The sequence below is a fragment of the Anas acuta genome, chromosome 3 (genome assembly GCF_963932015.1).
Source record: "Anas acuta chromosome 3, bAnaAcu1.1, whole genome shotgun sequence".
NCBI lineage: Eukaryota > Metazoa > Chordata > Aves > Anseriformes > Anatidae > Anas > Anas acuta.
In genome coordinates, this window is record NC_088981.1 from 111,996,794 (window position 1) to 112,109,725 (window position 112,932).

The window sequence follows — 112,932 nt, forward strand, 5'->3', positions numbered from 1 at the left end:
TACTTTGAATAAGCAGAGTACAACCAGAACAGAACAATTCTGGATGCATCATCCAGAGTGCCTAGTAGATCCATGGGAATTCTGGTGATAAATAAGATAACCTTTGTTAGGTCAGAGGTTGGACTCGATGATCTTGATGTCTCTTCCAACCTAGACAATTCTGTGATTCTGTGATAAATATAAGCTGTAGCAGTCCTGACATGAAAGAAGAGACCTTTTCCTTTCACTAGTAGGTAAAACTGAATTCTGAATGAACTTGAGTGAACTGGCAGTTCCCCAAACCCATTAAAATGAAATGTTGCTGGCTTCTGTGCCAGAAAACTCTGGAGTCCACTGCCTCTCAGGGACGCAAGGTTCAGCTTTGTTCACCAACTCACCCTGGGAGCAATGCATGGTGCAACCGGGAAGAAGTGCATAGCCCAAAGGAGCAGGCAGTGGGCCACCCTCACATCCATCGCCGCGCATTTACTGCCTTTCTCCTGAAAGAAAAACATGTTGAAGATGACATCATCTGTTTTCTCTTCTTGAACATTGTCCAGTTGCTAGTAAGTGAGCAGCTATACCCATTCCAAACACTGTCCTCACTGGGCATGCAAAGTGATTTTCAGACATTTATCAACTTTTTACTGAAAATGATTTGTGCACTTTTAAATAAAACAAACAACCTGCTCAATATTAGAAGTCACTGCATTAATAATTTACTGTAAACTGCAAGGTGAAGAGCTTAAAGCATTTCAGTCTGTGGGTGCCTTATGAAGCGATTTCACACAACCTCATCTCCACAAGGTTTAACTTTTGCTACTCTCCTCAGGCAGTCCCTGATGAGAATTGCCATGTGAGATGGACAACTTGGGCCCTCAGGGCTCTGATACCCAATTATAAGAGTTGAGAGCAGATGCTGCCTTCAGCAGGCACTACTTTTGATTCAGCACATGGCAAACTGTCCATAGCTGGCACCCAGCCTTTATCATCAACATCATAGGACGCTGAAATATATATTGAACAGTTTTAAAGTTAGGTTTAACGCTAGCAACCATTAGCCCTTCTAAGGACCAAAACTCATAAAGATAAGTGAACCACAAGACTCAGATCAACACTGCTGAGGAACAGGAGATGATCAGGAAGCACCTAAAGATATTAGGTAAAGGATTGTACCAACTTCTTTTCCAATTTCTGCAGTCATTAAATGATATTCATTGTATGCTCTTAGCCTGAATTCCATTTCACATTTGGGAATCCTTGACCTCGTCATGTTCCATTATTAATTCATATCCACTTTGTATTTATCCACTGATGTAACTCTACCTAGGGCTGTTACCTCTAGGTGAGGTAACAGCCTGGGACAGCTCCAGGTATCTGAGGCTCATCGAGATAATGAGCCATGTTACTGGTGAAACACAGATCTCGTTCAGTCACATTGCTTGACTCATCATGGAAACTACCCAGCCTCAGCACTGCAAGAACATGCCACGGTTACTACTACACAGCAATAGAAACTTAAAGCAAGTAATACAGCAAGAAGTCAGTCGCTTTGGGGAAAAAATATGGATACACTTATAGAAGCTCACATTAAAGTATATAGAGTATATAGACTTGCAGGTATCTCCTGCCCAGCTCAGGAGATGGTCACCAGATGTTGCACCTCCTCCTCCAACTAATTTCATTTGGTCATAGCACCCCAGGAGGGCAAAGGTCCCAGCAGAAGGAAAAGCAAAGGTCCCAGAAGAAGGAAAAGAGGAGCAAGGAATGAATGGCTGGACAATGGTTAAAGGAGAGGGGAAAAAAAAAAAAAAAAAAAAAAAAAACTTTTAAAATATTAAAAAAAAAAAAAAAAGTAAATTGATTTAAAAGTAAAAGGCAGTCTGACCTTGCACAAGCACAGCTACAAAAGCACCCTGCTCAAGAAGCAACAACAGTGGGAACTACACCCTCAAACTGGTGGATCCAAGGTTTCTGGCCAAAGGGTTTTCCATCACCTTAGATTACAGCTTTCCCCTCTCTGCTACCCCAGAAGCAGAACTAGAAAGAGATACCCATTCCTTTATAGGAATAGGTATCCAGCACAGAAATTCTAAGCACATATTGTGCAAAAAGAAAGTTTACGTTGGGCTTTTCTGTTCAGCTACACAATTTTATTCCCCCAAACTTTCACTGCAAACTTGTGCTACATATATGTAGTATCTGAAGAAGAAAAAAATCCTTAGTTATGGAACTGAATTATTTATTTAGGGCTTGAATGCCTACATGTTTAGCTTAAAATCCAAGCAGTTCACAAACAACCATGTGATCACTCATACAGCTAACTGCTACACAGTAAGATAAAAAGGCTACAGCAAGAGTCCTCAACATGATCATTTCAGGAAAAAAATTAAGGCCCTTATTTATACAAAGGCTTAATTGATTAGTATTAATTACTTTTTTAAAGGGTTACAGAAAAGGTGAATATAAGTAAAGCAAGTTGCACAAGGAGAGGGATCTTTACAATAACTTCCTAAGAAAATCTGAATTTTTCTGAGAACTGACAACATCATGACTAGAGACAAATTACAAAACTCCAAGCAAAAAGCAGAGGTTAATTAAGATGTCTAATTACTTCCACAGACATAAAGAGCAAGTATAAAACTGAGCAAACAAGCACAAAGTAAAAATAGCTTAAAGCAGTTAGATTTAGTTTAGTCATCTGATTTTACAGATGACTTCAGTTCCCTCACTGATAATTTTCAAACAGTCCTGGCAAAAATGTTTCGTGATGGTACTCACTGTTTTCGGAAGTCTGGGTTAAACTGTAAGCAAAATTATCAGAGCCAAAGATCCTCCAGATATGACGGGTTAGCATCCAACCACTCATCTGCTGCCATCTTGCCCCAGTCTCGCTATTATGGTCTTACCCAGCCTTGCTTCTGTGCTCTGATTCATTCAGTTTTCCCATGAGGAAATAACCTTTGGCATAAGCCTGCCTTTTTTTCTTGTCTGACTGGATCAACAGCGAGGAACCTGCAGATGATGATAAAGGCATTGCACTGAAAAATGCCAAAACAAGTTGCAAACACGCCCACAAAACTGCTGGATTGCCACCTTGGTCGGGAATCCTCACGAGTGAGTCATGCCCGTGTGGTTTGCACCTTCCACCCTCGTGGAGGAGGCACCGTCTGCTCTGCTGTATTTAACAGGTCTTCAGATCTTCAGTCTTCAAAGACAAAAAGAATTTACAATCAAAACTTAGTCAAGTTAACGCATCATGCTTCATAAATCAAAAATGACACTACTGATAATACCCTCTGCAGCTAAAAAGCTCTGTGACCAAGTGATATTTTCCTTATGGACTGCACAAAAAAGGGGCTACAGTTGCCTGCTGAAGCTTGTGCCGTGTTCAATGTCAGTTTTTTTAACGTTGGCTCACCATCATTCCTGCTTTTCTGAGGATTGCAGGAGCCAGTAACATACAGCATGCAGTTTCTCATAACAGAAGACCAATTCCCACTGCTCTATCCACAAGACTGTTTCAGATGAACTTTGATCAAAGAAAAAGTTCTACAATCCTGTAATATGTTTGTTTTGAATTTGTAGGGTTTCCAAGTCATTTTGTTTGCAACCACAACTTAAGCCAATCATCAGCCACAAGACAGATCTCATTTTAGCCCAGAGGTACGCATGATTTACCGTGCTGTTTTGATACAGACAGCATCGCATCTCACATCGGTATCAAGCGGGAATTAAGCCAAGCACAATTAAACAGCCAACATCACCGACCTGGGGAGGTTAAATGATTTGCATTCAATACAGTACCAGGTAGAGACGAATTAAAAGTGGCTCCTTAGCTCACGTGAATAAAGGGGTGAATACCAGATCATGCCAAAGTATGGACAGAAATTTTAAAAGACCATTTTTATTAGTACATGGAGTTGTTGTTCTACGCACACAGAGAACATTTGCTGTGATGACAAATGAATACCCCCCCCTCCATTCTCAACCGCCCCCCTAACCTAAACAACTGTCAGCCTTCGTATCCTTCAGAGGACATTTCAGCACAGACACACACACACTTCTCCCAGAAACAAAGAGGTGTAGATCTGTGCTCCTTGGGGCTTAGAAAGACACTCAGATCATGACTTCCCATAACCAGGATAACTGCTCCAGACGTTGAATGAGCAGCATCAGTCTCGTGCTTCACAAGTTGGTTGAGGCTGTTTGGATTTTCAAGATGGGAGGTATGTCCCTGGGCATCCCAAAGGGAGTGGTTTGTCTTTTCGGCTCTTGCAAAATCCAATTTCCCAAGATGAGCAGCTGTTTTGACACTGCTCTGAGAAAGCAATCAGGAACATCTTAAAGAATTTCAGTAACAGACAAGGCAGCTACAAAAACCTGTTTTCATCATTTCCGTCTGAAAAAGCTGAGAGAGATGAAGAGATGTGTAAGTTTTATTTTTCCAAAACTGTACTTTGTATGCAGACAAAGGCTTTCTGGAGAATATGAAAATTGAATAAAATATTGCATTTTTAAAATGCTCTTCTGTTGTTCTGTTCTTCATTTACCTTTTTCCTTCATCCATACCCTTTTTAAATGTTGTAATCTCAGTCTTCAGTTCTTCACTATGTATTTAAGAGTAATTCAAGCACACATATTACTGGGTGGCATCAGGATCTTTAAAATAAACTTAAGATACACAGAAAGGTCAATTTGGACCAACAAAAAAAAAAAATGAAAAAAGAAAGGAACAAGAGTTACTAAAAAAGTTGAGGCTTCCAGTCACAATTAAAAAAACAAAACAAAACAACAAAAAAAAACACCAGCAGTAAGATTTTCAGCTGTTGGGATAACTACCCTGTAAGTCAGGAACCAGAGTATCCTACTGAGTAAATTCAAATATCAAAGATGAAAGTCTCCAGTGGTGAGCTATATGAATAATACATTTGTTTTTCACCCAATCTCCTCCTGCAAAGTGTTTTTTTTGTTTGTTTGTTTTTGTTTGTGTTTTTTTTTTTTATGTCATATACAACATTTCTGAACATAACCCAGAAGACATTTCAACAGTTTTAAATTATTTTATTTACTGAGTTTGGATAGCATGCGTCATTTTACAGCACCAGTAAACAAGTCAGAGAAGCATACTGCTTTTAGGAACTTGTACTATGGAATGTTTTCAAAACCATTACTCTCTTCTCATCCACTCTAGTATGTAACACTAGCTGAAGACAAGACAGACATTTATTAGGGCAACTTCTTTATGGCTAAAAACACTCATAGCAGCGACTTTTAAAATAGGGTTTTATTAAATCAAGTCATTGCACTTGGGTCATTTATTGCTATAGCGAACAAAGGCCATTAAATAATTAACACCTTTCATTTGTGGTTTTAACTGATTGTCTTGTTCTGTTTGTCTGCTACAAGCTTATATGCAGACTATTTCTGTAGAGCAATCCATTACAAGGTTTGTTTCATGCTCTAATCATGATGAAGAGCTTGTATAATAAAATTTGCTATTCCATTAGGCTCAACTCTTGCTCTTCATCATCTGACTTAGAGGTATGAATTCTAAGTACGAGCTTAGTGTCTGACAAGAAGCACTACTGCACATTACTCCTCAATATAAAGATCTGGCTCAAGTCTTCATTTGTGATGCATCTAGGCAATTAAAAGTTAAAAGCATTAATATCAAATCAGCTTATTAGCGATATGACTAGAAAATATTACCTAATACCTGCATAGTATATTAATCAAATTTTACAGAAAATTTGATCAGCAACCAAGAAACAGAATCCAATTGAATTTTTGATGTTTGTTTTTTTATGATGCATCAACTGTTGAGAAAGCATATTCTCAAGAATATATCTCACTTCCGTATCTCTTGCTCAAGTGACATAGTAAATAATTACTGTATTTATGGCTATTCCCATGAATAGAAACTTAACTATTTCTCTTATTGGTTAAGTTGTCTACTAATATGGTATGTTTTTGTCATTTAAATTTCAGTAGACCAAAAGGAGATAAGATTGTTACTAACAGAAGTAACACATTTGATTGGCTTTTTAAAATTGTTTTTCATTTTTTATCAAGTGAATAGAGCAATACATATAATTGTCTCCCACAACTTTGAATATTATCTGTATATTATTCTGGTGCACAGTGTTGAGCTCAGGGGTTAAAGATAATGGCAGTCCACAAGATTTCAACCATTTTCTATTAAAAAAAAAAAAGTGAAAGATGCTGTCTTGGATGCCAGCACAGTGCTGTCAAAGCAATCGTTCCAATCACTCGTTAAATACAAAGATGTAATTAAATTTAGAAGTACACAATACACTGAGAAGGTTTATGGCATAAATATATAAATATTGAGACATTTTGAGAGTAGTAAAGTTCCAAAGTGATTTATTTTGAGCCATATTATAAACAAAAACTGACTACTGTAATAACAGATCAAAATGCATACTTAACCGCTAGAAAGACTGATGACTTCAGTTTAGATACACACAAGCACAGACATTGTGAGTTAAGGTTTACTTTTTCACATTGTGTGCTGTAGTATTTTAGGCACAACAGGTTCTGTTAAGACTGGATTCTAGCCTTGTTTCTGTATTTCTTGCATTTTGTAGTATTAAAAGTTACTTTTGTTGTAACTTTGTGATGCAGTCCTAAATCCCTTTTTAATCCAATAGTGCAAGTGACAAAATGTTCTGCTAAACTACTCTGATTAGGTCATCCGTTCTTACTACAATGCATAGGTGTGTCATCCGATTCATTGCATTAACAAATTCCTATCTCATTGCTCAACTTATAAACAGCATATTATTAATATTCTCACTGCAGGCAGGCACAACAGCATAACCCTGGGTAAGACTGCCAAAATTAAAAAATATACAAATATTCCCTTTTTGCATGTAGGGGAAAAATAGTGACTACAATTACGATACAGCTATTCCGTCCCTCCCAATAGATTATTTTACAGATTACTTGTAAAGATAGATCACCCTATTTATAGTATAGATCTCTTTAAAAATTAAGCTACAGGTATTCAATAAAAATCTATTAAGAATTCCCTCTCCTTTTTATACAGATTCAGTAGTATTTTCAAGCAAACCAAAAAATAAAGGTCTGCAATTCCAGCACAGTAAGAAATAAGGCCTCTTTTATATTGGCAAAAAAATTACACCATTATTCTCTTTTGTTTTCTTATCTCTGAATAAAAGACTATATTCCTCTTTACTATATTTTTCTTTAAGACTGTAGAACACCAGCATCCATTATTACAAAATAAGAGTCAGTTCTGCTTGTGTTCAGCTTGAATTCCTGGCAAGTTAAAGATAGCAAGTCCATGGGTGTCTCATGTAGACATCACTGATTTCTTCAATTTTTCTATTTCAGCCTGGAAAACAGATATTTTGAAAAGTCAGTAGAGTAGCAATAACCTAAAGTTTCCAGAGCTTTCACCAAAATAACAACCTTGAAATCTCAAATGTTTAAGCAAACAAAATGGAAGCATTTGACAGCTTAATATTTACAGCTGATTTTATATTATGTTGCTTAACAAACAAGAATTTATTGGATAATCTCACTCTGAATAGTCATTTAACAAAACTGAGTTGAGAAATTGTTTAACAAGTCTCTGCATAACAATGCATCATCTCAGACTGACTTCCTGAGGCAGCCTTCATGCAAAATATGATGACATGGTTAATCTTTATTTCTTCAAATGAATTTAGAAGATACTAGGAAGTTGGTACCTTTTCATTCCCAGCACATATTCCAGGCAACTTCATAGATTGCTTTAGAGATGCCTTAAAAAGAGAACTTGCCAGAAGTTCTTCTGAAGTTTTTAAAGCAGCTTTAAAGTCAGTAAAAAGTACTTTTTAACAAATATAATGCACTTTTGTATCCAACTGGAATATTTTTCTATAATGAGTTCAACTTATTAACCACTTAACAGCATTATACAATAATGCAGGCAGCCTTCATGAAGAAACTAAGGGGCTGGCATTCATCATGAAGGGGAATTTTTCAGATGCGCTCTATTCTTTTTGACTCTATTTAGACAAGTAATAGAGAATTAAAGAAAGATGACTTTCTTCCTATTTTTCTTTTGATTACAAAAACTAAATTTGTCCTTTAAAATCCACAAAAGCAAAATATTCATCATCTCTCTTGGAGTAAATCCAGTTGTGACATATTTCTGGTACAATACAGAATCTAACAACACTAGACTGACATCCCAACACACATATAACTAAAAATAATTATTTTGCATTGCAGGTAAGCAAAACTGAACTAAGATGAACTGTGAATGTTCTTAATACTTGCCTTATGAGGCATTCATTCAACTACACAATAGGAAAGCAGTACACAAAAGATTGAGCATGTCCATTAAGACTTTCCTTCAGCATCAAGTTCTTGAACACTCTATATGTGCTTCTAATTTTTTTCTCCTTTTAAGTTATTAATATTACCTCCAGAATACTTCGCTTCAGCTTTTCTTCTTCCAAATCCTTCCTTATTTTTTCCAGTTCTCTCCTGACAGTTTTTAAGATAGCAGAAATCCAAGTTAGAGAAGAAAATATTATTGAGAACAGTAAGCATAGGCCTTAAAATTTTACAAGAGGGACGAACGTAAATCTGATACTATATCTTATAAATAAAACATAAAATTACAGGCCCACTAGTGGACTGGACCAGAAGCTTCCAACAACTCTCAATGCCTCTTAGCAATCACCATGCAACTATCCCTAACTTTTAATCGCAATTTTTAGTAGTGTAGTTAAGAAATGTTTTTACAGTTATCCCCTACTTGGAGAGAGAAATTTAAAGTAACTTAAAGTAACCTTTCAACTTCTACATATTCTAAAAAATAGGAATATTCTAAAGAATAGGAATTTCCTGTTCTGTTTTACTTCATAACTGGAGTCAGATAAGAAAATATTAAGAATGATCATCACATCACTGAAAAAGTAATTCATTAATCTGCTGAACTCATAATTTACTAGTTTACTTCGGAAGCCAACTGATCCAGATGCTTTACAGCCTCTCAACTGGTTTAGTTAGTACTCATCATTCTGATAGGACAAGAATGAATGCCTGTGTTCTCCAACTAAAGAGAGAAAAATACAATTTCTGCAGATTTGTATTTGCCTAAACACAGTAAAGACCAATTTTCTTTTACATCATCTGCCAAACACAACCCTGCCCACGTGCACACATGATGGGGCCATCATGACTGAATTTAAAAGGCTCAGTAATCTTTTCCCTCCTACCAGTCACGTCAGTGCTGCAATTATTACACAATGCTAGCACATGTACGTACACTAAACACCACGAGAATTATCTAATTTTCCTTACAGTGATAGTACCAACTGCTTAAGAAATATTTTCAAAAAGCAGTTATGAATGAAGGAGCACAAGGTAGAATAGAAAGCGTTTACAAATTCCAAAAATACTCTGACATCAAATTGGTATATATTTAGGTCATTTAGTTGGATCAACTTCTGAAGGAATAAGTTCTGAACATTAGTATTAATACACTTTATCTTTGTCATTAAAGATGTTAGTGTATAACTATTTGCAGATTGAGAAGAAAAATATTTACCCATGTTCTTTTTTCAGTGTGTCTACTAAACTCATCAAATCATGAATCTGAGTCCTGAGCTCTTCCACAGGTGTTTGTATTTGTGTATTCTCTGTTTCTCCTTTAGGTTGGACTTCTCCCGGAAAAAAGTTGAGTATAGCAGAACTTGGTCTCTGAGATGAAGATGGAATTGGTGGACTCAACACAGATGGCTGAAAAAGTAAGTCAGTAGAAGGCTAAGAAGTACAATCTTTATGAACTAACCACTTACAGTATATAAGTTGTACTAGTATAGTATCTTCTTGTATATACTTTTTAGCTATTAACAATTAGCTGTACATATACAACTTTCCATTATTTTCTACCCTAAAGATTAAAAGGAATGCCCAGTTCAAATGGACTATCGTCGTATGTAATACACAGTTATTTTAAAAGCTGTTTATTTAGCATTGCACTGAACTTCCTGTAGCCATTAAACAAAACACACTGCAGTTCTCTACACTTAAAAAAAAAAAACCACAAAAACCATGTGGTCTTCTGATCTGCTCGTTTGCTTTACATGTCAGAAGATTAAAAATCAGACATGAAACTTATGTGAGAAACAATACCATAGTTTCATGCTACCTGATTATCAGAACTGAAAAACAAAACTTTATACTGAGGTATAAATTAACTTTATATTACAAATTCTAATATGAACTCTATACCAAATGACATGGCTCGCTCGCATTTAAATACAATCAGTTGTATTTAGATGGTTGCATCAATCTAAACTGGAAATACAAGCAAGATGAACAGAGAACTAGATGCCTGGTACCTAGCTCCTTGGTGACATACCTTTTTTGTTTCAACTGGCTTTGGTTTGGCACTTTCTTCTTCTTCCTTCTGCACCTTCAGTTTTTTTTCTGCACTGTCGATTTCACTTGACTGGTAAATAAACAATTCAAAAATACCAAAAACAAAAAAGGTTTTCAGAACAAGGAAGAAAAGAGTTATGTATTTCTAAAAACATGATAGATAAAAGCTTGAACTGCTAGACTACTATGGGTTTCTTTCCTTGCTACTCAGAACTTTCCTACCCTACAGTTTTAATTTATCTGAATTTAAATCAGATAGTAAGTTTAGACAGGATTTGCCATTATCTCTACCGTACTTAATAGAACAAATACTTGATGCTTTTGGGAGCCTTTAGGTACCTCCATAATACAAAGACAAGGCAGTTAACAGTCTATAGTAATTGACATGACCAAACTATAAAACACATGATTTATATATATATAATATATATATTTATATGTAAAATAAACAAGGATTCTACACTACCTCGTTCTGTCTCGTGCCTTGGCACATATGATCACTTTTCCAACATAATATTAAATTACAACTTTGTTGAAGTGAAAGACTACAAACCATTAGTATATCATTGGTGCTACTGAAAGATTAGGGGATTTATCACAGTAATACCCCACAGAACAGGAAGACTCCCTCAGGTGCAATACAGTTGCGTTGTTTTTCTTACATACACTTTCTTCTACTTGCAAACAGATATCCCTATAGACAATCTATACAAACAACCTCTGAGCATTTTGCATTTCACTCTCTGATAAATGGCTCATATGACTGCTTATGAGTGTAACTCTATTTCCTGGGAATTTAGTTCTTAGTTCACATCTGGAAAAAATGCACCGATATACTCACAGAAATACAACCACTGAAACGTGCAGGCAGCCTCCTACCAGGCATCTTGGGTCGACTTGCAGTAGGGTGAGATAGATTATCTGAGGTAGCTATTACGTCATCAAAGCTTAATAGATCTAGAGAAAGATGAAAACACAGACCACCATCAAGACTAGGAGTTTTACTATGCTCCTTTTTGTCTTTTTTTTTTTTTTTTTATAAAATGGAGAAAAAATAAAAGTAATAATTTTTGAGATTCTTATCATTTCAAAGATTTTTCAGCATATACGACAACAAGCCATGTAAAACTACATGACTTTGACCTGTCTGAGAAGTCACATGTTCCCCCTTGAAAAAAATAAGAGTTGATTCAACTACCACTTGAATTCAAGTTCTCAACAGAAGTAGTGTCAACATGGCAGCATAAAAGAGACCTAGTGTATTTGGAGAAAAAATGCAGCTTAAACTGTTTTCTGAGAGGACTTAAAACCAATTTTGAGTTGAAAATGTTTTGTTTTTTTTTTTTTAACTGCCCAACTCATGAAAAACATCAAAATCGGAGTTTACCATATTTATTTTCCTCTCAGTTGCTAAAGTGCGTCCAGAGGTTTATGTATGTTAACAAGACATTAACTGCAGATATTTTTGTACAGTGCAGTTTTTCGTATGCAATATTTTTTTGTCTGCAGAAAATACACGACTCCATCAAGTCTATAATAAAATATTTTAGAATTTAGAACCCTATTTGTATACTTTCTTAAGGCACACAGATCTCTTTGCTGATTATTCTCTTTACACTCTTAACTCTAGTCTAGGTTAACTCTCTTAGATGAAGTCTTGCTTTATTCCACAATCTATTTCCTCCTTATGACCCCTGATCAGAAGAAGTTCTTTACACCCTATGGGAAGATACAACCTTAAGAAAAATCTATTAATGTGTAGAGCAGAACATAAGTAATTCATCTAGTTAACAACTGGGTTTCTTACCACAAAAAAAATAAAACCAATACTTACCTACTAACAGCTATACAATAAAATTTATCTATTTTTATTATTAAAGCAGTGACATAAATTACAGATATTACATATGGTTTTACAACACAAAATCATTAACTTGTTCTTCAGACTAAATGTTTAACTAAAATGCCAGAAAGCATTACTATGGATACCAGAAGTAACATTCAAACTTGGGGGGGGGGGGAAGGGGGGTTAGTTGGTTTTGTTTGTTTGTTTTGCAACCTCTTAGTTTTACAGTGCATCATTTCAAGCAGAAACCGTAACACTTCTTCCCCTACTTTCTCACTCATTTTGACACTACAGCAAGAGGTCAGTACAGGAAAAAGCCATAGAAATACTCGGCCAGAGCTTTCATACCACTTCAAAGTTAACATGAATTAAAATCATCTGATTAATTCAAGTTTTATTCATTCATTGTCAAAGCTAATTTATACCTGTAGAAATAAATTCAGTAGAAGCTTTCTACTGAAAGTTTTAACTAGTTTCAATGTCTACTATTATACATTACTGTCTTTTAAGCCCTTAAAACATTCACATCTTTCAAACCTATCTGGACTTACATACTTCATTATCTGTTGCCGCCTTGAAATATAAGAATTTGCAACTTTATCAGTTACCAATCAGTTTTGCTGCTTTTCAATTTTATTAAAGAAAATGTAAAGGTGGTCTTTTGTAAATATGTAACTATATTTACAATTTAACAAAAAACAGGGAAGAACAAAGTAGGAAGAAACAGAAGAGTGATGAATGGCAAGGGGCTGACGGAAGAGAGGATGATGGAGAAATGACTATTAAGGTATTTATTTTACAGTCTTGGCCAATAAATCATTTAGCTTGTTAGAAATCATGCAGCAGTGATCTAGGAGTGTATATTAATGTTTTTTACTCAATCTTCAGTAAGCTCAAAGCACTAACCGAAGTCCTGATTCAGATTTTGATGTATGTAGGTTAGGTATTTAATATAAAGGTAACAAGAAGGCAGGAAAAATAGACACATTTCCTCCCCTCTTCCCCACCATCACAACAATTTTTGCATTTCTGTGATCCTCCTTCTGCAGGAATAACAAACAAATTTAAATAAGAATTGTAAATTGAATTACTATTACAATTGCAACGCTAGCCCTGTCTCCATGAGCAAAGTAAATATCAGTAACTGACACCTTAAGATAACATGTACCTCCAGAACTTCACAAACCTTGAGTATAGAGATATTCAAGGCTGTAGCAGTAAATAATTTAAATTATAGATAGTGGGATGACACAAAAGCCAAGGTTCTCACCAGTTTCTTACCAATAGAAACTAGTATACCTCACTCAACAGCTCAGCCCTAAAATATTACCAGTACGTTAGCTAAATAAGGGTTGGAAGCAGGTGTTTATTATTATTTTTTAAATCAACTTTCCTAAGTATCTTAGGAGGAATCTTGGCCCCACTGAAACCAATATGGATACTGATAAAACACACCTCATTTTCACAATTTACACCCGCTTCAGTGAACAAAGTGATGTATCAATTAACTTTCTTAAAGACTGTCTGCGATTAATCATAACAGGGAACCTCGTCATTGTGACAGAAGAGCAATACCATACATCTGGAGATAATTTGAGTCCACAAATTATTTTAAGGCTGAGCTAGAACACCTTTTTCATGAGCAAGATAAGCTAACCTGTAACAATTAATTAGGAAAGACTACTAGAAACATTTTTTCTGCAAGCTTAACCTGGATAAACGCATTATAGAATTGTTAGGTGCTTTAAGAGATACAGTTAGGTGAGAGGCTTTGTTAAAAATTGTCAATGTTTTAGTGTATTTGTATCAGTTTCTCTTAAAAAGCCTTCACAAAAAGGAGCAAAGCTGAAGGGGTTCATATACCTCATCTTGCTGGGATTTAAAAACCCATGGTAAAAGCAAAACATACCCAGTATTTCAGAAGACAATACCTCATGTTAATCTGCAGAGTGAAAAAGCTGGTAGACCTTTTTCCTATTACTCATCCTCCAGAGATTGAATCCCCAAAACTTATGGGAAAGATATAAGCTTTAGAATATTGACGTTTAAAGTCAAGCAATAATAAATTATTTGCTATAATTAAGCACTTATTTGCCCAATATGTAACTTTCATAAATGCTATTTTACAAGACTCATAATAATACATAGCCAACACTAGAGAATTCAGTGCCAAAAAAAATCACAATAACATAATTTGTGTGCACAGAAAGACAGACACATTCAACCTAAATCTAAGTGCTATAAATATTGAATACATCATACTATAAATACTATGCTTGGCTCATCAGTAGACTGATAGAAGTTAAACTGAGAAAAGGGTATTTTGTTTTTGTCTTTTTTGTTCCTTCCTCACCTGTACATACACTCCTCATTGTAAAATATATTTGAAGTAACTTCTTGTTTAACAGCTAAGGAAAACAAGCATTCAAATAAACGAAAAAGCATTTTAAATTGAAACCCAAATAACTGCAACTGAAAATTACGCTTATGAAGTTAAGAAGAGGCTAGGTGTATGGCATAAAACATTTGGATTGCCTTATAGATTGTTATCTTACCAAAATGGAGAAGGGTAGGGTAATTTCCTGACACGTAAGAAGGGAAACATGGCAAACAGGATAGGAAACAAAATCTGGAAAGAAAAGTCAAGGAGAGGAATGTCTAGAAAAAGATTCTGAACAAAAAAATTATTTTACAAAGCAGGAAAAAGAAACATTTGTAGAAGAAACAGAATTGCTTTAAATGTTCAGCATGCTAGTATTACAGCTTTAGGTCGTTTACAGAACTTTAATTCTAATAAAACAAAGAAACATTTATGCAATTTTTGAAATTAAGCTTCAAGAGAAGGAATTTAAACATGATCAAAGTTTGAGTATTTTAGAGTATTTGTCCTTCCCTATCTGATGGCTGGAACCTAGGTTATTTGTTGTCTTTTTATTGCCTTTTTTTCCACATTTTCCTCCCTCTCTTGAATATAAAGAATATCTACAGCTGCTCCTTAACCTAAATTTGAAGTGATGAACAAACTTAATTGTCAAAATAAACTGAAAAAGAAAAAAAAAAGCGCACTTAAAAAACTTGGTCTACTAAAAAATCATCCATTTCAGAAGAAAAAGAAAGTCTGTTGGTAACTTCTACACCTTCAACAATATCCAAAAGCGCCAGTGCCAGCCATATGTTTTCCCCCATATTTTAATGTCTGTTTAATCTTACACGAACCAGAAGTCTTAAATTTAATATCCCAAATACCTTCAGAGCTTTGTGTGCCATTAGCTGCTGCACTGAGCATTATGCCTTTAGCAGCAGAGTGGATGCAGAGACAAAGCATGAGGTTCCTCACGTTTTACTGATGGGAGCTTAGTTCCTTTTCACAAGAGCAATAAAACCTAAATCAACTTAAGCAGATCATTTTAAACAAGGGTGGTTTTACTTTTGAAACTTTCCTCAAATAGCAGCTCCTTGACTTTGTTGGTGCTGCCCAAACCTCCTGTGCTCGCTTTGCACCAACCAAGGAGTGGAACAGACCTCACCCATCTGCTTCTAGCAAACTGAACACATCTTCTAGGTCTTTCCTAGAACATACAAATTGCAGGGTATTATCACTACTTCAGATAAACTTCACCAGTACGAGCAGGCCCTGTTATTTGCTGCTCTGCAAGTAATCCCCTGCCAAAGTATCAGAGTGTACAGAGGGTGCCACAGGACTGGTGCTGCAAATTCTGCCCAGCATCTCTGGATTTTGGAAGTTTCTGTCCTCCATCCTTGTTAGATGTTGCAAAAGCTAGTCTGACAGTAAAGCCTTGAATATTCACTGTAATTTATCCCAGATCTAGAATTAACCCATTCTGGATTTACACTTCTCAGATTATTAGAAACACAGTGCTGATGACTGCAAATCACAGGCTATTTTCTGTCAGCCACTGGATGCTGTTTTTTTTCCCCGCCTTCTATCTAGGCATATAAATACTAAAATTTCTCTTTGAGCTTGTGAAATCTTATGTCAGCAAATAAGATCAAATAGTTTTGTGTTTTGTTTTGCCCCCATCCCTTTTTTTTTTAAATCTGTAAAAAAAATAAAAATGTTGCTCTTATATATATGAATATCTAGTACGATGTTTACTACATTGCCAAGCTGGTTATTAAAAGGTTTCAAGATAACTGCACCCAGGGAAAAAAGACATTCCATCTTTTTTCACAGAGCTTTCTCCTAGGGATAAATGGTACTATGCAACATGGTAATACAGCCAACATAATCCTAGGGCTAAACCTCTGAGCAACAGGGCAAAGTTTATGTTTTTAAGGCTAGGTGAGGCATCAATCTTTCATCTCAAAGCTTACTGTGGCCTGAAAGTGTTTCCCTCACTCAAACTCCATGTTTGAGTGACAGCGGCAGTAATTAAACTGCCAAGTAAAAACTTCTAAAACAAGCTATAGCACAACATTTATGTGTTTGACAAGTGAATAAACAAAGGCCCTTATAAATACTTCCGGGAACATTCAATGGTAATACTGAAGTCCAACTTTCTGTGGCTCAGGAAAATATAATTTTATTTTTAATTAATGAAATATGTTTTAATTAATGTATCATTAATTATTAATCATGTGGGCTCAAACCATAGCAATTGAAAGCATACTTGAATTAGCATTTCCTCACATAGGGCACTTCAGCTTGGAAGCATATTTTAAATGCCATGAGTCTTAATGAACAAGTCAGAAAAACTCTTTCCTATTCAAAAATTGCTTCATTTGTTTGATGAATGATTTATTTCATGGGTGAACTTAATTATCTTTTAGGTCAAGCTATTCTACATCCTGTATATCGTAGTTGTCCTTAGAAGATCAACTTACACTAAAATTTCAAATGTATTATTAATAATTTTTTTTTTTTTTGAGAATAAAGGTTGTGTTGAAATATGCAAGCCAAACACTGCAGGTACAATACAATAAAGCTTCTTCTGCAGTGCTTAATCACACAATAAAAACAATTCAGAGCATAAAAATAGTGTCCACAGCAGACACACTCTGCACAAGATGGACACAGATGAGAGAAATCAGTTGTACTGTCAGAAAAGGACAAAATACAACTATATTGCAATCAGGCTACATGAATTATTAATGTTGGTACTCTGTCTGCTATCAGTGTTTTAACTAGACAAATTCAGATTTAAAAAGATACCAGATTTGGTTCAAGGTGCATTACGCAAAGCCATAAATATGAAATTCAAACATAGAATATACTACTCTGGCCCAAATTTAAGGTATAGTAAAGGTGCAATCTATTGTAGCTATGAATTTAATTACAGAATGCTGAAGTTAATGGCATTACTGAAAATAGGCAAGTTAGCTAAAAATGCAAAAGTTATCTAAAATGCAAGAGCAGAAGAACAAACAGAACCAGTCAGTAAGGAAAACAATTTCATAAAAACGCAAGATAAAATTGATAGCAAAAAACATGCTTTCAAATTAGAAAAACAAGCTATTACCTATGTTCCTTCCTACAGCTGTTATTAACTGTGAGCTTAACCACCTCCAAATAGCCTACTGACACCTGCACACCCTTTGCTAACTCTCACCCTGAGCTATCTTACAACTAACCTTTAAAAAAAAAAAAGATTTTCTACTAACAGGCACAATTATACTCCATTGTATTTTGTGTAAATTGATGACCTTATTCTAACCCTGTAAGATACTGCAATCCAAACAGAAAGACCCAGAAAAAAACTGTTTGTTTTCTTACCTGATTCTCGAGAGCTCTTTACCACAAGCGAATCTACCTCTACTGATTTTGGTCTAAGTGGTAACTGTTCAGAGTCTAACTTTGGTTTTGCTACTGGCTCAATTTCAGATTTTGGTCGAAGAGAAACGACTTCTCCATTAGATCTGTAACAAGAAAAGTGCAAAAATACACCTAGTAATGAATAGTAACATTAAATAGTTTACCAAAAACCAAAACACACCAAGAATAAGAATTAAAAGGAAAAAGACACACCTCCCCAGAAACAGCTTTTACGGTTTTTTAAATCCTTGCTTAAAAGTTTTTCAGAGAGAAATTCTAGTATTATAGAAGTCAGCTCTTCTGTTGCAGCTTTTGTAGAGCTGTCAGACATGTACAATCCCCTTGGAAAAGCATCCAAAATTTTTAGTGCATTTACTACAGAGCTTATTTTGGCACTTAACCTAAAATATCTCACTTCACTGCAAGAGAAAACAAGATAGCTGAATAGCACCTTCCGTAATCTCTCCTGAAATATTTCAGAAGCAAATAGTCAAATTCCTTCAAATCATTTTTTTTTTTTCTGTAAAGAAAAAAAGCTATCAAGAACAAGTTATTTTTTTCTGGGTACAGAATAAAGTGTCTTTTACGTCTGGTATGCCTGGCTATGCTTCTACCATGCGTCCTTCATGCCTAGTCACATCATCCAAGGACCAAAAAAAATGAAGAGCTGACCTTTTCCTTTACAATTCGTGCCATCATTTATGTCACTGTAAAAAAAACGCAGTATGTAGACAGGCCAGTTGTCAGCTTCAATGTGTCCCTTTCATAAACTCATCGCCCATATTCTTTTTTCAAAATCCATTACAGCAGAAAAGCGCTAACAGCCTAATCTCCCTACAGCGTTGTTAAACTTCCAGACGTTTTAACCTATTTTAAACACCCTCTATATTTTTTAAGTTTGCAATTATTAAACGACCACAGTTTACTACAGCGTCTCTTTTAGCTGCACACATGTACCCCTTCATATCCTTAACTATGAGGGAGGGGGAACACTGTTTTGGTCAAAGATGGGAAGATCTCTACTTAGAAACATTCCAAAATGTCAAGTGATAAGACATGATTACAAACTGGAAACCTACACAGAATGAAAGCTGCAACAGTCTAACCCTTCAGTCAAGCACCCAAAGTTTCCAGGGCTGTGCAGGGTGTGACCAGAGACAGCTGCCTAGATTGTCCTCTGGCAGATGGCTGTTGGAGTCAACCCTCCAAAGTCTGCACCTTTCCTCACTGCCCTCACCTGTTTTCTCCCTTTAACTCCTTTTGGCTCACGATATACAAGATTCGCTGGAGGGAAAAGACAAAACTCAAAGAATGTTTGTTGCCACTCTGTATATTTGCAGGTATTTAGGGTGCAAGCTCTTTGAGGTAGCAGCTGTCTGCTCTTTTATTGGTAGAAGGCCAAGTTCATCATGATCTCACTCTCTCGTGGTTCTTTCAAGTCAGCTGAATATCCCAAAGGGACAGTTACTTGTCAACATGGATCTGCTGTTGTTGGTAAGAATCTGGCAAATTCTTGGATGGAGGCAGAAAGGAGGGAAACTGCAGGAGGGGTTGGGTACAAGGAGGGATTGTATTGATGCAAAGCTGGTAAAACACTAAAAAAATTTCACACTTGTGATAAAGAAATTTAGAGAAGTGAAACTAAGAGTGAGCAACTGCTTGCTATTCTGTTCCCTACTTGTCCAGTAAACTCAACTGAGAATACTCGAGACAGATCCAAGAACCACCTCCAGTCTCTACACTGTTTTCTTCCCCATGAAAGAGGACATGAGCCATGCTGAGTACCTTCAGCATGGATACGAACTATGCTCAACTCTTCCTCTTCTTCTAGTTTACTCTGAAACACTGGACTTTGACTCTACTCAAATCTTTTCCAACACAATGACATTTTTCTCAAGTACAACATCCAGAGATTCTTTTATACCATATTGCTACTTTAGCTTCTTTATTTTGGGGGCTGGTTTAAAGCAAAGCAGACTAGATTCATAAATTGATCTGCTTTATGGTTATCTTGTAATATTTTATCCAAGATGGATTCAGCTTCTTAAAGAATTAGGAAGTTTTAAGTTCATATTGATAACACTTGAAGAAAAGATAAACTGGTAGGTGCAGTGCAAACTTACCCTTATATCCTCTTTGCCTTCCAAACATACATCTTTTCTCACCTCAGTTGTGAAGGAAGGCAGAAAAACAAACCACACTAAATATATACAATATATTGTATATAACATTATATAAAGTTATACTGACTTGGATGCAGATGATGGCAAAGCAGGTTTTTCTGGACGTTTTGGGTGCTGAAACCCTGCTCTCAAAAGGCTGTTAGTCTTGCTTGGAGGAATGGGCTTCTTGGGTGGTACTTGAGGAGCTTGTGGCTTCAAAGGCTTCTGATCCAAAGCTCCTTTTTCATCTGACAAAGTAAGTCACCAGAACATTAAGAAACACATTGCCTAGGTTTCTTTCAATGCTGATCAATTAGAAAGTGACTGCTGTTAGAACTACTTTCTCTAAAGTTCAGATGAACAGTGAAAAATGGATATATTGACATTAAATAGTAGTCACTTATTTTTATATTTTCTCCCTCTTCCTCTTTGAGGATAGGGGGAGTGAGAGAGCAGTTGTGGTGGAGTTCAGCTGCCCACCTGAGTAAAAGAAATTCTAGATTGATATTATTGCACTGCAAAGAACACCTAACAAACAAGAATCTCTCTGTACTGCCACTACTTTGCCCTTACTGTGAATTAATCATATCTCCCCTTAAAAAGTCAGAGGGCTTTTGTTTTAAATACTGCTTGTATATGACTAACTCCCTTTGGAAAAGTTCTGCAATCCTTGTATGTCATATGCCCAACAGTAAAATGGAGAAATCCTGATTTTCTTTCCCAGGAACACTCTGAAAAATGGGTCATAGAGGTTTCAACAAAAAAGCATCATCCAAAACAGAATCATATTCTTGATTTGGGACCTTCGAACATTGAGATATGCAAACGAAACAAAACCAATGCTATGTAGCTGGCAGTCTCTCTTAGTACAGAGTTACTAGGCAGTCCTTTGCTGTCTCTCAGTACAGTGTTACAAAATTAATAAAGCTCTGAAGTAGCAGGACAGTACATAATTTTGCCGCTTGGTGGTGCTGACTCTCCTGTGTAAAACACCCTGTTCACGAGGCTCACTTCTGTCTACTGATCCTACTGATACTGATACAAGGCTTAAATTCCTAAATGCCCAGTGGCAGTATTACTGGAGATCAGTTCTTTACATTTTAGAGGAGAAAGAAATCAAGAATTATGCATTATTACTTGTACGAACATGCAAGTTCATAAGGGCAAAAAATGCTGCCATCAAATTATATTACTGAATTATCATCAGTCAGGTTTCACTTTAGTTGCTCCAACTCAAATCTGAATATAAAAACTGTCCACAGTTAAGTGGATGAAGGTAATACTCAAAGCCAAGATTCCTTATGAGCACAGAAATTAGCCAATTTTGCTGTAAAAATGGCATGCCACTTTTTCAGCTTTTATTATACAATGAAATAAGGGTTGACTAAAGATAAGCATTTAGTAATTGTAATAAAAATACCAGTCTTAGCCATTGATATTAGACAAAATTACTACATGATACCAACAAGCACCCTGCACTGAAAACACAAAAATAGTTATGGGAATATTGCTTTTACCTTTTGATTAGCCAATTTTTGATCGCAATTAAAGGCAAGATTAACATGCATAAAAAAATATATGGTTTGATAGGTTGAGATTAGAGCTGCTCGTTTATTGAATTAAAAAATAATTACATTAAAATTTCTTAATCAGTTTGATTGCTAGTATCAACATGGTTATTTTTCACCAGTAAAGCACTGTACTGATAGACGGACATTTTTTCTAGTAAAATGCTACTGCTATCTAAATACGTAACTGTTAAGGCCAGAGGAGACCACATATAATTAATTATTCAGCCTGACCTTCAACAGAATACAAGAGAACATTTTCCTGCATCGTTTCTTCTACCACAGAAAAGGACTGTTCTTTATCACACAAGTTTTCAGAAGCTTTCATGTTCCTAAGCATGATACCTATCACATAGAGCAGCTAAACTAAAACTTATTACCTTACTTTTAGGAATATATTCTGAAATCCACTATAAAGTAAACGGGTCTCACCTTTTTCTTCAGTCCTCAAAGGGAATTTCTTCTCTCCAGTTGGCAACTCAGGTTTAGGAGCTGCATGTAAAATACCAAAATACCAAATCATAGGTGTTTCTGAGAGCTTTAATTATCTTAGTCACTATCTAAAAATATGATACACACCAATTTGTGTTTGTATTTTTTTTTCCCTTTGCAAGGAGTGTAATGCCATTTATAAACATTCATTTGAGCCCAGCAAACTGTAGGCTCGTATTAAAATGTCTGAAGTAGCCTCCATCATAATTTGGGAAAATATATAGCAGCAGCAAAATACATAAGGCATAAAAAGGTAACCTCTAACTAAGGGCAGCTGCATTACTAGGAAATACAAAGCTACTTCTGAATTTATTTTTTTTTTTTGAAGACATGCACTGTTTCTGAAGCTCAGTACTTCTTCAGACACCTATCAGCAGGCATATTTTACGTACCTGGACCTTTAACTGGAGGAGGAGGTTTCTTTGGCTTCTGTAAAATAAGTACATAAACAAAACAGATTATCAAAACACAGAAACACATTTGCTTTCTGTTTTGCATACGGTAGTGTCCAGCTTATTTACAGCTCTTTTGAAAGCATTTCATAAATGGCAATCCCATACAGGAAGCAAAGACATAGAACTGGAAAAATTCATCTGGTATTTCCCAGCCAACCTGCTAAAAAAAATGTGAACAAAATGCACAGTTTCTTCAAATCTCAGATCAGCATTTCAGCAGCAAGAGTAAGCAGAAGAGGTACAAAAAAAAATTAGGAATTACTTCTTATCTAGTCCAAGGAATTGCTCCAGTCACACCCGTTTTAATTTCAGTTTCAGTAAGTAAATCCCAATCTTTGTTAGTACAACGGAAGTATCAAAAAGTAATCAGGTAAACTTTAAAATCAAAAAAGGTTACTTTCACTGAACAAGAGTTCTAAACTAAATATCATGAAAACTATTTAATTATGCAACAAGCACTTCATTTATATGAAAAACATTTGTCTGAGCTTCTTCGTCTTATACTGGAGAAAGATGCGTGAACTACTCCAGCCATTAAAAACTTGCAAAATATTAAGGTGTCACAGTTTGTATGTTGACAATAACCCTACTGTACTAGGCAGCCACTTATTGTTTTCCTTGATCTGTTAAAAATAAGTTTGAATTTCCCCCATCACAGGGTACGGCTTACCTCAAGGGACACATCTCAAACCACCTCACCTCCAGAGTCCAGCTAATGAAAATGCTCTAGAACACCCATCTAACGTGGTTGCACCAAGGACAATGCTCACTGATAAAACGGTCACAAAAGCCTACTAACCCTCAGATGTTTATAAAAACATTGCTGAAGTTGTATGGGCTCAGTCCAATGCGCTCCCACTAAAGTACATGTGTTAACTTGACCATCTTTGGTACACAAACTTGTCAGAACCAAAACATCATACTAATCTTGACAAAACATGGACTAAGAATTACAAGAACAAGGAGTACCACATAAAAATACGGATTTCTTTAAGTCAACACAAGAGATAATGGAGGAAAAAAAAAAAAGAAAAAAAAAACTATTTCTAAATCCCATCCAAAGATTATACGCTGCAACCTACTGGCAGGTCATAACACAGAAAAATCCCAGTGAGTCCCCCAGGGGTTATTCAGTATTTTGTTCTTATATTTACTTAGAGAACAGAATAAAACAGAACTGACTGGTTGCTTCCTTTCAAAACATTTAGGGTTTAATTCAATCATCAGTTACACATATCACCACAGTATCAGAACTATATGTTTTTCTATATGACCTAATCAGCCTCTTTAATTACAGTTAATCTGAAAAGGCAGGTTTCAATTAAATATTTAAAAATAAGTTTAACCTTTAGACCTTCTTGGTTATAGCTACTTAGAGACAGAGTTAAAAGCTGACACAATTGTATTAATATTTGTTCTGAAGTCTTATTCCTTGCATTTCTGTCAATTCGTTTTTGTGACACTAGATGAAATATATAGGAACTTACAGGGAAGTCTTTATCATGTTCATGTATTTGAACAGCAAAATTATCAGGGAAGACTCCTTCTTTACCATTGAGTTCTCCTCTCCACCAGCCTGGCTCTCCAGTATCCTAAAACAAACAATAGGATATTTCGATCAATACTTATTTTTCCCAGAACAGATAGATTGAAAGTGCTGTTCCTCACAATATAATTGTTTTTCCAAAATATTGCATTACTTAGAAGAATACTTTAGCTACCTTAGCAAGGGGAAACAGCTAAAGATCAGACTATGTTTGGTCACTTTGTTTTCTAAAATACAGGATATGAAATTATATTTCCTCATTTATACAAGGCTAACATCTGCAAGTGGAAGAAAAGTACGTAAAACCAGATATGATTCAATGCACAATATTTAACGTTCTCAACTTCCTCCACTAGATTTAATGTTCTCAACTTCCTCCACTAGAAACACATTCAGTAAATACTTTCTGTAGTTGGAATAACACACAATTCTACTACATAAAAGTGATTCTGATGCAACTGATCAGGCTCACTAGTCTGAAAAGCATGAAGAAAGAAGATAGAATACACTTCTGAGGAAAAAATAACCAAGTTAAGACATAAGGGGAAAAAAACAAATTATTAATTCTGTGACATAGAAATCCATCACATGATCTAACTAGATAGAAACTTTAGTTTGTTTATAACAGAAGTATGTGTGTTAACATCTGAAATTATTTAAATATTTTAGCAAATACTTCGTTCAACCTAATAAACTCTCCTGTCTATATTCTACTTACCTGTGCATAACTTACAAAAGTTACAAGTGGTTAAAGTGGACTGAACATCTTACCTTAGTGATAATTTGAATAATCTCGCCTTCTTTAAAACTCAGTTCGTCATTTGTGCCTTCATAGGAAAATAATGTCCTGCAATATTCCTTGGCTGGAACGACACAGCGTAATTACTACATTTGCATACCACAGGTAGTAAAGTACATAAAAGCTTACTTGTGCTATCCAAAAGGAGAGCTCAGAAATTAATACTGTAATCACCCTTCCCTTCCAGACCAGTCATCTGATGCTGCTCTACAAAGTGTTCACTGTGTCATTCACATCATGAGAAAATCAAGTTCATAGCAATATTTACAGAGAACGGGAGATAAATCCTCGCGGAGTCAGGGGAATAATGCCCTAAAATATTTTTATCCACAGCAGACCGCTCACTTAAAATTGTAACGGCTTATCTGACATATCTGATCCCCACTGCCTTCAGTTCTGCTGCTTTAGACGAAAGACTGATTCATGATTTTTATTGCGAGTTTATATGAGATTTTTATAATAAGCCTAATTAAATATACATAATTGTTTCGTGGTGACATAAGATTACAGGAACTTCAAATACCCAAGCAGTACATTTGCTGAAATTCTGCAATGAGAACAAGTAATTAAAGCAAAGGAAATCCTTGGCTATAACCACCTGAAACCACAGCTCAACTGAATGACTAAACTGACAGTCACAGCCCCTTCTGTAAAAGCAGAAAGAATAATTCCTGTCTTTCTACTTGGTATAGGGCAATAAGAATACCATCGTGCGGCCACAACATACCAGGACTTGGACAACACACACAGGTGAGCAGCAGCATACACCCCTGCTTAGGCGGCAGCACAACCCTAAGCCATCTCCTGTACACATCCCAATTCTGTAACAAGGCACACATTTCCTTGCTGCTGGGAGAGTCGGCCAGCACCGCTGTACTACGCAAACCTTTGCTTCTTCCCTTCTCCATGCACTTCTCCTCCTGCCGTGTCCCACAGCACACAAAAACCATGTCAGGAAGGACTTTCCTCTGCACCAGCTGCACAGAAGGCAGGAGGCAGCAAGTGCTGAACCCTGCAGGCTGCATCTTTCTGCCCATCCAGGTGGTCAGCTCCACCCAAAAAATCCACCCACCTTCATTAAGAGCACGTACAATTTGCCACTTCACCGTCTTACTTTGTGAGCCTGATATTCTCTAAGTCATGGAGATAAAGAAGTCCAGTTTCACTTTCTAACGCTTTCATATGGTGCTTACAAAGTAATAAATCTGAACTTTGAACTACCTTTTATTAAAACATTTACTAAGTTTTCTCCTTTCCAAGAACTCAGGGATGACCGTGCAGTAGCAGGAATCACAGATAATGTCCTCTGACATAAAGGGGGAAGGAGAAATCACCAAGTGGAGATTTCTATTTTATTTTTTAAACAAAATATTTTACATATTTGCACCAGAGGCCAAAACAAGCTTCCCAGAAATAGCTAAGGCACACAAGTCTGAATATTTTAGGAGACCTCTGTTGTTAACATACTGAACACAGATTATTTTAAACTCTCTCAAAACTGACGATGCATAAACTGTACAGTCTGTATTAAAATAAAAACATTAAGAAAGAAAACCTAGCTCTTTCAAAAGTTACAAGATATTTTCAAATTATTTCTATAGGTATTATCTACTAATAATCTCCTACAATATTTATCTGGGCAGCAGAGACTCAGCATGACTAACCGGATTAGTCCAATTTCTATACTTGTAGCATGAAATGCACTTGAAATTATGAAAGGAGCTACGTACTGAATGCTTTGAATGTTTGGTATTGAACACCCAGATTTTTCAGACAGACTTGGGTTAATTTTTATGCAAAGTTTAAGACAAGCCAAATTTCGCAATGCTCTGGGCTGCACACTGTCTTGCTGGCTCTGCAGGAAGAGCACTTCCAGCAATAGCACTGGAATGGTTTAAAAGCTGAAAATTTTAATCTACTAAAAGTAAAATCCCTAATAGACTTCAAAATCAGGATAAAGTCCAAGTAAGCATCGATTTCCATGAAATGCATCACACACAAACTTATTTCTGTATATGCTTTGGAATGGCAAAACTGAAGTGTTAACTACTCTTACCCCACTACATTAAACACTCCTAAACAGTAATCGGCTGTTTATAAACATGGCCATGCATACATTTATCCCACGAAATAAAGCAACATGACTCAAGTGGCACAGATGTCCTGTTTGCTGTTAGAACTCGGCCAAAACCCTGGTTTGGCTGTACAAACCCACCGTTTCAAGTGCGCTGTTCTGCTAGATTACACAACCCCTAAAGACAGGCGAAAAGCCAGCTGTTTGTTGAAGTTTTCGTAACTCTGCAAATGATGCATTCCATGTAAAATAACCCATTTATGCAAAAATAACTGATCTCTACATAAAAGAAAAGTACACTTGGAATTCCAATACAGGAGCTGAAAAGCATTGTCCCTGGAACTAGGCAAAATGAGCTGTCAACACATCACAATTTTTTTATGGGGTTGGCACTCCCAAAAGAAGTTTTGAGTTGACTTTAAAAAAAAAAAAAAGTAGCTCTCTAAATAAAGCTAGGCAATTTAGTAGTTAAACAAAGTCATAAATTCTCAGAGAAAAAATCTTTTTTCTTTTTTATTACTGTAAATGGAACCAGGCTACCTGGAGAATAGACTTCAAGGGAACAACAACTTTCTGATGCAAGAAACCCAGCATACAACCATGGACAGCACACACACGAGCAACTCCAGAGTAAACACAGCATCATTCCTATCACCCAGGAACAGAAACCAAGCTGGGGGGCTGCTCTGCAACAACAGATTTCCAGCATCCCAGCTGGCCACTAAAAGCTAGGCAGAATGAAAGCCAGCTTAAGCACGTCAACACAAATTAACACAAACTTAATACCGCTGCCTTATTTGCTTCTGCGAGACAACCCTACAACTGATTTCTCACTGAAATGCAAACAAAAACTCCTTCAGACACTTTTGCATTTGAATAACTTCTCAAAGGTAAAGAACATTATGCACAAAAAGCAGTATACACAGAAGTATATTGCCAACAAGGGGAAAACAGATCACTTTTGACAACCAAATACTTCTTCACCAAAGACTATCAAGCAACAGATGCACATTTCCATTAGCCTTACCTTTTGGTTTACTTTCACCTTCTGATTTTGCTCCTTCTGACGAGTTTTCCATTTTTGTTACGCAAGGAAAATGAATTGGCTTTGATCCAGGGGGATGGTGAGGTGAGGACTACAGAAACGAAAGAGAACTTTGTTATCAGAAACTCATGTTTTCAGTAGCTGAGATGATGTGAAATTATCTCCAAGAGATTCACTGCGTTTTTCTTTTAAGTACTTAATTTACTGCAGTTACTTCATTATGGCCACCACAACAAGAATTTTGTCTACTGACCGAAGACAAAGCACACTGCTTTATATCTGGCAATGTCCAGCTCAATTTTTGCAATCATATTTCAATCTTCCCAAGCGTTACTGTTCCATTACTCTGAAATTGCCTTCTCTGGCACAGAAGTGGTCATTTAACAGCTCTGCTGAAAGTAACTCTGACCATAGTTACTTGGCACTGGAATGACACAGGAATATTCAGTGACCATAAACCATCTCAGCTGAAGAGGTAATCAGTTTTTCATTACTTAGGCAAACATAAAAGCATGTGAAAGCCTGTCCCAGCTTCCCTTTGCTCTTGAAGATTCAAACAGAACAGAACCCAAACAGACACTTGCTCACCAGACATTTTCTCCTACACCAAAAAAAAAACCACAGAGGCATCACAATTGGTATGAAGTTTCAGAGTTAACACCTAACCAAAATAATTGCTCCAGTTTTCATTTAAAGACATTTACTGAGCTGTCAGGAGGACTGCGACAGCTTCAGCTGCATTCTTTTCTTCACAGTCATAAGAGCTACAAACATTAGTCAGTGCTTACCTGAGCAACCCTAGCAGTGTTACTGACGAGAAAAATCCCATTGCTTTTACTTATTCTGTTCATTTCCCTTTATAACTAGACTTTGCAGACCTACTGATGCCACAGAAACCAGCCTGAGTCTCTTTAAGAACAGATGGTGTCTGTGGGCTGGTGTTTGGTACCTCTGACATACCATAGAGGAAGCTACGGTCATTTGGGATGTTCTCAGAGTGCATATGCAATTTAATTCACTCCAAAACATAAAGGAAGCCCTAAAATAACCCACCTAGGAGATTAAAGAAGGCCAGTATGGAAAGTTTTCTACGTTCTCCCCTTCCAAAAAAAGGATGCAATTAGTGTGAGAGGAAGTTTAGGCAGACAGGGTATAAATAACCTGAACCCATGCAGGATGCTGGAGCTGACTGAAATCTATCTTACAAAAGCAAATAAGCATTTGAATTGCTCACAAGTCTAAGTGCTCAGTCTTCCTGTGCTGAGCAGTCCTTGAATTCCCATAGGGGAAAAACAAAAAAGCCCTCTCTTCTCTAGAGCTTCCTGAGGACAGCTTTTATTTCTTTACTAGCTTAAGGACAGAGAATGCCCTTCCAGCATCCCTCCACTTAAATCCAAAGTGAGTTGAGCATGTACCTAAAGAAACTGTTTTAGCAAAACCTTCATAAGAATTTTCCCCATAGGGCTCTTTGTGCTGTTCTCTAAGCCTATCTGCCTTTGGGATGACTTTGGCAATAAGCATAAGTGAAATATTAAATGCAAACCTCAACCGTTTATTTCATTGTCTTCAAACTACGAGAAGTTTGTTTTCTCACTTCATTTCCCATCTTGCTGAGAAGCTGCCTACAACAACTAAGCAGACTGGCCAACAAACCAAATACAGCGCCAACATATCTTAGTATTTCTGCACAAAGAACAGTTCAAAACGACTGAGCAGGCTTCCTATCAACTCAGTATATTTTAGGCAGGATCTTACCACTCCCAAGTTATAAGCTGGAAAGTGAGGAAGCATGCCTTTGGACAAGCAATCTTATAACAAGAAGGCAAATTGAGAAAGCTAGCTCCTAAAAGCCTCCTCTAACAGCAGTCACACAACAATGTAGTGGCTCCCATGGATTCCTGTACTGAGGTATAAACCTGGAGAGAATGGAGGAAAATGCATGTGCCCTCCCTGGGACTTCACAATCGATACCCCAGCTACAAATGACAACACTTTGATAATTTTGGTTTTCTGACTCATCTGAAATTTTGATTGAATCAGAAAAAAAAAAAAAAAAAAAAAAAAAGGTTGCACACAACATCTACAGTTGGATAAGCATCTTTCAGCTTTGCTACTGAGGTGGGAGTGGAACCAATACATTAAAAGTATCTGTCCCTGCCCTCTTCCTGAGGACTCTCTTCCTGCCCTCATGTCACTTTTTGCCCTGCACCAGCGCAATTATTTCTGGGCAGGCAAAGGAAAACAAATCAGTCAGAATTACCTTTTCCAAAAACAGTCACAACCACAGATGACAAAAAAAAAAAAAAAAAGAATCTGGACAAAGATTTAGAAGCTTTCTTGAATTGATCACTTGAAAAAAAACTTAAACACTGGATGACCTCAGCTGTCAAAAGCTCGAAAACCATAAAAAAGTTCTTGGTATAACTCTATGCATAATTTCAAGATAAATGCATTGCTGTTGTACTTATGAGGGGTAAGAGCTTCCTTGAGTTCAGATATACCAAAACCAAACTAAAGTAAGTAAATAATGTGATGTTCTGTAATACTTCCTAACTTCTAAGTTAGATTTGGAGATCAAAAGTACCCCTTTCACCATCCACTCAAACAAAAAGGGAAAACAAGAGGATATAAAATTTTTAAGTTGTACTTTTCAGGCTCACCCAATCTGCAGGTTATGGAGACACCAATGAAGCCAAAAATTTGGCAGCATTCACTGAAGGACATTCCCATTGGTAATAACACATGACACACAGTACGGCAATTTCAACATCCACCAAAATGTGAAGGAAAAAAAAGAAACACCCCAAATATTCCTTGATTTAAAGGCTACATTCAACTTAGAATCATAGAATATCCCGAGTTGGAAGGGACCCATAAGGATCATCGAGTCCGAATCCTGGTACCACACAGGCCTACCCAAAATTTTAGACCATGTGACTATGTGCATAGTCCAAACGTTTCTTAAACTTGTATAGAAACTCAGCAGTCCTGCCTCTGATTAGATACAAAATCTGTTACAGAGAAAAGAACTACCAAAGACTACAGTAGGTACACATCCTGCTATATTTTAAACCCCTGGCTTTTGAAAGGACAATTTTCATGTTAGTTTAAATTTCCCTCTTTAAAAGAAAAAAAAAGTCAAAACATTTGACTAGACCTTTTGGAATCCATGGTAGATAACTTACCGTGAAAGAAGTTTAAGGTGCTTTGCTTTGTTTTATAGGCAAAACCCTCTTCTTGCCTTGCCTTTGGTATCAGATGATTACGGCCTGATTACTGAACAATAGTGACAAATCTTATAAACTGCCAGCATCTACAAGATTGTTTTCAGTTTCCACACTTTTTTTTTTAAATACAGGAAACCCCAAAATAACAACACGAACCCCTACATACCTTATCTTGCTTTTTGTCTTCTGATTCACCACTGGATAACCTTGTCTTAAGTTTAACTGAGCCTTCTTTAAAGATATCTCCAAACCCAACACCTCGTATTTTCTTTGGCTGTGCTGGTCCAGATCCAGGTTCAGCTCCATTCCCTGGAGAAGCCACAGGTGAGGTAGGACCACTGAAAACAGACTCTGAATGTGAAAGGAAAAAAAAAAACACAGTTGTTTTAATAGCTGAAATTATTTCTTCGCTCTTCAGAGGAAAAAAAAATGGAGGAGACACAGCTGTGTGCATTGCTCTTACAGCTTATTGCAGCTACAATACCTCCCTTTTTTGTCTAGCTGTATGTTTAACATAAGATCTTCTGAAACAACATACATTAAATACTCTGGCAACTCAGTCATTAGATCATTAATATTCCTTGCCATTTCAAACATCGAGGCTCCACAGTCTGTAATCATCAGCATTAGATTTTATGAAGCACTGCTGAGTAGTGCAAGACATGGGTTTTGTCCAACACTTAAAAGCTTATCACATGCAGCAGAGCTATAGCTGCCAAAGGCTATGATCAATAAAGGGCCATCATGACCCCAAAATGAGTGCACTTGTTTCAACAACCACAACAAAGAAAACTGTGGTGCAGTAGCAGAGACTGATGCCTCTCAAGGCAGCAAGTGAAGTTTTTCTACAGCTCAAAGTACCAAAAAAATACCTGAAAACAGTTTCTTGTGAATTTATTTATGTTTTGGTAACACTGTGAAGTTGTGTTGCTACTTCAGTTTCTGAACTATATTACCCTTCATTTAGAGAACTAAAAGGAAAACAACCAAGTGGATAGCTACAAATTTCATTAATGAGAAAATTCCAAAAAATCACAGCTCAGAGAATTTACTTTTTCTCAGGAGTAAAGAAATATAGCAGATACTTGAGAACCTGACTGTCAAAGTACTGAGCATTAAATGTAACCCCCAGGCAGGAGGGTGGGTGGTGGTGGTGCTGAAAAACATAGCTTCTAAGACAATAACAGAAAAAACAATCATTTCAGATTACTGTTCAGTTTCTCTGAATCCCAGTATTCGTGAAATAAGATGGACACATACCCATTTGTACACTCATCTCACTAGATATCACTAGTCTCAGCAAAACTAAGCTCTACATAGGTGTGGAACTATTTGGGACTGCTCAAATCAAACAACTCTTGGCTTACACTACTGAAATTATTTCCAGAATTTACAAAAAATCAATTATTTTTTCTTTCCCCATCTCTGAGCAAACCCTTATTAGAAACTATTATTACTTAATATCTTGTAAATGTGGACAGAAAAATATTAAAAACACACACTTTTTGCCCTTGAACATTATACAGCTTTTTTTAAAGCATTAACTCCCTTCAGGACACTACTCCCAAAGACTGCTCCCATTTCAGCAATATCATATCAAAGTTCCCCAGCCTTCAAACAGGTCTTCAAAAACATAAGGCCTCAGAAATACAGTTTCAAGGCAACAGACTAAATAATTGTCTGGAAAGCATGTACCTGCCTGGCACCTCTCAGCATTTAAACTACTGTTCAGCTACAGACAGTCTGCTTCTGTCTTCGCTATACAGTCAGAGCCAAAAAGGAATGGCTAAATTTAAAAGCTCCCTTAAAAACAATCCAAGGAATATGTTTGATCCAGTGTCCAGTTTAGTATTTGTTAGACATGAAAAATACTTTATTCTTAGAATCAAATATAATAAGATTGTACTACAACCACAATGTTCTGAATTGTATGAGATTTAAAATAATTTTGCTATGAGCTTACAAGAAAACAGAATACCACCTGCGTCATCCAGAGAGTCCTGTGTTTCTCCATCATCCGTCGATTCCAATTCTTTCACAAAGTTGGAAGGAAACAGCCCTGACTTGCCATTTAGTGTTCCACTCCACCAGCCTTCTTCTACCTGTACAGAAATATTTTGCACATTAATTAAGCAAAAGCATTTTGCTTAATTTTAAAGCATTTTAAATTAATTAAGCATTAATTTAAAAAAATTAAACAACACCTGTTGCAACATTTAAGTACAGCAATTTAAACAATCTAAAATAATGTATATCAATTGAATTCATACTTCACTTAAGGCAATCTTTATGCAGTCTTGTTGCCAGTCCAGTTCCCACCAGTCCCATTTCCATTGGCCCTGTATCCGTTGACCAACTTCAACACTTGTGTCTTCTGATCAAAGATAATTTCTACAGATGACGTTCAGTAGAAAAAAGTCCTTAGGGACATCACAGCTTAGTTTTCCACTACTCTGTCATCCATTCCTTCCGGCAGGAAACAGCTGGCTGAAGAGCAGATGCCTAGCTCTAGATCAGCTAGAAGATATGGATCCCTTCCCATCTGAGTTGGCCAACCATCGTAGGTAGCCAAGATGCCTGAGTTTTGTGACTAAGAGTACAAGTCCACTGGATATGAAATGAGATGAAATTTTGTTAGCTTTGCTATTCACAAACTATCTCATTTTTGTACTAGAAACAAACCTGTTTCGGTTTGTTTTAAGGACAAACCTGTGATGATCTGTTAAGTGCTTGGATTCCTGGTGCTATTCACTCTAAAATATTTAATGGAAGGCTCATCATGAATATGACACCATTCAAAACACCAGGAAAAGCAGGGCACACGTAGGTGATGGTGTAAAATATGATGCCAGAAAACTGAATAAGAATTGTGTTCTTTTTTTATGAACACATTTGAAGATATCTGAAATTATGTGAAGGTAATTTGCCCAATGAACAATATGTAAAACTGAGACAAGATCAACTAAAACGAAATATTTTGAAGTTTTTCTGCTTTAAGGCTGCAAAGCTGTTTTTAGAAGAGAAAGAAAAGCAACAGAATAAAACAGCATCTGTTTATGTAATCTTTTTATAGCCTTGCTTTGTAGGACACTGCGCTTGACACACAGACATAATTTTTAAACCCTAGCTTACCTCCAGGCAGGCAGAATGCATGCAAAGCCTGGCAGCTACAGAGACAGACAGGCAGTGGAAAAAGAACGCCTTTCTTTTTAAAGACATCCTAGTTATTGAATATAGCTTCGTTGTGGATGGTTTAAATATGGAGACTGGTCCAGCAAATCAAATTTCAAGCAGATTCCTGACAGATGCTGATCACACTCCAGCTCCTCATGCTTTACATAATACATGACAGAAAACTGAAATTAAAATGCCCTGAATCACACATACTACCAAAGAGCCATGAAAAAGGGTCTTTTCATGCTTAGGATATAGAAAGAGATTGAAGCATCCCTTTATTTTCTGCCATTAGAAAAGGTCAGCAAAGCACTCTACAGACTTGCAAGGCAAAGCAATGCCAGGTTCAGAGACAGGCAGGAATAGATTAAATGTTTTCTGAGCATATGTCAATATCCTCATCATGATGTCCTTAAAAAAACTGAAGACATACAAACCAGTGTTACCAGAGAATGCATCTTTAATCAACATTAAAGACCAGATGAAGAAAATAAAAAAGGTTCTATGTGGCTTGGTGAAGAGCAACTGTGTATTTCTGGGTGCTAACACTAATGATGACAATTTCAGGACATCTTCCGTTTCGAAACCCTACTACAGGATCCAATTTCCACAAGAGGGAGATACAGCTCTGGTACAGCATTAGTACTTTTTTTGAATACCATCAAGTTGTTGCTATAAAAAGATGAACACTCAGACTTCTGAACAAAGGGGGAAAAATGACTGAAACAGTTTTACCAGTCTGACCTTCAAAAAAAATCCAGTAGTTGAGCCTTATGAATTTGTATTATGCAATACAAATACAATACTACAAAAAGTTTCTTTTAAACCTAGTCTTTAGTGCTGCATCTGACAGGAATGTGAGAAAAGATATGAAGGAGATACAAAAAGTTTAGATAAATTATACAATTACCACGTGTACTTTGTGTATACTGTATGCATAACTCAAAAGTTCTGTAAACAAAAGGCCCTGATGATTCAGCCACATAGCACAAAGGCCTTCTTCCCTGCTCCTGAACCTTGTAACCTGCTCTCTTCAAAATTAGTTATGAAGCCATGACCTCCACTTTTAATTTCATGATCATTCCTGTAAATGACTAACCATACAATTTAGGAAAACAATTGCAAGTGCTACACCTGATAACACTGCTCAGTTATCAGGTGTGGCTGGTTGAGCTTATTCCCCTGAGCAGGTGATTTGGCTTTATTATTTTCTCCAAAGAAGTGACCAAGTGCTCTCTCAAAATAGTAATCCTACATTATCTGTAAATTTAAGTTACCTGTTATATAAATAGCACCTTTCATATATAAATGAAAGCAAGAATCATTTCACAGTAATGAAGACAAGTTAGCCACAACTAATAGTATTATTTTCTATGATTCTTCACATTTCTGGCCACAGAATCACGGAATGGCTTGGGTTTGAAAGCACCTTAAAGCCCATCCAGTTCCAGTCTGGAACTACAAATACTACAAACACGTATTTTCATTTCATTATTTTAAAGTGTTTTTGTTGTCTTTGTTGTTTTTAAAATATGTGTTCCTTGCACCCATTCTGTGAGAGACATAACAGCACAAAAATGTCCTAGGCCAGCTATTTTTACAAAGTTCTGTGGAAACATATCAATTTCAAGAAGTTTAATCTTTTTTGAAAGCCAGGTGAGGTATATGAAAGGAAGGAGCACAGCACAGAAATAAACATGAGAACAGAAACAACAAACTACGTCTCCAAAAAAATCATTTCTATCTAGGAAACCAGATTAATAATTACCTTGATCTTTTTGTTTTCATTAGCTATTTGGTCTTGATACATTATACTGAGCACCCCTCCCAAAATAATTCTGAAAGTTAACATGTGAGACTCAAAACAGCAGCTCCCAAAGCAGTTTACTGCTTGAATGGTTTCCAGTGACATTGTTCTGTCTACTGAATGGTACAGTGCAAGCATTTATGAAGCCAGGACTGCTGCACACAAGCACTATCCACAAATTAAACTGATGAGGTTACCCAGGAGCACTCTTTAAAAAAAAAAAAAAAACACTCTCACACAATGGAATTTATGATTTTGGTGAGCAGGTTTAACAAGTCACTTGGTTTTATTCAAAGCTAGCAGAACAAATTCTAGAAATCATTTACTCAATTGCATCTAAAAGCATAGTTATTTCCTTGCTATGAAAATGGAGAAGTCATTCCTGGCAGCTATCAGAATCCTGGAGAGTTAGCACTCTCTTCAAATGAAGTCATCCGAGTGAAAGATGCAATCTCAAAGCTACTTCAAGAGCACCAACAGACACATGGCTAGAAAGAAATATTAAGTCTTTTTCCTTTCTCAGATTCTCAAGGAAACAACAAGGAGGGGCTGTACCAATGGAGGCCAGAGTATGCTGTGCAGTTTTCCATCCAGTTCTGAAAGTATCCTTCCGTGATTGCTCTGGTCTTTTCCACAGGTTCTCTGACAGATTTAGCTCTTGTAAGAGATACTCTTCCCATATAATCAAGCCTCCCACAACACTAGTTGATACTGAATGGAACAGGTAGCAAGGAGACAAGGAAAAAGAAAATAACTCCCCCACAAAACCCCTCTCAGATGCACAGGGTGATTGCCATCAAGTTCTGAACATCAATACCAAGCTTTAATTGTTTTCTTACTCAGTGGAAAATGAAATGGAAATTACCAACACATTACCAACTGCGTTTTTAAGTCCCCTATTTCTGTGCAAGTGGGTAGAAGTGTATTGTACAACAAGCACAGTTTGTTGTAACAAATGCTGTTACTATTAGTTCAAAGTTTAAGTGATGAAAGACTTTGTACAAAAGCACCAAACTGGAAAATCAGGTCAAATAGCATTTTTCACCTAAACCAAGTTAGGGTATGTCATGTTAAAGGCAAATGGTCAAAGAATTTTAGCATAAGCATCCTAAAAACAAGGATCACATTGACAGAGCCAAAGAACTGTGGAAGTCTTTTGAAAAAGAAATGAGTGTGCTGAATTACAATTTATTGCTGTGAAGATGAAATACGTCCCCTAGTATTTGTTGATTTAGGGTAAGAGCCTGAGAGAAAGAACTCCTAAACTATTAGCTTTACCCTCTGCTATACCAACTCCTTTGCTATTTTCCAACATCCTTGTATTTAAAATATTACAAAATACATTTAAAATAATAATAAAAATGTCACTTATGACCACACAAAGACAAAACCAGCTCTGTGAAACAGCTTACCTCTTCACTGATGTCGATCACATCCCCCACCTTGAGTTCCAGCTCATCCTCATTCTGCGGGACATATTCAAAGAGCACTTTACATTGCCTCTTCTTGGACTCTGATACAAAGGAAATTGAAAAATAATATTTTAAAATGAAAACTCATTTTTCCTCAGCTTCCAAGTATCAGATCTGACCAGAACACCGGTAAACCACCCCAAAAAGCTACATAAGCTTCTGCTTCTGTCTCACACTGTGAGTTACAAATAAGCAAACACTGCACATACAATTACTAACTGCTATTAAAAAAAAAAAAAAGACATGTTGACTCAAGCAAGTCCCCAGTACAATAATTTTCAAGCTACTTCCTGACTGAAACCTGCAAAGATGACAGTAGCTGCCGGCTGCAGTGTTAGCACTTGCTTGGAAGAAAATCTGCAAGTTTCAGCCTCCAGTCTTTAAGCAACCCTGCCCCTGTTCAAGCAAAAATATGTATCAAAAGCTTGAGGTACATCACACTGTTTTCTTAGAGTGGTCTTACAGGAGCTATACTCATGCAATTTCTGCAATTCCCTCTTACATTGTGCACTCCATCCATACTCAAGCTTCAACAGATAAGATTAGCTGCGTAAAAATAATGCAAACATAGATACAGATTGATCCTTGTCTTCTTACAGCAGTATTGAAATTCCAAAGTCAGAAGTTTAGAAGATTGCCACACCCCGCATCCTCAGTATGGAACAAGCCAGACATCTGAGTAATATGCAGCATCTAAAATTTCTGAGAGCGATCACTAAACTAAGAGTTTTCTACATACTGCTATATGGCCTCTGCTTTGGAGAGCTTAAAGTCAAGACGCAAAAACATGAAGCTCTAGAGGTTGTTTCTAATAACATGTAATTGCTCACATAATACACCCTTCTTTCAAGTCTACAGAAGTTTATACAGCAGCCAAGAAGGACTATTATGTAAACAATAATTGAAATAAACAGTTCACTGGCCTCTACTACCGCCTACAATGCTTTTAGGGCTCCGCCTTTGAACGAGATTAACACCAAAAATGTAAATTAAGGAGTCACACGGCCATTTGGTATACATCTGATTTCCACTTTTCCTTTCATATTGTAATTCTCTCTAAAATAGGGCTAAAAAAACAGATGCATTTTGCATCTAGAACTCTCCCTCACCTGCAAGCTGTTTTCAGTGCTATCTACTTTCAAAAGTTCCAGTTTTGAAAATCCCTAGATTAACCTAAGAAGCTAACTGATCAGTTCAGAAAACAATATTCCAGCCTCACACAATGCTGAGACTGTTGGGATGGCAGCTGCCAGACAATTCTGTCCATTTCCCAAAAAAATAAAAATAAAAATCTGTCTCTCATTACATTTTGTTTTCTACAGGGTAAACTAAATTTAGCCCTTTGTTACACAATTTAGTACACCTCCTGTATTTTCATTTTCCTGAATAAATGCAGCAATCTAACTGATAGGAATATCGCCTGTAGCTTTCCCACCTGATAGAATATACACGTGTTCAGTGAGAGGTGCATGAGACCAACACATGGGGCTTTCTAGACAGAGAAAACCTGCCTTGCCACTCATGGGAAACTTGCTGTTAGTTTTAAAGAAGCTTAACTTTTGTTTTTGAAGTTGTAAACTTCATTTTTGCCAGGTTAGGAACTAGAAACTGAAAGATGACTAAATAGTCCAAAAACCTTTTGAAGGGAATGAGCGATTGCCCAGGCAAAGGCAAAAGAAAACAGCAAACAGAATCTGCAGAAGCTGTTAAAACAGCCTTCCCAGAAAGAGGGAACAGCAAGCAAAATGGAAATACAGACACTGCCGTTATGCCAAATAAACATTTGTGTGTTTCAAGGAAGGTTCCTGAACACCGTTTTGTACTAGAAAAATGAGTCTAGCCATAACACTGCTAATTTTGAGATCAAATTGTATGCACCATACTGATCATGGCTACACAGCAATCAGCATGAGGCAACGAGCCCTGTTGAACACAGGATTATTCCAAGATCAGGGACATCAGAAGAGGCAGTCTGTATATGAACTGGTATCAGATGACGTTGATTCCTTTTCAGAGCCTGGTTGTGTTAATCTAGGGAAAAAGACTAACTTTCTGGACTAGATTTTCAAATGCTTGATGATGAAAGCACCTAATGGGCACATGTGCCATCGTCAAGAACTGTATTCAGATTCAGTCATTCAAAAGTCATTTTGAGAATAGTATCGTTAGTTGTCTAGAAAGCAAAACTTTTCTAGATGGAAGAAGTGACTGCAGGTAAATTTTTTAATTACCAGGAACAAGCCTGCAGTTCTCATTCAGGTACTTTGCAATACAAGCAGAGCTGACATAAAATTGAACAGCAACAGTTCCTTTCCATTGCCTTCAATGTTGATCAAAAAAGAAAGGCAATATTCTCTGGAATCTGGAAGAGGTCTAAATTCTGCTCTCATCAGAATTCAGCCCTGCTGCTGCTAAGAACTGGATCATCCAGGAGCACAGTTTGGCTCAGATTAAAAAGTTTTGGCTCCTGTATCTCTAGTTTTCTGTACATCCTTAAAACTGACAGGCTGATAATTAAAACTGACAAACTGATAACTAATGTTTATTAAAATGCTCAACAGCAGTTTATGCAAGTGAAAGAATTGTAAATGCTCCATACTCTTCTTGTAGGTTTTGGGTGGTGGATGAGGCTGGAATCCTCCTGCTGGAAGCCCACAGATATTCATACGCTGCACAAGGCTTGCTACATTGCCAGGTTTCTCCTTCTTGGCTGGTAGGGCATCATCCTTGGGCTCTACATCCTTCTTAACTTCCTGAAACAAGAGGTTAAATTACCCAAGAGGTCAGTATTGTTAGCAAGGCACTGTACAGACTAATAGATTTGGGATACTTACCATTTGGTTTGTAATTATGTACTATACCCAAAAAACATGGCCTTCTGCATCTAAACTCACTAAAGGCCTTTATAAACATGACCCTTCCATAAAATTAGAAGTCAGGTGAGTTGATGTGCCAAGAAAACTCAGAAACAAGAGCAGTATTGTAGACATCTATTCAACCTCTATGGAAAGTAGCTTCAAGACCAGAGAAGTCCCACACAAGTCTTAAGCTCATATTGAAAACCCAAGCAAAATATGAGACAAATAATTAATGACAGAGCCATAGCGTAGGACACTAAAGAAAATCAATATTCAAGTATAAGAAGCTGTATTGGGTGATTGTCTCAGCCTTACAGCTCAGAAGTTGCTTACAGACAAGTTGTAATGGTACTGCTGAAAAAAACAAATGGAAAAGAAAGCAAGATACTGAGAGTAACGGAGAGCATTTTGCCAATAGCACTGGAATTGACAGGAAAGCAGACAACAGTTAACACCTTAACTTAGGAAAAATATGCCAAATGAAATAAAGAAACCTATAAACAAGAAAGAATCTGCTGTTGATGGAAAAAGCCATGTATTTAAGCAGTTATTCCACTGCATCAGCTCATTTAATGAAACTACCTGAGAATGAATACTCCAAGACAAGAAGGCAATCACTCAACATAAGAAGAAACCCATTAGGTGTGGTCAGCAGCCCCTCTCGTGCAGAACACAGCTCACAACAGCAGCAATCCAGGGCTAGCGTGCAACCCCGCACACTTTCTGCTGTCTGATCTCCCACATTCCCCAATCACCCATCAGGGTTTCATTAGGAAGGTTCCCCCAGCCTCTTTGATGTCTGCAGATGAATTTGTCTAATTCCTTTCTGAATCCATGATCCTGCCTGCCACTGCTTGCCTGGTGATAAATACCAGATACTTTTTGCTAATGCAAAGAAGCCTCCTTCTCTCTCATCTGTTTTAAACTGACACCTTCACACTCCCAGTACATGCTCCTACAATCACATTTACCACTGCCTTCATGCTCACATAAACCTTGATCATATCCCCTCAGCTGGAGCCCCAGTTTTGTCAGCCCCCATATCACAGGGCAGCTGCTCCATCCCCTTGACCACCTATCTAGCTGCCTTTCCCCAGCTTTCCCGATGAGTCCCGGCACCCTGTTGGTGTTTTGGCTGTTACTGCCCCCAGAGCTGAGGATTTTGGAGACCTGAGAGTGACACCACCAAATATTCCTGAGCTGACAACCATCTCAGCTGGCATTTTCACATCGCCGCAGTACAGATTATTATTGTTTTATTTATTTATATACACGACTTGACATTTACCTACCATCAAGCTCAGCTGCCACCTTTTTCAACACTCAACTCCACACCATCAGCGTGACATTTAAAAACTAACAGCTCTTGCAAAATGGGAGTTTCCACTGTTAGGTCTCTGCTCCACGTCACTGGAGATGCTGAATAAAGCTGGCATCACAACCAACTCCTAGGAGATCCCTCTGACACATCACCCCGGCATGTCACCACTAAGTTCTTTGCTTCTTATTCTTTAACCAAATTTCAGCCCATAAAATAATTTTTCCTTCTGTATCAAAGCAGCTGCATTTCTTCAATGACTTGATGCAAAATACTTTCCAAGATTCTCTGAAAATCTAAATGTATTGCATCCACTGGGTCTTATTCACCTGTGTATTTAGCAAGAGCCTCAAAGCTCTTCAGCACTGCCACTGGCTGCTCCTTTTCTGAGGAATGCAAACATCCATATGTAATTTGCAGCTTTTTGTGATCCAGTTGTTATTTCAGCTACAATTGCAATAGAACACTTAATATATGAAAACAATGGTTTCACTACATTTATACTTATAATTTGAGGACTTAAAAAGAGCTTTAAGGCAGTAAAACCCACGCATGGATAAAACAACAACAAAAAAAAATATGAGAAATGTATTCACTAGGATATATCTGGTGCTTTTTGGAACATTAAAGCTCTTAAAGCTACTTACTGCAGCTGTCCAGCTGGAAAACTAAACATGTCTGGAAAGCTCCTGATGCTTTCAAACATGCCACGAACCTCATGTCAAACACTTCAAGGCACCTTCCAATTTCCCCAAAGGACAGAGGAAGTAGAATAAGCAAGACTACAGACAGCACAATTTTTCCTCCCACTCATTTCCATTACATAAAGAGGCTTTTCAGCAAACAGGCAAGCTATTCTTGCTTTTACTCTCCTTCATCCGCAGGGAATTTAGCCCTGGAGATCTTGAGCTCCGCAGAGATCCTATGTTCCAAGCCAAAAAAAAAAAAAGAGGGCTCCAGAAAAGCAAAGCATCGTGACCATCTCCTCCCTATAAGTAGGCGTTCCAAACAAAGATGTTGTCATTTTCAGTCTATCATCAGTTTTTTGGCCAGTCACTCGCAAGTCTGATACACCATAAAGAATCCAAGTTGGCTATAGCTAAATAGTTTGCATCCCCCTAAAACCTGTTTCTAGTTGCCTTCCTGACAAGGGTACTCTGCTCTACAAAGAAGCATGCTGGCACTTGAAAACTTGCCTGTCGTGGCTATATCCCTGGATTTTAAAATAAATCTTTTACTACTGAACTTTTACAACATCCAACGCTGCCAGCTGTCCCAGGAACAAATGCTTCTCCAGGTAAGCTTTTTCTCTGCCATAACACTCCCCACTAAGGAGTCAGCTGCAGGCTCGCTCTCCAGGTTTGCACTAATGCTGCACCTTGCACAGAGCTTCAGAAGCTGCAGGGATTTTGTGAAATGCACAGAGATGAGAAAGAGAAGTGGGGAAGACACACACAGGCAGCTTGTATATATGGGCAAAAGTAAGATCAGCCACTTTTAAGAAATAAAATTAAAAACTACAGACAGAACCATTTTGAAATTTTAAGGTAGGCACCAGCTTTATCAGTAACTGAAAGTAGATAACAAGTCAAAAGGTTGCATCACAGGCAGCAAAGTAACTGATAGATCACAAACAAGAGAAAGATTAAGACAAAAACAGAGACCACAACAGAAAACCAAGACCTCTAAAACGAAAGGAGGAACACTTGAGAGACTTTTCTTGCCTGGGCTGAGTCAGTAATTGATATGGTCACAGGCAGGAAATACTCAGAGTCTAATACAAAACCATCAATGGCAAATTTAACAAAATACAGTGGAATGAGATATTTTTTTAAAAAACAATAAGATCGAAAATAATTACAAGGCAGGTTCAAAGGCTGCAAGTTTATTGAAGATTACTGAAGAAGACTTCCTACAGCAGAAACCAGGCAGAATGATGAGGCACGTACAGAGTGGTACCATGGGACCTTCCTAATGCAACCAAGCTCTGCAGGTTGAGCATGCGGTTAGAATGCTTCCTGATCTAAGGTGCAAGGAGAAGAGCAAAAAGATTATGGGGTAAAAACAAGAGCAGAATGGTATGAAACAATCAGAAAAGATTTGCAATGAACAGATGGAAGTCAAAAACTGAGTCAGTAACATGTGATTCCAAGAGTGGGTAGTGGTGTGTCTGTGTGTCGGAAAGCACACTGTGAACACAGCATCATCTAAAGCTGCTTTGCATCAAGGGGAGGAACAACAACCACACAGGGGCCTATCACTCCAGCAGCTACTGATAATCTAGTTCAGACAAAAAAACAACAACAGAAGGGGCTAGTAAGCAGCGCGTGGATAAGCCAACAACTGCTTTCTCAGTATTTTACCTACTAACCTTTAGAACATCCTTGTAAAGCAAGGACTTGGTTGTTGGCAGTGACAAGGAAGTGGAGCATTAATTATCCTTACCCAGGGCATTAAAAACACACTAAAATCAAACCAAGGTAAAGCAAATTCTGGAATACCTGGTCTCCACACCCGTGCGCAGTCCACCACACCACAAACCCATATTTCCTATCACTCCTCTGACAGTAGGAAATTGCTCTAGATGCATTTTCAAAAGCACGTTGGGATCCTCTCTCACCTACCACTCACCACTTCGAGCAATTTCATCCCGAACATAAATCGTTATGACTCTGACCTTTGGGACGTACAAAGATTTTACGAAGGAAAATTCCTAACCATGACACACATCGATTCAGATCGCTGAAAACTGACCCTAATTGAGCCAAACACTAATAAATACCCCTGTGAAGTCTGCGATACTTACATCTCTGCCAAAACAACTGGCCCAAGCTTCACTTGTCAGAAAACAACACTGCATGCAGGTCTGATTTCTTCACTCAAAGCAAAATAAAACGTCCCAGTTACTGTTACATCTAATCTGAACATGCCCAACACTTAATCAGTGGCTTCAGAGCAAGTAAGGGGGTTTTGTTTTTATTGTTGCTTTTTTAAAATCAGACCTGTATATTTAAATAGGGTCCACATTAGGACAATACCAACAAAAACTTTCCAGGACACTTCAGCTTGTTCTGAGATGAGACCACCACTTGCTGCCAACCAGGAAAAAAAAAAAAAAAAGAAGAAGAAGAAGAGTCAGACATTAGCTGCAGCTGGAAATTTTAATATTTTTATTATGCCAGTCCACTACAGTTCGAGCCTTGTCAGTGTTTCCATTAGCAACACATATTTTATGCGTTTATGACTTGGCAGTGCAAGTTCAGTACAGACTCTCTTGGCATAAAACGTTCAACTTGGAAGCAACCACCCACTCTTTCTGGGGCAAACCACAGCCCTAGTCATAAAGGTTTCAGGCTTTTATAATCTCTCTTAAACACATGTCACATCACTTACAAACTGCTGATATCACTACAGGCTGACATGTGACATCGTGTACAAGTCTAACTCAATAGCAAAAAAAAAGATCAGGGTAATCCTAAGAGATCTTTGTTTTCATTGCACCTGTCACAGTTTAACAATTCCTTAAGGGGGAAAAAAAAAGATATTTTATATTTATATAAAATAATTTCAAAGTCATCTGCATACATCAATGTGTGAAACAAATCATTGTGCTTTATACATGGACAAAAATCCAACATGCCTGAAGTTCTGTGTAGCTTCCATGATGCCCATGCAAATGAGCAAATAACCAGGCGGTTCTGACCTACTTTTAAGTAAGTAAGCAGCCTTCCCACTATCAGCTGCTTCACCACACATTGCTCAAACAAGGACAGCAGGATCCTCCCCAGTTCCATCACCAGAAGCAGACAGCACTACAGTCACCGGGGCACTGAGGACAGAGGAACCAGGTCAGAACATCTGAAGGGACATGAGGGATGGATGGTTATAAATTTGAAGTCTATTCCTGAATAACACGACAAAGAGAAATTCTGTATCCAGCAAACCTAAAATCTTAGCTAGATCCTTCAAGCATAAATATTAGAATATTTTTATATCCAACCTTCTTCTAAACATGCTATTATACCAAGAACAATTCTCTTTCATATTGTTTCCATTGTAAACTAAGAAACATCAGCTTGTGCAAAAGCCACGTGCATTTCTGTCCTTGGCTGGGTGCATTTTCCAAGTAAGAGCTTAGACAGCAGCAAATGGTCTCAGCACCTAAAAAGACAGATGGAAAGCATACAAACCTAGAAATCAGAGCCTCCACAGAGGGAAGTCTCAGCCTTTTTCTTCCCCATCAGAACAGCAATAATGGTATTGTCTATCAGTATTCTTGCAAATTAAGTTTGATTCATATTTTACTGGGCAGAAAATAAGGAGATAAGAATTGAACTTGCTGTTTATTTTATGGAAGAGGGAGGAATTGGAAGCTTACAGTAAACCTAAAGGCAATCGCTTTGTTACACAAGCTAATCTCTTTCCCTTACAGCCTGCAAAACTCCTTCACTGAAAAATAATGCATACATGCATGTGTGACTATGTATATAAACAGATATAACATATAGAGCTGTGACAGTCAGCCAAAACCTCTGTTTAAGTACCGTGAAATGTGATCATTTCTAGAATACAGAAATTTTCACATACGTAACTATTTAAGAACCCATTACCTCCTGCATTTATGGTCTTAATTACAGCAGCAGACAGGCAGGCACAGGACAGCTGTGACACCTTCAGCCTCTTAAGTCAAAGATATCCCAGGTCCTTTCATTTGGTCAGCCAGTGTCTCCTCCTTGAATAAGGAACATGTTTTCTCATCCTAAATGCAGGCATCCACAGAAAGCAGAGGTGGATGAATAACCTGCCCCCATCTTCTGTCATACTTGCCATGAACTCAAAGGACAGATCTAGACAATTTATGAACCAAAATAGCAGAGAAGCTGCCTGAACTCTGTCCCTGGAGCAATTTCCATCACCCAGCAGAGGAGCTCAACTGGCAGATGTCATAAGCAGCCCTGCAACTCCCCAGAGAATTAAAAGTTATTCCTGAAAATAGAAACCAACCACTTTAAAGATGAAAGTGGTTAGAGTCCCCTGAAGCACTGAGGAATGCACAATGTCGATAACCTTTGTTTTCTCAGACAAATTACCTCATGGGCAGTTTAATATATGTCACTGGTGTTGACTTTTTTCCCCTTAATTTATGGCTGAAGCAGGAACTGCTTAACACTTTAAATACTGACCCAAGATTAGGCTGAACCAACTGTAAGGCAGCGGCAACTCTTCGTCTTCACCTCTTGCAAGATTGAAATTGCTTCATACACTGAAATCCGTACACCCCTGTCAATGCATTGCAGTTCAAGACTGTAAAGTTAGAAGTTTCTAGCTGACACTAATCTCCAATCATTTTCACAGTAGTTACAGAAACATTGCTGCATGAGCAAACAGTGCTGTAGGTTCTCAGCTCCAGTGCACACTGATTCCCTAGCAGGTAGCAAACTGCTTGTTTAAAGGCCATTATCAGCTGGGCACGGCTTTGGAAAGTCCCATTTCTTACAGCAAGTTTACACAGAGCTATCCACTTACATCTAAAGCTTCCCTGTGCTTCAAAGAAGAGAGTACAGGAAGAAAGGATACAAAGTCCTGGTAGAGAAACACATCCACTGTCAAGTGATGCCAGAACACATTTGTTGCCTCTCTCAGTGTATCAGTTTCACAAAATGGTTTGAGAAGTATATTCAGAAAGCTGAATTATTAGTGTTTGTGCTCACTGCAGATTCAGGTTGCAATTTGTAACTTTTCCACAAAAAATAAAATATAATTAGCTACAGAGGTGACTCCGCGAGGACAGGCTCACATCTCTGCAGTTTTCAAACAGAACCCCAAGATTTCCTTCTACTAAGACACACCTATATCAAGTCAGTGAGCACCAATTTTAAGATTACATCAATGTTTTTGCATCTGCTATAATCTGTGCTAAATATAGACTGTGCAGTCAGATTGCCACCCTGCTAGGAAGAAAGGGAGCATTAATCAGGAAAGGTATTGCTTCTTTCTCACAATACCTGACACGTAGAACAAACAGGATCTCTGGAAAGCATAACAAATTACCGAGTCACTGGGAGCAGCTGAATAAATTCAACGTTAGAAACTGAAGAACAAGCAAATATCTGGATTTTCCGAAATAAGGAAAGCTCATCTCTACAGATGGAGTACAGAAGAAGGCTTGGAGTTTCATATATAGATACAATTATCTATCTATATATGCGGCAAAATCTGAACTATACTATTTTGGAGAACTGGTTGTCTGCAAAGTATGCACAAAACATACATGTCAGAACAGATTCTGATCTCAGGTCTTTGTAATATTTGCAAAGAACAAGAGACCTAAACATTTGTCATGTCTTAGCATAGGTTTTTACAGGTGTTAAAACTGCTCCAGCCGCTTTCAAAGACCAAAGACAGGCCCAGAAAAGGATGGCAGTACAATCACCAGCCCTAACAATAGCAGAATAGAGAACCCCAAACTAATAGGAGTAATTGGAGGAAGCACAGATGTTTACATTAATTTCCCAAACATTTAATTAAAAAAAATAATCTTCAAATATTATTTAGGTATTGGTTTTAGAAGTATTTTATGGTGTTGCCACATTTGCAGTCAAATAAAAACATCTTAAAACGTTAACTGAATTTCTTTTCTATTCCACTTGCTTATGCAGATGCAAATTTAATTGTATTTCTTGTAATTGCTCTTACAGACTAACAGTTAATGTCCTGTAAACCACCAGCCACGGAATAGTGCTTTAGATCAATGAAACCAGGAATCACGCGTGACAAGACGTGGATCTGGCTTCCATAGAACTTGGTGTTTTATCAGGCTCCCCAGGAGGGAAGGCAGGAAGACACATTTCTTTTCCGTGCCAGGATTAAGTGCCTGAATTGCTGGCCCAGGGCAATGTGCAATCCATTAACCACCACAGGCCCACTTTGATGTTAACTGGGAACATCCTTTGTTCCTTCTCACCGTCATCCAGGCTTCCTGTACCTGTTAGCAGTACTTTTGTCTTCTTCCGTGCATCCCTTTTCCAAAGCACCCAGCTCTTCCCATTCCCTGTAAAACCTTCAGCACTTCACTCAGAGCCACTTCCTCAAAGGTTACAAAAAAGTTAGCACTCAACAGCACCTCTGAGTCCCACCACAACTGCTGTCCATGACACAAAACTAAATATTTAAGAGCTTTGCTGAATCAGGGCTAAGAAAAAAAAAAAATGTAAACCCCCAAATTTCAGAGAGATTAAAAGATGTTTGAAGATTACATTTTAACCAAAGTTCCATAAATTAATCAAGATTTTTAATTTAAAATGACTCTTGCACTTCTGATCCTTTTTCACAAGTGGCTAGAGATGACAGGGTGTGTAATCAGCATCGTCATCACTTTCTGGCAGTTTGAAAGCTTATTACACTACGTACAAAGCTAACTAACACACATACGTACACACAAATCACATTTTTAGGAATTGAGAAGTATCCAAAATGATTATTAAGGATCGAAAACACCACAATCATTTTGAGACCATTTCCTATCAGCAGACGGAACTCAAGGAAGAACTCAAGTGCTCAAGGAAGCAAAATGTATATTAAAAAAATAAACATAATGCTGAAAACACTACAGTAGAGCATAGCTAACTGCCCGTCCAAAATACCTATATATCCAAAAAAAAAAAATCACAAGCACTTTAAATGTTACAAAATGACAGGCCAGAAGAGGTAGTCTCATGCAAGTTTTCAAGTTCACAAGTACGATTACTTCTTTCAACCTCATGAAAAACGCAAAAGAAAAGATTTATTAGTGACACCGTTGGGTGTATACACACCTTGATTTATTAGACATGTGACAAAGTCCTAAAAATACAGTGCTGGGATGCATACCCAGAGTCTCCCAGGATGTAACAAGCATTACATACATTATCTGGGTATTATCTCTCATGTTATTACACATGATAATTGCTATATAATAATATATAACGTATGATAATGGCAGTACTTTGGATTTCTGTATAATGAAAAGGTCTAAACTTAAGTTTTCTGTACATGTCCTGTCTATTATTTCTGACCAAGACACCGGTTATATTTTGTGGAGTTTCCTTAATTACAGTTGCAAACACCACCTGATGCAACCTACTCTGCAAACTTCCACTGAGAGACCTGTTACTCTTCTCCACTGCCTGGAAAGGAAGTTACGAAATTACACACAATGAAGTTTAAAAACTAAATAAGGAAGGGCAAAAGTGCAGAGTGTTTCACGTGGCTAAAGGAGTAACTATTTGTAGATACCGCTTTTCCTTTCTGGACTCTGTTGAGCAACAAAAAGTTACACTCGAGTGGAGCAGCACTACAGATATCCTGGAGTACGTGGTTGCAACAGAATAACACTGCAAGCAGATAGACCTTTTAGGAAAGCAAGCCAGGCAGAATAATTGGCAGCTTTAGCAGTACTCAAGTCAATAATCACATTTTCTCCTGCCATCCTTGGGAACAATATCCCAAGATCCCTTCCACAGCAGTACTGCTGCTGATGCAAAATTTAGGAGCTCTCTCCATTTCCTCACATGCTCAAGCAGTGCTTTAAAATACTAAATATTCACATTCAGCCACAGAAAACTTCATAATTCTACAGATTTACTCTTAGAATGGAACAACAATCTGCAAATGTAAACTGAAACCTTCTTGAGAGGTGATTCCCTGCCCCCCAAAAAAATTTAGAGCATGAGTGCTTGTCTAGAACGGGGAAGTTGTCAACTCGTTCCACCAAATCTTCTGCACTTCAACAGCACAGAATGTTTGAGGAAAGTATCTATGACATTTCAGATCTATAAATTACTTTTATTTACCGTGACAGAGTACTATAGTCATATAAATTTGTCATCCTGTATCTGTGCAGTCAGCAGAGCTTCACTGCATTGCGATGTGAAATAACTCACACATCTTCAACTGATACCGATAAGGCAATAAAATCCCAGCATGGACACAGTGATGGTGTTAAGAGACAACATCTGCTGAGCTTCTCTCCAGTCATGATCACAGCACAAGAGCTCCAGGAGATACCCTGCTAACACACATCACCCACAAGCAGCAGTGTTGGCAGAGGCAGCAGGCTGAAACTGCGCTGTGGAGCTCCTATCTGTAAACCCAAATCAACCTCAAGACTCTGCTTTTTCACTCCACATCGGACAGGTTAAAGAGGGAACTTGTGAGGTCAAGACCTAATTGGTATAAACCCAAGCAGTTAATTCAGGGATTGCACTTTAATATTTATTATTTATATCTCCACAGAAATGAGAATAATCAACGATAAGTTCCAAATCCTAGCATAAACAACTACTACACGTGACTACCTAAGAATGTCATTAGCATTATCTGTCAATGTTTTCAGATTTTTAACTCATTTTATGAAAGAAAGCTTCCCTCCCCTCATAAGCAAGGAGCAACCGAGCCATTTATCCTGACATTCGGGTTGGAAGAAACCCATTTCACTGTTTGTTAAGGCAGGACAAAATAGCTGGATAGTCGAGAACTCTCTCTCACCCCATAAATGTGGGAATCACTATCACCTTTCCCATGCTGATAGAGGGGATTAATGTGAACAGCTTGGGCAACCACACACGGGCACTCCCCAAGAGCAAATAACAGCACTGCTGACCAGGCTCGTTTGTGAAAGGTGCCCTCTGCACCATTTACTCCAAAAGCCAGAAGAAAACCAGCAGGAATGACGGATTGCACCATGGTATCAGCATGAACTCTCAGCTCCCCTTCTTGTCAGGGCAAAAGGAGTCAGCTTCTACCCATCACTGTTCACATACACATCAAACGACTTTCAGTCTTACCCATTTCCTTAATTTCTGAAAAAAAATAAATAAATGAGAAGTGCCGGCTTCAAAGCAAGAATTGCTTTCCTATCAGAAGGGCTGACTCACTGGGAAGCTAAAGAAACCTCCACGCTCCAATGTCCCTCATCCCCTAGCAAACCAAGTCTGTGACGATTTCCTCCAAACAACCAGAAAAGAACCAGAAAAGTAAGGAAGGAGCCATATAAAAATGAATACCCATTGACCGACAGGATTCATTTATAGCTAACTTTCTCCAAGCATGAATGCAAAGAATTTGGACAGAACAGGTGTCAAAACACACAGCCTGGTACAACACCTCGCATAAGCACAAATCTGAAAACTCTGGCAATAGACAGGCATTTTATTCCATTACAGAAATGAAGACAGATCTGCTTCTTAACAACCAGCACAGCTTATCATGGGACTATAAACTTTGATACTTACTGGTTATTAATTTTTTCAACTGTTATTACACTAATTGTAACAGAGTTAGGATTCGAAATGAGCCAGCAGACAACAAGCTGATCTCGCCTGCAGTCCCCTCCCGACGCCACAATTCCTGTTTAGAGTTCTGGGTGAGGTCAATTTGCTATTTTTGAAGAGGAATTACAGAAGATGCTACGTTTGAAAGAGCTTCAGCCAAAGTTTCTCTCATCGGTTCACAGCATGCTCAGGACTCAACATCACATGAGCAAGAAGGGAGGAAGGAGGCAGCAGGAATACAGCTGGGAACCACTAGGTCAGCTGTGCTAATATTGCAACTTTTTCAATGAAAACGTTTTGGTCTGGGGTGCTTTTAGGGGAAGGAAAGGGGCTTGGGTTTTGTTTTCTTTACATAGGCAAACGCACGGACCAGGAAGTTGAACTTGAAAGTAATCCCTAAAACCAAATCACCGTGGTTTAAAAGAAATCCTTCACACAAGCACTGTAGCTGACTAAAATTCTTACCTGCCTCCATACAATGAAGGAGTTAACATAAAACAAAACCAAGTAATTTTGTTGCACAAACAGCTCTAAGACCAAGAATTTACGAAGTATATTAACTAAAATTGAAAAAAAAAATCATACAAGAACCACGACTTTCTAAAGTTGCCGTTCATGCTCATTACCCCGAAACAAAGTCAGTTTACAATACAACGTTTGATTTTAAGAACGGACAGAAAATAAAGCAAGCTTACCACTTCCACGGACATATTTGCTTGAACACACCCTGTGTTGTGTTTTTTTTTTTTTTATTTAAGGGGAGGAAGAAAAAAATGTCGTAGCGAGCAAAGTTCACAAGTTAACCTGAAAAGGATTCTGGCTCAGTGCTAAGCGAAGCAGGAGCAGCTGCACGCACCTGTGCAGGCAAAAAGTTTTCTCTGAACCAGCTCTATGGCAGAGACAGCTTCTGCTGAGCAAGTGACTGAGGCGGTGCATATCCCAAATGTGCTTTCTGAATGCCCCAAAGATCATCGGCAAGCCCTTAACTGATGAAAAGTCCTAATTAATCTATCTGCTGCTCCTCCCTCCTCTGACTTACTGCCTGAAGTTTATGATCGAACTAGTTTTACTACCATGAAAAGCAGGCTCACAGCCTAGCACGTTACAGAGCTAAGATAGCAATAATTGAAATAATAGCAATAACTTAGCAATCTTTAAGACGCTAAATACCCTTTAGCTATGTACAGATAAAAAAAATTCTAAAACAAGTAGAATGAATATAAATCATCACTTTCAGCTGTCACGATAGTTGGTTGGAAAGTGAATAGAACTAAAAAATAAAAACACACAAAGCACACCACACACTGCAAATGTTAATATCTCAAAGCACACAAGTGCAGTTATTCAATTTAGCAGCATTACGCACTGCTCTAGCCCATACTGGTTTTGAATGGCTGTGTGCACATTTCACACTGCTAAATTTTAGGAAGGATAAGCCACTGTCAAGGAAAACAACAGAAGGCTGCTAGATTTCCACTGTTAACTCCTTTCAGGAATTTACGAAGTTGTTTATTTTAAATTGTCCTTGTAGGAAGAAGGAAGAGAAATGATGTCAGGAACAAGACCTCCAATTCAAATATTATAACCTCACTAAAGGAGTATATGCACACAATCCAAGCTGGAATTTTAAATCAGGATTTGTTGATTAAATTGGAAACCCACGTGCCTACACAACATCAAGAGAAAAAGGCAGTTTATTTTAACAAAGCATGTATAAACCACGAGTAAGAAACAAAACTGAAAATGTGTATTTTGTTATCAGGCAAGCAGGAAAAACAAAGTTCATTCTCAAAGCACTCTAAAATCCAACACCGCAATACAGAAAGAACATTTTTCCGAAGACCTTTTACTAAAAAATGAATTCAAGGAAATTAGCTTCACAAGCAGGCAATATAATTGTTTATACCTTTTATAGACATTTGTTTGCAACTATCCACTCACTGCAAGCTCCTCCACCAGCTCTGAGTTCTCATTTCAGGACTGCTTTGGACAAACCCAACCACCCCCGACTTCCCTCCCAGTCTTTACTGTTACCTTCCACTTTCCGTTCAAACTCTTGCCGACACTGTCACCTGAGGACACCGTGCAGGCTTTACAGGCTCCATTGAAGAGAGCCAGATGCCCTACCTCTTCTCTTTCTCTTAACACAAAATCCCTTGGCTTTCAGTCAGCACGAAGAACTGCAGCGTTTGGCACAGTGCCTCAGACTGCAGTTTGACCTGTTGAGCAGTGGACCTGCAACAAATGCCCTGGCTCAGCTGCTACCAGGAGCCAGGCACCACCAATCTCCAATTCTTCTGTGGATGCTACATAAACATGTAAAAAAAAAAAAAAAAAAAAAAATGTAGAAGCCAAAACAAAAAAACAAGCAAACCAAGCAAGCAAGCAAAATCAGTACTTGGCAACATTTAAAAGATTATGTCTTCGTTTTCTCTCAAGTGAAAAAGCTGTTTTCCTGCAAGACTATCATAACTCAAAATGAAGCTGACAGCACTTAGTCATGCTCTCAAAGAAGATGCGTTTGTCCAACACACAAGTCAAAGCCTGAGGAGTGGCATAAATGTCACTAAGTCCTATATATTGGCAATGCTCAGCAGCAGGGAGCAAAACGGGACTGGGATCCACCTGAGCTGTGCTGATACAGTCTGGATCTGGGGCACCCAACACACGAAGAAGGCATGCAGCCCTACTCCTCCTACTGACATTTGGGTTGTCCTTCAAACAGGCTAGAGGCAGTTGCATGCTGCCTGGCAGCCAAGGACACTTCGCAGCTGCCACCTGGCAACAAGCTCTTGGGCAGTCAGACACAATTAAGAAGAAAAAAGCAAAACCAGCAAAAACCAAATGAGCTGGAGTTACCGCTTTCCCCCCCTCAACACTCTTGCAGCTGTCTGACAAAAATCCAAGGCTTCTTTTAAAGAGCTAACTTACCTTCCCAAAAAACATCTAGGATTTGAAATCAAAGATTGTGCATCCACTTTTGCATAATTTAAACTGTCATGTATTTATTTATTATGCTTTAAAATATTTTATATGGGACAAGGCCAGGCAGATCTAGTTGATAACACACGCACTTTCAACTTCAAATGCTAGTCTTATTCACGTGAGCAGAGATTAACACCCAAATTCTACATGGAGAGGTTATACACTGGCTTCAATTCAATTCTTATCAAATCAGAATAGACAGGCATAGATATTCACAAAAGCACAATAAATTAAGCATATGATGAGTTCAGGTTAAATCCCTACCTAATGAATGGCAGGAAAATACAGAGATCCTTTCCGAAATGAATAAAAATTCGAGGTCAGAGCCCCAGAATCTCACATTAAAATGTGCAAAACTTGATGTAAATCTTAGTCTTGTCCACACTAATCTGTTCCCTCCAGTTGTGCTTTCCACTGACCTGATGTGATTGATCCACCCCATGCTCTCTCTTCCCCACACAGAATGAAAGACACTTGGGCACCTGCACCAGGTGCATCCCAGGTCCCCCAATCCTCCTAGCCTGGCTTCCTTCTTGCTGTTTCCTGCTCACTGCATCACTCACAGCTTCACTCTCTTCTCCCTTTCACACGGGCAATGAGTTCATGAACAACATTTGGCCCTCTCCAGCATCCCTCTTGTCATTACCCCACACCAACTTCTTACACCTCTCCACCGCCAAGAGGGTCTGGCTCTTGCAGGAGCTGCAGGGTGTTCCTGCTTGGAGCAGTAACACACCCCTTTCCATAGGAAGCCCAGAAGACACACAAACCACCACCTCGTTTAGAGTTTGAACAGCTGATGGGTGAGGTGGCAAATGAGCAAACTCATTTCTCAAAGGACCTTCCTTGTTCGTGAGGCCAAAGTACAGTGCTGCTTCAGCTCATTTCCACCTCCCCTCCTGCAGTTCATCAACCCCTTAATGTGTCACACCTGCCCAAGCTGTCAAGCTGGATCATTCAAGTCTAGTTTTTAGGCCTGATGTTTGTAGTGGTCTGGTCATGACAGCATTTCACAGGTATTGCAATATCAGCAGCCTACAGCAGCAGCAAACGCAGTCTGGGGAAGCTGAGGTGAAGAGAGGACGGAGAAAAAAAAAGCCTTTCTGCACCAACAAAGTTCTCTCTCAAACTACCACTACCTGTACATTAAGATTACCTTTATAAGAAGGAACTATAATCAAAAGGGAAAAAAAAAAAAAAAAAAAACATGACTTAATAGTTATTTTTATGCTTTCCCATCATCTAATCAATGCAAGACAGGTTTTTCAGCCTATGCATAAAGTCTTTACAAAAAAATTTAATCATGAAATCAACCTCATAACTGAACTCCTCAATCAACTTGTCCCCGTTGTCATTCACCAAATATTAAACCAAAGAGGGTTTTCTTCTACAGTTTCCTTTTCAGTTCTCCAAATTATTCTGCTTTCCAGGAAATAGGTCCTGTAACCCAGACTATCCAACTACACCATACATATGGTGAACAGCTGTACAATCACAAGTAATTGGAGCTGAGATGCAAAAAGATGAAAGCAATTTAAATCAAAGTTGGTAAACAGTTCTGCGGCTGCAGACAGGCAAAACAATATCCAAAAAAAATTAGTTTTTAATGTACCAACAAGCCAGTTCTGACCCCTCTGTACTGTTCAGTGAGAAGATGATTTTGGTGACCCATGATCTGGAGAACCACTGTGACTGACACCTTGCTATGTGGCACTGAAGTGCTAGACAAATCAGTACAATAATCATCAAAACGATGCTTAATTTTACCTTAAGTTACTATTAATAAAGGGCCCTAAACCTGAAATGGATTTTTTGCACTGAACTACAGACCAGTTAAACGTATTATACAAGTGCAAGACAATCTTACAAACTTTTTCTTGGTAGCAGGCCTTCACTAAGAAGCAACTGGGTTATTTCCACCGGTACTAAAAGATAGATATCTAAATCATTCAGCAATATATAAAAAGGAATGACTTCACTTTTTCATAAAGTCAAACAGAAGTATTGTCAAATTTAACGTAAGCAAGTGTAAAGTGTCTATAACACCGGACAAATTCCCTCTTATGGTTTAACAACATGAAAATATTACGGTTAATAAGATATATTAGAGAATTCCTGTTTTGCAAATAATAATTTCACTTCAGAAAGACAGGAATACCTAAATTCTCTTTGATTATATTTTGTGGTATTGAAGTTACACCTCGGAATCTTTGAAAGTTATTCAAAGGGAGAAGAAAGCATAAGGAAGCTAAGTATATAACACCTCAGTAACAGGTGAGTAGTTCAGATGATAAAGCTGCCAGATGCTAAGTTTGCTGAGCTGCCAGATGCTAAGTTTCAGACGTGACTAATGGAACAGCACACCTCGATTCTCTGCAGGTTTCTTCAATGTAACTGATTAATAGATAGCTGCATACTCAGTAACAGGTTTAGAAAACTTCCAGAGAAAACAGAAAACACGTCTGCAAACAAGATCAGTGAAAACTAGGGCACAAACACAGTAAATGCAAGAAGTTGTATGATTTCACAGTTTTACAGTTACCCTTTAGCAGGACCCATCCTTGTTCTCGCCCTTTGCACAGCCACAAAAAGGCAGTACCAGAAGGATGGAGTTCAGGGTAGCAAGTGCAGAAGCCTCCTTCAAACAGAACTGCTTGTAATCCAGGCTGAAGCATCCACATAACCACAGCCTGAGGATGCAGTTTTTCATTACAGCTGAGCTGACTGGGCCATGACCCTAATTTCCCAAGTCTCTCTTGACCTGATGTCTTCCGTAGGGGTAATTTTGATTTTAAAGTCAATCTGTATCACTAAAGCAGGTCACCAGCACTGCAGGCAACTGCTAATGCACTGAGCAGTAGCAAGGAGACAAGATACACAGTGCATGGGCACAGACCAATGCTGAAGTGAGCAAGAACAAAAGCAGAAGTTACCAAGAAGAAAAAAAAAGTTTTAAAAACATTCCAAAAAATTTTTATCAGTTGAAAGGTCTTCCAATTAAAAATTCATCTCATTATAAATATAACTGGTATGTAACTCTTAACATTTCAGTAATAAGTAGGCTGCTGTATGATCACAGCAGAAACAAGTCAATGCAGAAAACTCACCTTCACAAAGTTGTCAGGGAACATGCCCCTCTTGCCATTTAGCTCCCCTTCTAGCCATCCTTCTTCTTCCAGTTTTTTCACATTCCTGATTATTTCCCCAACTTGAATCGTTAACTCATCGTCATGCACTGCGTCATAGTCATACTCCACGATATAGTCCACTGAAGGAAAAAAAAAAAACAGTGAGTACAACTCAGAAACGCAGAAATGAAACTTCAAAGCTACACATGAACAAAAAGGCAGACCTAACAACAAATGCTTGTTTGAGAGTTGTAGTGTCCCCATACATTTTAGAAAGGAAAAATAGAAGTGTCACTTATTCAAGGAAAACCAGGAATATGGCATATTTTGGTGGCGGAAGGTTGGATTTTTTTGTGTGCACATGTGATAAAAGGGGCTGGGGGGGAGCTGTCCAAAATTCAAGTCCCAGCCTAAGACTTCACAACCACGAACCGCTGCCCACAGGGAAGTCATTTGTTATTCAATGCATATTTGGGGGTCAAACAGAAGGTTTCAAATTGTGCAGGTATGGCAATGCTTTCTCAATTTTCATGCTTATATCTCCTATTATGCCTACAAAAGAAAAAGATTCAATACTTTTGCAAGTTTGAGCTGAGAAATTTAATACAAACAAACCAGAATGAGCACGACTGACAGCACCAAACAACTTAATATGCACAGATATTTAAGAGACACCCTCCTTCAGAATCATCTGGTTTTGTACGAAAGATGAATAAGCAAGCAAGCTCTAATTTTGACATAATTAAGTTTACTCAAAGGAGCCTAGCATTATATTTATGTACTTGTCCATCTGTTGCACAAGATCCACTGGAGTTGCTTACTGGCAACTGAAGGCTTGTTTGGCAATAAGAGCTCATTTGTTCATCAAGAAATTCTGTTTATGCCAGGACTTTCCACAAACCTGCAGTAATCAAATAATTTTCCCTCTCACAAATCCAGCGAGGACAATCAGGTGCTACAAGACATAACACTACGCTCACCAAAACCTCCATTTAATCTGCAGATCACAACATACACATGCAAAGACAAGACCACAGGAGTGTTGAAAAGATAAATCTTCAACAGCTGTAGAGGGTTGGTTTTTTTTTGTCCTTTTAAAAAAAAAACAGATTAGCCCTTATTTTATCAATGCATGATAATATACAAGAATTACTTCACAATTAAGGAATCAAATTGGCAAAAGTCATGTCATGTGTCCCATCCCCACCCCGGCATTGAACTTCCAGCCCCATTAAATCCATTAAATTAATGCACAGTTCTTATCCATGGGCAGCTTTTATCAAGAGTGCTGCTGCATGTTTTGAAACGCAGCCTTTATCCCTCTGCTGCCTACAGATGAAGTCAGAAAACCAGCCTGGTAAAAATCAAAACTACAGGATTGTATCCCAAATCCATGAGAAGCTAGGATGATCTGTCTGGCAAACTGTTCTGAACACACCAACTAACAAAGGAGACAGCTGCAAATAAATCATGGATCATAAAGACAATAGCTATTCATCACCTGCAGTTTGGAAATAACGTCACCTTCCAACCAACTCAATTCGGCCACTGGGGAAAACAAGATACGTAAAAATGTAAGAAATAGCCATGTTATGTATTTGTCTTGGGACAAACTCTATTTTGAAGCACATCAGCAGGTATTATATCTCAAAATACACAATATAGGACCAGTTTGCGAAGTTAAATATGCAAAATGGATCAGAACACAAAGTCAGGCATTGTAACTGCATACAACATCACTGTCTGCGACTCGACCTGCCAAACACATGGTCCTTTTTCCCCAGGAGAGTCTGAAGAAGGAAATCATAGACACGCTATGTCAATATGAACTAATTCTTTTGAAAGCCTCTTTATTTCCTTGGGGGAAATTTTCTATATTTGCTCTTGAAATACACAGCACATTCATTTTGGTCACCTCCCCAGACTGTAAAACATGGACACGGTTGTGCCAACAGCTGAAGTTGGATCTTGAGAACCTCCCAGTCATCATCCAGGAGCTCCAAAGCAAAACTGCAGCAAACACAAATAGCAGTTTTTTATTCTTGGAATTTACATGTTGAATTTCCTCTTGTATTTGTCAATGATATTTAATGCCATCTTCTTTCTCATACATAGACAAGTCAGATCTAAATTCTATTCCCCTGCCTGGTAAGTATGAGGGATGACATGAAGAACATCAAGACGGTTTCATCCCATGTATTTTTCAGGTGATGACACAGAAACAGGAACAAGTTACATATCTCTTTACTGCTTAGTCTTCATGAAGAACATTTACCAGTTTTGCTTTTCAATATTAGCAAGTAGCATTAGGTGAACTGTTCAGGTGGTTCAGTCTGCAACACAGTGGGCAGAAAAACCTTCTACTGCCAAAAGAGTCCAGTTACTGAAAGACATGAACTGCTGAAAGCTCTTGGAATTACTCTATTTTCCCAAGCAAAACACTGCTCAGTAGTGACAGAAAATGTTTTAAGAAGTAACAGCTCCTTAGAATAATGAGGAGTTGTATCAGTCCATGGAATGTACTTCTATTTCAAACACTGCAATCGAAAGCTTTTTAAAAGCTTTAAAAAAATTAATTCAAAATTAATTTCTAAAATTTAAAAGCTTTACTCAAGAATAGACCTGATACTGAAAGTGTCAGCAACAACTGTAGTAATAGAAGCTGGTCAAAGCTTTCAAAAAAAATATCAAAAAGTGCCAATGAGCAGAATATCTCTATAAACCACCAAAAATACCTATCCTGCCTTCCTTCTGCTTTTTACACAGCTTTCTCAATTTCAAACTCAACTCAAATCCATGATTTGTAGTTGAGTCCACAATGACCAACTCTTAGATTCAAAATCATCTTCTCAAGCTGCAGCATGAACACGGTGAGGTCTAACACACTTTTCTTGCACATCCAGCAGGACCAAAGCTCCCCAAGAAGGGAGACAACATTCTTTCAAAGGAACAAGAGGCAACGGACACCACCTGAAGCCAAACAAATTCCCTTTAAACCTATAAATACACACACGCCACCTGCCATGGGGGTGATCAACCTCTCTGGGAAGCAGTAGTGTCTCTTTGGAGGTGCTAAGGGCCCAGGTGGATGTGGCTGTGTGCTGAAGCTGAGCAGGTGTGAGCTGGACCAGACAACCAGAGGTGCTGTCCAGCCTCAACCATTCTGTGGTCGACTCAAGTTTCACCTTTGTTGGCAGCTTTTGGTCATCCAACCGCATCAGCCAACCATGACAGCCTTTAATGTCACTGCAGAACTTTCTCAGAGAACATTGAGGGGTTTGACCTGAGTTGGGCTCAAATTAAAATCAACGGTGCTAAGTTAAAAAAAATAATCAATTGGACATCTTTTGGGGAAATGTGGTTATAGCAGGCTTTTGTGGGACTCATCTGTTCAGGTTTTTGTTTCCAGTAAGATGACAGCTTGCTAATAAAATAGACCACATATCAAAGCCAGTCAGCCCCATCAACAACCGACTACATGATTTCCCCATGGCAGAGGAGAAAAGTGTCCTATTTAACAGCACTGCCTCTTGGATAAAACAGTGGGCATTACTGGCCAGCACAGCTGTACTACCCAAACAAAGCATCCCAATTCTGCTGGCACAGGTGACCCCTTCACTTCTCTAAAACTTACACAACCAGTTCTCCTCTGCTGGCACCAGGACGTGGCAGAAGGCAAGCCTCCTGATAAGCACAACCGCCTAACACCCATCTTCACTGCTTCTAAACAAAGGGAGCCTTCAGCTGCACAGGCTCTTCCTGGAGTCACCTGTTACAGGAGCCTACAGCATAGGTCCCCCTGGGAACCTACAAATATCAATGAATAAACAATGGGAAAGACTGAAAAATACACTGACATTTGAGCCTGCCTGTGTCTTGTCTAGAAATAGCCACACACCCAGCAAAAAGCACATTTTCACATTCCTGGTCCTTTGTTTAGGATATTACAGTACCGTCAGAATTTGGAGACTTTTCTGTAGTAGCCAGATGATGACAGAAACCAGACAAAGTAAATCCCTTGCAAAACACATAATAGCTGATAAAACAACAGCAACATTGGTGGGATAACCAAAATCCTCCTGAGCTATTCAGGAAGCCTTGCTGAAAGCTGCTGCAGGCCTAGAGGGGCAAACCCAGCACTGAGCTGCAAGAACTCGAGTTTTGTGCCACGCTCCATCGAGGTCTCCTGAGGCAGAGTTTAGGTCAGTCCAGTCATTTATTGGAACCTCGAGCCTGGAAAGTTGTCTGGCCTCCAGAAGAGCCTTGCCAAGCTGCAGTTAAGGCAGAACAGAGAGTTGCTAGAAGCTTGAAATCAACCTTGTTAGCTGTATAAGTCAGGATAGTGCTGTTTATCTCAGAAAACACTGTCTCAGAAAACAAAGTTTAGTCTCTAATAAACTACGAATACATACACACAAAGTTATAAAGGTACTCACTTTTATAACAGAGGTTATGCTGCAGACCAAAGATAAACCACAATCCTACCCTTTTACTATCCCACATTTCTTCACAACGATCTCAAAATCAAGTGTTAATCTGAAGGAGAATGTTCCTTTACAGCTGCTTTTCCTTGAAGCATTCCTACAGCTTCTAAGGTGACTACAATGAGTTGAAGACCTCTGTGTCCAAAGAAAAAAAATACAAAGCTGGTGAAGGGTCTAGGAAACAAGTATAGTAATAACATAGCGTACAATCAACCACCAAAGACAAAGCTTTACACTGAAAAAAGCTCTCCAGATGCTGAACACTGAAAACCCACCCATAAACACTGAACACAAGCAGTGCTATAAGAGTGTTTTTCCCTACCCCAGAATCACATAACTCACTGTCACGCTGACTTGAGTCACACGACTACCCATGTGCTCGAATAAAGAAACCTGGCAAACTCTCCATCACCCATGAAGTTCTAGCCCTTGCTTTCAAAACTCTGTGAATTTTGTCCAACAAAGCTCTCCTGGTAGACACATTTACAAAGTGAGCACCTGGCTTTGGAGAGCCCCAGCCCAAATCCTCCCCATGCTATAGCCAAGCTCCCTCTTCTGTGCTCTGCATCTGCCCCCATGATTCACTCTCCTCTTTACACAGTGACCCTAAAAGACCTCGATAACCAGTTCCCCAAAGGTTAAAGTATCCTCTTGGGGTGCAGACGTGGGTTCAGTCTTCCTCACACTGAGTAGGTAAGTAGCCCAAGTTTCCCACTGCCAGGGAGATGTCTCTGCCCACGGATCGTGTGCAAGGAGGCAGGTACTTCCTTTCCTTTCATGCTCCAATAAGCATCAGCATGAGAAGCCCAGGCAGACTGAAGCTTGGAGAGATGGAAACACAGAACTTCCTTCTTTCCTTCTCATGGTGCCCGTTCATGGAAAGAGAGAAAACTGCAAAGTTATGCTTTCAAGGCATCTTACTGCAGGGATGCTGTGATCCCACCCTCTTCCATGCTCATCCACATGGTCCTTTCCTCCTGCTTAGTGCTGAAACCAGTACTTACTTATTTCTTTATCTGATGTAGCAGAAGTAAACAGCCCAAGCAAAGACTCCCAACTTTCCACAAGTTAATCTTCCTAAAACGGCTCACTGCAGGGTCTGAGGAGCAAGACTGCATCACAGCCAACTTAGATCCATGTCTACATCATTGCTATGTCCAGATCAGGGGCATGCTTCTCAGTGAAACTCCAACCCCTTCGCTGACCGTGCTTCAGCTCACAGCATGAAGCCATCTCACAGCAAGCAACTCAGATGTCTTCACACTGAAACTTAAATTAGAGACAGGCATCACAGGAGTAGCCTCATTGAACTTTAATCACTAATAAGCACTAAGTCCATGGGGTGAGACCGAAACCAGGATGATATGGAGGTGTTGAAAGCATGCAGGTCCCTAAAACCAGGGGTTTTCCCCTACAGGTCCACTTTTCTTGCCCCTCCCCGCTTACTGCTTCACACGTTCCCGAAAGCTGCCCTGAAACCACACCTCAGCATAATGCATAAATGAGCAAAGCCACTGGATTCCTGCCAGCTCTTACGCTAGGGATGTGGTTCCGAGCTGGTAAGAACTGAACACGGAAAGAGCACATTTAACTAAGAGACCATGCAGCCTACCCACGCTTTACAAGCCAGCTCACGGCAGCCTTCAAGAAGCCACCAGGTTTAAGCGACGGCACGTGGAACCGCAGCTGGTTCCAGCAAGCTCAGCTGTGCAGCCACTGCATTCACGCTCCACATGAAGGACTTGCAAAACAGCTGCGTCACCGCAATTTACCTCAACGCTAAGCATCACGAGCAAGATCTTCTGCCTTCAAACCAGCCCAGAAGGAAGTTGGGTGCCTTGTGTACAGCCTCAGAAGTACTCTGACACACAGCAGAGCCATTGCCAACTGTGCCTGCTCCCTGAGGAGCTATCCCAGCCACATCAGCTTTGTTCCCGATCCGCATCCCTGCACCGAGGCAGTCACACACTGCGTCCTGCTGCTGCAGCTCTCCTCACCCACACCTACCCACCACAAGGAAGGGATGTGGCAGAGGAGATGGTATTCAGTTTAAGGTGATGCTGGCCTCATGTTTAAATATTCACTTCAAGTTTTGTTTAAAGCAAAGTGCTCTCAGCTATCAGGATTCTTTATTAATTTATAATAAGAAACACCGTGCCAATGGAACTGAAAGATATCTGCGCCACTCTGCATACATTTTCTTTTAAGCATATACAATTGAACCTTAATTAGCTGTCAAATTGTGGCTTATTTCCTAGGTAGATAACCTAAATCTGTGGGATGTATTAGCCTATATGCCAGACAAACAAATACTGCTTTCCAGCAACACAGGTCCCCTCCATGCAAACAAATAGACACTGTTGGATCCAAACAGATTCTACATAACACCAGCTCAGCCACGTCAACCCAGACTCTGGGAGCACCACAAACACCCTGCTGCCATCTGACAGGGACCAGGTTTGGATCTTGACAGAGCCTGCTCCATTTGGAGAGACAGCCTTTTGTACTCTCTCCAACACAGCCCGCAGCTGGGCAGGCTAATTAGGTTCGGCGCAGCATTAGATGAGCACGCAGTCACCACGCTGCAGGGCCAGGCCAAATTCTCAACAAGCCCCAGGAGATCCTCCAGTGCAGGAGCTCAGACAGAGCACGGCCCCAGCCTGAGCTCCCATTCACACAGCTCAGTGCCTGGACACCTCAGCCTTCCAGTTCCATACCCACTTCTATCAGATTTTAAGAAGTCTTTAACTTAGAGAGGAACTTAAAAATCAAGTCCTTTCAATCAAAAACCCTGGTAAATGTCATAAAAAACATATAATTCTTAAAATATACAGCATCTTTTTTCTATCAGAAGTCATTGAATGTATGAGGTGGTTTGCAAGACCACTTAGAAACTCAATGAGTTTCACCACTAAGGGTATTTTATGCTGTTCTACATTTTTTAGGATGAAAATAAATCAAACTAAACACACAAGAGAAAAAAAAAAAAAAAAAAACCTTTCAATCATACTGTGCAAGTCTCACATTATCCAGTATCACCTCTGGGCCTTTATTTGCCCAAATCTCAGCATCAGCAGTCCAGCTACTGTCAACTTCCCATTTTGATTAAATACTTCGAGCTCCAAGGCAAAAAATAAAAATAAAGGAGGGGAAGGAAAGAGCCAGACTAAAAAGCTGTTCTGTTCTTTTTCTAAAGCATGGAGTCCCAAAACGTTTCACTCTAACGGTAAACACAGAAAATTTTTGTACTGTGATTTTATCTGAATGTCAGATATACACAAAGAGAAGTATGTATCAGCAACTGGCTTTATCACACCCTCTTTCAGAGACATCTTGATTTTTGTGACCCACACAATCTGTCAGAGCCCTTAACGAAGTTTCTCACACTCCCAATTTTACTTCTACAACAGACGTGCAACTCTGCAGAAGTTGGCCAAGCTGAATGCAAATCAACTTCTCCCAAAAATACATTCCCAGTGCCATGCCACTGACACCCCAGTCATTATCTCTAGACAACCTGATTCCCAGACAGCTCTAGTCACTGCTGAAGCCAGTGACAAAGCAAAATTTGAGTAAAGTTCTGCTTTTTTCTTCTTCTTTCCTTTCCACACCCCCCGCAAGTGTCTGATAGTCTTCATTACTCTCTGCAACTTGCCCTATGCTGCACTACCACCAGAAATACTTTCTGTGTAGACCAGTAATCCTGCCACTGCAATAGCTTCCCTAAAAAAAACAGGAAAACAAAACCAGCAGCCTACCTGTGAGACAGCTGAAAGCCAGGAGCCTTGGTTCTGCCTGTGCAGAGCTGCTCCATCTAGAAGTCACCCTGGATTCACCTGGCATTTAGCACAGGTCTAGTAAGTCAATGGTAGGTTCTTGAAGAAATGACTTGACACATATATAACAAGAGATTCTATCTGTTTTTACAGACCATGAATACTGAAGGAATTAGGAAGATGCTCTACTGAAAACGGTAAAGAGAAGCTCATTTGCATTCTAACAGTAAATCTCAAATGACAGCTTCTCAAGCTGGCTCCAGTACAATTAGCGAAAAACTTTGTGATGGAAATTAAATACAAACACTGCAGCAGAAATCCTGCCTAGCAGCCTGCCCTGAAGCACCAAAGATGCAAACACCACACGCCTCGTTTTCCTACTCTATTCTCCCTTACCTTCTGAAGTGTCTACCACTGCATATGAGCATATAAAACACGTTTTAAAAATAAGAGTTTGGTTTTGTATGTTTGTTTCCCCCTCAATTCCCTTAAGCTCTCTAAGCAAGAATCACCAGGCTCTCCCCACCCCTCATTACAGGAATGTGTCAAGAGAAGACAGGAGAAAGGAAGCATCAGAGAAAAACCAGCACTAACTACAGGTATCACGGACTGCCTGTGAAAACACACAAGGTCAAGGTGTTTTACCTGGGAAAAAAAATACGTTAAACAGAAAGTTATGTTTTATGTTACTTGCTGTTTTCTTTCACTGTGTCCGAGTAGAGTTCACTGTAAGGAAGCAGCATGGAAATGAGAGAGGTGACACCTGCAGGAAAGGCAGCAAACGTCTTCACAAGTACAGCTGAAGAATTGCTGCTAAGCTGATAAGCACAGAAAACAAAGGATCTCAAAGGGCACAGGGGAATGTGCTGAGAAATAACAAAAAATCCTCAAGCCATGACTCAGATACTGTTCTGTATATAGACTTACACCTCTTCCTCTATCCCTTCCCTTAATTTTATAACATCTATTTAGTAAAACATTCAACATCCAAGGTGAGTCACAGAACATCTGCCTACAGAAAAACTGCTAAGAAGCTCTGAGCAAGAAAATAAACATATCTCACTCAGATCTAGTTCAAATCCTAAGCACCAAATAAGCAGAAGCGCCACAGGGTCAGCAAAGGGGTCACACCACATTTACAGGATTGTTAGCATTTTTCCCTCCAAACCTCCACTAAATAGTTAATTAGCACTTAAAAATACATGTGAAAGTTCAGTTGCTTGTCTTAGCTAGAAATCTTTTTACAAAGTTACCAAAAAATATCTGTATTTGTTACATAAACGTTTCCTTCCTTCTGTATCAGGGCTCCATGATACTACAAAAGCTTCAGCTCCTCCTGCAGACTGTTGTGAGGACTCCTCTGGCCAAAAAGGACAGAATGATCACAGCTCCAGGTTACGAATGCATAAATGACAAAAACAAGAAAGTCTCTGAAAGCTTTCTGGCTTTAAACCAAAAGAAAACTTCTTTCACACTACCCCAAAAAACGCAAAAATGCTTTAATATACAGTCTACAACTTGGAACATATCTCATTCAGAATGACAATTTGTATTTCTGCAAACACGGCAAGAAGCTGGCTTTGAAATAAATTTATGGAAACTTAAAAGCATCATTCGGAGCATGCACAAAGTGTTCTCTTCAGCTTTAAAAACAGGAATGATGCAATAGTCTGAGTGGTCCCAGACTGGGATCTTTCAAAAACCACAAAATATGCTTAGCATTAGAACAGAGGCAAGTGCTCCTATCTGACTTCACACTGTCAGGATGGCCCACACTAATTATTGCATTAATGAAGTTAATTTACTTTCTAGTGCGGACATTTCAGTCAATACAAAAACTGAATTGTTGATTGAAAAGCACAGTTAGAAATCCTTATGCAATGGATTTTTACAAAAGCCAGTCAAAACCACAAACGCTCAAGGGCACCCTACAGCCCTAATCAGATAATTTTAAAGATGAAGTTGCTTCGTTAGCTCAATTAGGTTCTAAAATTCAGGAAATCAAGTCATTTAAACACTCATTTGTAACTTGAATTTTGAAGGGATTTAACCATATCTTATTAAGATTATGATTTAAGTCAGCATGGTTTGCAATATTGGGAATCACAGGGGGAATAAAAAGGTCTGAAAGGACCTCTGGAAGTCACTAACTCCAAACTTGTCACAGCAAGGCAGACCTCAGTCCAAGCAAGTCACTCAAGGCTTTGCCCAGCTCAAACCTGAAAGTCTTCAAAGGATGGAGGTAACATGATCATGCCCAGCTGCCTTTCTGAGATGAGTGTGTTGGCATTCCTCCTGCATTTCAATAGAAAGGGGACCAAAACTGGACATGGTATTTTAGATACAGCTTTGCAAATGCCAGGTAATAGAATCCTAGGTTGGAAAAGACCTCTGTGATCATGACATCCAAGCACCAACTTGAACCTCCACGTCCCACCACTAACTGGTGTCCCTTAGTGCCCCAAGCACAATCAGCAGGGACTGCCAGCTACTCCCCGGTCAAAGCCACCTGCCAGCAAGGCCAGTCCCAGATTTCCCCCTTGATCCCTTGGTGCTGGATTTTCACTTTCACTCATTTCTAGGACTTACAGGAGGCTCCTGTTGGCTCAGTGCCCCCGCGGCACACCAACCATCTCCTCCTCGCTCAGCGTACAGGGAGGACACACCGTCCTATCATCTGGGCGGCTGGATATCATCACCAGCCCCATACCAGCCCCAGGAACACCAAGTCAACTGCTACCAGTTTGGCCTTGAACTGTTGACTGGTTGGCTTGGGTCCCAGCCTCCCTCCTACCTTGCAGTCATCTAGCCTATTTCTCCTCCATTTGGCAAAATGTCAGGGGCAATGTCAAAAGCCTTGCCTGTATATAAGAGCTCATTCTCCCCTTGTCCACAGAACTGGTTGGGTTATCATAGAAAGGAACCACGCTGTTCAAATCAGTTGTTCTCTGGAAATCCACGCTGGCTGCCCTGTCACCTCCTTGCCCTTCGTGTACCTGGAAGCAGTTTTCCTGAGGGTCTGCTCCCTCGCTTTGCCAAGAACTGAGGTGAGGCTGACTGCCCATACCCCCAGGTCCTCCTCCTCACCTCTGACCAAGAAAGGAGGAGTAACCCCAGAACGTAACGAAGACATAAAATTGAACTAGAAAGCAAATGCAAAATCTTGCTAGGTATCCACAGGATGTGTTTTGTGGAACTCAAGTTTCATCTTGCTTTTATTATATCCAGTCTTCTGCTAGGCACTCAGAATGGAGAAGTTAGGTCTGCCCCCAGGCTTTCCATACTTGAATATCATCTTGTACACCTTGGAGAAAATCAAGCTCACATGAGCATGCCTGTCAGCCAGTTTCCCCCCTGTACACCCGTTTGGTTGAGACATGTCAGAATAATGTCTTAAAATAAGTGTTATACCTTTTTTTTCCCCCTACCCTAACACTACTACTCCTTTAACCTGCTGGTTGGCTAACCATCAAATATGCAGCCTGGAAACAGCTACAGCATGTGCTGTGTCTTGCGTAGCTAATTGATAGTAACACAGAACTGCAGGTATTTAAGGAATTTAGGGAGGGAACAGAGACATTACAGAAGGTTATGAAAAACTGTCTGGGGCTCAGGATAGTGCTCATTGCAGTCAGGAGAGAACTGAGCACAAGTTCATAGAAAGCTTATCATCATCTCCACTCTCCTCACCACATTCTCTTGAAGAAGCAGTTCCGATTCCAAAAACCACAGGAAATCCCTTTAGTCTGTCCCCATGTGTTTCATAACTACCGAGCACAACCCTGGTGACCCAATTACACATGCAGACAATAAATAATAATAATAATAATACACGTGGAGACAATGAACAATATAACTTCAGCTTTTTTTTTTTTAATTAGGTCAGGATTTACCACTTCAGCCACTATGTAGAACTGCAATACAGCAAGACATGAGGTAAAAAATCAGTATGGGCTTCTTGCTGCATGGGGATGGCAGGCTGTCTTACTCTGACAGCACATTTTGTGTTTTATAAATAGATTTACTTCACCTGCTATTCATCAAGCCAGGGTCTTCCTGTTACTAGTTACCTACTGGGATATGTTTTCTTCTAATACATACATTACAAGCCATTTACATTACATCCACGTATTTCAGGATTTTCTTTCATAAAAATACAGCACTAAGATTGAAAGATCTTTCCACTTCAGACTCTCCCTCCCTGTGCTGAAGGAGGCAGTGTATTTTCAGAACCACGTGTAATTTGGCTCAAGCTTATAAAGCACCATATTTGCTTTTTAAGAGCAGAAGAGCGTAGTTTATAATTTATGCTTAACACAAATACTTTATTCTGCTGTTTGCAAACACTTCTGGAGATCTGCTGTCTTCTTATCTACCATAACTATGACAGTATGGGATTAACACACTCACCTTCTTCCTAATGTGTACGTACTCCCTTCAGCATTTTTATTTCCAAACAGAATCTCAATTTTTCCCTCACTTCAGAAAAGCTCTAATTTACCTGGGACACAGAAGTTCCCAACAGTCCATGGCCCACTCTCCCAATGATTATCTGAAACTGCAGACACTCCCAGGCAGCTTGGAAGTATAGCTAAATTTGTGAAGTTGTACTTTAAAATCCCCCAGCCAGAGACTTAACGAGTTACAAGACCAAAAAGATGGGGGTCTGCTTTTCAGGAACAGTTGCTTTAGCCATTTTTTAGAGAGCATAGACTCTTACAACTAGACCAACAATATCTGATGATGATGGAGTGACCCTGCATGCTTTCTCTCCCTACTTCTCACACCGCTGCCTCTTCCCTTGCACTGGTCTCACGCTGTTGGAGGGTGTGCCGGTTTAATTTGCTGACAAACCAGCCAGCTGGTTCTCTTCCAGTTGGATTCAGCTCTGGCCAGTTTCTTCTACTAGATCATCCCAGGGACACATGATCACTAAATCTGCCAGAAGAGAAGATTAAAGAAAGCATTGATAAAGTCCTCAGGCAGGGAATGACCATGTCTAGAAGTGATGGATCCAGCACTTCCCTTGGCAACTTGTTCTAGTGGTTAATAGCTTCACTGATAGATAAGATATTGGTAGCTATCGGTAAGATAAATTATACTGCTGTTTGCACATGTAATATTAACTACCTAAAACTTAAAACATTTATCAATTTATGACAGTGCTAAATAAGCCAACTTCCATGAAAGCATTCAAATAATGGGGATGTTCAAACAATGAGAGTTCAGAAAACGTTCAAATAATGAGAGTTCAGCCCAGCTGAGGAGATGCAGAAGGATAGAGGTATACTTTAACAAGCCATACTCAGGCTGATTCTCTATACAGACAGACTACTGAGGACAACAAAAACCAAACCCACAGAAACAAAAAATACCTCAACAAGTTCCAGTTGTTTATGAAGTATTTTCCCTTTAAAGCAATTTATGAAGTCGATAAAGACACAGGCATAGCTTAAAAATGGCTAACATGGATAGGGGAAAATGACAAGAAGTTTTAGAACAGCTTTCTAAAATCAAGTACAAGAGAGATATGAAATTATCAGTTTGCTGGATCATGGACATTATGGAGAGTGATTAAGATAGACTCTGAGGATAAATTAAATGTTCCAGCTTGAATCGAGTGCAAAGTAACCGCAGGCTATACTGTACAAGGTGAGATTCTCTCCCTTCCCTGGCCCCTGAAATGTATTCCCACCCCCTCTCTCGCACAGGAGGTAATGACTGCACAGTCGGAGCAAGGCCATTCGGCCTACCGACAGGGCGGTAAACCAGGCAGAGCAGTTTCCCCCACATCAGGCAGCTTATCAGCTCTCACCACGGCCTCATAACCTCCAGAGCCAAAAGCAAGACAGGGAGAGTAACCGCAAAGCTTCGGCCCTTTGTGGCAGCAGCCTGGAGTTATCTCCAATGAGGCACAGCACGAAACTGTACCCACAGGATGACTTTCAGAGCAAGTCCGATTACGTGCCAGTCAGCCCTACAACAAAGCCCTTCCCAACTAGAGATACAGCTTCAGAGTTAAATGATGTGATTTGCCTTTACTAAGAGTGAAAGCTTTATGAAACCAGCGGTTTCATTTCTCAGAGCAGCAAAGATGAAGACTTTTCTCTTCCCAGTCCCAAAAAACACATTGCATGGGAATGACTCAAACCATTCTGACAAGTTTGCTCATTGTTCTATTTTTGCATTTTTCCTGAAAAAAAAAAAAAAAAAAAAAAAAAAAAGCAGAAACAATGTGACTTAGGAAAAAGAAAAATGGGCTAAATTAGGGTATATCAATACATTTCAAATAAATCCAACTGAACTCAAGTTATAAGAATCCTTTCCACCAGGCTTTACTTCAGCTAATGCTATAAATGAACCCCAGCTGACTCTGCTTTAAGTAACAACCTCACCTTCCTCTTGCTTCCATTCTTTTTTTTTTTTTTTTTTTTTTGCAGCCATGAGCTTCCTCTCAATTCCTGCAGAGCCAGCCTAGCTGAAAGCTATTTCAGAAGACAGGGAAGTTTCAGATGATTCAGCTTGTATAAACAAGGAAAGAGGACAACGATCACTGGCCGGAGCAAAGTGAAGGGTGAGACTTAATTTCAGCACCAGTTTAAAATGCTCAAGCTTCATATACAGTCAAAAACATGTGACTAAGGCTGACCACTTAATAATTTTCTCCAAAAGGTAAAAATTGATGACTTAGAGTCTTCTTTAGATGGTAAGTCAGGCAAATTTCCAGGAACTCTGGAAAAACTGCTTTCTTAATTTAAAATAATAATAATTCCAGTCCAGAAAAAATCTATTTACAGCTGCTGAGATGTGGCTCCTGCAGAAGCAGCAACAAAAAGAATAAAGAGTGCTCAGTGCTGCTTCATTCCACAGCCATTTGCATATTTCTCTGCTATCAGAAAGTATCACGTTCATGGTGATTTCAGTCCTGTTCAGAAAATAGCACGAGCTTAAGTTATTCCAATAACTTAAAATTATATTTTATCTGGTTGAACCAACAAAGGTGATAAAATTAATTCTGAGTTTCTTAAAAATAATGTCAAATTTAAACTCAAAGTTCTACGTTCACAAAGCTATTCGGTACCATGACACATGAACATAGAGATCCCTGCTTCGTCCTCCAGTCAGCAGAGCTCCAGCTGCAAGCTTCTCCTGTAACATCACAAGTCAGTGCTGTCCAAACTCATGAAATGACAGCAAAATGCCTTATTCTGGTTTTAAATATTCTCAAGCCAAAGATTTTTAGCAACAACAGAAAAAATATAATTTACCATTTTTCAAATACCAGGTTGCAGAGATTTTTAATATTTCAAACATTAATATTAGATTTGAAGTTAGTGCACTGAAAGCAAACTTGTCTAACAGCTTGTTATACCTTGATTGCATTATAGGTAATAAATGTTCCTTTAAGAAAAGTTAACTTAATATTCTAGGTGACCTTGCATGGTATTTACTTCAGTGTCTATCATGCAGAAGTGGAAAGATTTAACTCATTTGGAAGACACATACTGTGATGCTTCCTTCAGTCTGATTTAGGACTTGGCAGTCACAGGCCCTAGCTATTTCAGGAAATGCAGATATGCTGCTCAAAAACATCTACAATACATTGTTTTAGTCATTCAGGTTTCCTGAAAAAGCAACATTTCATACTGACTTTATATGAAATCAATTGTGCATACGGCTGGAGCAATAAAATGAAATCCAAGCCCAAAATAGTTGTTACTATTAGTCAGAGAAAGTAAATATTTGTGCTGGCGCCACAATATTATTCAAATAAATTACAGTTTATGCCAAGAATCACAGAAAAAATTAGGCCGACAGGAACCTACGGAGGTCACCTAGGTGAACATCCTGCTGAAAGCAAGGCTGGCTTTGAAATTATGGTACTTTTATTTCACAGAGCAAGCAATCACTCGAGAAAGTAGGTGACCGAGCAGATAGTTTTAGTACTTCAGCCCTGCTAAAAATCCTTGCAACAAGAAGCTGAGGGCAATGCAGAAGTAGGTTTAAGCTCACCCCATCACAGGGACAAAGTTGCACAGAGCTATTTCTCATTACTGTGTGTCTAGGGAGACTGCAAAGGCACAAAGTTAACATTCGTGGGGCACGTGGAACTTTTCAGATCACTCACAGTCTGACAGCTTGGAGTAGAAGAGAAAAATCAATGCTTACAGACAGGAAAGGAAAAGCTGAATCTAATTTAACTACACTACAGGAGGCTATTTCAAATCCTTTAAAAAGGAACAGAGACAGCTCAGACAGCGTTTTAAGTGCCCAGGTTGCAAACACAGATCAGACACCATCTATTAGCTACAGATCAGCCATTCTCAGCCACCAGCTTTCTGCTAGAAATAGCTATACTCCAGATCCACTAACAAAAAAAAAAAAAAAAAAAAAAGTTAAAAAAAAATCATTTGATCATCATATCTACTTCTGTCAAGTTGACCTGAGTCACTTTAGGCACTTCTACTGCTCTTCTTTCCTAATAAGTCACTTTTATGAAACTGGGTTAGGGAACTACTGTGCAAGCAGTCACATGCGATAGTGTCTCTGCGGAAATAGAAGTGACAGAAGAGCTCAGCACCAACAGCCAGACAGGGACGGACTGGAGCAATCACCCAGCTTAGCTCCAGACAGCACGGCATACCCAACCACATATTTTGTGTGTGCATGCAACCAAAAGACACTAAAAAGCTAACACAGGGAGACAACAGAGCCAAGGAGGTCAGCAAAGGTGAGGAGACTTCAAAGGCAAGATACTATCTAACTGAAACAAAACACTAAGAACTGCTAGGAAAACAAAAGAAAACCGAGGCAGCAAATATAATTACGTCCCTGTGTGGAGTTAGTCTCAAACAAAACATCTCTAACATCTCTTCGCATGATTAAAGTGGCATCAAAACTTAAAAATTAAAATTAAAAAACACACAAAGATGACCAGCATGTGTGTGTTTCCCCACACAGGAGGAAAATAAAGGCATGAAGATTTCTCAGTCTGAAAGACAAACGACTCCAGGGGATCAAAACCAAACCTGCAAGGTAACTATAAGGAGGTCAGCAAGCAAGCAATCTGCAATTTCTAAGAAATACAGAGACTTCAGGCTTAGAAAGCAGCTTTAGGGGAGAGAGGGGAAAAATGCACACAGACAGGAAGCATTCCCTCACACACACACACCCCATTCATGTTAAATACTCTCACTGCCGCAGGAAGCTGTGGAGGGCACGAGCCACATTCCTCCCAGCCCCACTTGTACAAGTCCCTAATGGTCTGTCACTATGGGTTACAAGATTCAGTCAAACTCCAAACACCTTTCAAGAAGTCCCAAAGTTACCAATTGCTTGCCAACACCTTTGAGAAAGTTCATAAATTAGTAATAGCCAGGCAATGGGTGATGCCAGAAAATGGAGAAGATCCCACGGCTGACCTGCTTTACATATCCTTTTCATAAACCTACCACAGACAGTGCTTCAGCTCTTTCGTTTTCTTTCTTTTGGGAATGGAGGGAAGCAGGCATGAGCCAAGCCAACAGCCTCTAGCAGGCTTTCATGGGATTTCTCCTCTACCATGACACAAACCCAGTAACCACCAACTTCTTCCAGCCACAGGGCAGCAGACTGTAGGAGCTTAGACATTTCTCTTCCAAAGGTCAACTTTCCCTTGTTTTCCCTTATAGTTTTGTCTAGAATACAAAAAATGATAAGAAAGCACTTTGCTCAACATTGCCAGCTAGCCTGTCAACATTACATGCAGCAACAACCCTAACACAGACAAGCTGCTGCATTTAGCAATATCTTGGACTTCTGATTAAGTCATTTTATTCTTCAGTAGCTTACTGTAAATAAAGTTCAACCGCACGCTGCATCTAACATATTTCTCAGTAAAAATACTCACTGAAGGACTCATACTCTTTTTTCTTCACCAGTTACAAGAACAAGCATTGTAGTAATGTTTTATTAGTTCTTGTAATGCTGCTAGTGAATATTCAACCTCTCACTGTCCCTGTGATAATACATTAAAAGCATTCAGTCTACTTAAAAAAAAAAAAAAAAAAAAAAAAAAAAAAGACCTAGATTTTTTTTGTTGCAATAGGAAGGTAAAGAAAGCAAAAGACCTCATGCAAGTTTAATGATCAATGAAATTATAAATATATTTGGTCTACAGAAACTGTTTCATATTTGTATTCGTTCTGTTAGCAGTGAAGAAGCGTGTCCAGCTTCTTTAAGTATTACACAAAGTTTTCCAAAGATGAAGTGCACCAAATTCAGATATATTAACTCTTGGGAACCACAAATCTGTCAGCACTGATTTTTGCCAATGAAGTAAAGGAAAAAAAGGGTAAAACTGCATGTAGCAAAAGTCCATGAAATTTCAATGTATCACTGCGGTAGAGCATCAACTGTTGCTACAATATTTCATTCTTAGTTGTGAAGAGATACAAAAATTATTTGTACACCGCAAATTCAGCTCAATCTTCTTGATAATGCCCAAGTTATATAATCGTCTCATTTCTCAACTATAATTAGGATAATTAGCTGCTATCCAGCCATAGAAATAAACAGGGAAGATGTCATAATGCAACTCTGCCTCCCTCTAAATGGTTGTCAACCCCGGGTGGCAAACAGATGATTCAATCAATAAAAAGATCTTTCCTCAGAACATCTGAACATTTTTCCCTTAGATTCATCTACTTTTCGTCTATTTGTAGAACCACATATCGAATCCTCATGATTAATGTAGTACAGAAGGCAAAAAATTATAATGACAGAGTAATCACATAACAGGGCATCATCAGTGGCTTTACACAGTCTGTGTTTGTCACCACCGATAACTTCCTCCTCCTTGCCATCGTTCACATGCTCCTGCAACATTTATGTTCTTATAATGTTGGAAATGAAAGTCCCTGTTTCAAGGCACTTGGTATTACTGTTCTTCCACTTTTGGTTTCCTCCAAATCATATTCCCCCTCTGGTACTTCCCCACAAATCTTAGAAAAGCATGCATTTGTCAAATACCTCCATGATTTCCTCCAAGGCATCCCTGACATACAAAACCTCCTTCAGAGGCTGGCATAAAAGACAAACAATCTCTTATCAAGAGCCAGCTCTACCATGACGTCAGTAATAAAGTAATTAAATAATGGCTTCTCAGAATAAATGCAAAGCCATCACTAAATATAGCTAGTGTAGTGCCAACTAAAGTTAGGTCTTTTTTCACTCTCATTTTTGGAGATGTTTTAATGTATATTCTTCCCCATTTTTCAGTCAGAAGAATGTAAGGCTTGAGATTTTGAATAAAAGGATTAGACCTTGAGAGAAAACCCTATTTAAAAGGCTCTGGGATCCTGCTATAATCATTTGCAGACATTTGCCAGCGTTCTGGCAGAAGCACTTCTAACGTAATTGCACAGGCACACAAATTGTTATGGTTATAATAACCCACGCAGTAACAATACTTGACACAGTTTATGGACCCACTCAATTCAGCCACCTATGGAGCAGTAATAACGTGCTCACTACTGTAATCAGAAAAGACAGAGAGAGAAGACATAGGTAAGGAAGAGTAAAGAAAAAAAAAATTACATCAACCAAGGTTGCACAGCCTGAAAACCAGACCAAGACCTTTATTAAAAGTCTTGGACAATATTCCCAACTGCACACTAATACTTTTAATAATTCGGACCTACTCTATGGAAACCCCCAGATATTTCACATCGCAACATTACACAGGGCTCAAAACGTTTAATTAGCATACTAAACCTTTGCATTATAGGCAGTGCCAGCGCTGTCTACCGCAATGACTGATGTAAACACTTCTTGCAAGTATGACAATGCAGCTCAGAAAGTACAAAATAATAACTCCTACCTATTCTGAACCATGAAAAAGTGATTTATTAAAGCTCTGCTTATGTCAGAGCCTGTAATACTGATCTCATTTTATATTTTCTGACCTCATTTTAAGCATGCTTTCAATACAAATTAATTTGCAATAGAAAACAAATGAAATCACTTCCTTATAATCCCAAGAAACACAAGTCAGGAGAAGCGCGTATCGCTTCACTAACCACACATTTGATTCACACGCCATGCACTTCTTCCCCTCTATTTATACACAAGGAGGAGGAAGAAAAGCTACGCAAAAACAACTTTGCTTCCACTTAAAAAAGCTTAAACTGTGCTCGTCAATGTGGCAGACTTGCACGCAGCAGCCGACGTATACACACGCCTCCGGCACAAAACAAGCAAGCTACCACCGTGCACAACCCCACAAGAACATTCAGCAGCTAAAATTGTACAGGGCAGTGCAGTGAGCAATTAATGTCACATAAGTGAGGGTAACTGAGACAGAGACGATGCACAATGGAAATTGGGGGGTGTCGGAATAAAAATACAGGAGCCTGATGAGCAGCATTTAAAACACCCCTTCATTTGTCCCTGTGCAAACACTGTTAAGTTATGGGTTCGGCCGAGCGCAGCCGATTGTTTCCAGCACAAACCTGATCTGGCACATTATAAAAATACAGCTATCTCAAGCAGCTGCACCTTTGTTGTTTTTTTTTTAACGAACACCTTGGTGGAAAAATGGGTGAAGCTGAAACCTAGCTGGGGGGAAAAACAGAACAACAAAACCCTACCACCTCGGAGCGGCTGGGTTTGACCAGAGCCGCTTTTACTCTTCTCCTGCTTCCTCCACCGAGCAGCCGGTGGCAATGCGGGACTCTGTGGCTCCACAGCCCCCATTTCCCTCAGGAAACCCCATTTCCCTCATGATTTCCCCAGGGACCCCGTTCCCCTCAGAGTCCTCCTGAGGAACCCCCCAGGACCACAGGCTCCCCTCAGGGCCCCTCCGCTCCCCTCAGAGGCCTCCCATTCCCCTCAGGACCCCCTGTTCCCCTCAGATCTCCCCCAAAACCCCCCAGCTCCCCTCAGAGCCCCCCCGTACCCCAGACTCCCCTCAGGACCCCCCCGTTCCCCTCAGAGCCCCCCAGAGACGCCTCAAGACACCCCCGTTCCCTCAGGACCCACCTAGGACCACTCAGGACCCCTCTACTCCCCTCAAGGCCCCCCCAGGACCCCCTCAGAGCCCCCCCCACCCCAAAAGCCTCTCCTTCTCCCACCTGCCGCCGACCCAGCCCCACATAAACCCACCTCTCCGCCGGCATTCGCCCCCCGCCCCGACACGTTTGCACCTCACCCATCTCCAGCGAGCTCCTCTCCCCTTTATTTGGGGTTGTAAATCCCAAAACCTCCCCAGACAAATCGTGTCCCCCCCCCCCCTTTACCCCCTCAGCCTCGCTCACCCATGCTGCGCCCGCCCGCCCGCCCGGCGGGGCTCGGCGGCTGCGGGTCCCGCCGTACTCGCTCAAACCGGGCACGGCGGCTCCATGCGGGCCGCTGAGGGCGCTGTGGGGCTGCTGCGGGGCCGGGGGGGGCGAATCAGACCCGTCCCGTCCCGTCCCGTCCCGTCCCGTCGCCGCCTTCCCCCCCCCCTTTCCCCGCTGCCCGCCTCAGGCGAGCTCCGCCACAGGCGGCACCGCCCCCCCCCCTCACCCCCTCCCACCCGCGGCGGGAGGGAGGGGGGGCGCCAAATCTCGCGAGATCTCCTCCCCACGCTTGCTGCGGTTGCCAGGCAGGGTGACGTCACCGCCGCCCTCCCCGCTGTTGCCAGGCAGGGTGACGTCACCGCCGCCTTCCCCTCCACACAGATTCTCCCCCCCGCCCCCCCCCCCCCTCAGTTCTTACCCCAAAAAACAGCGGTTTTGGGCAACCCACACGCACAGCGAGGGGCGGGCTGTGGGGTCGTAGGGCTGAGGTCTTTCCTCCAAGCCCCCTGGGCGTACAGCCCGCTCCCACCCCAGGCTGCTCCTCACTTTTTTGGGGTGAAAGTCCCCTTTCTTAGCTTGGAGCGTGTGTGGGTTTGGGCATTGGTTTGCAGTGGTTTAGGGTGGTTTGTTTTTAGTAAGATGTATTTGTAGAAAGGAGGGAAGTAGATGTATTTCTAGAAAAAAAGTATTCACGATGGCATCAGGCTGCCACTGTTTAGGGTTTTTTTGCGGGAAGTGCAGGAAGGGTGAAAACGACTACTTAGAGCTAAGCCGATTTAAAGAAAAACCAGTGACCCCAAGGGCAAAAGGACAAGTAAACACGGTGTGGTTTTGGTGAAAATCAGGGAGTAGAACACAGCAGGGCTCCGAAATTGATATTCTCCATCTTCCCTGCCACAGACATCCTTGTGTGAATGGCTCGAGAGCCCTTGGAGCCAAGCTGGTGCCAAAATTAGCCTAAAAAGAATGCCAAGTATTTCCAGGAGTCAGCCCTTGCTTAGCATCTTCCTCGGGGCATAGAAGCAGAAAGTGAGTCAGATGAGTACTGAAGCACAATGTGGAGTATATGGGTGTAAACAAGCCTGTACCATATCATAGTAGGATGTCTGATCTCCTTCACCCTATTTTGATGCAGACTGTGCTTCCATTTCTTCCAACGGCAGAAATGGAAATGTACAAGTCATTGTGAGATTTTCCCTGAAGAAGCTGCAGTGTTGTCATCCTTAGAGTTCGAAGTCAATTCCAACAAAAATTTAGAAAATAACTTTCATGGTGGCAAATTATCCTCATCTGTCTTCTCTTTAGGTGGACGTTTGTTTTTCGCTTCTGAAGAACTACATGCTAAATAAGGATAAAGGACAAGATGAATTGTAAATTTGATCCCATATTTGATCCCATCTCTAACTTTTTCAGACCTGCCTCAAGGCTCGGTGTGACTGTACAAGAGGTGATAAATAAAATATTTGCAATGTACACTTCTGCAGAGAGTTGAAGAAGCTCTGTGTAACCTTCTTTCTGGAAGCTCTTTCCAAATAATTTAAGGGTCACTTTTTCCTTTGGATCACCCTGAAAACTCTTAGCTGCCTGAGTACAAAACTGAATTTTACTCAGAGCCCAGCTACTCTGACCATACTTCACCAGCATCTAGCCAGCCCTGTGTTTCCAGACTGTCTCCTTTCCAGTAGCACTGAGAAGGAAATGGGATGGCTGCTGAAGGAGCTGCTGTGGTTGCTGAGCCCAAAAGTCTCCTTTTCTGCCCAATCCACCAATGCCTGGTGCAGTTTTCTACTTCACCAGTGCCTACAGCTGGCCCTTCGCACGTGTCTGGTCATGCTTCGCTGAGTTTGTCAACACTTCATAGCTGTGAGTTTTTCAAAAAAAAAGTTTTTACATGTCTGCTCATGTGTAACTTAAAGCAGCATTAGGAGCCTATATTTAGTGTTCCTATGTGAGTTGGCAATTATGGTACATGTGAGGAAAATACATCTGTGCTAAGCTAGTAACTGCTATCACGGTTCAACTGTTAAGCAGTATTTATTTATCAATCATTACACCCTAATTCACCTACGCTGAATTTCTTTCCTCACTTTCCACTTTTACAAAGGCTGAAAACAGATAATTAGCCATTTTCACATGGATATTATGAAATGATTGGTATTTATGCTGTCAGTCTTGGTGTTAAATTGATAGACCTAGAGCTAGTTTTTGCTTTTTATTCAGTCCTTTCTTTCAGTTCAAGATGAATGTAGAGCCCCAGTATTCTGACTCTGGGGAATTCAATATGCATAAAAACACATATTCGTTTCACATTATTTTCCAATGCAATAAGTTTCCTCAAAATAACTGCACTTATTTTCATCCTAGGTGGAATTTAGTCAACAAAACTTTTGAAACAAATGGAAGATGAGCATTTTAAATTCTTTGTGGTTGAGTTTAGTGGAATAACAGAATGTATTGCTTGCATTTGAGAGATGAATTGTTGTGACATTCACAGATCAAGAAAATATTTAATTACACACATAGTAACTACTATAATTTTATTTTACAAGGAAGATCATTGCATAGAGGTTGTTATGTAAACTTATGAAATAAAATAAGAATGATACGGTCTGTCATCACTAGAGATGTTTATTTTTTCCCTCACAGAAAACAAACAAACAAAAAACAACTAGGAATATATAATGATAGGCTCCCTTCCTAGTGCTACAATGAACGATTCACTTGAAATATTTTGTGCCACTGTGGGAATCGTAAAATTACTCCATTGCTTCCAGATTAAGAAACCTGAACTTAAAACTTTCAAAACTTCTCCCTAAAGGGCAAGAAATTATAGGAACTGTTTGTTGTTGTTCTTGTTGTTGTTATTTTGTTTTGTTTTGTTTGTTTGTTTTGTGAACAAAATCATGTCAGTTGCTATCAAGTTAATGTCCCATGTCCATCTGAATAGCACATGTACTGCAATAATTGTGCACTGCCCTTTAACCAAATAGTTTCTTCCCAAACAGTCCAGATTTATGCTTTTAACACTATTGCGTTTATCATAACAACAACTTCTTGCATAACTATACCCATAAAAATTGCATGGGAGCATACAGCCTTTAGCACTAAGGAGTTAAAAAGTCTTGACTGTAAAATTTCACCTTTCATCTTCTGTAACAGTTTTTATGAGGTAAGATAACATTACTACAAAAAGAAAAGAAAAGAAAAAAAGTTTCCTCTTTCAGAAGTTAAAAAACTATTTAGATGAGAAAACTCCCTCTGCTGGTTTGAAGAAGAAGCAGATGCATTTCATTTCCAAAAATACAAATTGTGGGAAAATGTTCATTCAGCATGCACACAGTACTTTCCCTTCATTTCATACTCATTAGAGATTGAATTTGCCTGTTCAATCTGCCTGTTTTGAAAGAGAGAAAGAGAGAGAGAAATAAAGGAAAGAAAGAGAGAAAAGAAGAAACAAAAAGAGAGAAAGAGGAAGAGAGAGAGAGAGAGAGAGAGAGAGAGAAAGAAAAAAAAAGGAAGGAAGGAAGGAAGGAAGGAAGGAAGGAAGGAAGGAAGGAAGGAAGGAAGGAAGGAAGGAAGGAAGGAAGGAAGGAAGGAAGGAAGGAAGGAAGGAAGGAAGGAAGGAAGGAAGGAAGGAAGGAAGGAAGGAAGGAAGGAAGGAAGCATTTGCTTTGTACATAAAAACAATTTCTGTTTTCAAAGAGGGTAAAATTTAAGGTTGCACAGTAACATTTAAGCCTATTAATTCTATTATTTCATTTACCTTTGCATGTGTTTGTGTTTCTCTTTTTTCACTAAAGAAGCAAACCAACTTTCTCTTTCTTTTCTTCTTACCCCCCTAACAGATACTCCCATATGTGGAATCTTGACAGTTATGTAGAGCCCCTAGAAAGGCTGGAACCTATGCAGCTATGGCACAGCTCCCTCCATCCAGGTAAAGAGCAACTAGTCACAGTCTATCCTGTGTGGAACATTGCTAAGGGGGGGATAAAAATATTGTGTTAATGCAGAGAGCTGGTGATATTACGGAATTTTGGGTGGCATTTCCCCTGCAATCATAAATAAAAAATTATTCAGTAGAACTGTATTTTTCAAACCATGTCGATAATTGATGATCTATGAGAACTCAGGAACTGGTCTGGAAAATAATTGAAAATAGCTTTGTGAGCTATCTGCAATCACATCGTCACACACTGAACAAGCAAGCAACCAAACTGGAGGAAATAATATGACCACTGGAAGATTATCCTAGTTCTATTTGTCTTTAGTGAAAATTGTTGTGGCAATACCACAAAAATGGTTTGTTGGCTATTGGTCAAATTCTTGGTTGAAAAAGGTTGAGGAACATCAGAAGGTGTAAACAAACTCTTCTGTCCTTGGTTTGAAATTTAACTTCTTTTAACCTATTTCCTCCATTATTATTAAACTTGTGAGTCAATCCCATTCTCTTCTCTGTAATCAGTTCTAGTCTTTACTAGTAAGTATGGTTTTTTACTGTCTTATTCCTTTGCTTTATGGCAAATATTCCTATGCCTTGCTCCACTTTGCTGGGCTAAGCACAAGGCAGGGAGCCTGGACAAGTTTCAGTTTTGTGGCCTCAATTTGTTGGTGCAAAAATGCTTCCTACAAACTGATTCAAGCATTATTGCAGATGACAGCTCATCTAGGTACTAAATACTTCTAAAATTCTGAATTAAGAAATGCCACTTCTGTTTAACAGGTATGAAGTAAAGTACTTGTAACTGTGAAATCTTGAAGGAAAAGAATTAGGGCAAGGGTATACTTGAAATACAGGCTAAGTATGGGCAACAATTAATCATGTTTCTGCCACAAGGCTATTATGACAGTAAACTGAAAGAATAGCTACCCTGATGGTAGCTATTACATTTTTCTGCCATATCTCTTTGGAGGATTTGATGCATTTACATTGGGCAATTGCAACCAATTAATACAAAGCTGCAAACAGCAGGGAGTTTCTGGAGAGGCTCCATCTCCAGTCATCCTGATAAAACCCATTACACACGGACACATAGTCATAAACAGTGTAACCATGTGTATAACCCTTCATGTAGTTTCAAAGATATTCTTTTTTATTTAAATACAGGGGAGTCTCCATCTCCATGGTTTGGTGGTAGTGCATCACACTGTACTTAAAATGCGGGGGGAAAAATAAAAATAATTAAAAAAAAGCAAGCTGTGCTTTTTTTTTTTTTTTTTTTTTTTTTAATAAGCAACCACTTCCCTCCTTTCCTTTCAGGTACATTCGGCATTTTGCATTTGTATTAAGTTCCTTTGGCAGGCACTGCTTGCAATTTCCTTATATTAACAACTAGCACAAAGAAATCTCATCTTCAGGGTTCAACGGGCTAATGGTTTCCTTAGGCATTTGAATAAATCAACAGCTGTGGCCTTCAGCCATTTTGTCTTACCAAAATAAAAGTAGCTGAAAAACTGCTTGTTATTGTGGCAGCTCTCACATGAGCTCTGAGAAAGGGATAAAGAAGCCTTTTCTCTGCAGAGAATGCTTCACACAAAACATAGAGTATTACAGATGTAATTCTTTCACTCCATCAGTAGTAGCAATGCAATACTAAATGCAGTGATATGGAGAAAGTGTACTCAGAAGTTTTATTAAACCATTTGAAACATCATAATGAAGACTTATATAACTGTAATTCACACATTATCATTAAATATTATTAGTATTATTATTAAATATCATACATTGTATATTAAAGTACATTTCGTGCCACAGATAAGATACAGAATGTCAACAGAAAGTGTTCTTATATTCAAATGACAGTCAGTGATACGTACACGACCCCTTTGTGCTATAAGCGTGGTGCCAAGAGCAGCTGGGTTGAACAGCTCACTGCCACCATAATTGGCAAGTGTCACTCCTTGACATGAAACTTCTGCTCCTGTCCCTCTTGCTCTTGAGCTACTTCTGGTGCTCTCTGAGGTTTTTACTCAGCCAGTTCACCTTGAAAACCCAGCAGGAATCTTTTAAGGCTGTGAACTGGTCAGCCTCCAGAGCAGGTTGGTCTTGCAATTAAACTATGTTCAATTATAATTTTAAAAATTATGAATCAAACCAGCCTATCACCAAGAAGATGGATCAGGTGCAGGAACTCTGCACGTGTTACTTGTATTAGGGGAACTATTTTCAATATGATTGTTTTGTTCTCTTATTGTTGTTTTATTTTTGTTTTGTTTTTAATGGAAGTGCAGAAAAGCCCCACCCTGCAAGCTCCAGGACATGAAAACAATATTCTTTATAGTGATCTGCTATAGAGGACTCCAGGGAGCCTTTTGGAGAAAGGGATGTGGGATTATCTGTACGTTTACATTTTCTGTATTGATTTTTCTAAGCTGACAATGCAATGAGTAGTGCATTTTCATCAATATCACAATCTGTGACAGAGAGGTCAGGACAAAGGAGTGCAAACATACTTGTCTATTGCTTCGTGCTTAAGCTTAACTCAGTGCCTCTTCTCTCTTCATCACCAAACAATGTAAAATTATCATTAATTTTCGTGAAAGTGACAAGCCTTTTTGTGAATGCTCTTCAGCCTCTTTTGAGTTTATAAATAGCATTCCCAAGAGACATCTGTGGAATGACCCAAATTAGCCAAACACACGGTGTTTAGAAAATTCTATTATAAAATACCACTTCCCCTGACAATTACACATCCTCGCCTTATTACACTAAATGAACTCTGGGATGAACTCTTATAAGCAGTAGATGTTTTTGTAAGAGTCTATAACTATTTCCAGAATGCTAAGAAATTTCAAAAAAAAAAAAAAAGTTCCTGCATTTTTTGGTTCTGAAAGTTATCGACTAAATTGCAACTGACAAAAGCATTGGGCATTAACACGGAAAGAATGACCAGGTCAAGAAAGGACACACATTTTTTCCCATCCCCAGACAAGCCAAAACATACCAAACAAAGGGTCGAAACCCAAACAAATGGTTAAATAAAAACAGAATTCTGACTGTATCTAAAAAAATATGAAATATTTTCAGTTAGTCTGAAAATATTCTCTTATACTCTTCTCTTAGTAAGGTACTTGTGGCTGTGAAGAACTTTATTTTGTGGGGTTCCCTTGTTAGAGCTTTGGAGGGTTTCACTGTTTTATTTTTTTATTTTTTTTTTTTAGTTGTCATGCAGAGTAGGAACTTAGGTATTTATCTACATTCCTGCAGGCTTGTCTATCCTCTCCCTTGGGACACTGGCTCCTGCTGCCAACAATGCACATCAGGTTTTCTAGTGAGACAGCAAGCTCAGCCTAACAGACTGAGCACTTCAGAAGCACCTTATTGCTTTACATCTTCCCTCCTAATAAGCATTGGGAATTATTCGTTTTAACAGAAAATGGGTTTTCTGCTTCACTCACTTGCTACAAGTGGAAAATGTTGACTTTATTTCGGCTTTAACAGTTATCAACATTTCAGCCTGAAGGAGAAAAAACAGCCCCATTCAGCTTTCAGGGACAGTGAAGCTGCAAAAGCAAAGAGGTTGGATTTATGTCTTGACAAATACAATGATTTTCAGTTCCAATTTTAGTGGGACCATGAACTGAGATTTTTTTCTGCTTTTCCCAATTAAAACGTGAAGAATTATAGACTTTACGTATACAGTCAGAGAAAAAATATTTTTATATATATAGAGAGAGAGAATTATAAGGAGTGATTTTTGTTGTATTGTTTGAAATTGCACTTGCTCATCAGAAAATGCAGAAGGGGAAGTGTGACAGAAATTGGGAATGTTCTTAAACCACAACATCTCAGTCACCAAAAACGTATCACCAGATATACTTACAAAACTGATTATTGTTGTTTTTTTTTCCCCAAGGAAACATTTAACCAATTAATCAGCCAATTTGTGAGTGAATTACTCATAGATACGGCTGAGGATAATTCATACTCTCCCTACCAAAAATTGAGTCCTTTAGCTGGCATCCTCCCAAAAACACCCACTCAGAGAGCAGTCTGCAGACACGATGTTTTCTATTCTTTCTCACTTCCCTGTCTGTTTTATTTCCAGGCCAGACTACTTGAAAGTCAGCATACCTTCTTGAATCTAATTAATCCTTCTGTCTTGGCCCTTCCCATCAAATTCCTTCCTTTTTAGAAATTCTAGTTTTAATTTGTTCCAGAGCTCCTCCTGTTCTCAGGAACTCCCAATCTCTCTCCATGACCTTGTGTGACAAACAAGCACAAAAACAATAGTATTGTTTAGCCCCACCAATCTACTAAAAGACCATATTTTTTCAGCGCGAGGTGTTACAAAACAGGATCGGTCTGATATAAGGACAGACGGTAATGTAGGATTGGCCAGAGGCAATTTCCCATCTCAGAGGGCCATTTTCGACATCAGTTGATCAGATCTCTCCCTTGTAGGAAATCAGAATTACCAAACTTACTCTTGTTCCCGCTTGGAATTACAGCAATGCTTGTAAGGAACATTCTCGAAAACACGTGCTTCTGGAAAAAAAAATATGTTTCAGACATCCTATGTTTTTCTATCAATGCTGAAATTTGTCTCATGGCATGAGTTATATTAGAGCTGGTGATCAAATGGAAACAGGAACACGAAATCCACTCTTGTTATAATGGTCAGAAAAGTGCTAATATCTATGCATAATTTTCAGAAAAGTGCAGCACATTGTCCATCATGTACCCAGCCATTTCAGTCACTGACGGGAATATTGTTTTTAATTTTGATACACAGTAAAGAAAGCCTCGTTTCACCTGATTTTAGCTGTATCCTTTGGGGCTATTCTGCTCATGTGGTTTCATTTGATAATCGGTGGAAAGGAAGAAGCAGGCACTGATAGGAAACACTTCACTGGATCCTAAAACAAGTGCCTAAAACATGAGTGATACATTGTCCTGGAGAGGTGCCATTGTCTTTCTGGCAGTTGTATAGGGAACCAACACAACTAGCTCAGACTTAAATGACTAAAGTTTGATAAAAAGAATGCCATTATTATAGTAGATGGATACATATTCCTCTTACGTCATCTCTGGATTATTGTTTCCTTTAAGTTCTGCTATTAAAATATTTTCAGTGTAAACAAAATTAGTACCGCATTTTGGACAATTTAGACTTAGATTTAGTTCAAGTTTTTGGAGATTGCTTCATGTACCCAGAAGTGAGACAAGACCTAGACACAGCTGCTTAAAGAGGAAGTCTTCAAGTGGAAAGAACATGATAAAGTACTGGCCTAATCCAACCACTCTCGTACTATTTTAAGCCTCTTGGTGTGACAGTGAAAAGTTTGAAGTGCAAGGTCCTGCATTTAAGCCAATGGTGGGAATTTACTAATTTGAAATAATAAATAATGAGAAGAAAAATCTGAGAGATGTGATTGGTATACCCACTAATATAATGCAGCCACCAAAATGACAAATATGGTTTATGTACAGTCGATGTACAGCTGATGTTTTTCTTTATACTTCATGGGCTTCTCTATCACATTAGCCTTTGACAAATGAATCCAAATACTCAGGAGTGACTGCAATATAGCACAAAGATGCCTGAGCAACCATAACATTACCAAATCTGAGTACTGGGGGCAGCAGTGTAAAAATGAGAATGGGCTAGATAACTCTGCAGTCCCCAATGGTTTATCATCATCCCACTTTCACCCTGTTCTTCTCCTTTTCAGGAAAGACAGTCTTCAGTCTGTCAGAAAGGCATCCTTAAATAGGCAGGTAGAGATGCAGACCAGTGTTAAGGAGTGAAGCTCTTCTTCCCTAAAGAAGAAAAATAAATAAATAAAATAAATAAAGAACTGAAATCTTGTATCAGCTTTGGCTGTATTCCCATGATATGAAGCAGGTGAGTTACCACCCCAGCTCAGAAGAAATGCTTGAACAGTGCTATTTGACAGCTGCTGATTAACCTGTGTGGTCTAGCAGCAAAGTGATAGGTGCCATACAGAAGCCAGACACTTGAACTGTCACCACTTGTGCAGGCTGGTGGCCTGGAGTATCTGTTTCTGTGAGGCTGCCAATCCAGCATCTGTCAGTAGCATGTAGTTCATAGAGGAAACAAAGGGAAGTCCCAGTGACACATCGTCCAGCTGCAGTCCCAAAGAAGTGTCACAGGAGGGCAAGAGAATGCCTCTTCTGTAATGAAAGAGTGGGTATTATTACAAGGCACATAAAATATGCACAGGGTTGAATTTCACCTCTACCACAGACAGCAGACACTGAATATATATATGGAACTGAAGGAAGCTCTGGAGTTCTGCTCTGCAAGTCCCGTGAAGAAAGCAGTAGTAGGATAAGTGACATGGCTGCATGTCACAGCACTGTAGCTTCATTAGAAATGATGATGCATTAGATGTAGTAATCTCTTTCTTTTCCACTCCCAGGCTGTGTTTGCTATCTCCAGGGAGGGAGATAGGAAAAACACGAGCCGTGATGTCATTTTTATGTGATAACTTCTTGTCTTAGAACAGGAGAAGCTCCTTGTTCCTTCCATTTCCATATCTCTGTAATTACAACAGCACTGCCTTATACAGTCTACCATTTCTCATTCCTGAACTTTGCCTCTGTGTCTCTTGTCATGTGTTTGTTGTTTTTGTAAAGGGAGCTTCTTCTCTGTCAGCCCATGCCAATTTCTCTCCTCCTCTTCATTTCCACATACACTATTTGATTTTGTTTAAATTGTGTAATCATTTTATTAACTCCATGAAACCATTCAATGGGATCAGTTTGCCAAAGAGATGGTATTGAATCCACAGGATTGTTCTGTGTGTCTTGCCTATTTGTAGGGAATGACTATAACCTTTGTAAAATGCCTTAAGTTGTTAGTTGGTTTTGAAGGACTGGTTATGTTCCTCTTGTTTTAAAAACCCACTGAAGTCATTTCCCTGAAGAGGTTATAACAGTCACAAATATAGCTTAGTAGCCTCTGGTTTTGGCCACCTAACTGGTTACTTTATAAATCACCTGGTTTTCATATCCTAACTTCAGCAGCCTACTTCAGATATTGCAGATATTGGATCTAATCACTGCAGTAGAGGGGCAGTACTAGAGTAGAAGGGTAGAAAATCCACGGTCTGGGAAGGAAAAGGAGCTCCAGGCACAAAGGGAAACCTGTGAGAAGGTGAAAAGACAGATCAGAAGGAGGAGAAGAAGCTGGTGAGGAGTTATAGCCAATACAGCAAGCACAAGGGGGGCAAACAAATGCCTTTTCCAAGAAATGAGCACAAGTATTCTAGAGGAAACTTACCCCACACGTGCTCTTTGTACCAGTTAGATCTGATATAAGCCACTGATCTATAACCCTGATGCATGAGGCTTGAGGAAGAAGGGGAACCCTGTTTCCTTGCTGTGAAATCAGATAGGAAGACTTTAAATTGTTTGACTTTGTTGATTGTTTGACTTTGGTAAAGGTACGCCCAGTTACTACATGCCATTCTGTTTTTCTTTTCTTCTCCACCTTTAATAAATTACTATCTCCTTCAACGCTGCAATTCATTATTGTGATAGGAAAGGAATTTTTTCCAGGTGTCTGGGCTGGAGCTCAAACTGAGCCTCAGAGATCATCAAAGCCAGACCTCATGGCTGCCACTTAGGTCATTCCAGAAGCACTGCGGAAAAGCTCATAATACTTTTATACCTTATATTTACTTGGCTGTAGGCAAAAGGCTGTGCTAAACCCCATGAAAGCAACACCTGTCCCCACAAAACTTTGCATCCAAACACTGGGAAATGGCATGGGGCAGCAATTCTTTATTCCAAGAAGTAAAACAAACCAGTCCTAATTCAGCCCGGGTACAGAACTCAAAGGAGTTTATGTAAAAGAGGGAGCCGGCTGCAGACATAGTTTAGAAAAGCAGAGGAGTTTAGCCCAGTAAGACCTACAGGTTGTAATTTCCTCCTTCAAAACACAAAACAACAGCCCCAGAGTGTAGTTTATCTGCAAAGTCTAGTACCGTGTGACAGCGCATATCATTGTTATACTGACAAAGTTTCTTTTGTGCCCGTGTTTTTTCTACAACAGATATTTATAGAAATCATAGGCGCAAAGCTGCCAAAAGCACTTCCTGTAAATTACGTAATTTGCCTATCTCCCTTCCAGTATCACGAGGACCTACTCACACGCTTCCCATTCCTTTTGAGACCTTTATTTCACAAGTTAGAAGAGCTCTGTTATCATATGCTGCACATGTGCTCAAAGAAAACATTGCAGATGCGAGAAGACTGACACAGAAACTAAGAGGCAGAGAGTAATTAAAACGATGACTGTAATCAAATCACATCATCAAGGGTGTTTTTTGTTTGTTTTTTGTTTGTTTGTTTGTTTTCAGATCTTTAAAATGTTTTCTTGTACAGGTTTGTCTCCTGACGATGTCACTAGCATGCATGTTCTGTGCTATAGGTTTGTCACAGGGCAGAAGTGTATGTGACTGTAACTTCTCTTTATCAGAATGGTTTATGCACCCACCCCACTCAACATTTTCACAGTAAAGCAGCGGTGCAGTTTTCCCATTTAGGCCTGGGTTATATTCACCCTTATTGATGAGGCAAAGCAGCCAGAAGGCCTGGGTGTATTCCCAGAAAAATTTGGTAGCTCAGAATACACATCACTCTGAAATAAAAATAATTTGCCTGAGTGAATTTTATATCCAACTAAGCATAAAATGTCTGATTATAATATTCAAGAGGAAAACCTGTGAGATAAAAAGTTGTTCTAATCTGCATTGTAGTTATGAAGAAAACATCCACTCATTTTAGTGGGAATGGGTTTAGCCCTTAAGTGTGCACATTGTCTGGAGTCCAAAGGAAATTAAGATACAAGCAAAAGGTAAAAAAAATATGCGGAGAGCATGTTATGTAGTAAACAATCCCAGGAGCTCCTGCTGTGTCCTTTTCTTGCCTGCCTTTGATGTTGGATCTTCCATTTTATTTGTACAGACTTGATCCCACTGCCATTGAATTCAGTGGGAAAACTTCTTATTGACTTTGATCTTGCAAGAACGGACTTTATATTCTTACATGGCTTTTTGGAAGCAGTTTGATAGTTCTGTTGTGTGATAGGATTCTTGAGGCTCTCCCAGTGAAGGAAGAAAACAGAACCAGGACCGTGTTACTTGTGCTGGCTTTCTGCTCCAGGTAGGTGCAGGGACAGGAGGGGAGATGCATTCCCATTTCCCTTCTGATGTCCTTTCTCCTCCTTCCACCAAAATGCCAAAAAAGATTAGAATAATGGTGGCTTTAACACATCCCACATTCTGCCAGCCTGCAGCCTACTCTGCCTGGTCCCGAGTCCCCTTTGGGAGTCTGGGTCTCCCGCAGGAGGATGTTAATGTGAGAGAGGAACCCAAAATCACACTGGCCCACATATTTAACAGGGTCACGGAGTATGGTAGTAGCACAGTATTTTTGATGGGGAAAGGGATAGTGCCTCACAAAGTTCAGGCAATATCACCCATTGCACATATAAGGCAGCATCCTGCCACTTTGCAAAGATGTGATATTACTTCTTGTGCAGATAGCCACAGAGAGAAGATATGACACGTGATTTGCAATTTGTAATTGCTAGATAAGAAACTTGTCACCATTCCTCCCCCAGGAAAGGAAGAAAAAAACCTTCAGCCTGAGAAAAAAAAAAAATATATATATTTTTTCCAGCTCACACGATCCTCAGCTCTCACTCAGAAAAGAACAATCTCCCTTGAATTTGGTGGACAGTGGTGGCCTAAAGGGGTGGTCTCCCCAAAATGAGCCATCACATCACCATCATTAGAGCCCAGGATGGTGATTAACTGAGGACTGGGTCCTGCTGAGGCCACTCACAAAAGCTAAGTGAGATTTGGCCCTAATCTGTCCAGCTCCTTCCTGAGTGAGGTTTACAGAGCTATAGCAAGTACCTAGAAGTGAGGCAGAGTCTGGTGTGTCCCAGCCCCAGCTGTGGCTGCTGCCATCGCTGCCCCACAGTGGACACAAAGCTGTTAAAAACATCCAGTTGTGGCTTTGGGACTTTCTAGCAACATTCTAATATTGCTTCTTCTAATTGCCTTCTAATTTAATTTGCATGCTAATTTAATTATTTAGTTTGCCTTCTAATTTTTTTTGAACCATGGTGATTTCCCAGCACAAATATTCTGAGCTTGAAGCCTCTCCCTTAATTCCTCTTTTGTTAATTCATTATCAAATTAGGGTGTTTTTTGTAGCAGATGAAGCACCTTACATTCACAACTGCACAACACCAATTTAAAAACAGTAAGAAGAAATGTGATAGCCTGAATACAGGGTGTCTGCTTGGAGAATAAACATGTCTCCAGTGTTAGCTCAGCTTTTAAAACAAACTAATAATTGCTTCCAGAGATAAAATATTTGCAAGCTATTATTCCAGCACTGTTTCATTAAAGAGAAGGAAACACAGCTGTCTCTGGAGCAGGCAGATGGCAATGGAGAAAGTTGTGCTCCATAATCAGGTTTCAAGAACTGTCAGGTACCTGCTTCCCCTCTGACAGCTCAATATGAAAACCACATCGGCTGAGCATTCATCTATGCTGCTATATCCCAAGCCATCATCCAGATTGGGGTGTGATGTAATTGGGTAATTAATTTCTGATAAACACCCTGCTTCTGCCTCTGGAAGTGAATAACCTGGAGAGACACAGAGTGTCTTGGATGGAGGGCACAAGCTTGCAAGTTATTTAAGGGTTTGAATATTGTGCCTTCTCTAAGAGCAGCTGAAGGGGTGGGACAGTGTCTGCTAGCTCATGTCCTTACACAGGGCCTTGGTACTTCTTGAAAGTGGTTGCTTCTCTTCAAAGCACCTGGTCCTGCAGCTGCTAAATTACAGCCAGTGGAGCTGCTTCACCCCAGAATGTGTCCTCAGCTGGGGACTATCTGAAGATAGAAGTTAGCACATTGCTTTCTAGAGCCTTCTCTAGGATTATGCAATACAACATAATACTGACCCTTGCTGTCTACAGAAACAGCCCTTGTACACAGCAGCATTTCCAGTCATGGTTTTAGTCCAGCTTCTCCTGTTCTCAACATAATTTGGAACAATTTTGCACTAAAAATAACCTGGCAGGAAAAAATAACCAAAACAAAGAACTCATAAATCTACATAATTTCCCTCCCAAGGGATAGTAATATTTGATATGGCAACAGGCCGTAGCAGTCAATTGCCTCACATGTACACTGCCCACATATCACATCAAAAGGGCACTTGTGTTCACAGTGGCACAGTCGAAAGTTGCCTACCAGAGCTCCATGTCAGAGCAAGCTGGGCAAAAGTTACGTTTTAAAAAAGAGCAGATTCGTGGACCTGAAGGGGACAGCAGAAGCATGCGGCCTGCTTCTCCGTGTTTCACGTTTTCAGTGGTAACCTGGTGCATGTGATCCCAGGATTACTCACACACTTCACAGTAAACACTTGTCTGGATTATACCTCTAGACACCTAATTTTTCACCAAGAGCTTATTTGGAAAATAAGCAACCTTGGCAGGGCCAATTCTCTACATCCATGTAACATAATGACAATGTTGTGTTCCCCTTAGGACACAGCCAAAGGCAACATCTGCCTTTTGTAAGAGCCCCACTGCCCAGATCTCATGCCCAAAAGGAATATGTCATATTCCAGGTGCAGCTTTTCCCTGAAATGCTCTGAATTCCCACCGTACCTTGCCCTGAAGTAGATCATCTCAACAGAGACTCCTCCACCAGCTCTGTTAAACTAAGGCCCTGATGGACACGTGTCTGCACCATGCATGCATCTGGCAAGACAACAGGCAGATGGATATATATAGAGAGAGAATCATAGAACCATTCAGGTTGGAAAAGACCTTCAAGATCACCTGGTCCAACCACCCCACCACCACCAATGTCAGCCACTAAACCATGTCCCCAAGCACCACAACCAACATCTCCTTGAACACCCCCAGGGATGGTGACTCCACCACCTCCCTGGGCAACCCGTCCCAGTGCCTGACCTCTCTTTCTGAGCAGAAATGTCTCCTCATTTCCAACCTGAGCCTTCCCTGGCACAACTTGAGGCCATTCCCTCTGGTCCTATCACTAGTTACTGTGAGAAGAGGCCAACCCCCAGCTCCCCACCCCTCCCTTTCAGGCAGTTGCAGAGAGCAATAAGGTCTGCCCTGAGCCTCCTCTTCTCCAGCCCAAACACCCCCAGTTCCCTCAGCCACGCCTCACAGGACTTGTGCTCCAGGCCCTTCACCAGCTTTGTAGCCCTTCTTTGGACACGCTTCAGGACCTCAATCTCCTTCTTGGTGAGGGGCCCAAAACTGAACACAGTACTCAAGGTGTGGCCTCACCAGAGCAGAATACAAGTGGATGATCACCTCTCTGGTCCATCTAAAAGGATAGTCCTTACTGGCAACTGGAGGGTCTTAGGAGTCTGTCTGCTGTGTTTTATGTGAATCCATAAAGCCATCATTTGGAAAAGAACAAAGAGGCCTTCAAGCTCTCTCCTTATTATGAGTTCTCCTGGTGGTTACCATCCCAGTGTTGATCTGGAACCTTCCCCATGTTGGATGAGGCCCTGGGCAACCTGGTCTAGTGGGTGGCATCCCTGTCCATAGCAGGGATTTGGAACTGGATGGACTTTAAGGTCCCTTCCAACCCAAACCATTCTGTGATACTATGATTCTATAATCACATATAATTTAGACATTGTGAATTCTGCTCTTAAAATATCAGTTGCTGCAATGTGCTTTTCCAGATGTGTCATGGGAACTTGCAGTGGAAAGCAAGCCAAGTGCTTTACTACTGCCTTACCCCTGCTCCTGCTGTCTTGTACCATCTCATACACAGGCTCAAAGAAAAGAGCTTTTCTGCAGACAGTGGAGTGCTGGAATAAATGTGTGCACCTGGAGCAATACGGATGGTTGTCCAGATTCTGTAAGCCTCCTTATTGTTCAGGAGGAGCCTTTGTACAGTGGAAGGAAGTTTTTAAATGATTGTCTGCAAGGAATTCAGCAATCAGAACTCATGATCTTCAGGGATTATTTGTAGTTTATTGTGACCCTGGTCTCATTTGTTCTCCTAAAGAGGAAGCTCAGTGACTCACCGTTTGAAGGATAACATAATGATTTTTGCCAGATCAACTTCCAAGAAAAGAGAACACAGTGTAAACAGATCAGTTATTGTAGAACAGGTCTTTGGCTAGTTTTTAATGTGAAATAGGTCGGGATTTATTACACTGAACACAAACTGAAATGGTTCAGTCACTTGGAACTTCAAAGCATTACTGCAAGTATAATTTCTGTAAATTGAGGTTGATTGTTTTATTCCCCTTTGTACTGTACAGGAAAAATAGTTATTTTCCTCTTTCCAGAAGTCTTTTAAAGTATATAAAGGTTGTTATAATCTTACCCATCAGTTCTCTTTTCTAGCCTTGCCTGGAATTCTCTAGAAATGGATAAACTTTTGTGAGAAAAATATCAATAACTCTCTTCAGACAGGGTCTTCTGTGAAGCTATTTTATTTGTGATTGCAATGGCAGGCATCCTGCAAACAGGAGCGCACAGTAAAAGTTTATCATAACATTATATTCCCTATTACCCGACACCTGATTTCTTCCGTTTCCTCACTGGCTGACTACTACAGGTTCACAGCCTATTCGATGCACTTCTATACCGTATATATATAATTTTATTTGACCAACCTTTAATTTCTCCTTTTCCTTTTTTTTTTTTTTCTTCCCTCATGACTAGAGGACCCGTGATTTTTGTTTTTACTGATTTCAAACTGCTCACCCTGTTTTTCATAGCTATCCTCCTTGTTTTGGGACAGTGGGACTTTCCCCTTATCTGCTTAACATACTCCCCACTGCTATGCCGCACAATCACTTGCATATGCAAGGTTAGTGGAATGTTCCACTGCAAAAACACCTTCTATTGCAAAAACACAACTTTGTTTCTCACAACAAACCAGCTGTGCTCTGTTTCTAGCCAAAGAGCAGATAGTGTTCAGCGAATCTTAGTTCTTTCCAGCTTCTAATTTACTGAATAAATTCACACTGTGAAAGCACCATCAGTGATATCTACAACCGAAAATTGTATGCAGCCTCATATTTGCTTTTCTATAATGTCAGTATCTGTGGCCCAGCAGCCGAACAAAGATAACTTTTTTTTTTTTTTGTCTGGATATACTTAATAAAATGTAATGTAATTAAAGTAATTACTATGGTGATGTTCTGTCAGTACTATGTATTTTTATTGCATAAAGGGTAACACAGTTTATGCAAAACTCAAGAGTGTTCTTATTTCCACCTGCTTTCTAGCGCCTTTGGGTCAAGTTCAGTCCTGATGTAAGTCCTGATGCACTGCTTGTATTTGGTACCAAACTGATCAATGCTAGTTCCCCAATCGAAAGCTCTATGACTGCACAACTTCTGCATTGGAGAATGTGCTCAATTCCATCTCTATCCGTTGGAGCATTCAGCAGGAGAGCTAATTAAATAGCAGCCTTTTTCAGCTAAAATGGACTCACAAACAAGTGCAAATTGAATGTTTGCTTCAAGCAGATAGCCTTTCATTGCCCTGTATTCTCTGATTTTATGTGCAGAGGAATTCAAAAGTTATGGATTTCTACGCTCTTTAAACTACCTCTGCATTCTAGGCTTATGGTTTGGGTTTGGTAGAATGAATTCTGATTTTTTTTTTTAAGTTATATTCTACCTTAGAGCAGTTCCGTGTGCAGCGTTTGCATGGCTTTTCTGCTGTTTCATTTACCTATTCAAAGCTTTAGTGTTTATTCAACAGTGAGGTGTCCCTGTAATATCATAGTTCACAATTCATTCTGAAGTTCCTCTGTTATGTATGTTACGAGGGGATAAGAAAAGCTTTTAAAAATAAATGAGGAGATTATATGAATGTGGTTGAAGATGAAATAAATTTTTCAAATAAACAGTTTTTCATGTGTCAAAAAATTATTCATTCTTCAGAATACTTATCTAATGCTCTTATCTATTATTCTGTCTGAAACCATAGCACACTACTCTGTATTTCTTAATATTACAGTATGCTTCTTAACTTTCTCTTCAGTTATAGCGTGGTGTATCATGAATAAGTCTGTGGAGGTCAATAAAAATAATTTAATTTGAATCTGTTTCATAAGAACCATGCTATTACACTTGTGTTTTAATGGGAAAAATGCCATTTTGGGGGTGAGGCACTGGAACAGGTTGCCCAGAAAGGTTGTGGATGCCCCATCCCTGGAGGCTTTCAAAGCCAGGCTGGATGTGGCTCTGGGCAGCCTGCTCTAGTGGTTGGTAACCCTGCCCAGAGCAGGGGGGTTGAAACTAGATCTTTAAGGTCCTTTTCAACCCAGGCCATTCAATGACTCTATGTACAACTTTATACTGGCACGAGTTTGGTGCAAACATCATGGTGCAAACACAAATCCAAATGTTCAAAAAGAAGCTTGTATAATTTACGACTTGAAGCTTATATAATTTACCACTTTTGGTCTCTGCCTCAAAACTGAATTCCCTAATTTAGAAGGAAGAAAAAAAAAAATAGGAGAGAGAGAGAGAACTCTTCTGGCCTACTCAGATAATGTATATATATGTAAAACAAGTTTGCAATACACATAATTTGTCTTTAAATTGATTGTGATATTTATACTTCCAGTATAGGCAAAGCTTGCATACTGTTGGATGCTGCCTGGAATATTGAGCTCAAAGCTGGATAGAATGGTTATCAGACTGGAATGAGTATGTAAAGTTCAAAAAGAGGAAAGCTAGAACTTGATACAGCATCTGCTAGACCTGATTCTGTTCCCAGACAATATTCTGTCAAACTTTGTAAATACATGTGGATTTTGTCTGCCTTTTACCAAATATAGGCAGTATTTTTTCCCTTTGCTTATTCAATTGGAAAATATGTGGTGTACAGTAGAGACAGATTTTCAGTATCATGTAGAAACCATGTAGCTCAGTCCTTGCTTTTCTCTGATAATAGTAGCAATTTAAATTTTAATGGTTTATAAAGAATAAATTAGAAACTAGATTGTGTGCCCTACTAAACAAGTTTTGGTTGTTTTGATTTCTCTAGGACATACTAAAAATTAAGCAACATGATTTAAATATCAGCCCTGTAAATATGTAGTTTAAATGCTAAAATATGATTATTATTTTTTTAATGCTGCTTGAATGGACTTTCATCAAATGAACAATATTTGAAAATATATAAATAATTGAAATGAAATTATTTTTATGAATCTGAAGGTCCATAAACTTATAAAACTTACATTTTGACCTCAGTACAATGTATCCTCATGCTATTTTTATTATACTGAAATCAGGAAATTAGAGCTCTGATGAAACTCACAGTCCTGTAAACATAAAAACTCTGCAGTTTCCAGCCATGGAGACCATCAGCTATATCATTGCAATGAGCAACTTTTTAGTTGCTAGTTAATCTGGAGTAAGTTCTTTGCTATCAATAAAACCTTACTGTGTGGGCATTACAATTTTTAATCCAAGTAAATACTTGTGTATTTCTGAAATGGAATAGGTAAGAAATCATCCTTAATAAGGCAGAAAAATAGGAATACAATATTCTGACAACTTTGGTAGTTGACTTCTCATCCCGTGCTTGCTAATAAGTGAGCCATTTCCAAACATTTTATGGAGGTCTTTGTGGAAAAAAGACAAGAAAAGAAAGAAATTTTTACTCCCCAAAATGACCAAATCTGGAATTTAAAACAAGCACAGAGCAAGGGGATTAAATATGAATCCTACCTGTGCTGTTTCTTTTTTTTTTTTTTTTTTTTTTTTTTTGGTGTGTGTGTGTTTTTGTTTGTTTCTTTCTTTTTTGTATGTCTGTGTTTTTGTTTGTTTTTCCTTTAAATCAAAATTCCACTTTGGATATAAGGAACACTCTATGAAATTTTCACTGAATTCAATCCACTTCAAAATAAATAAATAAATAAATTAAAATGTAAGGGTCAACTGCAAATTTTATGAGTAAAAGCCTAGTCCCTTTTTTCTCTCTCTCTTTTTTTTATTTCTTTTTTAATCAACTCCAATCTTAATGGCCCTTCACCATAAATGAAGCTTGAAATAAATATGGACATCAAATACCCAGTTCATGATCTTTGCAAATTGTCACATTGTCATAAGAGCATGTATTAACCATAATCACTGAAGCATAAGGTTTTCATGGAATATAAAGTCAGTACTGTTGCTCATCCCACTTTTATATTAAGGTTTTGTACAAGTTCAAGTCCATTGACTATACTGGAGGTTCTCCAAGTTTACACCAAAATAAAGGAGGATGAGTAAGACCAATAACCAAGGATATCTATTCCTTTTGCAGTTCGGCAAAATATATGTGTCTCAAATAAGAATATTTTGGAAGCGTACTGCACCTAGGCCTGGCTTATTCTCAAATAGTTTAACCTTTATTCAGAAATTACTTATTTAGAGTGTGCATTATTTGGAAGAATTCCATGTAGTTCTATCATTAAAAATAAATGAATAAATAAAGATTAAAGTCTAGGTACTAGATCATACTTACAATTTAAAATAGATGTTTTAGAAATAATTGAGATGCTAGACATTTCTATTCCAGATTGGCAGTTAACTGCTGTGCATCATGTCTTTGTACAAAGTAGTTCTAAAGTAAGTCCTAAGAGGTTGCTAGTCAGAGAGAAAAAGAAAGTGCAACACTTTAAATAAGCAATCCCAGCAGCTGCAATTTACAGGTACCAGCTATTCCTTTTGCAGTGTAAACACATTGAATATATTGTGTGAGTGTGATTTCTTTTCCATAAGTAGTAGATCAGCATCAAGGACATAACTTTAATTCAAAAAAGTGTGATAATGTTCATATACTGATTAGATCAAAGTCCTGAAAAAAGGTATCTTGTAAAGGATACATTTTTGATGTTTAGCCTGAAGCATATCAATGCTTTCTAAATTACTCTAGTGACTCTTTAGATATACTTTCTATCTCCACTGATTCTTGATCTTAGAGGATTCCCAAGTACAAATCAGATGTGGCTTTATGCTAGTGCCTGTGTGTTTTGGAGTAGGGCTACTATAGATTATGCAACCTACAATTGGAAATATATAATATCTGAATAGAAATATTTCAGACTTCACTCGTTTCTTGTTGCCTTAATATTTGAGCAGTTATTACAGGGTTTCTCCACTTTGACAAAATCCTTTTTAATACAGGACTTCTGTCATACAGTGCAGTAACTTAGCTTTTGTCAGTGTGGTAACTTAGCTTTTGTCCATTAGATAATAATAAACAAATACCATTTTAGCAAAACACCACAGAATTTTTGCAATGATGCCACTTCCTTATTCTGGTTCAATGAGACAACTAGTCTGGTTGCCTTGAACTCACGATGAAACTCCTCCTTGCATCCAGGAAAGTGAAGATCCTATCCCACGCCTGGTGTTGTGTTGCACCCAGAACAATCACTGCCTATTAAAATGTGTGCCAAGTCAGCCCGATAAATGCAGTAAGATGGGAAGGAATACTGCATTATTTGTTGAGGAAAAATACAAGACTCAAGATTAATTTGCAACGGTGAAAGTAGCACTGTGCTCTGGGATTATTAATGAACTTGAACATTTTGGCCATTTAAAGCACATTTTTAATCTCTTAGAATACCTGAAACCTAACAGGATGATTGAACCACTGCTCTGGTGAAGGCTGGGTAAACCCAAACCCCAATGCTTGCCAATATAAAACACCAAGCAGGAAGCAGGAATTTAAAAGTTCTGAAGTATTTCCTTCATACTGCTTTTCTCTGTTACTTTCCAATTCTACTGTTTAAAAGTTTTTATTTGAGCTGAATTGAGAGTTTTGACAGTTGTTTTTGGTAACGTTTCTGTAAGCACGATTCAAAACACAAAAGAAGCCTGTTCTAAAATATTTTTACTGATGAGCTGAAATGTAAAAAGCCCAGATGCTTGGCTGCCTGGGTGAACCAAGGGCGAAGTCTGAGCCACCTGGTATTTACCCACGACAGTTTTCATGCTGCTTACTTCCCATCTTCAACATCCTCTTCAATCATTAACTGGTTTCTCACAGGTCAGCAATGCAGGTAGATTTCTTTCTTCGTGTTTCCCAGGCAATAAAACAAGACAAAGTGATACAGCGAGTTCAGGAGCCACAGAGAGTCGTCATCAGTGCCTCATTTAGAACATGATTTAATTACCCTTTACATCATGGCAAGAATTGCTGCTTCTTCCCTTTCACTAATTGTGTCATCTGTCTCTTTCACATTTTCTCATCTATATCACACATCTTTCTTCCCTGGCTTGTTACAAAAGAAATTCTGACTTTTTTTTTTTTTTTTTTTCTGCATAGTCTCTTCTTTCCCTGTGAAAGCTCAGGCCCAGGGAAAAGGATCCTATGTCTTGCTTTTGGTTAATCTCTTCCTTTCTTGGCACACAGTCAGGTGGAAAGCAAAGTACAGAGCTCTGGCACAAGACAGAGGCTGAATGTTTGGTTGTTTGGGAAATTTTCTTATTGTTTTTAGGGGATTTTTTCCCCCTCTCTTCTTGGGAATGTTTCATTTCGGCTGCCCTTTAGTCTAGGGAGAGAATAGAAACCCATTATTTTAAAGGCCGAGGTTTGATATTACAGCTATTAGCAGGAAAGTGGTACTTTCCTTTTATTGTTCATAACAAACATTTTCCTTTATGAGAAGCATAACAGAAAGGCAGATCTGAAGTCAGGGAAAAAGGTGTTTTGCCTAATTCAAATCAGATATAAACTGCTTGTGAAGTTTTACAAGTAAGCATATTGTTTTGCACAAAAGAACACCAGCTGAGGCTTCCTTTCCTTTTTGGATGCACCATTCCAAAGCAAACATGGGAAAAGAGAAAGCGTAAGTATTTTGAGTTTCACTGAAAACTCCTGTTAAAAATAGGAAGGTCTTGTGACACCGGGTCTCTGCTCTGCAGGTGAGCGGGACGGTTCCCGAGTCCACAGCACCTCCTCGTGGGCTGTGCCAGGAAAAGGGTTTCCTGCGCTCTCGCCATCGCTGGCCAGTATTTCCCACCTGCCTGATGGCTCTGGAATGAAACATCTCACTAACTAGTCCATGCTAACTGCCATATTTCCATAGTTTGATGGAAATAAACCCCCAGGAGTTTTGGAATCATCATGGCAATGGGTCCCCGTCCATCACCGCGATGCAGCCCGTCCTGGATTTCAGCACGTAGAGGAATGGCTGTTTGCTCATCAAACCACTGCAAGGGCAGAAGGGGCAGGAAAATCCTGGGTTTCGCGTTCCCCTACTCTGTTCCCTGCTCCTTCTTTGCCTGTGTTAAGGACAGTCCAGGAGAACAGCGGAGCTTTATTTTCTAGCTGCAGCTACTCAGTGCGCATCAGGATCGCCAAACCAAAGTCTCCAGCCAGATGCCATCCAACCTCAGGGTACAGAGGTGGTATACCCCATGATTTTCCTATCTCATGGCTAGCTGACAGCACTAGGCATTGTATTTGAGGGGAAAAAGGACTATTCGGTCACTCTAGCAATTAGTCTTACACATTGAGGCTCTTAAGCACACACACACACAAATGCACACACATTAAGGATGCTGCATGGAGATGTTCCTCCTTTCTACCAGAAGCTGCATCTCTGCATGATGCTCATACAGGATGTGCAACATTTGGAGCTTACAGTATTCCTAAGCTTTTACTGACTGATGCCAAGTCCCTCAGCAATAGCTCTGATCTGGATAGTCTTTAAAGTTTTAACTATTCAGTTACCAGTTTTGTAAAGATTTTTTTTTTTTTTACATTTTTTACATTATACAAGGTGATTGTGCTCTCTTTTTCTACATGCCCCATGTCTGTGCACACAAAGCACAGGGTAAAAACCACGGTAGCGTGGCTTTTTATACAGGTATTTGTGGGAAAACACTTGCTGTACTGGAGCAGGGTTCATGGGGAATTATACAACTAACGACTGAATGAAACATGGAAGAGGACAGAAATAATGGACATGAAACTGTTGGAGAGTGTCCAGAGGAGGGCTACGAAGATGGTGAAAGGCCTGGAGGGGAAGACGTACGAGGAACGGCTGAGGGCACTGGGCCTGTTCAGCCTGGAGAAGAGGAGGCTGAGGGGAGACCTCATCGCAGTCTACAACTTCCTCGTAAGGGGGTGTCGAGAGGCAGGGGACCTTTTCTCCATTAACACCAGCGACAGGACCCGCGGGAGCGGGGTTAAGCTGAGGCAGGGGAAGTTTAGGCTGGACATCAGGAAGGGGTTCTTCACAGAGAGAGTGGTTGCACACTGGAACAGGCTCCCCAGGGAAGTGGTCACTGCACCGAGCCTGACTGAATTCAAGAAGAGATTGGACTGTGCACTTAGTCACATGGTCTGAACTTGGGTAGACCTGTGCGGTGTCAAGAGTTGGACTTGATGATCCTTAAGGGTCCCTTCCAACTCAGGATATTCTATGATTCTATGATTCTATAATAAGGGAGGAAATGACCCTGTCTGTGCATGGGGAACTAAAACTAGTCAGTGCCCAGATTAAGCAGGTTTTGAAATACACTCACTTCAGTCCCCTGTGTTTCCTCAGAAGATGCTGGCAGGTGTGAATTCTGGTACGTTTCAGCAGCACGAGGTTATTGCATAACTACAGAAGTGAAGAAAATAATTTCCAAAACAATACACCATACCAAATCCTAGCCTTGTTCCCCCCCCCCCCCCCCAATAAGTAATTTCAGAAGACTCATTCATCATTTGAAAAAAATTGACAATATATCTGTGTAATATTTTGGAAAAAGTCTGCAAGAGTTGCTCTACAGCCAAATATTTGACATTTCTGTCATAGGGGATGACACACTAGTAAAATTTCTGATTTAAGGATCAGGTGATATGAAAATTAAACATCTATTATTCATACCATACATCTACATATGCCATGGTTGTGGAGAGATTTGATCAATGCTGACAGCCAATGGTAAAATTTGCATCAAATATGTTTTTAATGTAATTGCTGACATGTACAAATTCACTATGAGAAATCCAATATTATGAGTTTGTGTCATTTTGAAACCATTTTTTTAATATATATCTTCTGGTATAATTTTAGTCAATCAAAATTGGAAGACGGTGAATCTCAAAAGAGTATGAAAAACTTTTTTTTTTAATCAAAATTACTAAAAAAAAAATACTAGGAACAATTTAATAAGCTCACACTAGATACTAAAGTTCACAAAAAAACATTTAGTTGTGAAACACAACCTTTTTAGCTATCATCCAGCAAAGCATAACTAACACTGACATGTACAACTCATAGCAAACCGCAACATTTTTACAGATCCTGATGTTTTCCATGGGACATTTCTAGTGGGAGTATTGAATTTACTCTGATATATGAAAGATCATGAAGAAAACAGCTTTATTAAGAAAATACACTTAAGGAAATGTAAGGAACAATTTTTAAAGAACAATTCACCTCCCAGCGTGGTTCTCTACAGAGATATGTTTTTCTCTGTGCTTTCTTTCCTACGTGTAAATATTGGGAAAACTCTCCATGCAAAACTGGATGCACTGAGTTAACCTTATGCCAAATCTTCTTCATGTGATCAAAACCCTTATGACAAAGATGTTTTAATGATTTTTTTCACATCCATCAGACCCAGCAGGAGGGTTGGTCCACAAAGCCTGGCCAGCTCATTATCCAAGATTGTGTAACATCATTTAAAAAACACATCCAAAAAAAGGTCAAATGACCTCACAAGGACACCCTTGAGGAGGGAAGCATTTAGCAAAAATAAAATAAAATAAAATAAAATAAAATAAAATAAAAATTGAAAATAATTTGCAGTTCAGACCAAACTGATGAAAAGCAGGTTGAAAGGGCTGGCTCAGCTCAGAGGGATCTGCTTTCTGACTTGCTCCAGTGTTTTTCTCACGCTAGCTCTTTACCAGCTCCATTTTCTCCTTAGCTATTCAGGTCCTCCCAGAAGGGGATTATGGAGTGTTATCACCCAGCAAAAGAAGGTACCTCCTCCCTGTCTGCAGCATCATCTTCTTTTGAGTGCCTCCTGCTGGGAGCAGGCAGAGAACGGCCTGTTTTATGGGACTGTTAGGTGGTGCTGGCAGATGTCTGCAAATTGTAACTGGGCTTTAATGTAACAACAGATAGATAAAAAGCTCTTGGTGGGCAGGTGTTGCGACAGAAACAGAGGGGTCACTTACATCAGTCAGGTGAATAAGGCACTCCAGGCCTTAACTAAAATATCCTGGAGATACCTGGATGTTTCAGCCCAGGTTTGTTACAGAACCATAAAATAAAGCTCTGAAAAAAAGCAAATCAAAAGTTATTACCTAAGCATTCTTATACATAGATAAGAATATATTATTGTAATATAATTCTTATAAAATTTGGTGAGAAGGTGCATTTCTATATAATGGGCAAAACTGAGGCTCTTTTGACAGGATGCTGTTCTTTGAGAGAGTGGGAATTTGCATGCTTATTGTTTATAAGACCTGGTTGTTCCTGTCAGGGTTCCTATGTTTACACTGTACTAACACAGAACTGAAATATTTATTTGCTTTATACGAGTTGACCCCTGCCCATGCATGCTAATATGAAAGCCGGTTTCCATGAACTACCGACAGGGCCAGGTTAGATTATTTCCAGCATCTGTGCTGCTCTGAAGTTAACTGTGTGTCCTCTGGACAGGGAGATTCTCCCTACTGTGTTAAAAGCAGCCGAATATCAATACCGATAGTGAAGGAAACCCTAAGAAGCAGTGCTGCCCATGTTAGAGTTCCTGCTTTTTCCCCCCCTGCCCTTAACCTCAGATTTCTTCCAGGCAAGCCCAGAAGAAGAGGTCAAGATGTGTGCTCTGTGCCTCAGGCAGCCTTTGAGGCAGGGACACCATGATCCCATGTCCCCCTTTCTGCATGATCTAGCAAGCACGCAGCACTCTGCCACCCTGCCCCACTCTGAAAGCTGAAAGCAGCACGAAGATCCAGCTCTCTCAGCTGCCTTCCTTCTAAAAGCTTTCCCCTTCTCCCCTGATCCTCGGGGAATGCCCATCATAGCCATTAACTTCTTGGGCCTGGTTGCTCTTTGTTCAATCTTAATTTCTGACATCATTTCACCTCCGCCAGAGCATCACAGTGTGAATCCCCAGCGGTTCTCCACGCTGAGAAGCCCAGGCCCTGCCAGGAAGGAGGCTTTTAGGTGCAGGTGGACACGGGGCACTGGCAGCAGAAGGCGGCTGGAAGCAGCAGGAGCAGGGATGAGATGGGTGACCTGCAGACATGCTGCTGGGGCAGAATTGGGGCAGTCACCAGGGTGGCAGCCGTCACCTCTCAAACCATCTGCTAATGAAGGCAGCCACGTTTTTCCACCAAAGCAGACCAAGGGGGTGGATGATGAAACTCAGCTGTGGTCAGAAGCTCCTTTTTTTTTAAAGTCTTTGCGTATTGATGTTTGGCCTCATTCGCTATCACCAGTATTCCAGTATTGGAAGAAAACAAATGAGGTCTAACAAGAGCAAGTGTAGAGTCCTGCACCTGGGAAGGAACAACCGCATGTACCGGTACAGGCTGGGGGGTGACCTCCTGGAGAGGAGCTCTGAGAAGAAGGACCCGGGGGTCCTGGTGGACGACAGGTTGACCATGAGCCAGCAGTGTGTCCTGGTGGCCAAGAGGGCCAGTGGGATCCTGGCGTGCATTAAAAGGAGTGTGGCCAGCAGGTCAAGAGAGGTGATCCTCCCCCTCTACTCTGCCCTGGTCAGGCCTCACCTGGAGTACTGTGTCCAGTTCTGGGCTCCCCAGTACAAGAAAGACAGGGATCTCCTGGAAAGAGCCCAGCGGAGGGCCACACAGATGATACAGGGCCTGGAGCATCTCCCCTGTGAGGAAAGGCTGAGAGACCTGGGTCTGTTCAGCCTGGAGAAAAGAAGACTGAGAGGGGATCTCATCAATGTGTATAAATACCTGAGGTGTGGGAGACAGAGGGATTTGGCCAACCTCTTTTCAGTGATTTGTGGGGACAGGACAAGGGGCAATGGCCACAAGATGGAGCCCAGGAAGTTCTGCCCCAACATGCAAAATAAATTCTTCCCGGTGAGGGTAACGGAGCACTGGGACAGGCTGCCCAGGATTGTGGAGTCTCCTTCTCTGGAGATATTCAAGGCCTGTCTGGATGCCTACCTGGGCAGCCTGCTCTAGGGAACCTGCTTGGACAGGGGGTTGGACCCGATGATCTCTTGAGCTCATTTCCAACCCCTACAATTCTGTGATTCTGTAATTCTGTGGTTAGTACCAGCAAATGAGGGAGTTGGAGCCAGTTAGGAGAAGAAGTGCTAATCACCCGAATTGCAGCATTGTCGTGGTTTAACCCGGCCGGCAGCTAAACACCACACAGACGTTCACTCACCCTCCCCCCTCCCTCTCTGGGATGGGGGAGAGAAACGAGAAAGCGAAGCCCATGAGTTGAGACAAAGACAGTTTAATAAGACAGGAAAATAATAATAGCAATAATAATAATAATAACAATGATGATAATAGTACTACTATTAATAGTATGTACAAACAAGTGATGCACAATGCAATTGCTCACCACCCGCTGACCGATGCCCAGCCTAACCCCAAGCAGTCCGGCCCCCCTCTCCCAGCTAGCCACCCCTATATATTGTTTAGCATGACGTCAAATGGTATGGAATACCCCTTTGGTTAGTTTGGGTCACCTGTCCTGGGTCTGTCCCCTCCCAGCTCTTGCTGCACCCCCAGCCTGCCCACTGGCAGGACAGAGCAAGAAGCTGAGACGTTCTTGGCTTGGTGTAAGCACTGCTCTGCAACAATTAAAACATCGGGGTGTTATCAGCACTCTTCTCATCCTAAGGCAAAACATAGCATTCTACCAGCTACTAGGAAGAAAATTAACTCTCTCCTGACTGAAACCAGGACAAGCATGAAGTGCTCGGTCCATCTCACAACTGTGTCTTCGTCTCACAACCGTGTCACGCCATCTGCTGGCAGCTGTAGCCCTAGATCAGCCTTCTTCCAGTTCAACACACACCTGTTTTCCTGAAAGCTCCAACTGCAACATTTAGCCCATTGAATCCCAATATATCATTAAAGCCGACTAGTTTAATGTTTATTAAACTGACTTAATGGACTACAAGTCACGGATCTTGTCTGACCTTCACCCTGCTTTTTGCTCCATGACCTTTATTTTCCTAGGCAACCTGAAACTCTGCCTCTCATATGACTGGGTCCTACATTGTATGACCACCTCAAGCTTTTTGCTGAGGTTTTGCTGTTGCTTATCAAATGCTTATATTCTGTCTTCGTATCAAACAAACACTGGATGTAGGTACCTGGAAATTATTCTCACTTTCTACAAGATCTCCAAAGCTTCTGTAAAAATGGTGTAATTGGAATGAACAAGGTAGAATCTAGAGGTAGAAACCTGGATCTATCAAAGGAAATGGCAGAACTTAACCGAACTTAAGATAAGAATTATAATATTGTATGTTCAAATATCCTAAAATGCTAGGCTGCCTTAAGCCCATATCTGCCCTTGAGTCAGGAGTATATACATCTGTGCACCTGCTCACTAACATAACACTATGGTTTCCTGCAATTCTAAATTTTCTATAATCCTGTTGAAATTCTCTTATATGCCAATAGCTCTCTCCTGCCAGGAATTCTGACTTTGCTCAAAAAAATATATTCAGTTTTAAAAAATTGATAAAGTACAGTCATAGCTGGGGTTTCTGAAACCATATCTGCAAGCCACGTGTGTGAGTGACTCATATACACTGCATGTTGTTTCAAATTGCACTGCACATACAAGTGACATTCTCATATTTAATGCAATATAAAATGCAAAAAGCTAAAATAATAGTGAAATATTTGAATTTTAGAAAAATGAAATATCTCAATCCACTTTTTTCTTTTCATTTTAGAAAATCTCATAATTTTAGCCTGGGAACTGCTGGTATTTCAAAATCTCTCATGCAAAAGGTCTGCTTCAGACAAAGATTTAGCAAGAAGAGGTGCCTTCCATTAGTGCCATTCTGTCAGGTACGCTGTAATTAGCGCATGGATGTGCCTAAGCATTATCCCCTCTCTGACCTGCAGGCATATATATATATGCCAAGGGAATATACCAAGGGATGTACCGAGCTTTCCCTTGGATCTGTGTATAATGCACTTTTTCCTTTCTTGCTTTCTATGATGCAGCTCCCAGGTATGTGCTGGCTGCATTAAATCTTCACAGCACAGAAACCCACTTACTTTGACAAATTACTTTTATACAGGATTAAGGGCACCTTTGCTGTTAGTACAAGAATGGGCAGAAAACATAACGAACAAGCCCAAGATTCCTCCTGAGTCCCTTCAGAGCCTTTCCATAGGCTTGGTTCTCTAAGGTCCTTTTCCTGAAGCTCCTGGCTCATTCTCAAGTCAAGAGACAAACCTGACCTTGTTTCTCCAGCAGACTAAACCCTAAAATCTTTGTTCCCTTCCTCCCCCCATGGTTTATCTTTCTCATCTCTTTTGATCCGTTCCCCAGTTGAATTCACGAATAAATCTGAACAGCTTTACAGGGTCCCCTTCCAACACCTGGACTCTTTGTTCTGCCTTTGTCTGTACTCCACCTTTCTGTTCTCCTTTGTCAGAAGGGATTGCCAAAACTGGTTCTCCCTCAGGCTTTAGTTAATCTCCTTTTCAAAATAAAATAGGACTCATTTTATTCTGGACCAGATTCATGTGAGGTGTTGCAATCATGGCCCCTTACATTTCAGTAGATAAGCAGAAATCTATTGCTAAATTTAAATAGTCCCCATTATGTATCTAATGACTGGCTCATATCAGGTCTAAGAGGAACTTTACCAGCAGTGCTGGACATACATTTGCACAGAGACATCCCCAAAATACTAGAGATGTGCAGTAAATTCACCAGAATGCAGAAACCTTTGGCACTCATTCTCTTCACAGTTGCATCCTGCTTCCAGTCACACCCATTCAAATCCAAAATGCAACAAAACTGTGGTGCAAAACTTGAATGCCAGTAGATTCACTTGCTTACAAGACCACAGGATAATTTGAGTTGGAAGGGACTGCAGGAGGTCAAAGAAGAGTCAGACACAAAACCAGACCAGGCTCCTCAGGGCTTTATACAATCCAACTTTGGATCCAGATGGATCCAAACAGAGTTTTGGAAGTACACTGGTTTAACAGAAAACACAGTCTATCTCCAGATCACAGCTGAGTGCCAGAGCGGTATAACAAATCTCTCACTGTCCTATTTCCCAGTAGAGATCTGATTTTGGTACAGTTCTCAGGCTGAGATCTCGGTGCTGGAAGAGGTGGCCCAGAACAGTAATTTATACAATACACAGAAATACTAATAGTTGTCAATGTCCTCTGGAATTCAGTCTTCAGATGTATTTGGAAATAAAATCAGATTCTGAAGCAGTGACATTAATTCCTAGTCCTCACCTCACTTAAGAGACTTCAGTCAAGAGTGATGCTTTGCATTCATCCAGCTCTAGGGTGCCCAGAGTACACACCACTGAAGGGTAGGACACACACAGCTAAAAGCTTTCCTGCCATGGTAGGATCCCCTTGGTTCAAGAAAATTCTCAACATGCCAGTTTTTCTCTCATGAATCTTTGAATATCTACTGGTCAGGAAAATGAATTTCTTGACAAGGGAAAGGAGACAGACTTGTCTCTCTAAAGGACAGGAAAAACAAACAAACATACAAACAAACAAAAAAACTTATTTAGTTCAGACTTCTCCTTGTAGATTTCCCTGCTTCTTAATTTCACATCTTAATTTCTCTTAGGCCATTGCAGGGAAAGGAAATGTTTGAGGATTTATACCAAGACAGGCAGATGGGTTTAGAGACATCCAAGTATTGTGATGCAGATATCCCAGAAAATG

The 112,932-nt window shown here is 39.5% G+C and overlaps 2 protein-coding genes across 6 annotated transcripts in view; both read right to left on the reverse strand.

Annotated features, from left to right (window-relative positions):
• LOC137854848 (adhesion G protein-coupled receptor F4-like) overlaps nucleotides 1-4,882 on the reverse strand; it is a 13,320-nt gene extending 8,438 nt beyond the window's left edge. For 2 of the 3 annotated variants that reach the window (XR_011095419.1, XM_068678782.1), the window contains exon 1: nucleotides 378-957. Coding sequence is in view for 1 of the 3 variants with exons in the window: in XM_068678782.1 (XP_068534883.1) it covers nucleotides 378-494 (117 nt within the window). In the remaining 2 variants the exon portion in view is untranslated. Of the gene's footprint in view, nucleotides 1-377; nucleotides 958-2,760 lie in introns of those variants that run through there. The other variant, XR_011095420.1, reaches the window with a different exon arrangement.
• Nucleotides 4,883-6,349: 1,467 nt separating this feature from the next.
• CD2AP (CD2 associated protein) lies at nucleotides 6,350-80,202 on the reverse strand. Of its 3 annotated transcripts, XM_068678783.1 has the most exons (18): nucleotides 80,002-80,201; nucleotides 58,426-58,586; nucleotides 40,447-40,600; nucleotides 37,788-37,888; nucleotides 33,376-33,496; nucleotides 31,561-31,745; nucleotides 28,150-28,258; nucleotides 25,021-25,112; nucleotides 24,191-24,295; nucleotides 22,641-22,677; nucleotides 22,189-22,248; nucleotides 20,277-20,436; nucleotides 17,988-18,130; nucleotides 11,249-11,364; nucleotides 10,388-10,477; nucleotides 9,572-9,762; nucleotides 8,439-8,502; nucleotides 6,350-7,360 (listed from the first exon to the last, which is right to left on the reverse strand). In XM_068678783.1, exons 1-18 carry the CDS (start codon nucleotides 80,003-80,005, stop codon nucleotides 7,319-7,321), a joined length of 1,935 nt encoding a protein of 644 aa, XP_068534884.1. In that variant the 5' UTR covers nucleotides 80,006-80,201; the 3' UTR covers nucleotides 6,350-7,318. The 3 variants fall into 3 exon arrangements, 2 of the variants coding, with proteins under 2 accessions (XP_068534884.1, XP_068534885.1); XM_068678784.1 differs by lacking the exons at nucleotides 58,426-58,586; nucleotides 80,002-80,201 and adding an exon at nucleotides 53,029-53,178; XR_011095421.1 differs by lacking the exon at nucleotides 6,350-7,360 and having other exon boundaries at nucleotides 9,572-9,764; nucleotides 10,389-10,477; nucleotides 80,002-80,202.
• Nucleotides 80,203-112,932: the final 32,730 nt, after the last annotated feature.

Bases quoted from the DNA above. Each gene is read 5' to 3' on its own strand.
- CD2AP (XM_068678783.1), bottom strand. The intron at 22,249-22,640 runs GTACGTAAAATA...TTTTACATGCAG, and splicing joins TCCTCCAGTTAAAGGTCCAG to CTCCTAAACCTGAGTTGCCA. The intron at 8,503-9,571 runs GTAAATATTTTT...AAAAACTGTCAG, and splicing joins ACACTGAAAAAAGAACATGG to GAGAGAACTGGAAAAAATAA.